Source organism: Ammospiza nelsoni, chromosome 3 (assembly GCF_027579445.1).
Source record: "Ammospiza nelsoni isolate bAmmNel1 chromosome 3, bAmmNel1.pri, whole genome shotgun sequence".
Lineage (NCBI taxonomy): Eukaryota > Metazoa > Chordata > Aves > Passeriformes > Passerellidae > Ammospiza > Ammospiza nelsoni.
In genome coordinates, this window is record NC_080635.1 from 105,485,674 (window position 1) to 105,628,596 (window position 142,923).

At 42.5% G+C, this 142,923-nt stretch overlaps 6 protein-coding genes across 17 annotated transcripts; 2 read left to right on the forward strand and 4 right to left on the reverse strand.

The window, feature by feature from the left end:
- Positions 1-136: 136 nt before the first annotated feature.
- Positions 137-7,373, reverse strand: COQ3 (coenzyme Q3, methyltransferase). Of its 4 annotated transcripts, none has more exons than XM_059468378.1 (7): positions 7,261-7,373; positions 6,241-6,364; positions 5,711-5,863; positions 5,454-5,553; positions 3,630-3,872; positions 2,269-2,428; positions 137-860 (listed from the first exon to the last, which is right to left on the reverse strand). In XM_059468378.1, the coding sequence occupies exons 1-7, from the start codon at positions 7,349-7,351 to the stop codon at positions 652-654; spliced, it is 1,080 nt and encodes a 359-aa protein (XP_059324361.1). In that variant the 5' UTR covers positions 7,352-7,373; the 3' UTR covers positions 137-651. The 4 variants fall into 4 exon arrangements, with proteins under 4 accessions (XP_059324361.1, XP_059324362.1, XP_059324364.1 ...); XM_059468379.1 differs by having other exon boundaries at positions 6,241-6,334; positions 7,261-7,366; XM_059468381.1 differs by having other exon boundaries at positions 6,241-6,338; positions 7,261-7,349.
- A 3,882-nt stretch (positions 7,374-11,255) lies between these two features.
- On the reverse strand, positions 11,256-36,508 carry PNISR (PNN interacting serine and arginine rich protein). 3 transcript variants are annotated; one of them, XM_059469675.1, is made up of 12 exons: positions 36,406-36,508; positions 24,123-24,241; positions 22,729-22,914; positions 20,723-20,949; positions 18,881-19,067; positions 18,426-18,616; positions 17,685-17,822; positions 16,638-16,737; positions 15,878-15,931; positions 14,440-14,610; positions 11,819-12,920; positions 11,256-11,580 (listed from the first exon to the last, which is right to left on the reverse strand). In XM_059469675.1, the coding sequence occupies exons 2-12, from the start codon at positions 24,208-24,210 to the stop codon at positions 11,550-11,552; spliced, it is 2,475 nt and encodes an 824-aa protein (XP_059325658.1). In that variant the 5' UTR covers positions 24,211-24,241; positions 36,406-36,508; the 3' UTR covers positions 11,256-11,549. The 3 variants fall into 3 exon arrangements, 1 of the variants encoding a protein (XP_059325658.1); XR_009418221.1 differs by lacking the exons at positions 11,256-11,580; positions 11,819-12,920 and having other exon boundaries at positions 15,878-16,027; XR_009418222.1 differs by lacking the exons at positions 11,256-11,580; positions 11,819-12,920 and having other exon boundaries at positions 15,878-16,032.
- Positions 36,509-42,513: 6,005 nt separating this feature from the next.
- On the reverse strand, positions 42,514-92,672 carry USP45 (ubiquitin specific peptidase 45). Of its 6 annotated transcripts, none has more exons than XM_059469270.1 (18): positions 92,636-92,672; positions 83,808-83,917; positions 81,570-81,739; positions 79,348-79,451; positions 78,862-78,962; positions 70,132-70,277; positions 68,787-68,882; positions 66,564-66,694; positions 57,838-57,925; positions 54,447-54,528; positions 53,377-53,468; positions 51,338-51,394; positions 49,850-49,993; positions 47,909-48,575; positions 46,125-46,222; positions 45,661-45,747; positions 45,063-45,216; positions 42,514-43,678 (listed from the first exon to the last, which is right to left on the reverse strand). In XM_059469270.1, exons 2-18 carry the CDS (start codon positions 83,905-83,907, stop codon positions 43,545-43,547), a joined length of 2,451 nt encoding a protein of 816 aa, XP_059325253.1. In that variant the 5' UTR covers positions 83,908-83,917; positions 92,636-92,672; the 3' UTR covers positions 42,514-43,544. The 6 variants fall into 6 exon arrangements, 4 of the variants coding, with proteins under 4 accessions (XP_059325253.1, XP_059325252.1, XP_059325254.1 ...); XM_059469269.1 differs by lacking the exon at positions 92,636-92,672 and adding an exon at positions 86,520-86,538; XR_009418150.1 differs by lacking the exons at positions 42,514-43,678; positions 45,063-45,216; positions 45,661-45,747; ... (2 more) ...; positions 53,377-53,468; positions 92,636-92,672 and adding exons at positions 52,031-53,207; positions 86,520-86,553 and having other exon boundaries at positions 49,940-49,993.
- Positions 92,673-94,974: 2,302 nt separating this feature from the next.
- TSTD3 (thiosulfate sulfurtransferase like domain containing 3) lies at positions 94,975-97,519 on the forward strand. Its single transcript, XM_059468757.1, has 4 exons — positions 94,975-95,099; positions 95,206-95,361; positions 95,591-95,750; positions 97,102-97,519. Exons 1-4 carry the CDS (start codon positions 95,021-95,023, stop codon positions 97,163-97,165), a joined length of 459 nt encoding a protein of 152 aa, XP_059324740.1. The 5' UTR covers positions 94,975-95,020; the 3' UTR covers positions 97,166-97,519.
- A 1,520-nt stretch (positions 97,520-99,039) lies between these two features.
- On the reverse strand, positions 99,040-115,965 carry CCNC (cyclin C). Of its 2 annotated transcripts, XM_059468102.1 has the most exons (12): positions 115,839-115,965; positions 114,828-114,934; positions 111,260-111,344; positions 110,945-111,014; positions 109,445-109,496; positions 106,849-106,904; positions 105,559-105,594; positions 104,051-104,142; positions 102,857-102,924; positions 102,497-102,576; positions 101,458-101,576; positions 99,040-100,802 (listed from the first exon to the last, which is right to left on the reverse strand). In XM_059468102.1, exons 1-12 carry the CDS (start codon positions 115,868-115,870, stop codon positions 100,748-100,750), a joined length of 852 nt encoding a protein of 283 aa, XP_059324085.1. In that variant the 5' UTR covers positions 115,871-115,965; the 3' UTR covers positions 99,040-100,747. The 2 variants fall into 2 exon arrangements, with proteins under 2 accessions (XP_059324085.1, XP_059324086.1); XM_059468103.1 differs by lacking the exon at positions 111,260-111,344 and having other exon boundaries at positions 115,839-115,855.
- Positions 115,966-134,049: 18,084 nt separating this feature from the next.
- On the forward strand, positions 134,050-141,347 carry PRDM13 (PR/SET domain 13). The gene is made up of 4 exons (XM_059469510.1): positions 134,050-134,190; positions 135,858-135,989; positions 136,088-136,208; positions 139,882-141,347. The coding sequence occupies exons 1-4, from the start codon at positions 134,050-134,052 to the stop codon at positions 141,345-141,347; spliced, it is 1,860 nt and encodes a 619-aa protein (XP_059325493.1).
- The last annotated feature ends 1,576 nt before the right edge of the window (positions 141,348-142,923 follow it).

The window sequence follows — 142,923 nt, forward strand, 5'->3', positions numbered from 1 at the left end:
GGGCAGAGGGAGAAGTTGAAAAATAGGCACAGATACAAGTATCTTTATGGTGAAGGGGCTTTCACAGCTGAGGAGCTCTGGTCTCAGAGACTCTTCTTCCATTTCACAGTTACAGAAAGAGCAGAAACAGCAGGACTCAACAGTAAAGGTTTTCTATTTTGTTTCTCAGGGAGAAAGGTGTATTACAGAAAAAAGTCTTTGTAGATCTTGAGTGTTTCATATATTTTTACAGAGTTAAGGATCTTAAATACTTAAGGCATTTTATTTATTGTACAGCATTGTGGTTTTTAACTCACTCTACATCTATGCCATTATTCTGTGGAGAACTGAGTCCCAGCAGGACTGAAAACACCACCACATAATAAAGCTCCCTCCAAGCTACCAACAGAATAATTTGCATTTCCCTGTCCAACAATTTGAAACTAGTTTCTCATGAAAATACTTATTCTTTAAAAGCTTTGCTCATTTCAATCTTAAAACATTCCTGAGATAGTGGGCACTTGATTTTTCCGAGACCACCCTGAGTATTTGGCCAAAAATAACATGTGTATTATTGATGCAAACAGGACGCTTGTTGTTGGCAAAGGTTTTATTGTGTCCATCTGAGTAAAAGCTCACTTTCTGTTCTGGTGACAGTCCATCAGCACACAGTCAGACAGCGCTGTCTGGGACAGTGCCAGCTGTGCCTGTGCTCTGTTGAACATCTGTCTGAGGCAGGGTGTCTGTGGTGTGTGGCTGTGGGGCAGCCCCGGCCCTGACGGCGTGCAGCGCGTAGTTCAGGCTCGTGCTCTGCACCCAGCTCCAGGAGCCCGAGAGCGGATTGTACAGCATCCCCTGCACGCTCCTCACGGAAAAGCCAGCTGGGAAAGAAAGAAACCACATAAAGCAACAGATGTTCTTAAATATTGTAGGTCACTGCAAGATCAAAGCTCTTTAGAACAGCAAGTCTGAAACATGCTTCTTCCTCTGGGCTGGGGGGGACACTGGCCTTTGTCAGACACCCCCACATGCAGTGCCACTGGCATCGCTGCTGACAGCAGGTCCTGCTCCTGGCAGTGGCTCTGTGCCAGGGCCTGCCCCAGCAGCAGCTAGAGGCCTCTGCTGAAACCCCAGCCTCACACCTCCCCATCTGGCTGACTGGTAACGTTTTCTGGAAGTGGAGACATGCTTCAGGTTGACATCACACACCCCAAAATCAAAATCTGAGCACATCTTTGCAAGGATTCTTAAGATTCTCTTTAGGAATGGAAAAATGTAAGAAAAAGGCAGATGAATGCCATCAAGGGCTTGGTGCAAAGAAAGAGTTATTTATCACTCCCAGCTAAGCAGCACTCAGTTCACTGCATGGATCTGCTGTGTCCCACCAGGATACAGGATGGAAGGCAGAAAACAAACACCCTATCAAAACAAATCACTCCACTGCACCTGCTTCTCCTTTCAAAGAAGAACTGAAAAAATCACCAGTATGTGAACTAGTATTAGTCATATTTCTTATGGCATCACTGCAAAGTGCCAGGAAAAGGCCTTGCCAAGAGAATAGCTCCACTCATAATTCAGCTTCTTTGCAGTGAACTAGAGCAAAGTGAAATATTTGGTGAGAGGGTTTTAAAACATCTGTGGTGAAGGAGGGCAGAAGTCTTCCCAGCTCAGTGCTTTGTCTATTTTAAAAGCAATCAGACCAGGCTAACTTAATTAGAAATAATTAAAATCAGTATCACAGAGTTTCTCAAGAACTGACTTATGAATTTGTGGTAGGTTTCATCTTCACATTTTGGAAGAAATCTTTTAGTAACATAGTATGAATAGAGAACACAGAGCAGCAAACCAAAAATAAAAATGCCTCCTCCCAAAGGAAAGGCAACAAACAATGCGGTGGCAGCAGTGCAGCCCCAGAGTGCCAACACAGTTAATTCCTCAAACCTGACCTAGAGCTTATGAACCACTTCAGAGCACACATTCTGTCACCAGAACACAATGGAAAACATTGGCGTTTTTTATTTAGGCTATTAAACAGAGGGCAGAGAACAGTGATTTTGTTCAAGTAATCACTGCATTCTTAGAATTCAATTTAATTTATTTTATGCAAAATCCAGTAAGCAGCAGTGTCTTTAAACCAGGAACCACACTCTTAATATATGACTGTTAACTGAAGCAGGAAAAGCTGTGTATTGTTGCCAGCACCCACCCCACCTAACTTATCCCTTTGCCATTTCTACAGGGACCTTTTGGAATTCTCTCTCCATTCCCACCATCTGGCCTGAAACTTACTTGATTCCAGGAGACGCTCCAGCTCTTCAGGGGGAACAAATTTCTCCCATTCGTGTGTTCCTTCTGGTACAATCCCCATTATTTTTTCTGCAACCACAATTCCCAGGACATAGGACAATTGTGTTTTATTGATTGTCGTAATGAATAAAGAACCTTCAGGCTAATTAAAATATTAAAATATTCAATTAGAAGAATTTTTTGTGTTTTTTTAAATGGTAAATTTAATCACATTAAGACAAATAATTTGTCTATGTCAAAGTCTACACAATGCAAGACTAAGAAGTAATTTCATCCCAGGATAGATATTTATAACATTTTAATACAAGAAAGAATATAACTTTTCCTAACAGTATGTCTCAGGAATCTTCAAAGAATCAACATAATCAGGTCTTGGGTGGCCTAAAAACTATTCCCTAGCCCAAAGAACACCTAGAAAAGTCACTTATAATATTTTCTGCTCAGGAAATGGATAAATAAAAGGTATTAAAGCATAAACAATATCTATTGTTTAAAAAAATCCAACTAAGCAAAAAACCAAAAAAAACCCCACAAACCGCTTTTTTAATTGAAACCAAAGTAGAATGTGAAATACTTCCTTAATTTCTGAGACTGCTGAATGCCATGCCATGCTTGTTTTAATAATTATATGGGCAAAGAAACAAAGCCAGAAACAAATTCTAAGTCCTTAAAGGACTGTTTGTTAGAAATAAGGAATAATTTCTTTGTCCCTAGCATAGCAGGCTGAAAGTTAGTAGTGCATTCAACTGAAATAATTAGTATTTCTTCTGATGACCAGAAAGACAAAGAGATCAAAGAAAAGCTCCCACTTGTGTGCTGAGCTTACCATCCTCCTTTTGCAAATGACCTAGTATCAAGATGAACAACAACCTGACTATCTCCAAAGCCTAACTAGGAACCTTTAAAAGCAATCCAGGATCTCTCTCATGTGATGTGATGCTAGTGCTGGAATAAAATCTTGTGTCAGAAACATCATTACAGAGCTGCCATGCAGTCTGAGCCACAGCTGTCCATCAACAGCAGCATTGCCACATTTTCTCTCACCTGTGTGAAATCAGATGCACCCAGATTCCTTAGGGTCCTGATGCAATGCAAACCTGCAATGCTAGGTAATGCCTTAACACTCTTCTGAGGCTAAATTGGAGAAATAAATTTCCCCTAACTGTGGTTACTGAATTTGGGAAGATGTATTTGCATCATGGAGAAGAATGAAAGGCACTTGTAGAACATTCTTCTGACTTAGTGGAGAAATGTGTGCAGATGTGTTTTCACACTCTTTTTAAAAAGCCACAACAATAAAAGAAAATAAATATTCCCAATAATGAAAGCAAAAGCTCTCTTACCTTTAACACCTGAGAGCAACACTTGATAAACATTTCAAGGTCAGCCACATGCTCCACTACTTCAGAAGCTACAATTACATCAAAGGTTTCCATAGACTCTTCCACAATCTCCTCCAGTGAACTGGACTTGTACTGTATTCTCTCAGCCAGGACTGGATCAAATGACTTGTGCTGATCTGCTGTTCTAATGTTGTCCTCCACAGGATCAATTCCAGTAACTGAAGCTCCCAGTCTACCTAAAGGCTAATAAAAAGGAGTGTAATTTATTCTCTGCATGAAAACAATTTCCTTAAAGGTTTCTGAAACTTTGCAATGTACATACAAGATGCAGAATGCATCAACACAAGACAAACAACAGTAAATTATGAGCTCTGATCCAGCAGTTTTATTTTAAATGTTTATTAAAGTAAAAACACCTTTAGATTTGGGAAAGGTAATGTTAATTTTATTACAAAATTATATAGTGGACTATACACACATCTAAACTGTCTTTTAGAATAATTTGTTCTCAATTCATTTTGTTACAGCAAATAAAGATTTCTTCCACTACTACTCTCTGATACAGGAAAAACAAAGAGGGAAAATCAACACAGTAATTAAAGGGGAGAAAACAATGCCCTATTTAATTACTGTCATTACTTTCTTCAACATCCACCTGTAATGGTAAATCCTCATATCTTTTTAATGGTCACTTAATATGTGATTATCTCTGGGACTTTCTCACTGCTGAGAACTAAACACTGATGTTTACTAGGATAGCATCAGCCTTGGCTGTCACTCAGGTTTCTCCAGTGTCTTCTTACTCCAAGGTTAGCACCTCAGTCATCACCTCTTCTGAAACTGACACAGGCTGTAGAACATGACCACATGTATGATATTCCAACCTGAAATTCACCAGTTGCTCAGCCTGAGAAGGTGATGCAGCACACCAGTTTTGTCAGCATTGCTGGAGGGACCCCTCTCACAAGACTACAAGATTTTGCTCAAAAGAGGAGAAAAAAAACAAAGAAAGAAAACATGGGAGAAATTCAGGTCCCTTTGTAACACCTCACTTCAGATGCTGATGAAGTTCCCAGAGTAAGGCAGCCAGATGTGTAACCCTAAATTCACAAACCATCCCTAGTTCATTGATGGGGCACAGCACTGTTCAGAGCCTGTGGGGAGAGTGTTCCACCACAAACAGCAACTTCTCAGTCCCAAGTCTGTGCAGACTTCTCTGGAAGCCACTGTAACATCAGCCCCTTTACTACAGCAATCTCTACTGACACAGGAGAGTTATGATTTGGGTGCTTGATGTTATTCCATGCATTTCCCATGAGACCAAATCAAAGGTGAGAATCCCCACCCCCATGTAAAACACTGAAGATAAGCAGTTCAAATAAATGAATGTGTAAGAACAAGTTTATAATAAAAATTGTTTCTTTGGTAATGAGGATGTCATGATTCCAAGTATTCCTGCCTAGACATATAAGGTAAAAAAGAAAAACAAAAGAAGAAATATTCAAGGACTTTTTCATCATTCTTCCCCTCTCCTTTACTTTACAGTGCTTGAAATCTTATTTTCCTGATTTAGAATCTCAGAATTTTAGAATTTCTCACTACCAACTCCCTCATTCTCTGTAAACTACCACCACTATGCTAACTAAATACTCTATGGGCTTTTTTTGTATGAGTGCACTGCACTCTACTCAGTAACTAACACATCATAGAAGAGAAAAAGTCCTCCTCCTCGGAGGACTAGAAATTAAGCAGTGTAATTAGTACAACAATTCAAATACCTTGCGCGCCTTTTCAGAAGAAAACTCAGAGCTCACTGTTTCTTACCTCACTCAGCAGTCCTCCTCCACAGCCCACGTCAAGAATCTTCATTCCTGAAAGTGGATTTCCCAGATGATAATTACCACTCATGCTCAACAGAGTATCTCTGAAAGAAAAGGGATGTGATTAAGGTCGAACCCACAAGGTGCTTCAATAGATGCTGTGGCTATCTTAAGCACTGGTAATTGGCTTTTTTTACAGTATTTTCTGAGCTCATACAGAAATAGTACATATTAAAAAAAAATCTGTCTTCAAAACCATACCTAATAAATGGCACTCTAATATCATTCATAGAATGAAGGGCTGCATATTCTCCTTCTTCATCCCACCACTTTTGTGCAAGGAGCTGGAATTTTTTCATTTCCTTTGAATCCACTGATGAGTGTGAAGTGCTGAAAGGTCTCTTCACAGTGAAACTAAATAATGAAAGCTGAATGTCATTAAACCAATACTAATATTTCCTGTCAGCTGAAATATGGGAAAAACAAATACTGCATCAGAAAATGCAAAAAGGTAAAACTCATGTTTCTTTAGAGATTCGAGTTCCACTTGTTTACCAGCATACAGATATTATACATGTATGGGTAACATATCTTCCCAAACAGATGGCTGCATGCTTGTCACTTTTAAGTTGGCAATTAGTAAAACAAGAAGAGGCCACATCAAACATTCAAATGTGTGAGATATAAAAACAACTCCACGTGACACTGGCACGAAGTCACGAAGTCAAATTAAATTGTTACAGAAAAGAGTAGCCCTCATCACACAGGGTTATTTTAGCTACAATACTTACATGTTGCTTTTCATTTCAGTCAGAGAGACAGGCAAGCTACTACCAAATTTCAGTTGTCTTTTCCTATTGGAGTCCTGAAGGATATCTCTCAGACCTGTCTGAAAAGACAGATCAGCATGGTCATCTGCATAAATAAAAGACACCCAAATGGAAAGCATCAGCTTTACAAGAAGTCAGAGACAAAACACCTAGCTGTAAGAGTGCTGCTCTAGCAGAACACTAACCATGCAAATCTTTGCACATTTGCTCACTATTGTACTTAGGGAATTGGGGATTAAATAAAAGAATGTATGCTAGTTCACCACCCCCATACTCCTCAAATGATGTACAATAATTTGTACATAATTTCCACATTAGGAGACTGAATGGAAAGAGCTTTTTTGCAACTGAAATGTTTCAGTTAGTGTAAATTTCCCCAAAATGTTTACCCTGACCGTGAGCTGTGCACACACACACATTCAGCAGTGCTGGGTTTATTGTGTGTTGGAAAGAGACGTACACAGCTGCACAGTCATTTTGCATTGTACGAACCGGTAAGGAAACCTATGCACAAAACCCCCACGGACGGAGCACAGACAGGCCAGGAACAATATGCTGCAATTGCTGTCCGCTCCTGCTCAGCCCACGCTGGCTCGGCGAACACTCGCTCACACCCAGCTGCTGCCTGGTCACCAACAGCCCCGAATCACAGCGATGCCTCGCTGTACCCAGAGTAAACCACCCCTGAAAACGATTTTAGGCCGCAGTGAGCGATGGAGCGATCTAGACACCTCCGGACTGCAAAGGAGGCGGCAGGGGAACACCTTCCCGGCCGGCCGGCGCCGGGCTGGGAGTGCCGTGGGACGCGGCCGGCAGCTGCCAGACACGCCCGGGGCCGCGGCCGGCCGGAGGCTTGCGGAGCCCGGCTGTGAGGGAGCCGGCGAAGCGAAGCGCCGTTTCACCGCCCCTGCCCCCGGCCGCGCCGGGGCCTCCCTCCATCCATCCCTCCCGCTCTGCCGCGCCCGCCCAGCGCCCGCTCACCGCCCGCAGCCCCCGGCAGCGCGGCCGCCGCCCGCCGGCGCCGCAGGGCGCGGGTGAGCGCTCGGGCCGCCCCGCCGCCCCACACGGCCATGGCCACCGCCGCCGCCGCCGCTCTCGCCCCGCCCCGGTCCGCGGCCGGCGGTGCCGGCTGCCTCGCCGGGCGGGCGCCGGGAAGGTTCCGCCCGGTGCTGGGGCCGGCGCCAATGGCCGCCCATACCGTGGCACTTGTCTGGAGCAACTCTGCTTAAATGTGTGCCCCGTCATTGCTTTGTCTTGGAACACGAAAAGACCCGCAAGCAGAGGCTCGTTCGGATGACACAGCGACGAGCCCATAGCTTTCCGCCCCATCCATTACCAAGAAACACACCGGGCTTTCAGGGCACGGCTCAAAGTACAAGGGTCCTCGCTTCGGCGCAGGCTCAGAGGGAAGCGATCCCAGCAGCCGGGAGCAGAACCCCTGGGCCCCAGCGTGTCTGGGCCTGGAGCAGCCCCCTCATGGAACCCATCCGTGCTGGCCTGGGGCAGCCCCCTCATGGAACCCATCCGAGCTGGCCTGGGGCAGCCCCCTCATGGAACCCATCCGAGCTGGCCTGGGGCAGCTCCGTCACGGAACCCATCCGAGCTGGCCTGGGGCAGCTCCCTCACGGAACCCATCCGAGCTGGCCTGGGGCAGCCCCCTCACGGGAACCAGCCAAGCTAGCATGCCGCTGCCTCTGTGAGAGGCTGCCGTGTCACGGTTTGCAGATGAAGTCCAGGCTGTGGCCCAGGAAGGAGAAGGGTTTCTGCTTTCCTTGCTCCCTCGCAGGTACTGCTGCACAGGGACCCGAACTGAGGTGAGTGGCCCTGGCAGTTCAGGGCTGATACACACAAATAGAAAAGAATTAAGCGAGTTTTTTTAAAGATTCATTTTCTCTCACTTTATTGAGCTGTAGGTCCAACAAGAACGCCCAGTGAAAACCAGAGGTGTCTGGAAGGCAGCAGTGCAGAGCAAGGCAAAGGTAAGCTGTGAAGCAGCGCTCCGTGCCTGCCATGCGGATGATCCCAGCCGTGTTCCTGCCTGGCTGTGCAGATGCTGGCATCCACAGGCAGGAGGCACGGCCTGCACAGCGCCAAGGGCATGAGCATCCTCCGGGCTGCAGGAAATTTGGAGTGCAACCAGTCCTGGCTTGACTTCCCTCTAGTGCCAGCCTGCTTTATGAACTGACCTTGCTTGGTAATACAACCCTCACTGCTTGAAATCTGCCTGTTTACAGGTCTCCTGTAAATACAGTATAATTCATGTAGTAGTTAAAGTCTGGATTATTTTCTTTTTAAAGCTAAATAAGGCCTGCTGAAAGGGCTCAAAAAAGCTTGACAGCAATTAAACATATGGCAAACCTGCTTAGTATGTACCTGCCTCACTTTTCTACTCACCTGCCTTCTATCCAACAAAGCTCACAGTGCACTGGAGTTACAAGTCATTAATAACACCTCAGAGCTACTGAAAGTAACAGAGCTCCAACAAATCCCTTATGGACAGTCTCCTTAAGAGACAAAACTAAGCCTTCCTTCAGGGCATGCATCCACATGTTTTCAACTTCATTGCTTGTCATTCATTTAGCAAAGCAAACGCAAAATCTGAGCAAGAGAGCCAAATCTTACATTGCCATTGCTTTTATATTTTTGATTTTAGAATTGCTTACAAGAAAGTAAATACATGCACACTGGCCATGTATTCTACTTAACAGGACAAGCTTGTTTGAAAGTAGAAGTGGCTATTCCATGAGACAGAGCCTCAAATACAAAACAGAGTTTTTGTTATTGTGCTATATTTCAAAACACATGTAGTTGCTCAATCTTCAAAGTCAGAATATTTACTCTACTACTCTTTTTTGGCCTATCCATGGCCACAGCTAATTCTTGTTCTTACATGGTGTAGCAGGCTCCTTGGGGTACATACAGACATTGACTTGGTTGTATTCACCTTCAGAACAATTTGCATGGAAATCATTATTCATTTGATTCCACACCATCCCTCATTTGTTAAAAAAAGTTTTCAAGGAAAATGCCTCCAAATGTCATGTTGCTACACGACATTCAAAATCCTATGTATTGCTTCCCTGTAGTGCACTGAAATGTTTTTGCAGCATTCATTTTAAAACAATACATTCCCATTTTTGTATGTATTTGCACATTTTAGGATAACTTCAGGTGTATGGAATTAAAAGAGCAGTTGTTATTTTAGCTTTTTCTGGTGAAAGAGATTTCTAAGGGGAGTTTCCAAAGCCCAAAGGAATTTAATGTATGTGATGCTGACAAGAGTACCAAGGTGTATGTAATTACTGAGTGATGAGTAAGATTTCTGAAACAGTTAAATACAGAGATCGTATGCTCTTTTTATTGGCATACAGTCACTACCCATAGAAGTGCATTTGTGTCAAAAAAATAATTTTCATATTTACAGGAAGTAACAAAATTCCAGTTGTTGGCAGAGTATATAAAGCTTTTCATACACAATCTTTTTTATTATTAGACAGAGAATATAAAATCTGAACTGAAAATCAAATTCAATGCATCCTGGAAACCGTATTCCTCAACAGCTTTTCTTAAGCTTATTTCTAGTTTCTTTCTGTCTCTCACAAGATGTCCTTCAAGGACATCTGAACTGTTATGCTACCTACTTGCCAAAATTCCTCACTCTTACCCAGAGCCAAGAGTGCAGTGAGATTGGATCAGTACATCATTATTTATATTCCTACCAATGCAAGTAAAAGTTGTGTGTTGTAAATTAAGCCTTATTTTGCTAATAAATATGACTGTTTCTTCTATGTGAATGATATAATTGAGGGGGGTGTTATAATTTATAACTGATTATTTATCTCTAACAGTGTTTTGATAAACATGCATGTATTCACTAGCAATTAGCTTGCTTATTAAACACATAGTTAAAATGCATTTCTTTGCCCTGAAGCAGTTCATTTCTGCATCTTATTTATGAAAAAAATTACAGTGGAAAAAAGCTGCATAGCTGAATTTTGATGTAGTTAAATGGATTTATCTATTCATGAAGACATGCTTTCCAAGCTGCCTGTACCAGTACCATTTTTTCTTGAAAGATTGAGCCAATCAAAGAGAACTTACTTCAATGTTGAGCCTTTTACCTTTTCCACAACTGGTGTCATACCAGACCTTTTAGGCACAGATCTCTCCCTGAACTTATGTTCTTCTGTAACAGTCACTGGCCTAGAGTTGGGTATTGTCGGTTTGTTTTTTAACTTCTATTATTTCACACTCTTGTTTCTAATAGCAATAGTCAATTTCCTTAAGCAGGTAATCAGTGACCTCTTTCATTTTATGGTAATATTAAAATAAAAAATTTAGTGGCATTGCTAATACATCAGTGTATCAGCTTTACACGAGTCATAATTCTTGGGAACTAAGAACCAGCTTCAATATTCACTATGCATTTAATGCATGTGCCAAAATGTAAAGTTAACCTATTGTCAGTTTCCCATGTGCACTGAGTGATGTTTATAAACATGCTCCATATAAAAACATCTACAATTGTGAGATGTGTGTAATATGCCTGAACATCCAAAGATCTCTCTGAAAACTGGGTGAGGAATAGAGTTCCAGAGCTCAGCACTGCCACATGAGATCAGTTAATTGCACATATTCCTAATGGGGTTCAGTCTGTTTAAGTATAGTTTGTATTACAGTGACCCATATTTTACACAGACAGCATATAGTACCAGCTAGACAAAAAAAAAAAGGGTTATTAAAAAATCTATTATACATAACTAAAGAAAAATAAGATGTCTTTTCTCTGTTCTTCCACACCCCCAATAAAGTAATCTTATAATGTCCATTGATTACAAGTGTTTCACGTTAAATCTTTTTCAAGTACTTTAAAAATCTGTTATACCAAAAAAGCTGCCGTTTTCTTTTTCTTTTTTTTTTAAGTACTTTCTACCATATACCACAAAATTCAGGTGCAAGAATTTTAAACAAAAAAATGAACTAAAGAGCTTTATTGACATCACAGTACATTCAATAGTAATTTTAAGAACATTACAGCTGAAAGAGAATGGCCTGTTTTATAGTCTTAATAAGCACTACCGTTCTTGAAAAAATGTAATACAAAGAAATCCTATTATTCTGAGCAGCATTTGGAAAAAATACACCTATTTACAAATAAAAAAAAAGGATTCTGGTTTCACCTACATAGCCACAATGTGCCTCTATAATGAGACAAGCCTTTTATAACTCATGGAATTTTTAAACATCATAGCACTGGTGCCATAAATTCCTCAGCGTTTACGACGAAGAGGAGTTGTTGATCTGAAAAATAAAGGAAAAGGGGGAAAAAGTTAATTGGAAAAAATAAAAGACCCCCAAACCCACACACACTTTAGCCTTAGTAATTAATAGTTTTAAAAGATTTTCCAAAGTTACTTTTGCCTAAGACAAAGTTTAATAAATACCATACTTTATTAAAAAGGTTCATATGCCGTACACATGAAGACGAATATAAAAAAACTTTTAAAAAGTCAGACAAAGTACTTAAAAAGTATACTACCTTGATCGTGACTTAGACTTGTGTTTGCGGCTTGCCTTCTTACCAGACCTTTGAGATTTCTCCATGGAGCATGATCGAATATGCTTCGATTTCTTAGACTTCTTTTCTTTACTGCTTCCTGGTGATTCAGAACTACTCCTTGCACTAGATTCAGAGCCTGATCGTTTTTTGCTGTCTTTGGTAGTAACTTTTTTGCTTTCTTGTCTGGAATCCTGTCTTATTATTTTCACACATATTGAATCACTGCGAGAGAAAGTTCTTTCGCTGTCTCTTTTTCTCTTTAATCTACTGTCATCGTGATTGCCAGCCTTACTTTCTTTTTCCTCTTTTTTGGGCTTATCTTTTCTTTTTTCCTGATCTCTCTCCCTTTCTCTGTTCTTTTTTTTGTCTTTATCTACACCTCCACCCTGCTCCTTCTTCCTTTCTTGATCTTTACCCTCACTTTTATGTTTGTGCCTATTTCCAGCAGGGCTCCTACGCTGCTCCTCGGCTTTACGCCGGTCCCTGCTCCTGCTGCGGCTCGCGCGGTTGGCTCGCCGGTCTCGGGAGCGGCTGCCGCTCCTACGCCTATCCCAGCTTCTCTCTCTCGAAGGACTGCGATTTCTCCGCCTCTCCCCCCTTTCAGCACTGTGATTTCTACTAGATCTTCTCCTTTCCCTTATTTTCTCCCTGCTCCTACTCCTCTCTCTCCTGTTCCTGTGGGAGTAACTCCTGCTCCTACTGCGCCTAACTTTATGTGACGGCGTCCTACTGCGGCTGTGTCTCTTCTTCCTCTTGGGAGAGGAAGAACGTGAAGTGCTGCGACTGCTACCTGAGCTAGTGCTGTACGAAGAACTGGACACTGTGCTGCTACTGCTGCTGCTCCTGCTATTGCTGCTGCTGCTACCACTGCTAGAGCTCCTTGACCCACTCCTTCCTGTCCTCTCTTTACCCTCTTTCTTGAGTTCTACATCAGGAGCGACTGCATTTGGAGATCTCTTCTTTTCATGAACCATATCTGCTTCAATTTCTTTTGCCTCCTGTGATGCTAAGTTACTATTCTGTTCTTTGTTGGTAAATTCATTCATCTCTTTTGAAACTTTTTCATTTTGTAGCTTTTCTTCTAAAAAAAGAAGTACACAGGAAATAAAATGCAATTAATTTCGAGCAGTATGTCAGTAATTTCCACACTATTACATTGACAAAACCAAGTTTCCAAGCACCTCTCATAATACTTAAAATTAAAACACTGCCACTATACCAACTACTTAACAAACCACTTTCTTTTCTTATAATTCTAGAAAAGTTGTCCTCTTGGTTTAGAAGTAGAGCCCAGCCATTTTAGAAGTATTGATGTTATTCCATGTTTTAATGGCTTAAGATGAAGTTCTCAAACAAACATCCTGGAACACCAGAAGTCCCAAAATGATCTACACAAAAGACTTTTTCCTTTTGCAACCTTTCTGCACACCTGGTTCTCCCTTTCTGCTTCCTACAAGACTCCTCATCAATACAGCAGAAAGTACTGATGCTTCTTGCCTTTCTTAGAGCCCCATTCATCTGGGTTTGAGGATTACTGTCTGGTCTGAAGAAGCTGTATTTCTCACATAGTGAGACCCTCAGAGCATTTCTCAGAGGTTTCCAAAATAAAAATTATTTTTATTCAATCTAGGATTCTTTGCATCACTGCCAACCTAATCTCCCCATTTTAAATTAAATCCAGAAAAAATAACTGACATTTTTTGCCTTAAAATGGGCTTTTGATGTGGGCCATAATTTCCTGAATTAATTTAGGGAATAAAACTGCATCCAGAAATCCAGAGTGGTCCAAATGGCCAATGGTCAAATTTAACCCAGAAAACAATTCCAGCTGGTCCCTAAGTTATTAGGCAATACAGGCTGAAGCCAGTGTATATTAGATAATGCTGTATTGTCCATTAGAAATCTTCCACCTTTCCAAAACACTGCTACAAATGAGACTCTGCACTAGCATTCTTCTGTATTATGGACATACAGAATCAGCTGCTTTACACCCTGGTTTTGCATTTCTGCAAATAGTCTCATGGAGATGTCTCCACACTGACATCTGGCTTCCTGCACTAGGAGACAAAGGTCACAGGCACCACTCAGACACTCTCCATATGGCTGTGCTTTTATGCATACATCTTCCAACACTCAAAGAGAGACAGGACTATTAAGAAAACCAAAAGTTTGGCCAGTCCAGCCTTTCATTAAGGGCTCCATATGTCTTATTTTCAGGCTTTTAAATAAAAAGTTAAAGGAGGAAACCATCAATTTGAAGTTCTATCATAACAGCACTTTCTCCTCCAGCCTGTGAACTTGGTTCATGACTTCTTAACACTGCATCCATCTTGAGACAGCTCTTCAGCACTGGGATCAAATGTGCTACCTACATTTTGGCCTACATTACTTGTACAAAAGGACAAACCTTACCTTGTATGGAGAAGCAGAAGAAAATCACAAGGTTTTGGGTTTTTTAATTTGAATTAAAAATCCATTATTTAAAAATTTAGTTTCAGATATTTTTTTGCTTAAAACATGTTTCTTTGCCATCAATTTACATACACTAAGTAGTAAACTCCCTATACAGTGGCACAGTAAGAAGACATCCTATGGTTTACCTTCTAGCTGTTTTTCTAGTAGTAGTTGCTGTTCTCTCTCTTTTCTCCAAAACGCTTCCTGTTTTTGCCTTATTCTGTGCCGTAATTCCTCATCATCAGTATCAGATGATTCAGAGCCTCTGTCACTCCTCTCATCTTCACTGTCTCCTGATCCATAACCACCCAGTCCACCTGCGTGCATAAAGTCCAGTCTATCACGAGGAAAGATTAAGCTTTGTTCTTAATACTTCTGTGAGGCAAAGAGGAGAGTAACACTGCCCTTCCTTCACTTCCTTGTCTCTGAAGAAGTCACTTTATTCTGGTAAGTGCCAGTGCTGTTTGCCAGTGTGTTCAAGGCCCCCGTATCTGCTTTGATGGTCACTGTCTGCTTCTACTCCTTCTGGAACAGCTTGTTTATTTTCAGCAAGCAACCACTGTGACCATGGTACTTTTTCCATTGTATGGAAAGGCAAAAAAGCTGCCTGTGGAGAGTGTAACAGTGCCTGCCTCTGTATCAGCAACGGGACAGAAAATGCCTGGGATCTTTCCCAGAAGACATCTCAGCTGCCTCCAAAGTCCAAGGCTACAGAAATTCTGGATGCCATATCAATTTTTTCCATATGATTTAGAAAACATAGCACTTTGACAGGTATGGAGATGGAATAGAAACAGACTTTCTTCTCCCCCAGAGATATTTAACTACTGGACTGATAAGGATAAAGTCTATTTAAACATGACATGGATTTCTTTCAGTCTGAGGTCCTTAGGATCTTTACTGAGTTAGTTTTGAAACATGAATACTTGTGATGATAACATTTAATCTAATTCATCAATATTCCATGTAATGAACACATAACTGATCACTGACACTGCTGTAGTACATTTTAGATGATAAAAGTCATGTTGGAAATCTCTTGCAGTTGTGTCTCAAGCTGGAATTTCAATCTCTCTTTCCTGTGTTGTTTCTGGCAGTATATGATATGGGAGCCTTTGTGTTTATGTAGCTTCTCAATAAAATAATAATTACAAAGATTATAATATTTTTATTTATAGACTTTCACATTACTCTTCTATCAACTTTCCCCTCTGGTTCATATGGATCAAAACAGAAGAAAAGTATGAAATAGTATTCCTTTCTTTGAAGGCTGCAGTGTGCTTCTGAAACTATCATATTTTGACAAGTAAATTTATCTAAAATTTTTACATATTTTCAAAATTAGGGCAAGATTCTCATAAATTAAATCACACTGCCTAGTCCTTTACTCCAGCAACTATCCCACTTATATATCAGTAGGACCACCTGTGGAACAAACAAAGGTGCTGATAATGATAAAGTTATCAGAAAGTGACCCATACTCCCAGGCAATTAAAATCTAGTTTCAAAATGCAATTTCTAGAAATGCAAGGCAAAAGTGAAACTCCCCCTTTAAGCCCTCTCAAAAATAAGGAACATACTTACCGAGTCCAGTGAGGGAAGCCAGTGCACTGGACTGTGCCAGCTGTTTTGCAGGAGCTTTGTATCACATCAACAACAGGAACAACATGTTAACACAAATAGCCACGATTTCATAGTCATGAGTCTATGGTATTGTTAAATCTACTACTATTGCTGTTCTTTGGAGGGAGAGAAGAAACATTAAAAACGCATCATCCATTTAAAACCACTTCTAGATTTTCTGACCATGAAGATTTAGAATTTAACTGCAAATTAACAATGAACAGAAAAAAACCAAATATATACTCATAAATCACTTTCCAAGTTACAGCATCTGCACATAATTTTCAACTTCAGTAGTTACATACTTAGATTAACTCTGTTATGTTAAAATAATCTGTTCTGTAAGTACAATACATGTTAAGAGCAAAAGCAAATTAATTACTAATTGAGGACTCAAAGTTCATCTCTTTTCACTTCTGAACAGCTTTGAGATAAAGATGATAGTAGTAAGGAACAGCTACAACTCAAGAGTCATTGACACACAGGTACCATTTTAACTGAAATGAATTGTATGAAAAAAATGGAATAACTCAAGTAACTCACAATACACTGCACAGGACAACAGTACATGATTACTGGATTTGAACTCTACCAAGTTGGATGCATTATACTGGAATTGTTCTTGAGGGAGAACTATGGAGGTTAAATGTTCTAAAGACATGCAAATACAGAATTTTTGCAGAAGAAACTAAAAAGAAAAAACCTCCCAAACCCTGCATACCTTTAGTTGCTTTACGGTGGACATCTTTGGCCACATAATAGATTTCTTCATTTGTGACATCTAAGAGAATCTCTGTCAGCAGCATTTTTGTCAGCATCATCTGAAGAAAATTGCATATACAATTACAGGCCAAAACATCTTGAATAAATTCTGCATTCAAATTATATCCATACAGCTTCACTTCTTTTGATGACTATGAAAGTCATCTCCTGCACATCTTATTTAATAACTTCTTTCAAAAGACATGACTAAAAAACCAAGAAAAGATTGAAGCTGTTCCAGGCACTGATCTTAATGTCTAAAATGATTATAACAATGAATATCTAAATCAGCAATGTACTTAGACTGATTCCAATTATTCTTTCAAAAAATAAAGAGCACTTTTCTGACTGGTATGCTGCCTGTAAAGACCATCAGAGGTTCCTTATGCAGCATTTTATTATTACATATTTTCTACAAAAATTGGAAAAAAATTTGAGGTGGTAGCTAGTTCTCCAAGTCGTTTATGTCTGGCCACATGCTCTACAAAAATATATTCATCAAACTTAGTAGAATTCAGGGCCTTAATTAATAAGAATTCACAAGAGTGAAGGTTGTGCAGACACAGTGAAACTATTGGTGATCTAGGATTTAGGGTTGTAGCACTTCCTTGCAAGAATACATTTCTTAAATACCCTTTCATAGGAACAGAGGCTGAAACACAGATTTGAAATGGGTGCACTTAATCACTAAAAGTCTTCAGAAATTTGTGAAGAACCTAGAATTAGTAAAGATCAATGTAAAGATTTTAGTCATTACATTCTTTCACTATTGTGCTAAATATGAGTTACATAACTGATATCTTTGTTTCTATAGGAAAGACAGCATTATGAACAGATGCAAATATAACCCTGTATGAACCCTGCAAATATAACAGATGCAAATATAACAATGCATACTGCACCTCTGTTGACAGCATTGGGCATAGAACAAGTGATTTACTTTGATATGCCTGAAAAGTATGAGCAGTTAAACAGAAATACTTAGTGAGAACTACATTATTAATACCATTTGATACTCCTTTTCTTCTTCTGTCATTTCTGGTTCACTTTGCTCCTCTTGAGGAGCTGGGGATGGACTCCTGCTGATTTTCCCAACACTTACAGCTTCTGTGTTTTCAGCATCTTCATCTTCCTCATCACTGTCCTACAAGTACAGTATCATACACTTCAGGAAAAATTTAAATATCAAGCTGCTTAGTTTCTATTTTTAATAGTCAGCTTCATTTACTTTGTACTGAAATCTGTATTACAAGTTATCATAGAACTATTTATTTTCTCCTTTCCTAAAAGACATGCAGGTACATGTACCTACACAAGCTAAGAAAGTACTTAGTTGTCAGTTCCCTGCCAGACATATACTTTGGACTACAGAAAATATAACTGCTAAAATGAAGGCAATGCAAGGTTGCCTAAATTGGCTCAGTTTAGCAAATACAGGTATCTGAATATTTTCAGCTGCTGACTCGGAATTCTGACTTTCAAAGGCTCTGTACATTCCAAAAGGGAAAAAAAAAGTCCAATTTCATCCTTGTTTCTTTGCTATTACAGAACAAATTATATACTTCTACCTCTTAGCCATTAAAATCTTCAAAACATCAAGTAATTATCAACAGAGCAGCAGCTTAACCTTACTTTAAAAAACAAAACCAACGAGGTAACCAGGAACAGAGTGTCTCCTTCTAAGAGACTAAAAAGTTGACACCTTTCAGGAAATACAAATCTGAGCAAAAAAAACCCTTATACTTACAAATTTACTTCTCTGAGGTAACCGTGGGCCATCCCCTTCTTCAGCCTCCTCACTTTCCTTTTTCTCTTTTTTAGACATCTGTGAACGTTGCTGCTCCATTCTCTCTTTTTCCAATTTTTTCTGTTTTTCTCTTTCCATCTTTTCCAGGCCCTCACGAATCCAGGCAGGCAGAGTTCTACGCTTCACAGCATCTACATAAAGCAAGGTTTACAGTTTTGCAAGATGAGAAAACTTCCCCCCACAAAAAGGAATAAAAATATGCCCCAAAATAAAGAAGCAAACCCCCTATCCCCATCAAAAGAAGTCCCACATCTGATTGTGGGGAAAAACATTTATAACTGCTTTTTCTTTCCCTGCTCTTTTACTTGCTATTAAAAAGAAAAAGGTCTTCAAATTTTGCAATTCCTTATAAAATACAGCTTTTAATTTTTCATTAAGGAGTGGTTAACATGTACCAATCTGGGGAGGCTCCTGCTTCACAGGCATCGCAATAGGTGACCGCTGTCGATCTCTGAATGAGGGTCTTTCCCTTCGATTCTGAGTAGGTGCAGGAGGTGCTGGAGGACCTGGTGGCCCTGGTGGTCCTGGCTGCCAATAAGGTGGGTGAAATCCACCTTGAGGTGGACCAAAAGCAGCCCCATGCTGAAAGAGTAATGCAGTTTATTTTTCTTCACATGGTAACACGAAATGCAGCGTGTGAGCAAGTCGGTCTACAAAAATCCATGCAAGTAGGAATCCATGATTTCTATGCTACTGAGATCTCTCAATCTCTTTTACTGTGGTCCCCAAGAAACAAGTTTCTTTTAAATATTTAATGACTAAACTTAGACTTAAGCAAGGATACTTAACAAACCTGAAAGGGCTTCAACCAATCTCCTTTCACATTGTGCTAAACATTAAGCTCTATAATCACCATCTATCTCCATCAGTTCCATGCCAGCTTAGCATCAGAGCATGCAGTTAAATAAAGAATGTACAAAACTAAGATTTAAAAGTCTAGCTATGTTAGCAGTCTTTTAACTACAGCATGAGAACAAAAAAAGGCCAGCCTTTTATTACATAAGAATTTTGCACTATGTACTTTCCAGTAATCCTTCACAGGTCTTATTAATATGATAAAAATATTAAATGCAAAATATGCAATTTTAGTAGAGATTATGGGTTCTGGGCAACCTCTATACAACCCAAAAATCACAAGTCTTGAGGCATATATGAGGAGTTTTTTATTTTAATATTTACTGCCCAGAAATGCTAAATGAAACTATTTAAGAAGAGAGTGTTCAGGAAAAAGAGTACAGTATCAAATATTCCACTGAGTATTTAAGTGACTAGCACTAAGGCACTACAATTTCAGGCTAAGCATCCCTCTTTCATTCAATGCCAAACAAGTTTTCTGTAGTATTTAGAGAAGCTAATTTTAAGAGTTTGTTTATGACAATAAACAAAAATTATAATAAACTCACGTATTGGAAAATTATTAGTTCCCTATTTAACAGTGCTGTTCAACAACAGAATTGTAAGAGGAAAAATAATCTAGAAGATAAAAAATAGCCTAGAAGATAACAAAAAAATTTCTGCCCATCTTCCCATGTATTTGTTTATGAATAGGAGGTAGGTTTTAGACAGCTAGTTTGTCATTTACATCAGGAGTTCTGAAGAAAAATACTGAAAATAGAGGGAAGATACAAAACTTGTTTGTGTTTAAAGGTCTGTCTAATGTACCCTGCTATTATTAGCAACAAAACCACCTACATGTTTATTATACTATACAACTTATATGCCAGAATGAAGAAAAAAGTGGATATGGATTTTTTTTTTAGAAATACCATTGTTTATTCAAAGAATCACAGTAGATAGATATGGAAAAGATCAATGGATCATCCAGTCTATCTCCCTGCAAATACAGGACTGTTTCCTGTGGTACATTATCTAGCATATTTAAGCATATATTTCTAATTTTTTTTTTTCCTTCTCCTCTTTTTTGGTTTTTTTTTTAAACACAAAGCTACATAATGTTAATTTATATACTGGAACACAGTGATTCATTTTAATACTGCAGACAACAGCCATTTCTTATTAATACTGTAGAAAAATAAAACCCTTTGGCCTCTGAAGAGAACTGAGAACTTTAAAGTATCTTCTGTCAAGTGTTTGGTTAAAATGTATCTTAGCAGATAACAGATTCTGTAGATGTTGGCAGAACTGAAGAGTGAAAGCCGCCGCTAGATGATATTAGAGGAACACATCCATGGGAGGGACTCTGCGCGCCTACGCTACTAAAGCAACAAATGTTTCACCTGATAGTCAAACTGGTTCACTGGCCCCATTGCAAAGTTATCGGGAGGTGCCCCAAAGTTGTGATTGTTCTGGTTAAACATGTGCCTGTTGTCAGGAGTAAATTCCCCACTGTCCTGGCTGTTGCTGTCTTCCGACGGAGGAACAATTTCCATTTGACCTGGGGGGGTTGGAGCCATCCACTGCTGATCTGGAGGTGGGTGAGGGGGCTGGTGAGGCATTCCCCATTCTGTTCAGGAGTCAGAATACAATTTGATACCAAGTTAGTATCATTTATATGAGTCACCAATCACTCAGTGTTCTTGCATTTATCACAAGGTTCCTCAAAGCATCACAGATGATAAAGCAAGGAAGAATCATCCATCTGAAGACTATATTATACTGTCTCAATAATTTCTTCAACTAAACAAAGGAAATACAAATAGCTATATCTGAACTGAAACATGCAGTTGGGGGACAGAATTGGACAGGTACAGACATCCTCTAAATTTGTTTTTATAAATTTCTAGTAATACTGAGTTCACCGCAAGACTTATAAATTGCTTGAACTTAAAAAACTCCTCCTTCTCTACATCAATTTTGAAACCAAGGAGCAATTTTACTATTTTGCATAATAGACTTGAAATACCTACTATGGAAGGAAAATGGTGTTGGTAAGCAGCACAACCACTGAAACCAGTGAAACCTGTGCCTTAAAGTCTTGAGTCCTGATAATGGATGATTTCTTGGATTGCCCAATATCTAGCACAGGTTCCAGAATAAGCTACAGTCATAAGCCCTGAAACATAGGTTACAATTGGCTAACAGAGTGAAAAGGAATGAATTAATAGCTCGTGTGGCCATAATTTTTGACTGACTCCTTAAAAAGATAAAAATTATGTGCACTATATAGATACTTATAGACCGTGACAGAGCTGCCTTATAACTGTCACCAGTAACAGAATTAGGATCTAGCCTCTCATGTTAATTCCTACCTTCCTTCCAGTCCTTCAGAACATTTTTCTAATTTTTACTGTCCTTCCCATCTGTATCATAATTGCATCTATTACTGTAGCAACTAAAAAGTGCTATTATAGCTTTTCTATTTCTGTGAAAATTTCTCCTTACTGTACAAAAATACAGCTAGAATACACTCTGCCATGTAGAAAAGTTAAAAATTCTCACATGTGCCTACAGTAACTTGTAGCCTAGTGCAGGGAGGTGAAACCTGATGGCTACCTCCCTTTTATTACACACATATAAGATCTACCAATAACATATTAAGCCTACTTATATTAAATGTTGCATTTCAATATATTTGGACACTGAAAACTGGGAGTGTTATTCTCTCAACCACTAACAAAATCAAGTACGAAGTGCAGTTTTCCCCAAAACAACCTAGGACATGCACATAGGCTTACTATGCTGCTCATACACTTCAAATTGCATTACAGTATAGTGGCATAACCCAGCTTTCAGAAAACCATTTCAGAAAAATTCTTAGCGGAAAATAACCCATTTCTATCCCATTCTTATTACCAGTGGTATCTTGTGAAATTTTAAAAAGAAAATTAATTTTTGGGAAAAAATAAAGTTTGGAGGAAGTAAAAAATACAGAAAATAATCAATACCAACAGAAGAGCACAATCACCTTTAACTTCCAATGACTGAAAAATGCTGACAATCAGATACCTAAGATAAAAGGATAAATCCTAAGTATATGAAACGCAATAAACCCATATTTTTCACACGGACTTTTGCTGATCTTCCTTTTTAACGATTTTTTGACATGTAAAGCCAGCATCAGTTATACTGTGACCTCATTCTACCCTTCAAGATCATACCAGAAGCAGGTATTACACTACAGGAGAGGCAACAGTAGCTCTCTGAGTAGGAGCTGTGATTAATAAATCAACTGGTAGTTTCGCATTTTGAAGCCTGAGGGACAGGGCATGTTCGCCCCAAAAAGTCTGACAAGAATAAAATGAAAAAACATGAAAAAAAGGAATGAACAGCAAGGGAAACAAACCTGGCTGCCACATTCTGTTGAAATTGGGATCCCCCTGAAAATTATTATGGTTGTTTGGACCAGACTCTATTCCTGAAATGTCCTGTCCGTTTGGCATCATTCCTTGTTGTTCCACCACGTTCTGTTGCCCTGAGGCTTCTCGCTGAGCAATCCATGCTTGAGCTAATGCAGCCCAGTCAATCTGGCCTAAAATAAACAGAGGAAGTTAGAGGTTAGAACTCACATGTCTGAAGTTCAACACTGTTTCTCAATTACATGTCTTATTGCTCAAGATAAATGGGCAATATTTACCTTCAGCAAGCACTGTGAGCACCATTTAAACTTATTCACAGTGTACAGTAAAAGAAACAAAGCAAATGTCAGTGTACACACTTGCTGAAGTACAGTTTCTCTGCATATGTTCAAAGGCAGATTATTTTACATTAGCACTGAATGAGTGGTAGTAATGCACTTTTTTATATGTGAGCTAATTTTGACATCAGAAATTAATATACATATCCTTATATTATAAATTCATGAAGATTTGAGAGTAAAAAAGATATAGTTGGAAAATTATTCTTCAATGTACCCTCTTTCATATAACCCTTGCCAGATATTATGTTACAGTTCTCTCTCCCATTCTTTTTCTTTACTGCCATTCCTATCAGTAAACAAATAAATTGCACTCTCAGATAAGAACACTAGTATGTCTTCTGCTTATTATCAAATTAGGAAAACCTTCCAGTGAATTTAACAGAAATTAAAGTGACAGTAAAAACTGTGTGCCTGATCACTTTGCCTTAGTATTAAATACACACCTGCACTTTCATCCATTTCTCTATTTCTCTTGATATTATGAATTGTTGCCATCACATTCTCAATTTAAGGTATATTATGTTCTACTCTTTAAAGCACTTGGTGGTTTTGGTAGGGGAAAAAAATTCAAACAAGAGATCATGATTATCACCATTGTAGCCTAAATCAAGAACTGCATTGGTCTTCCAGTGAGATTTCTTTCTGTATATACAATCTGCATTAATACTTCTGCCACACAGGTACTGAATAAAAAAGCATATTCTCTTAAACAAAGGATTTAGCTTGGCTAAAGAACTGACAGGGATACATGTCTAGTAACAGAGGTCTAAATGTTGATCTGTATGATAAAATGGTAGTAAATTGTGTAGGATAACTCAGGTTTCTTGCTTGTATTTGCGTATTATATATTAACTGTGTGAAAACATTTGTATGAACCTTTGTATGTTTTCTATGTTTTCTAGTTCAGAAAAGCATCATAAATGTATTCTCTTGAGAGCAGCTACAAAGGCAACTATGAGTCATACTCTGTCACGAAGATTCAAAAATTTAAATGACAACACATGAAAAGAATGAATCCACAAAGCTTTCTATATACTTACTTGGATCTTGCTGGTGCTGAAATGACTGCATCCACTGCTGTTGGTTCAAAGGCCATTGCTGCCAAGGTTGTCCACCTTGATCCCACATCTTTTAAGTCTTTATATAGTCTATATTTCAACTAAAAATAATAGTTGTATGTTTAAATAGATGCCCATGAAATATCACATAACTGAAACTTACATAACTGCAGATATAGTTAAGCCTTGCAAAGCAAGCTGAAGCAATGCTGGCTTAATATTTTAAGCTGGAGGAAATGGTTCATCCTTTTGGAGTAATATCTGAAATATTACTATAAGATTTCAAGAGTCTAGTATGATTTCTCTGTATTTTCACAAAGAAATTAACTACCAAATGATGTTCAAGGAGAGATATGACAAGTTTGTACGACAAGATCTCAACTGGCAATAAATGCAATTTAAAGCAAGTCAAAATATAAAAGGCATGATTGGTATCTTTGCCTGCTTCTTAGGGAAAAGATGTGTATTTCTTCAAAAAAGTGTCATGCAAGGCTGTTAAGCAAGACAAAAGTCACCAAATGGTAAAACACATTGTTAATGATTGCACAGGAGAACTGCACAGGTACAAGACAGTGCCCGCATGCATGTTATACATTGTACAGACTCTTTTTAACTTCTAAATATAACCTCCAAATCTGAGAAAGATAAATAAATATGACCACACAATTACCACATTGCCCCTTAAAATCATGAGAAACAATTTTTGCTGTGCTGTATATATCCTCACTGAGCAGGCAGCAGAGAGCTCCACAGCCCGCTTGCAGTGCAGCTCCAGGGCCAGCTCTGGGTGAACGTGTGAGGCACAGCAGTGCAGGCAGGCGTGCCCACCATGGCACACAGCTCCTCACAGTCATCTGTACCTCCAGCACACACCTAACCTGCCACACATGGAAGACCTGAGAGCAGCCACCTGCACTGCTCCAAACAGCTTCTCCAAAAACAAAGACTAGACACAGTTCTGGGAACACTTCACTCCAGAAGCTGTTCCCAAAAACCAGTATGGTAAGAATGCACTGAGTGTAACCCCCTCTGCCCTACCCAATCTTTTAAGAACTTCTCAACAGGCTTTTCACTCAATGAATATATCCTCATGGAATTTAACATACAACCCCTGAGTTCACACTGTTCAAACATCAAGCATATAAGTAGTTTCAAACACTCCAAACTTAAAAGAAAGAGAAAGATTCATTCCCTGAGGTCACAGGAGCAGCGTACAGGACCCAGCCGTGGCTCACAGCCAAGTGCAATACAGAAGAGATGAATAGAGCCTCTCTGCTTCAGAGCAAACCAGCTCAAAGCAGCCAGTGCCACTTGGGTGGCCAGCCAGGAGCAGCCCCAGTGGCCCCGAGGGAGCAGGACACACACACCCCACAGACAGAGCCTGCTCTCTGGAGTGGCACCTGCTCACAAAGGCATCCTGAACTCGCCAGCTCACACAGGGACTGCATGACTGCATGGGCAGAGAGCATCACTCCACAAAAGTGCACCACCAAGGGCTGCACTCAACATCAGAGGCACTGGGCCATGCAGAGATGAACACAAACTTGTATTTTGCATACTTCTGTCAAATGAAATCCTTTATCTGAAAAACTGTGGATCACCTTTGTTTTGAAATCATTTACTGTCAACACTGTACAAAAATTACACCTGTGGCTCTGAAACCTTCAGCTGCATTTTGGGGGCAGGGGCTTCAAACAAGACCATATCAACTTTGGCAACAGGGGGAGTATTGGGCAAAACCTATCTAATACTTTATTATTTTCACTACCTTTTCTTGCCAAACTAAGTATGGAGGCTTTTTCCCATTTCATGAATATTTTTATGCTATCCAAACCTTTAATAATTGAAGACACCGCCCTTTCTCTTGTCTCTTTCTTTTCACAATTTTATCTGTACCTAGGAAATTAACTTTTTTATACCAGCTGAGTGTATGGGGTGGCTACTAATGCAGTTATTGCAACATTTTAACTGATCCCTTAAATTAGCTCTCCAGGTATTCCTAGACACATATATCATACACTAGATATGAGGAAGTAACTGCAAATACTATTTTCACCCTAAAGAAAACTGTAAGTAAATGTTTTTTCCTTCCCTCAGTTCATCTTTTCATCCAGAATAAAGATTCTTTCAAGTGTCAAAATAAATTTGTTTACATATTAAAAGTTTCAAGAATTGGGGTTTCAGACTACCACTGCAGTGCACAGCCGCATGGTACTGCTCCCTTTGTTTGCAGCTGTTAAAACCCACTAGCACTAATCAACATGGATTTCACTAACTCTGGTAGCATTTTTTTACCTCAATACATAGTATGTTGCAACAAGTGTGTGGAATTACACTAAAACTCAGCAAAAGGTTGGTTTTTTTCACTAAGACTGCTTTGCATATAATTGAACGCAAAAAAATTACACATTTAAATACCAATTTATCACATCAAAATGTAACAATATTAAGACCACTTCTACAAATGCAACTAAATTGGAACCTCCTACACACAGTTTTTACGTGGTAGGATTAGATGAGATTTATTTTTACTGGACTTGTTCTATCTCTGTCCTAAAATCTTCAGCATTACATATTTTTTAAAACATGTTCCAGCTAACACAATTATATATTTATTTCTCAATTGAAATGGACACTTGGTATTCTGCCTTTTTTTTCTTTACTCTCAGGCCTTGATCCTCACTATGGACAAACTGAAGCACTTGTTTTGATCCTTAATAAGGTCTAAGACAACAAATGCCTCCACATCTCAGTAAAACCTGCCCTCAAGACAATAACTGCCTTATTATTTTACAGGGTATTCAAATAAATCTTGTAGCAAAGACCTTGCAGCCCTGTACCAAGGGGCACCTGAAATGGCGACCAAGGGAGCAGGGACCTCAGAGAGCAGCAGCAATCATTCACTCCTGGCTGCCCCATCAGCAGGTTGCTGTGCCCTAGGACAGCGAGGCCAAGCCCACACTCCTGCAGGAAGGGGTGCTGCAGGACCCCCCCATGTCCCACTGCAGACCAGCACTGGCCCAGGCCACCTCACACTCCCTGGGTGCTTCCAGGCACGCCCCAGGTGCTGCATGGAGCTGGGACCCCACAGGCAGTTCCAGCTGTCCAGCCCAGTTTGGAAGGTCACAGGCTCTCCCTCAGTGCCAGCTGGCTGCAGGGCAGAATAAAAAGCACTGTTGGGTTTTAGCTGTTAGCACTGATCTGCTGATCCACTGCTCTGCAACATAATATGGCCCACTCTTCAACTTGCCCGAGAGAAGTTATTTCATCTTATTACTTCTATTCTGGGGAGAGAAATCAGGTGGGGAAGTGCACAGCAATAGGTCAAGGCATGGAGCTGGGTTCTAGTTTGATGCACAACATTATGACAAGACAGCAACAACAGTGCCAAACCCTGAAGAACTTCAACATTTGATTAATTCAATTTATGCCACTCAGAACAAACTAATTTAAAATCACTGCTATTTGAAGCAGCTAATTTTCGTTTGTGAACTGTATTTGAAAGCTTGGTTTCAACCAGAAAGTCATGGTTTGTAACATCTTAATTCTGTACTGCATTTATACTTCTACGGTTTTCCTGAAGAAATGTCAATTTTCATAGGTTAGTAACTATAAAATATGCTGGCTTTCAAGCACACAGCTTTATTACCAAATTCACTGTAAAAACATTCATTACTAATCAGAACTATGTACTACAGAAACACTTAAGCAATAACATCACCTTTTTTATGCAACCATACATGTAGAAGCCTTTTTCCAAATATGATGTGAAAACTGTCCAAAACGATTTTTTATTTATTTCAACACATCTTCCTTATTGAGCAATGTTTGCTTTACAGAAACACAAATTGGATATGGAAGGAATAAAATTTGCACCTTAAAATGTTTATAGAAGTAATATTAACATATACAGGCTAAAAGAGAAGGTCATATTCAAAAATTTTAATATTGAAGACTAAATGTATGGCTCAGAGCCATTGAACAGAAGAGGTTACTTGTAGCACCTCTCTTTTTATGGTCACCTGGAACAGCAGGACATTGTCATTTTCTGGGAAACAGACTCCCCTGTTTTTTAGTTCTCCATTTATTTTCCTGCATTTTCTCCCAGTTTTCACTAACTGGTACAAGGTAAACATGAAAAAGACACTTGATATAATTTTTTTATCTACTACAGGGAGGCTACAGGCATTTAAAAATGGTTCATTGTCTTAAAAAATTATTTTGCTAAGCACTTCAGTGTCTAATAATTCCATCTGCTTTCAAGTTTCAGAGGCCAACCCCAACCTGGTTTTAGCTCCTCATTTGCAGCTGTCATGTTCTAAGAGGTAACTAAAACAAGCACTTGTGCTATTTGATGCTACTCTTTTTTACATAAAGGCATTGAAACTTTGTATTCTGCTTGTGAAACTTTACTGAGTATGAAAGGACTCTTCAACAGAATCTCAGGATTGTCCTGCCAGACATCACTGACAGTTTCCTTCCTAGTGATATTTTAAAGGTGTCAAAAATCAAACCAGATCAAGTCAAGTCATACAGTAATGAACAAACGAGATGTGAGTTACCAAAACAACACTTTTGAACCTGAGTCCATAAACAGAAAAGGGCACAAACTACTTCACAAAGAACTCACAAAACACAGTGGAAAAAATGTAGCCTGTTAGCAGTAATTTTAAAAGTACTGCAAGGCATTCAACTTCTATACCAAGGCAGGGGAGGAGGAAACAAACCCAAAATCAACAAACAATGCCTCTCACCCACTAAACCAGGAACTTACAGGCTTGAAACAACTGGAACCTCTTGTACTAATGTATATGACAAAAAACAACCTGAGACACAAGTAGTAATTAATAATGGAGAAAAGAGACTCAAAATCCTGTCCTACTAACTAAAATCTGCACTGACAAAATTAACTTTGGATGCTGCCACACAAATAATAAACAAGTTTTTATTTCTTACAAGTTCCCAAATCAGCATCACCTGAAAGAAAGGCTTCACCTAATACAATGAACAGCTCAATTTCCCACCAGGGATCTAAGGCCAAACACAGCAGAGCATCCAAATGACAGTGAAACAAACTTTATTTCCTACTGAAGTTGGAGGGGAGGGAGATGAATATTGGCTAAAACTAACTCAGTTCAAAGGTTAGCAAGACAGTAACAGAGGGGTGCTTCAACTGAGCAGTCTCATTAAGACATACTGGTTCTGACATTACTAGTACAGGTGACGATACAACAGGTCTGAAAAGCAACAGGCTTAAAGAATGGATCCATTTTGTAGGCACCTACTTACAAAGGAAAATGCAGATACTATGCCTCCTTCACAATGATGGGTTAAGGTTCTCTTACTTAGCTGTTCTACCCTCCAATTCAATTGGACATAGCCTTTTTTTCTCTCCTCTCTCTCTAGCATACACACACAAATAAACAAAAGAACATTTATTGGTGCCTCAAGAGCTGTTCCCTGATGTCAGATCACAGAACAGGAACCTGAATCTATTAAAAATCTGTTTACCAAGGAAGAAACAGAAGCCAATTCAGGATTGCTTTTGTTTTATACAGAAGCACAATCACATGAGCCAAGCACCCCATCAGCTCACATTTAATCTCAGTTACACATATTTAACAGATTATGGAAAGTTCACAAGATACCTGAAAATGCTGCAGGAGTTCTTAAGAGCAAACATGTTCTGAATTATGTTCTTTCACGTGTTGGGGTTTTTTCTTTTTAAATTTCTATTCAAAGGCTGGACTAGAATCTGCTGAAGTCTTATTAAAGCAAACTACTGGTATAAAAATGTGCAACCCTTGACAATACTGCTGGTGAGGGCTCCACTGCTGATGATGAAAGCTGAGACAGCAATATAGACAGGACTTACCTCGACCACCATCAACCTCTGAGAGCCAACAGCACTCAGAAACATTTAAATGTGGTGTCAAACTCTCTACCACTGTATTTAAACTAACTTTTCTTTGTGTAAAGACAAAGAGCATATTTTTAAAGGCACCTTTCAACTCCCATGCTTGATTGTAACATGCATCTCAACTACAAATTACACCTCAATGTTAACCTGTTCTTTCAGGGAAAAAAGGCATCTCCTTCACCCTATTTGTTAGCATAATAAGGTATTTTCCAACATAGTTGTATGATGTGTCCAGACACACCACACACTGAAATTACACATTTAGAAGGTACTTACCAGTAAACAGTCCCGAGTGTTAATTCACAAGCTCTACTCTGGGAGACTCCCCCAAGCACTTCCCACAAAACACAGCTATCCTGAAGCAAATTACATATTTCCACACCAACAGGAAGCAGAGCACGGTTTCCTGAGAACTTGCCAATGGCACAGTGCTGAGTGAAGGCCCTTGATGTCAAAGGTGGGGCCATCTTTTAGACAAGGCCACCAACAGAACTTGAGCAGTAACAGGCTCACTCAGGTTCCTTGGACAACCCTACCTAGGCAGTTTCGTAATGTAAACTCCTAAAATCCACTCCCAGTTCAACAGCACTTGTGCAGAGCTAACTGTGCTCTGACCTCTCAACACTGGAGGAGTCTTATGGAGCAAGGCTCAGTCTTGGAAATGTCAAAAGACAAAGCCTGTTCGTCACCCTGGAGCCTTATGACATTGGCTGCAGCAGAACTGAAAAATACCAAGAAACTTCCCCTGGAAAGATAAGCAGGATCTGTCCCCATACAAAACTTAATACAGCTAATGGATAAACTGAATTGCTCCAATTCATGCAGCCAGTCCAAGATGAGAAGCACAGAGAGCTAGGAAGTTAGCTCAGCTCCAGAAAGGCATCAGGAAGATAACTAACCACATCAAGCTGTCCTGATGAGTGCATCTTGTACACACTTTCTTGCTCTTTCTAAGTAACTCCCATCACTCTGCCAATCTGCTTCTTCCTAATACCAATGTTACACACCATCCTAACCATGCAGAACACCTTAGAGCTCAACAGCTTCTGCAGCAGATACTGAATGGCTTGCCAGGAAATCCATGAAAGTGAAATGTCTTAAAAATGAGGAAAGAAGTCATCTCGGGAATAAAATCAAGGATTTGTTAGAAGCTAGACTATCTCAACTCCAAGAAATCAGGAGACAACCTAGGAGTCAAGCTGTCACTAGAAGGAGAGTGGCACACACCTTCTGCTGTGTCCTGAGCTGAAGAGATCAAGGTTAGGAATTCCTACATGAGACATCAATTTCATTGGACCTGATCTTCAGGGCACATTCTGGTGGTTTATTCAACCCTGTAGACAGGCAGACTAAGGATTCTGGAACCTACAGAGCCCACAGCCAGAAATCAAGAGCCTTCTGATGCTGAGGGGAGGCTGTTGCATCACTTTTCTGATCATGCTACTAATCTTTCCTGAAGAGCAGGCCAATATATGACACAAGATGGCCTGACAAGTTTTACTTGCAAATTAAACTCTTAACACACAGCTGCAGGAGTTTTTCTGGTGACTAAAGATTTGGCCTGCAGGCATTCCAAACAGGCATGGCATTTAGCAAAGAAATATCCATCATCTAATTGAACAAGGAAGCTGAAAGAGCAGGCCATCATGCATACTTGGAGAATCCCTACACAGCTGCTCTTTGTACCTCGGGGTTCAGAGATGTTCCACATCCTCTGAGGTAACCTGACAGTGCAGCCATGACTTTTTGACTATATTTAGGTCTATACAGTTGAAGGGAAAACCCCAAGAGGCAGGAGTCCTGGTTTGAAACAAACTGCAATTACTGGTTTTGAAACACACAAAGGCACATTAGTCTCTGATGTTCCCTGTAGAACCTGGGCTACAGAAGACATCCACAACACATCTTGAGAAGGATCTCAAAAGCATCACATACTCTGTGGGCAGAGTTTCTTTATCTCATATAGATTTAGGCTCTGAAGGTGAACCTAAAGGAAACTGGAGATGTTTCAGGAGCAGAGCTCCTTGAAATCCATAGTCTGATTTCTTGATCTTTCATGTGGGTGCCTTATTTTAATGTAAGGCTTTTACCTTTCATTCAAGGTAGCTGACACTGACTCTGTGTAGTTTTAGCACAGTGACTGAAAGCTCATGATGAGTATCCATGATGAATTCTGTGGAACTGCTCAGTTGCAAGCAGGATAAACCTAATCCTACATTCACCACACCAGGCTCAGGGCAGTTAGTAGAAAGACAAGAACAATGCCAATTCCTCCAAGAGTTCAAACTGAGCAAGTGTTGCTGCAGAGCTGTTTCTCCCCTCACTTTCCTCCCACTGTGCTATTGCTTCAACAGGGCCATGGTAGCAAAGACATCACTGATGAGGTTGGAAGGACTAGTGGATAAATCCTCTGGGGATACAATACCAACAGCTTACATAGCCCTCCCAAGGAATTAGAAAGAGCAGCTCATCCATGGTATCATCAATATCCAACCACACTGGAATCCAAAGTCAGTAATGGACACACATGGTACAAACTCCAGAGATGTCTGTTTCAAAGTGCTCCCAACTGGAAGGAAATGTAAACTGAGCACTTCTTCCATGACTGTGCCACTGGAATAAAAGTTACTTTTCTGTGAGAATTTGTACAAAAGAGGTGCAACTGAAAAGAACTGCAAATGAAAAATAGCTTTGCATACCCAAAGGAGCTCCCCCACCAAGAGGAAAAATTTAATGCAGAAAGGGTGTGACAAGAATTATCATTAGGTGGGGGTCTTAGCAGAGGAGACCCAGGTAAGACAGAACCCTTCTGCAGTTAAAAGGATGTGGGAATCTGGAAAAGGGCTGTATCCTGTGCACCCACACAGGAACAAACCCTGCAAGTTACTACAGAGGGGCTGCAGACACATTCACTCAGAGTCAGAACAAATGCATTCCATCACTCAGACAAAAACATACCAGCTTTCATTTTACTTGGGAGAATTAATATTTACTACTGTATTATACTCAGCTGTTGTTTAGAAAATCAAGTATTTATGGTGTGTTTTAAGTCTGCAATAAATCAGAAAAGTTACAGTAACTGTCTTGCCTACTACTCTGTTTCACTCACTGCACTTTCACTTGGCCAAACACTTCTATCCATCAGGTAGGGCACCACCCTAAGCTGCTCCCAGCATTTCATGCCCAGACACCAGGCATCTTTCCTCCTCTTGAGAGCCAGAAGCTATCTATACCTTTGTGCCTGCTGGGATCTGTTAGCATGATAAGTCAAAAAACATGTAAAATCTTCCAGCTCACTTATAGCTGTGTATCACTAAAATTTGCTCCACTGCATTTTTTAACATCAGACCTGTTCTTTCTCAGGCTGAAGAACAGAGGCTTTTCAAATGTGCAACCAAGATCCAAAATACAGAATCAGAAAAAGAACTGATGAAAACAGCTTGCTCAGGATCCATGAAGTTTTCCCAGAACCTGGTTCACACATCAGTATGTCTGACTAATATTTACAATGCTAACAAGATGAAGCAGCATGAACAAAGGTCGAATTTAAAAAAAAAAAACTAAAAGGAGAAAAAAAAAAGTACTGTGAAATCTTCTTCAGGGAGTCACTCCAGCAGTACAGCTTCCAAGGTCTGTCAATCCAAACTTACATCCACTGAGCTGAACACAACTCTTTTTTAAAAGAGCAAAAGGACCAGATATTGGCATCCAGGTACCATTTACTTATTTTTTCTACTTCTAAGACATGAAGATAAATACATTATTTGATTATCATATAGTACCAAAACAAAATCACTGCTAGAACATTTACTACCACAGAAATATTATCATAACTTAGGCAGTTTAAGTCAAAACTGTGCTGGGTTTGGGGGAAAAAATGTCCAATCTGATTATTTTTTTTATGTATCATTCCACTGAAAATCCTGATGCAGGATTTTCAATCAGCCCTGTAACACAGCATTTTTTTTTTCTGAAGTGAATGGTCCATCTGCAACTTCCTCTGCAATGAACATGCTCTGCTCAAAAATTAACAATGCAAATAACTAAATAAACAACTACTCCTCACTACTCATGAACAGATATTAACCTCAATGATAAATACAATTATCACTTAATAAGGAATCAGCTAGTGATGAAAGCAAGAAGACTTTAATAAAACCTACCCAAAGTATTATTTGTCACCAAAAACAGACTCAGAACCACTACATACCTCAGTCACAAAAAGAAGCAAGACTGGACACTGCTGTTCCCATTGAATCTTCACATAATCCTGCACTTAACTAAAAATCAAACATGGTTATAACTCCACTCTACCACTACACCTTATAAGGTGAGCTAACCACTAAAAAATTGTGGAACTGTGCTAAATTTGTGGACTCTTAAGCCCTACAAGACCCCTGAGCCCAAAGTGCAGAAAGCATTCTTATCAGAGCAGGAGTTTGTATGTGATATGGGACAAAGGAAGCCTTGTCATGGCCTAACAGCAGAGATGACACAAGGTTTGCTGCTGCACCCAACAAATCAAAAACCAGGAGCTTGTCAGTCAGCAATCCTAGCAGTTTGTGCCTGGACAAAGCAGAGACTTTCAGTTCCCCTCTGTTCTACAGTCAGGGGAGCTGCAGCTGCATCTGTCACCCCCATCAGAGCCATCTTTAGTGCAGCTGCACTCCAGAAAGGGGTTTCTTACTCCTGCCAACAGTACAGGCGTTGGCTGGACTGCACTGGTACTTGTAACCCTGTCTTTGGAAAATGATGTTGGAATACTGTGTGCTGGTGGACAAGCTTTATGCTTGAAGACCACCATTCCCCCTCTCTGAAAGGTGGCTGACTGTGCCTCAAAACAAAGGGCAACCCTTTAGGGCAACTCTTGCTTCCTGTACCCCACACCTTCCAACAGATTGTTTGCTTGAAAACATTCACAGGTGTCAACTACAAGAGAAGAAATGAACAACAACCAAGGTGGCTGAACAATCTCCATTATCATTTGTTACAGAAACTTAGGAAATTTCTGCTGGGGTAGCATATCACAGAATTATCCAATGGTTTGGGTTGGAAGGGACCTTTGAAGACCATCTAGTTCAACATCCTGCATGAAATGATGTTGCTGAAGGTTCTGTCCAACCTAATCCTGAAGGTTCTGTCCAACCTAATCTTGGACACTTCCAATCATGCAGCTTCCCTAGGAAATGTATTCCACAGCTTCTCCATCCTTATCATTAAAAAATTCTTCCTGATGTTCAGTCTAAATCTATATTTCAATTTAATGCTGTTGTCCCTCACCCAGAGCCCTGGTAACAAACCTTTCACCATCTTTTTCATGCACAAAAGTACCTTTGATTCCCTTTAGGTACTGAAAGCCCACAACAAGGTCTCCCTGGAGCCTTCTCTTTTCCAGGCTGAACAATCCCAGCTCTCTTTGCCTGTCTTCACAGAAGAGTGGTTCCAGCCCTTGGACCACTTTTGTGTCTCCATCCTTAACCATAAAGCCTAGCACACCCCATTAAAATTCACTTCAACAACTTTGTGGGATTACCTAATGAAGTACAGAGAAACTGCAGCGATAAGTGCTGAAAGCAAAAAGACTTTCAAACCCATGATTTGCTTGAGAATCCATTTAAAAACACCCTGCGTGTGCCAAGCTACTGGTGCAGGTATCTCGCAAATGCCGCTGTGTGAATTTCAGTTCTCTGGAGCCCTCCAGTGGAACGAACTCATAGGAGCGGCCCCGAAAGCCGTGAAACAGCACAAATACCCCAGGAATACATTTCATGTGCGGGAGCCAGGCTGCTGACACAGCCAAGCACGGAATCCCAGCGCACACGTCGCTTCCCTAACTGGGTTACGGGCCAGCCCGGGCACACACCGCGCCCCGCGGAACCAGGGCTCCGGCCCGGCTGCAGCATCCCGGCCCCGCCAGCTCGCGCCCGGCACCGGCCTCTCCCGGGGCAGCGGCGCGGGGCGGCCCCGGGGCATGCGCACTGCCGGCACCGGGCCCGTCCCCACCGGGGACCCCCGCGGGGGGGCGGGCGGGACGGAGGGGGGGTCCCGGGGGTCCCCAACGCCCCCCCAACGCCCTCACCGCGCATGCGCGGCGCGCCGCCCCCCCCCCCCCCGGACGGGCAGCTGGGGAGGGCGAGCGGCTCTCGGCTCGTCCCTTCTCGTCCTGGCCGCCGGTTTCCGCTGTCGGCGCCGCCGGTTCCTCACGCCCGGCGAGCAGCTGCTGCCGCCGCCACCGCGGCGCGCGGCGCCCTCCCGGTTCGACTCGGAGCGCAGGGGAAGAGCGGGTCAGCGACACCCGCCGGCCCCCCGGGAGCGCTGGCGAGCGCAGCCCGCCCCGCTACTTACGCGTTCCCCCGCCTCCCGCCGCCGGTGCCGCCGCTCCGCGGCCGCGCTGCCCCCGCTATCACTCCTCGTCTTCACGGACAAGACAATATGGCGCCCGCTAGCGCTCACCCGGAAGTGAAAGGCGTCACGGTGCTGACCCTCGCCTGGCACACTCGGGCGCTGCCTCCACCATCTTTGCTGAGGGCGGCGCTTCCCGCTCCCCTCGGCGCGGCCGCAGCGCCAGCGCCCCCCGCCGCCGCCATCTTTGCTGCGGGCAGCCCCGGCGGCGGGACGGGGAGGCGGGGACGGCTCCGGGCCGGGAACGAGCGGGGAGAACCGAGCGGGATTCACATTCCCGCCTGCGATAGTGTCAGGAGGCCCGTGGGAGGCGCATTAGCTCCGCAGCTCCACGGGTAACTTGTAGTCGGAGTGTGATCCGTGCTTCCAGTACGGAGTCGGCATGAAGAAGTTCATAGAGCTGCATGAAGTTTATAAAGCCGCATGAAGAAGTTTATAATGCTGGTTGCTACGCCTGTAAGTGGTGTAAGTACGTAAGTGGACAGGCTCTGGGCAGTGGCCCTACACTGAAATACACAATAACTTCTGTGCTGCACAGCTACGGAGTGTGAGCGTTCAAAGCCAGGCCAGGGTATGGCTGTAAGGACAATTCTCCAAGTAGCTTCTTCTGAATATCCACATTAACTTCTGTGACTTCTACCTGGAAATTTTCCTTTTATTTTAAGGCATGAAGAAAAAAAAAAATCACCTGCAGTAACCAGCTCTTCTTGTATCGACCCTGGGATGATTCCGCAGGCAGGGAATGGGTAATTGCATTCCTTTGTGTGGAGCAGAGGTTTCCATTAGCTGGCACATTACTTACGGCTGGGATCGCTGCTTCCCTTCCCTCAGCGTCACGGATGTAAATGCCTAAAACACCCACAGTCTCTGATCATTGCATAAAGTGATATTAATATTCACACGGAGTAACAGAATTGACTCGTATAAATCTAGAGAAAATTCAAGCAACTTTTGTTATGATTGTCAGTGCCAGTTAGGCGACATATTAGTGTTGGCTGAAGCATTCTAGATTTTCCCGTTTTTGTCACAGGATTGAGCATGCTTTCCACGGACAGAAATGCTGTAGAAGTTTTAAGTCTGTCCAGTGTTGACTCACATCTGGAACTCTGGAGTGATGCTTATGGATGGACAAACTTGCAGCTGCCACTGAAACGGCGTGTGAGGGAGTCCCCCTCTTGGTCCTGGTTTTATCACAGAATTACAGAACTCAGTTCTCATAAAGGGAACAAACTTTATCCGTGCCCTTCGCCACAGAGGGTAAGACAGGGGAAACAAGAGGTGCACCTTAAGTGTTCAAGGATATGGATTCATCTCAGGGGAGCTCTTCCACAGGCAGTGGTGATATGAGACAAGACACAAGCAAAAATACATTAACTCAGGTGTAAAACGTACAGCTTTGTTTAAATAACACAGCTTTCCAAATGGTTGGATGTTTTATTTACATATTTTTCTAACAATATATAACAGATGAAAAGACAAAATGAGTAGATGACAAATGCAGCTATTCTCTCAGAAATTGTTAAAGCACCTTGGGTAGACTGGAAAACTGATCAGACTTGTGTTTGTTTTGTAAATACAGTCTGCTTACTTAGTAATATTTGGAATTAGAAATCTACAAATGAAATGTACCATGTATCAGCACTGTAGTCAAATTCTAAAGATACTATTTGTTATTTAAATACCTGCAGAGTAGAGTCAGACTATTAGTTCAGACAGATGAAAAAAGGAAATTAATGAAAACTAGATGAAAGTTTTAACATGCTTGATTTATTGCTCACAACTATTTTGAACTTAGCAACAAGATTTTTGATTATTGGATTGCCTTTTGTGTAAGTGCAAGCACACATGAACATACCAGGAATTATCTCCATGTATAAATGTCAGTAGAATCAGAACTCAGCTTTGTGGAATGGCTAAATAGGGAATGGTGACCATTGGCAGGGTGGTTTCACTACAGAATACATTAAAACAATTCCTATGTTACACAGCTCAAAAGCAAAAAAAAACCTAAACTAGCAAAGCTAGTTAGACCTTAATTGCTAAGAGGTCACAAACTCACTCAAAATAAATGCTCTTGTTTTCTTTTAAAAGCAATTCTGCACCTTTACATTTTGTGCTAGAAAAATGCTGGAAGCTGCAATAGATGTAAGAAATATTCTTGACACTTAAAAGTTAGTATTTTCTGCTGCTATAAATGATGATGGAAGTATTTATAACTTTATATAAGTGAAATGTACACACAAAGTAGTTTTGAAGTGGCTGCAGTGCATTGCAATGGTTTTATTATAACATAAAAATTAACTTAGATTTCTTATGTAATGTTGTACATAGAAAGTATTTGACTTGCACAAACAGACATCCATCTGAAAATATATTTTATAATCCATTTACAAAAAAATAGATTATTAATCATTTTGAATAATCACTTTTCCACCATTTCTGCAATTTGTTTATACACCAACAGGAGAGGTACAACAGCTAGAACAGCTGGCAAAATAACAGCCTAAGACATGATAAAAAGACACAGAAGCAACAATAATCTGTTCTAAAATAATTAGACTGAAATGGTTCTACCAAAGAATAGTGGCATTTCTTTCCAATAGATATACAAATCTTTGTGCAAATGTATAAATGTGTACAGGGTACAGCAAAATAGAGTCCAGATATTGAAAACTAAGGAGTATGAAATCTTTGTTTAATCAGGGTTGTTGTAACAACTCCCATCTAAACATTATCTTCCTTTCTTACTTAGTGTAGACTTAGGTTATGATGTTGTTAGCTGGAATACAGATAGCTAAAGCTGAGGTGTGCTTTTTCATGAAAATTGAATTTGTTAATTATTGTTAACAGAAGAGTTGTATTTAAATGCTTTCTTTGTTCCCATCTAATTCGATTCCTTTTTAATACATCTTAGATTTTCTGCTAAAGAAATTACTCCTTTCTTAGTTTGTTACCAATATGTTCAAATAAGATTTTTATAATGGGTTGAGAATATAGAGGCATTAATTTCATGTCCCTTTATGATTCAGTTTGTGTTAGTATAAAAAAGAAGGGTCCAGAGAAGCAAATGGTGAAGTTAAGACATTTCAGCCTTTTAATGGATTTATAAACCACTCTCACCTGCTACCACTTGAAATGCACAGGCAAGAGCACTTCACTGATGCACACAGAGGGTGCAGATGGGCAAGGGAGGAAGGTTTGGCAGACTGCATGGATTTAATTTTCTAAACAAAGGCGATTACAGTGTGTACATTTTGGGCAGCAAAGTTCAGGGTTTGTTTTTCCTTCCCCTCCATTTGTAGCCATCTCTTAGGAGAACAGACTAATGCAAATATGTTGTCTGTACACATATTGTAGACAGGTTAGTATAGTAAATCTCCACATCCTTTTTTGCCATTTTTAGTGTAAATGATATATAAATCCAAAGATAACAAAGCTCTTTCTTATAATCTGTGCTAACTCCTTAGCTGATGGAGTAGTCTTTGTTGAGGCCTCTGTTCTGGGGAAACTTGTAGGGGGTTCCAGTTGTGCATATATGTAAATCAGGTACTTCCCATAGGTGAGGTTTACTTACAGATGAGTGAGGAACTATTTAATTTGAATCCTTTGTAATTGTTTTACAGGCACTGTCTTGTGACTGCTCAGCAGAGCTGCTCAGGAGTCACAGCTTTGCTCAGGGGTCAGTGCTGCAGCCTGTAGGCAGAGCCAGTGGGTGGTGGGGACAGACCAGACTGCAGCTGCAGCAGCTCTTCCTACCAGAGCCTTGCAAGCTCACAGAATAAGGGATGAGATTGGGAACCACTACATCATGCCTAAGGATCAATGAAAGCAAAGACATTGACACAGAGGCTTATGGAGACCCCAAAAACATAAAGAACAAATGAAGCTGATGAAGAAAGCCGTGGTGCCCTTGTGAGAAGGGTGGGATGAGGGGAAAGCCATTTTGAAGCTCTGCCACATGAAGACCCAGGCTACTGCACTTTCTCAGGGTGGGGGACCACAAAAGTGTGGTGAAGCTCTGTAAAGAGTACATGATGTCAGCCTGAAGAGATTTTTGGTTGGTAACATAAGACATTTTAAGGAGAGTCTTAAACTTTCAAGCCCTTCACTAAAATTCTGAAAACATACAGCTTTTCAGTAGCATTCACACATCTGGTAGTTGCAGGAAACTGCCAGTTCCTTGACTCTAGAATCATACTTAACATTCAGGATATACATATAGGATGTATATCTCTTATAGAGAGATGTATAGATATAGATCTCTTGTTTTCCCAGAATGCTCTGAGCTTCTTTTCCAATTCCTGATAAAGAATTATAAGAAGTCTTCAGTATACACATTTATGTAGTTTCTTTAGAGCCAAACTTTACACAAAATGACTTAGGCCTGTGTAAAGGATGCTGTGACTTGCATCTAAAATTGTGTGTGAAGTCTTGCACTGGTCATCAATTTGTTCATTTTGAAAGCATAACTTCACCTATTTCCTTCATTTTTAGAGAATGCTTCCTTCTATCATATTTTCATACCTGTTCCTGACTCAAGGCTTACAGAGTTCCTGCCAACATAGCTTTTTATTTCAGCTCAGAACACCTCCTCCAGGAGCAACAGTGATGGCTATCCTGAATAAAGGCACTGGCTCTTTTTCATGGCACTTTCTCTCCATGTTCTATAAAATACCTGTAAATAAAAGTAAATGTTTCCTGGCTGTTAATGAGAAAATAATCCTGCCAACATCTTTTATGACATTCTAGGCAGTTATGTCCACTTGGGAAAATTTCAGCAAACAGCTTGTAAACTCCAGTTAAAAAGGAGTTTAAAGATTGAACTAGTTAAACAGTTAAAAAGATCACTCAGGAATTTCCTGAAAATAGCATTAAAAGTAGGAAGTAACAGGTAAAGAACCTCGTTCTGTTTCTCTCCTAGCTGTGCAGTCTAGGCTAAAAAGTAGAGTCATGCAGGCACCTAAATTCAGTAGTTTTCCAAAGTCAGCAAGGAGAGCAAGGTCAGGTGCCAGCCACTCACTGTGAGCTTCAGGGTGAGGATTCACTCCCTGTGCCCTCCTAGCAAGGTTGTGTCACACAAGTGATACTTAGTTGCCATTCGCTACCACTGTTGCCTGGAACTAATTCTGGGTTTTGATCAGTTACATACAAAGAAGATAAAGTGTGTGTAGGTGGATGAATGGTATGGGAAGATAAGGAGCTGGAAGAGAATTATGGTATTTTAACCAACTCTCATCTAAACATTATCTTGCTTTCTTACTTAGTGTAGACTTGGGTTAAGATGTTGTTAGCTGGAATACAGATAGCTAAAGCTGGCTGCTTGGTTTCTGATTTTTACTACTTTTGGATAGACTGAGACAATTTTAATTTGTACAAGGAAAAAACATGGTTTTGCCCAAAACACATAGCCTAATTTTTATCTAAATAGAGGAGTTTTCCTTTTGAAAATAAAATGCTGTGCAACCAGAGGTTCTCTCCATTATGCCTATCAGTTTTATGGCCTAACAATCCCTAGTGCCTGCACAAGAATGTGCAAGTCATGTGGCTGTAAGATACACCTCAGCAGTTTGAGCAAATGCAATTCTAGCAGCTTGTGCCGTTTTCCTATGCAAAAGAGGGAATGCAAGTGGATGAAGCTCTGAAACAGAAGTAGAGAACAGGGGAGTCAGGCAGGTAGGTGTGACAACATGTGGTACAGACAGTAATAGGGACAGCATGTCTTTTCATTTAAAAAACATTACCATAAATGACAACAGTAAGCATATATTAACATTTTTTCTCTACCAAAGAGCAAGTCATACAGGATGGAACTGTTACAGAAGTAATTTGTATTTAAGTAACTGCTTATTAAATAATTTAATTACCACATAACTTCAAGCAGTCATCAGGTCTTGACCTTAGAATGTATCTGTTACTCTCTGGGATGGAAATGAGAAATTACCAAAGGAAGTAACACCTCAAAACAAGGCAGTCACCCAGTCTACAGAAACCAGTTCTGCCACTAGCACTCCTGCTGTCCCCCACTGCTGACAAAAGAAGTCCAGACATGTATCAGTGGGTAAAAGTCATCATTTACTGTCCAACTCACACACACAGTGCAAAAATAATTTATAGTTTATTACTCCTGTGAGAAAAGTATTCAGGAACAGATAAACAAGTTCATGTTTGGAACCAAAAGTAACAGAATTTACTGAATTACGCTTTAAACTCTGTACATACACAAGCTTATATGCTGTACATTGTCATAATTGTGAAGTTGAAAAATTACTAAATACAGAAATTATTTGCAATTCTCTTCCCTAGAAGGTAAAATGACAATGTCTATTGATGGATTTATGGTGTGTGCATATATCTCAGAGGATACAGTTATGCACACCAAGTACATATTTCTATTGAAACAGGAGTACATTGCTATACCAGTGCCAGCTGGAGACAACTGGAAGGGTACTGGGTATCTGAGGATCACTGCCACTATCCAGAAGCCATGTTCTCCCAATCTATTCCCAGCTCTTATCAGAAAGTGCACTGCAGCACTGCCCAGAGACAGCTGCTGTCACTCCCTTCTGGAGGACTCTGCCTTCCAATTACTACACATGGAAGTGACACAATTTGACAGGCTCTTGTTTGCAGAAATCTTAACAGCTGACACCCAGCCCAGTGATGGAAGGGTCTGGACTGGATCAAGAAAATTTGAACACTTTGTATTGTTACTGTACACCAGCAAATCCAGGCACTTAGCTCTATCAGTATTTCTATTCTCAACTGTTCTAGAACTATGGGCGAAAGCTTATCTTTATTATAATCAAAAACAAACTCTCCCTAGACCTCAGTAGGATAGGACATCATCTTACATTCTAATGGTACAGCATTTTAATGAACCCAGGAATTTTACATGTTTGGCAAAGTGCATACTTTAAGAGAATCATTCAGATATTTATAATAGTTTAACTGAACTTCAGAGTCAAAATATGATAAATTCTCTACAAGATAAAGGCACAATATTTACAGGTACTCTTACCACTGCAGCTTTAAATAAGATAAACTAAATAACACTATCTTCTTTGAAATTAAACTGTTAAGAATTATAGTAATAATCTTTCATAAAAAAGTAGATATGCTTGTGCATTTAGTACTCTTGATTCTGGAACCATCTGAACATGGGCATCACTAACATACACCCACTGTCCTCCTGAGGCTCCCATGGCTTCTTTCAAACCTGAAATGCAGAAGCAAAAGAAATGTTTTTATTGTCTTTCACAACATCATCAAGCAAATACAGTGGCTATTTCAAAAAGCAAGAGAAGCTTGTCATGTACCAGAGTAATTAATTACTTAGATACAGTCTGCTACTCAGTTTGAAACTTACATATCAAAGACCACTGTAAGAGTAATTGGTGGAAGACAATGCCTAGGAATGAATGCTGCCATGGTTTCATATTTTTTTAGAAAGCCTAAGATATTTCCAGTACAGTTTGCTGAGTTCCAACAGAAGTTATACTAGAGCACAACCAGTTCTGACATAGAGAAAAGGTCTTACTTTAAAAGCTGACCGGTGTGAAATTAAGAACATGAAAAGATCTAATCTGTTCTAATAATCATTGCAAGATAAACATAAGACTGAAGGAAACTTTGATTTCATGAATAATGTAAAAGATTGTCATTCTGAGAAATAAGCTTCAAATGCAAAGTGATACTACACAGCATAGAAAGGATAATGCTTGGTTCTCACCTTCCCCCAAGAAGGGAAACAGTAAATATATTTACCTAACTTTGACAGCCTAACATATTACTGCCGCTGCAAATATTTCACTAACAGATTCTGTCCTGGAAACTTATTTCACTCTTGTCCTAGGGTGACTTTATGATGCTTGTATCCGCAATCATCTGTTCTGCATATCCATCAAGTATTAATAAAAAAGAACTAGTGTGCTGTTCTCAAAACGCCAACAGAAACCCTACACCAAATCTTGTATCTTCCATGAAAAAGATTATTGCTGTTCACATTAAACCAGAGTATTCCAGATTTTTAAGTATTAAAAAATTCCCATCCTAAAATATCTAAGATACACAAAATGCTCAAATATTCAGAAAATGTAATTTAATTTAATGTAATGGATTTGATTGGTGTACTAAAGCATTTTCAGATACCAAATATGCCAAATAATTAAATTTTACCAGGCACAACTATTCATCAGGGTGTATTATTTTGAGTAGGAAAGAGAGGAAAATTTTCCCTCAATTATCTGTTTAATAGCTGAATCAAAATTCCATTATTCACTCAGTTCTATATAGCACTAATAGCAGAAGTAGGATATGCAACAACAAAAAAGAATAATTAATAGAATCATAGGTTGGTTTGGGTTGAAAGAAACTTCAAAGACCATCTAGTTCTAACAGCTGTGCCATGGGCAGGGACACCTCCCTTAGCCCAGGCTGCTCAGAGCTCCATTCAGCCTGGCCTGGAGCACATCCTGGGATGGGCTTCTACAACTTATCTAAAAACCACAATTATTCTCAGCTAAAAAATTATTTGCTACAAATCCCTGCAGACAGTTACTTTTGGTTTACAGTAAAGGAAAGGAAGCTCTGTTTGTACGTACCCAGAACAGATTTAGTGGCAGAAATGTGCTCCAGCAGTTTCTTGGAGGATGTCCTGACTTTCACATATGCAGCATAATGACCCCCTCTCATTGAGCCACTGTGCTCCACTATTCCATACAGACTGTACAGCACTCTTGCACCATCCATAACGTTCTGCATTCCCAGAAAAACAAAACAAAGGTGAATTATTTCACAGTAAATTTTACAGGCATGTTAAGTAGCTAGCAGCAGTATGATTCCAAAAGAGGCAAACAGCCAGCCACAGCATTTCCAACAGCAAAATACCTCTATTACAAGTACTCAGTAGTCTTACTAATTTAGTTACCATAGAGACAGTAATACTTGTCCTTAATGCTGTTATATACACCAACACCACCAGGGCACCACAGCTTAACTAACATCAGCTAACATCTATGATATTCTTGATATGAATGGGATTGTACACAGTTACAGTTCTGATATCAAGACACTATCTGAAAAATTCACTCTACAATTTAATTAAAAATCATCATTATCATCATCACCATCAATCCAATTTAACTTTGGTCAGGACACCAACTGCTGAAGTACAACAAAAATAAAGACTTGAAATTGTACCTTGCAAGATGCAGCACAAAATGGTGCTAAGTCTAAAATCAATGGGAAATCCACGTGCCTGTTTACTTTCCGTAGACTCAAACCAGCCTTCAAAACAAAAAAAAACTGTAAAATGAATATTTTTACGAGGTAGCTTTTTTAAGCTAAGGTGTATCATTATACTGTTAAAATTAACCAAATCCAAGAGTAAGATTTTAACTGATTTAAACCTTCTTTGTTATGTTTCCAATGCAGTGCTACAGTAACATGATGGACACGCAAGGGGTTTCCCTGGATACATCAGGATGGCTAAATGTAGTCTGAAGGTGTTAGAATAACCACAACAAACACAGCATGTTTCAAACAGTGCTTCTACCAGGTCTCCATCTAAAAAGGCAGTATTGGGACCTACAATGACACTTGAAGAACCACCAGTTATTCACCAGTGAGGCAGAGGAATATACAAGAGGGATTTGGCCTCTTACCTGGTGGAATCTTTTCAGGTGGAGAATAAGAATAGCAGGAACTGAAGAAATCAGCAGCTGTTTCCGAGCATTTGTGTAGACACCTTCCATCTTCTTTTCTGTATTTATGAATATCAAAATAATATGTAAAGTGAAGGCAGTCATATGGAATTTTTTAAGTACTTTCTAAACATCTGACAGAACAGATCTATGCTGTGATGGTTTTGTACTTGTTAAATAAAACACAAGGGAAATTTTGTGGAGTAACAAAAATATTTTCTCATTTTTCTAGTTATTAATAAACATAATCTGCGAAATCTGAGCATTATTTTAGCCATTCTTGTGCAAATCAGATCAGAAGCTGGAAGCCTGTCCACTATCTAGGTCAGCTTGCACACTGAGATAACTACATCTTCTGTTACTATAGCAGCCAACTTTCCTATTAAAACCTAAAATAAATGGATGATCCCTGCATAAAAACTGGAAGGCACAAGTCTCTTTATCTGTTTTAATGTCCTAATCACTAAGAATTGAGTTTTCCTTTCTTCAGTTCTTTCTGCATGACTACATACTTTACACTTATTTAAGAGAAAGGTCTGAGGAGAGCTGTCTATTTCAGGAAGCTTCAGAACCTGCTGGCTTCAGCACTCAGGACTGGGATATGTGGCCTCCAAACCCCCTGTGGTGCAGAAGGCACAGAACACAGGGTGCTTACCAAAAGTAGCACAGTGAAAACTCCACAGAAAAGCTCCACAGTAAAAGAGAACATGCCACTAGAATCTGGTTTTGCTGAAAAAATTAATATACTGCTTTTATATATGTTCAAAAGAAAATAGTTCATTTGAGGTATAATGGAGCACTTAATGGTTGATTGGGTGACCTTTTATGTCTTTCGTTTTAGAAGGAAAAAATAAATAATGAGTAGTTGTGAATTGATTTTGCTTTTCTATGGTGCCCATGGAACCAAAGTGTTATTTATATGGCATTTATAGTCCAATGATGATTAAAGGTATGACTATAAAATACAAATAATTTTTCTGAATTTACTCATGCTTAAATTTTATCTCCCCAGGTATCTATAAGTGCACAGCAAACAGGCAATTTTTTGTTATTATATGAACTCCCTTTATTGTATTGACAAATTATCAGAAGAGCTTAATTTTTTTATTCTTCTGAAATTCTCTATATAAAGAAAGCCCCAATCCTTCAGTCCTTCTAAAGTGTTAAGTTTTCATTAAATTTGTTTTCTTATTCAGTGAACTCTAATAGTCTGCTTGGGCTTTACAAGCATTGAGGAAAACACTGTCATAAGAAGGTGCTTCTGTCTCATCTCCATTCTTACAAATTTTTGGTATTTCTCTCTTCATTGCAACTCTCTTTTTTTGCCTCTTTTTCAAACATAATTACATTACTTTCCTGAGTATGTAAGCTACAGGAGCGGAATCTTGCAGCATATATGTCAAAGCTTTGAGGATTGTAAGGAACAGAAACAGCAGCAAACATTAGTATTGAGCAATGCACATACTTGGTTTACAGTCATCTTTAAATTCTTTATCTTGGACAGAATAAAGATGCAAAATGAATTCGATGTTATATCTACCATTATGTTCTAATATAAAAATTAGTCCTGTTGCCATTGCCTGGTGAAGTTTTAAATTGTTACAATTTTTGTTTGGAGAGACATTTTCTATTTTCTATTTTCTATTTAACGGCAGGGAGGCCCATGCTGGAGCAATGGAAGAGCAGCCAGCACACAGGCTTTGGGAGGCAATGCTGGAAATTGTCCAGAGGTACAAGCACTTTACCTGTGGAGTTGGTTTTCTTCTGATACTTCTGTTTCCTTTCTGTGCAGCTCTCACATAAAAGCTTGTTGTTCCCCATCAAGAGCTCTACAGAGGTGAACTGGTAAAGGCAGGACTGAACAGAACATTCCTTTGAGCTGGTTATGTAGCTTTGGGAAAGTGTCTGGAAAGCATTTTGAGGGTTTTGGGAAAGTGAGGATTTGCCTACTGAGAACATGGAATTATTTGATAAACCCAATGCTGGATCTCCACAACTTGATTTTTTGTCTTCATTTACAGGCTCACAGAAGCTAAGCTTGGATATGGAACTGGAAATCATCTCTTCGGTGCTGTCGCTCGGCTTGTGCGGCGTTTTAGGGTTCAAGGGGTTCCCATGCCCACCAGGCACGCTGCTGGGGGGGCTCAGAGCTGTTTGCTTGGAAGCACTTTCACTTTCTGAGGCCTCACTGTCGGCATCAAAGCTGCTCTCGGAGCGGCTGGCTTCCTTCTCACTGCCCTCCGTCTGACTCCCATTGACAGCCGCCTCTGCACAGGGCTCCTTGGAGAACAGGACACCAGAGCCACCCTCCAGCTCCAGCTTTTTGGCTTTTTCCTGCAGGATAACAGGGCTTCTTTCTTCTTCCTTTGAGGAAGCTTTTCTGGCAAGCCGTCTCTCATGGTTCAATTGATTCTGTAAATGATGGCATTATTATTTCAGTAACAGAGGGGAGAAACAGGAAGCAGATTTGTAAGCGAACCAATCTTTCACAACATGACAAATGCAAAGCAAATTATTGGGGGTTTATATTGTTCTATATTCTCCATCTCTCATGTTTAAGATAGCTGATTTCCTTAAGAAGTTTTTAAACTAACTTAGGATTAGAAACCTACATCCCAGTCAGCTAAGTCAGCTTATACTTACTGTGAGATCAATACTTCTCACAACGAATTAATTTCACTTTGTGACAGCTGTACACGGCACATTTGAAGTGGTATTCACTTAATCCAATTTAAGCTTCTAAAAGGTCCTCAAGTTTAAGTTACTTCCCTGACCTCCCATGAGAGGCCTTAGTTGATGAGCAGCTCCAGAAAAAACTCAACCTGCCTTATGGGCATTTGTCATAGAATTAACTAAGGCATCCCTAGGAGGATGTTTGCTGATTTCAATATCATCTGAAGCTGACTTTGTTTTCAATCAAGATTGCAAGAAGAAGTAAAAGATTGCTTCCACAGAAAACTACTCCTATAGATTTAGAAAACTGAACCCACAAAGCTGCTATAATTTTAGGTGATTTGCAAATGTTCACAACTCTTTTCTTGCCTTCTTTTGTTTGGCTACTTCCCAAAGGAAACTAACAACTTTCCTTCCCCTTTTTTTTTTCCCTTTATTTGAATTGGATCAAAATTCCAGTGGTACCAATGGAAATCCTTCCATTAATCTCAATGGTTTGAGTTTGAGGCCTTTTCTTCTAGAACAATCAGTCTCTGCACTACTACTTTCCATCCTTTCTTTTGTTTCTACCTCATGGCTATTTTCTACTTCTGTCTCATTCTCTTCTCCTATCATTCTTTTATATTTTGTGTTTTATATGTTGTATTTTATACATTGTATTTTTTCCTCACATGTGTTTAATGTGTTAGGACTTGATGAAGGAGGGTTTTTATGGTACTCAACAGAGCACAGATCCTTGCAACAGTCCCAAAAGCAACATGAACTGAAACTAGCCTGCAGATTCTTTTTCCTTATAAATGAAACCCTGTAACTGAAAGCTAAATGGTTACCAATGACTGTCATTTCTCATGCTTCTAATGATGACCTAAATATTTTAAAACAAGTCCATGTCAGCTATATGTATACTAGAAAATCCAACTGACATGTATGAAAATTCCTTAGAAGTTCTCAGTCACCCTAGAAACCTGAGTTAACTCAGGATGACTGGTAAGTGTGAGTAGTTAAGTTCTTACCTTATCTTTTGTTAAAGTGTGTTTCTTGACAATTTTGGGTTGATTATTCAGAGAACTGATAGAAGAACAATTATACTGACCAAGATCTGTCTCCTGTACACTTTTACTTTTACCTGTTCTTCCCAAGGGCACAGGTTTTGCAACCTAAGAAATTAGACAGGAAATTAGGAAAGGCAACATGTCCATTTTGTATTCCTTTGCAACCTACAGAAAAAATGAATGCACGTGGATTTTTTCCTTTATTTTGGAAAACAGTGACCTACATAAAACCAATTAAATGGCCCCCTGAATTGTGATATAAGGCTACTTTCTAATTTTTTTTTAATCATGAACTCACTGTCAGTGTCTCTGAAGGTTCAACTGAAAGCCACAAGAAATAGGAATGATACAGAATTTCTGTATGTAATACAACACAAAATAATCTATTCTACTATTGTGTAAGCACATCCATAGCTGTACAAGATGTGACTTTATCAAAAGGGACACAGGTCCCCCTCAGTCAGTCCCTGGCGCAGCCTGTGACAACAGAGCTGCCACACCCCCCCATCACATTACTGGCAGCAGCACAGTCACCTGTGAAGCAAAGTGCTGGCTGCAAAGTAATGCCCATCCTCAAACAAGTGCAGCCACTGCAGAACAGCCACAGAAATCACCCTCAACCAGAACCCACAAACCTCCCTTGCTACACACAGGAGCCAGGAAGCACAAGGGCCCAGATACCCAAAATGCTCTTAAAGCCTAAAGTCCCACAGGCATCTGTGCTCAGTGCACCAACAAAGATGAAGAACTGGTTATGAAAGAAACTGGAGTTTGGAGAAAAATACATTTTGTACAGAAATAAATATTACATTAATTACTCTCCCTTAAATGTAGATGAATATACGCAGGATGGAGGAAGAACCATTCCCAACCCACACCCACTACTCTCAAATGAAAAGCCCAAATCCTGAAAAAATAGCTTATGCCTTCAAAGGAACACAGTTCCTCTGCAGCTAATGGAGGTGATCCATAAAATGCTGAGAACTCCAGAATAAATAAACTCGAATATCCATTTTTAAAGTGTCTCATCCTGTAGGTAAACATCAGCCCAAGGGACTCAGGTTCTCTAGATACAAACCAATAGGTTAGAATCTGACTCTCTGGACCTCCAAAAAGAAAAAAAAAAAAGGCTTATAATCATTGTAGTTATATAAGTACATACTATTAAATTAAACTAATCTTAGATCTATATATTCTGTGGGTTACTATAGGCATTTGATGCAAGTTTGGACTGATTTAAAGATACATGAACTTATGACATTATATGCATATATATATAAAAAGAAAATCATATAATGAATAGATGGATAACAGTACATGTCTTTATGGACAAGGTTACATTTTTAGGCTTAAATCAAAACTATGCATATATGGATAAGTATCTTCATAAGGTTATCAAAAACAATCCACTGGAAGCAATAGGTACTTATTACATATTCTGTTTCTTACCCTCTCCTCTATTATAGGAAGTGAAAGATCAATGAAAGGTTCTTTTACTGTTGAAATCTTGAAGAAAAAGAGAAAATGCACTTCAACACAAAGAAGAGTATATGGGTTTAGTACATAGCTCCCTTTATTTAATCAATTTGTTATCAAAAACTATACAACAAGCTAATTACTTACAAGATGTATGAAACTACAATGAAGAACTTTCCACTAACTTTAAAAAAAATTATTAAGTTAAGTCTAATTTTCTTTCTAACACCACACAAAACATCAGCATGTAAGGTAAAGGGCAAGGCCATCAGTCTGGGCATGAACTGACTTGAAGCAGTGTGGTGCTCACTTTCTCTGAGCTCCAGATGGAGTTTCAAGTGGGGCCCTGTGGTACCCTTTTGCAGAAAGCTACCTTTTAGTGTCTCCTGATTCTGGACACTTCTGCACAGGTGTTTGAGCTGTTATGCAGCAAGGACTGGTTAATGACAGTTAAGTGACAGGTTCTAACCTCATGCTCTCAGTTAAGATTAAGTCAGCCTTATTGGTTACAGTCAAAAGCTTTGTTAGATTTTTTGACACCATGTACTAATTGGTAAAATAAATCCAATTACAGAGGAAAAGGGCCTTGAAAAAAAACCAACCTCTTTTTTTGTGCTGAGGTTTCATTTTGCCATATATGAGCTGGAAACATCTTACAAAGCATACCTAAAGACAATCTCTTCCAGCACTTTCCATCTGCCTTTATCACTAAGTTCCTCAGGCTCTCTCCCTTGCTGTTCTCGAATGCCTTCCAAAACTGACTTATCTTACCTCTGAAAAGACTGTGAAAAACAAAACCTTAAAAAAGGAAGTAAAAATCATGTTTTACATTTAAGTCACAGCCATGCCATCAATTACTGTCACCATGTCCCTTCTCTTGTATTTGTGACCCCATCTTCCACCTGTGACACTTGGTATGGACTGCAAGCTTAATTTACCTGTTGTGCCAGGGACTGAGGAATGTTTAGGTTCCAGTAAAGCAATAAATGGGATCAAAAGCAGGCAGCTCTGGTGACTGCCTGCCTGCCTGGTGAGCAAGGTCCAAACAGGGGCTCCTCTAAAGTGTCGCTTTGCATGAACAAACACGTATCAAAAATACCTTGCCAGTGCAGGCAAAGGAAAATGAATGCTAAACTCTTCCTCAAAGGGCTACAGCTAGCATATTCTCAAGTCCTGTGCAGGCAGAATATAAGAAGCCAGCAAAAATAGATGAGACATGCAAAATACATACAACCTCTATTTTTTATATGGTCAAAGTTCTTCATTGGTACTAGCAGCACATTGAAGAGTAATCTGCACATCACACACAGGGAAGTTTACCTGGCACTGCAGGACTGTGCTTAATTTTTCAGATTGATTAATTTACTTAATCTCTATAATATGAAATAGAATGTTTTAAACCAAACACAAATGTAACATCCAATTTAAAAAGTCATGCAATTAAGATTTTTCTCTGTCAAACTTAAAAGAAAATTATAAAGATCATGGAAAGCATTTATGATGGAATGTCAGTAATATTAATTATGAAAGGAATATACTGTTCATTAGGGTTATTATGTTAATTATAAAAAATATTTCAAAGAAAAAGAAGTCATTTTAGCATTTTCCCACTCATTCTAATTCAAAGTAAGTAATTTCCAATTTTCAGGTGTATCCCAGCAGAGCAGGCGGGAGGATTTATGTTAAAATAGGTGTTTCAAAAATATCAAATAACACTGGCATGTAACACATATGATTATAGAATTTGGAACCCCCAGCCTTAAGTCAGATGTAAAATCAAGCTCAGTACTTGAATCCTTTTTGAATTCAAAGGATCCCTCTTCTTAGGTCAGGGAGGATAATGCTTTAAAGAAGGAATAAATAATTTCAAATGAGAAACTTTCAATAAAATCTTGTTTTTACAAACAAACAAACAAGTATAAAATTGGCAGCACAATTTTATACTTTCAAGACAATGTAATCAAACCAGTATGTGATCTATTCCACATCAAACCAAATTCCAGAATACCTACATTTTCACATTCCTCACACATGACAGTGCTAGTCAATTCACCAACAAAGATCCTATCTATGAAGTTCATCTTCACACCCTCTCTTCCATATGCTGAAAAAACATTGCTTTTTTTAAATGTGAAAAATAACACATCCAATGCCACACTATAAGTACAACAAAATTCTTCCCAAGATATATTATGAAAGCACAATTTTAAACATATTCAAAATGTTTTGAACACAATACAGTAACCAATACATCATATACTGTGTTATCTCAACATTTAAAAATATTTTAGTGAGAAGGTTCCCTTTTATCCTTCCCTTCCCCACCTTCTGTAACAGAGTAATAATATTGCATCTCTTAAGAAAAAGCTTTTTATATCTCAGTTTTCTTTTGAGTAAATAATATTGCATTGCTTTGATATAGACACTGGGATAAGCAGAGAGATTCTCACCCTTTCAAAATGGTTTTTGCAACTATAATTCTCTAAAACATAACAAAATCCTTTTCTAATACATCTTTATGCCTTAACTTTTGCAGATTTGAAAGGGATAACTTACAAAAGATCTTAATCATTAGGACTTTAATTAAAACAAAATCCCCCAAATTAGAACTACTGAATAAACAAACATGAAAAAAAAACACAAAAACCTCTTCTTTTGAAAAAAAAACCTTCTTTAGAAACAGCTGCCTATCTTGACTTTGTAATTGTATTTAGAGTGCTCACAGTACCAGTCAACTGAGAGGAATTAGTTTAATTTATGGAAAGTGGCCTCTCTGAGTATAAAGTAATTATGACTATGTAACAAATATAGAACAGGCTATTTTAGAAAACAAAATTAAATTCTACTTATTATTAAGAGTTGGATTAACTCTGGGGAGCCTTTCTCCTGGATAAATAGATGCAAGCCAGCACACACTAAGCTCTCTGCACTTTAGGTACGCACTAGGCGGCACTAGAGTAACACAGAATAAAGCCTGGCCATTACGGCACTGCAGATCTCCTGCTCCCAACAGGCAGCTCAGAAAACAATGGTATTTAAAGACTAGTGCAGTTTTAGAAGTTTTCAATAAAGAGTTGCATACCTTTGACTTTTCTTCTAGTTTCTTCATCTGCTGTCTTAGTAGTTGGGTTATTGAATGCCTTTAAGATACCAGTTTGTATACGCTAGAAGTAAAAATAAAACAAGGTATTTTAAGTGTAAACATTCTAAAACCTAGTCATATTTTATTAGACTATATCTTGTCTTATTTCCATAAAATAAATGTAATTTAATATTGTAAAACTATTGTTGTTATTCACTAACAATGTCAAAACTCCATGAGCTTAACTTTTGTAGATAATCACCCAAAAATTTCCTTCCCTTAAAAGGGAACCATCATAGGGCACTTCACAGGTTACCAAGAAACTATGAGATTTTCAGATTTTCAGAGAGATATCAATCTCTCCCACTGCAAATGGACTTACATTGATTGACTAGGATACAAAATACTTGGAAGGCAGCTAAGAGCCTTTCATTAGCCAAACTTCAGTGACTGTGTTTGGGCAGTATTTTTATCACTTCTGTTTATTTTCTAACACTGCCAATTCCAGAGGTATGTAAGAAAACCTTAGAAGAGAAAGAAAACTTCTTATGAATTCATGTAAATGTTACCAACTTTTGTTTAAAAAAAAAACTCCTAAAAACTACAGTTTTGAAAGAAGGATGAGAAAGAAGCAAATTCATTAATGAGTTGTAGCTGTCCCTCCAGACAGGGGGTGCTTCTCCCTGTTATTTCTCAACTGCCTGGAAGTGAAGAGCCATTGTATTCCTGGCAGCAGAACTGCATGGGCGGGTAGAAAAGCCCAACCTCTGACATGCTGCAGAGAGGGAAGCAGGAGGATGAATCAGGTCCCCTAACTCTAGCTACTATGCTTTCCCTTTTCCTGGTACATGTCCTGTCTCTCTGATCCACAGACTCTAGCAACATGTATGAGTCTCCCTTGTTGGTGTGCAAATGACATTTATAATTAAATACTGAAGTCACACTTGGAGCAAAGTACCATTCTAAGAGACAAACACCAAACCATCTGCAAGCAACTCAAACCCTCTCTCCTAACAGGAAAAGATTAATAGATGGCTCTAGTTTCCAGGCAGCAAAGCACACTTCCAAGCCACATATCACTGCAGTGTGAGGATGACAGACAGTATCAGAGGTTTGGTTTCCAGTTCAGGCACCCATCAGACCAAGTCATACTCCGACCTTATGAGTATGTGACCTGGCTTGTGAATTAACTCCCGCTGCCCCGAGCTCAGCTTTGTTCATCTTAAAGCCAACAATATACTAAAAGGATTAATCAATAGGTAATTCATGAAGTTGAGCACCATAAATGGGTTTAGGGCCATAAGCAACCCTTTTGTTGGGATTAGCGCGTTGAACCATTTATTTAGGTCAAAGAAAGACATAGTCTTTGAATGGGCAGGGTGCTGTGGACAATGGCAGCAGACATTAATCAATTAGCAGCAGGGTTCAGCCACTTCAGGCCCCGGTGTGAAACCATCTCCAGCCCACATTGCTGGGGATACAGACACTATGTCATCTTTATTGTTATATGGCCAAGCTTTTAGCTGAAAATCCACTTGTGTACACTTCCAAACTTTTTCCCTTAGGAATACGAAAAAGTTCAGCACTGGTGTCAGACACAAACACAAAACCACACACAAGAGGCAAAAGTATAACAGGATTTGTGGTTAGCTCCTATAACTAGTGTTATGTTATGTATTGTGTGTATTTCTCATCAAAGCTAAAGGTTTAAAAACAACTAATCCTGGCAGGGATAGGGGAGCAGGGATGGCCAGGCTGCTGCCTGTGCCCAGCTGGTTGTCTGCCATCTACAGACCTGAAACATGGGATAATTAAAAAAAAAAACAGAGAGAGGGAGGGGAGAAAGCTTTTCCCAGTACTGTCGGTGGCAGAGCACCCTGAGGTGATAAAGATGTGTTTGCAGTCATGCACCATTAGGGCAGCAGTGGGATGTAATTGCAGGGCAGGGTGGCACCCATGGCTCTCTGCCTGTTGATGGAGTGGCAGAAATACTACCCAAAAATCAGTATAAACTCTTACCATCTTCCATCACTCTTTTGAGGTAGGTACTGTAGCTGTCACTGCTCTCTAATAGTAAATGACTCAAAAGGCAAATGCTAATGCAGGTTATTGCAATGATGCACATCCACTGGTGAAGCTGACAGGGGACTGACTTGAGGGGAAAGCACAAGCACCTCCTGGAGAAGCAGCTTAGTTGTTGCAATAATCCTGCTTTCTGCGATTCCTCCTTTGTCAAGAAAACATAGTTTTCACCTTTTATTACATGAAATAAAAAAATAAAATAATAAAGTTTCTCTCTGCTGCAAAAATGTAACAACTGTTTTCCAACTGAAGTCAGCTGCTTCTGCTGTGTGCCGTGTTCAAGACATGATTTTCTAAGCATGAGTGTCAAGGCTTGATTGTTTCTTCTTGCACTTCAGTTCTGTTTATAGTCAAGAATGCTGACAAGACCAGTAAACATTCATATTCTGGCAGGATGAGGATTTGTTCAGCTCTACTGTAGAGCCAGGAACCAGGCTCAGACACAGCTTTACATCTTATCTGTGACATAATTCAGCTCAGGATCACAACATTCATTGGGTTACTAAACGAAAGGGAAGAGGAAGTACTCTGGTCAGTACAAGATTTAAGGCCTTCCTTTAGAGGAGACCCAGAAAAGGCTATTTACCACAAAGCATCATCTGAAGAGAAGACTAAGTCAGACAGATTACATCTGATATGGTCAAAATAGCAACCAAACACTCCCTTTCTGGTATGAACAATTCATGAAGCACAAATAATTAAGGAAAATAAATAAACAAACAAAAAAAACTATACAGGGACATCTTCAACATAACAAACTGCTTCCATACTTCACATATTTGGATGTAGATTTTAAGAAATGAAAGGCAGCACCTTATTGATAAAGCAAGGAGTTCTTCACACTTTCAAGAGACACAAGAAACTTTGCAAGATTTTCCTCTCTCCCCCCACAATTTTCAGTGAAAATTTTTGGTTAAAATTATGGGCAGGCCCTTAGCTAAAAACTGCTAATTTCTGATACAAAGCTTTAAAAATTCACTTTGTCAGCTAATGCAGAGGTACCACCTTTACTTTCTTCATGTCTCATATGTCCTTTTTTTCATTTTTTAAAAGGCAAACAACTTGGATTCCTAAAATTGTCAAGTTCTACTTATCATGTTCCTCCTACTAACTGAAAGTTTGATTCTAATCAACTATTTTAACAAATCAACATGAACATAAATAAATATCTTTCAAAAAAATTTTTTTCTCAAGATAATGAAAATAGACACTCCTGCTTCAGGAAGTACATCTTTAAAACTCTGGGAACATGAAGAACATTGAAGCAATCACTAGTAGTTCACTTTTAAAAGGCACACAAAGACATTACTTTTGTCTCCTCAATCCTGATTGCATCCAACAGATAGTGCAGAAGCTCCTGGCTGTCCTGCTGCTGGAACCCCTTAAATCGAGGAGCCCTGTGAAAGAAACAGTGAAGAATTTTTTATTATCTTGGGAGATTTTTAACAAGACAATGTCAACATCAGACACTTTGCTGGGATACAAATAGGTACAATCCCTGCAGAACCTCATGGGACTTTAGGAAGCTCCTGGTGCAGTAGGCAATTGCTCAGCAAGGTTGCACTTTGACCTGGGTTGCAGTTTGATTCTATGGAATATGGCCTGACCAAAATACAGATTTGCCAGTAGTCTCATCCATGCTAGCAGCCCTTTCCTGACAGACTACACCAGTACTTCTGTACCACTACTCATTCATGACATTCCCAATGACATGGAAGAGAGAGAAAAAAGATTTTCCAAGTGCTTAACCTCCTTTGTTATCTCATCCTTTTCTCAAGGAGAAATCTCAAATGTGCATGAACAGTCCTTTTAGACCACCAGCAGCATCCACATCACCCCCACAAGCCAGAAGAGGAAAAACATCAGTTTCTGACTACGCTCCCATTTACACTGGTGATCTTCTTGGCAACTGCACAGGAGTAATATTGCATCATTTCTGAGACAGCCACTCAGTAATATCAATCACTACTATTCAAGCACCATTAAATTATTTTTTACTATTCACAGCAGCTAAATGTACTCTAAATATCACATTTTTTAGGCGTAGATTACATAGAAATAAGAAAAAATAAACTCATGAGTACATGGACATTACAAAAATAAACTGATGAGTACATCATCCTTCAGGTGATCCTTAAAGATAGATTCTTCTTACCACAGCCAGAAGGCTCCTAATTAACAGTTTGAATCTTCTGGAGTTTGCAACCCCAAATGAATGAATAGTATTCACTATTAACACATCTCTGCTCACACTGTGTAACTGACTGGCCAAACTACACCTGGCCTTCCAGGCAGGTTACCCTTCAGATCTTTAATTACAGTCTTAACTACTTAATCTAAAATGAGATTCCACAGAACCACAAGGGGTTGGAAGAGACCATTGGAGGTCACCTAACCCAACCTCCCTGCCCAAGCAGGGTCCTCTAGAGCAAGTTACTTAGGATTGCAGTGGGTAGGTTCCTGAATTTCCAGTAATGCCACCAAATGGCCGCTGTGACTCTTGCTGCAGTCTGAGGTGAGCACACACAGGTGTAACCTAGAACAGGGGACAAGGGGATTAGCACAGCTCAAACAGGAATTTTATCCAACTGGCAGAGCAGGCACAAAAACCAACCACTCACTCAGCTCCTCAATTTCATTAAACACACGCTGAGCCAGTTTTCACTCTGAGCTGGGGACTGCATGCTATGGCCAGCCAGTACACAGAGCTGCAAGTACATATTGCTATTTCCCCTGGCACAATGATCTCCCTTGCCCAGCAGAGCTCTTCAGCTGCTCAGGGTTTTGAGGGTTGGTTAGTGAGGCTTCCATCCCACTCATACACTAAAGCTGCTCAGATCTGCCTTAGAAGTTTGTGCTCGTGGACAGGTGAAATTACAGAAAACACTCCAGCTGTGCAATGTGCCCACAACAGCAAAATGTAAAGCTGGGCAAGGTGTTGGGGCACACCTTGTTAGGGCACAGCAGACATGGGCACAGGCAGGAGGTGATACAGGGTCTCAGCTCTGAACTGCTCCCTGCAGGCACTGTGGGGTGTAACTGGAGAAGGACTGAAGGTGACAACTCAGATAGCTAAGGTCAATGCCTAAAATTAAGTGGAACAAATCTGGAGCTCCATATGCAAAACAACACGTTCACATTTACAAATAAGATACTTTCAAATTTGCACTTTATATCTAGTTTTTGAAACAAAGTTGACAATATCCCTAGTTAAAAATGATTTCATGATGCTACTGTACTGTGAGGCTTACTATAAAATCTGGATTCAGTAGAGTGGGTGACTTTTTTAAGCATTCTTTTGAAATTGCATTTTTTTCATGAGCAAGTCAACATCAAAAACTAATTTCAAATTTTAAAAATTGAAATAATCTTTAAAATTAAATAATTTGCTTAATATCCCTAAAATACCATCTTTTCTTCTATTAAAATCACATGTTTGATTTCTAATAAATTTGATTATAAATTGCAAATACATTCTGAAAAGCACTGAAACTTTATTTTGGTTCCAATAAAACACTCAATATACATTAAAAAAATAAATAACATTTGTAGCTGTGTGCACATTTGCATGCATGCACAGTTTCACTTTTCAATTTGCCAAAACTGTTTTCTCTCATTTAATGTCCAGGAATCTAAAAAAACCCAGATGCCAAAATCAGTTCAATTCTGAGAAATCTGGTTAGTTAGCCACAGTATTATCATTAATTTATGAGAAATTTCATGTTTTCCTGAGGCAGTGAGAACCAATGGGTATATTCAGCCCATCTCCTCCAGGACAGGCACATTAATAGCTCCAGTCTAGCAAGAAAACCTTCCACATATACATCTTCTGAATCCTGGTACTAATAGGGATTTTGTTATTTTTTGGCAACAAAAGTAGGACGTCTTTCAAGAGACACTATAATAAAATGGAAGAAAAATTAATTATTACTTGACAAAGGAGCAAGCAAAAATTCCATCACTGTTACAGGAGGAGTATTTTTCCACTGCAGAGACACCTCACAGAACTAAATCTTCAATGCAAATCAGGATAAAGCCCCACACACACTACAGTGGGAGGTTACTGCAGTGTAACCTCCCACCGATGAGTATACAAAAATCATTTCAGGTGCAAATTAATTTACTAATTTGTATTTCAAAGTAAAATAATTTGCCTGCATGTTCCACACAGTTTTATTAGCTTAAACTAGAGAGGAGAAAATTAACTCAGCCATGGAAGTTTTTAATTTTGTTTGGTTTGAGTTTTTTTCATTTTGTTAGAACACAGTGCATTTACAAGTACAAGATTATTTAGGCTTCTCAGGGCCTGTAATAAATTTATATGCCTGATTTTAATGGATGATGGGAATGTAACAGCTACCTCTTTAAAGGTGAATTGGCAGGGAAAGCGACTTGTAAAGATTCCCTGTAAGGCTGAGTCATTTACTTGGACTGACAAATTATGTCATTTTTAACACTGCTTAAAATATATTTAATCTGTCACTCATGCACAAAGCTTGCTATGTAATGTTGCATATAATTCTAAATATCTCATGGTTTGGGTAAAAATATTTGAAATTAGTGCATTTGTTTGGGGGGGGGGGAACCACAAGAGGAAACCAAAAAATGACAATAAAAAGAAAGGAGGGAATTGTACACTTCACAATGCATTTACTGAAAACTCCCTACACTTATAAACCAGTATGAGAGAAGAAAAAGGAATTAAACCATGCTGATACATAGAAATCTGACAACTAAAAGATGTGTGCTCTCGTCTCCTTGAAAATGTGCTTCAAGCAATATCCTTGGCGAAAGTGGGGACTTGGAGATGGTTGGTTGAGTTGACCGCTCACAGATGTGCTGACATATGGAAGCCAGTGCCAATGCAGTACAACCTGTTGTACAGTGTCAGCAGGATAATGACAGAACAGGTTGAACTCCTGCTAATGGCCAGAAGTGGTGAAGGACAACTGTGACATCTCATCCACTAGCCTCTCGCTGCTCATCTGGAGACCAGTTAGAATTGCTTGACTGTCAGTTAAAGAAATGCTTTTCATGATGATCTACTTCCTAAAATGCCCTAATAACAAAAACTACATTGTAACATAGTATTTTAAAGAAAAAAGCTAATAGTTATGATTCCTATATTATATTCATTTGAGGGGAAATAAGCTATGCTTAAAAAGCAGAACTGGGATACAATTAAAGTCGTTCAATCATACTGCACAGAGCTGACATACTTTTACTGTTTTTAATAAAAATTTTCTCCAAACTCATCCTTTCAAGAATTACTTTGTGCAGCAGATAGCCTAATACCTTGGATAAATTTAGAAACAACAGTAAGCACTTGGAAGCAGAAACCAGCAGATACTATTTGATTTTTTTCTGCACAGGAATCCTGTAATGCAGTACACACACTACAGAGTTCTGCTGGGTAGGAGGTGCCTGGGAGGAGCCCAGTCAAACAAGGGCTTGCCTCCACATGTAAGTAACAGATAACACCAGGCACAACTGTGCTATCTCAAGGGCATGGAGAGACAGCACTTTGCTCTCCTATGGATGCACTGGCCAATTCATTTCATCTTTTTTGTCTCACCTTCCCCCAAAAGGGAAAATGAGATACCTCTACTTGCACCAGATCTATTCTCTCTTCCTTTAAGTCCTGCTAAGATTTCCAACAGCATTCTGCTCTGACAGCAGGTTCCATAGGTTAGCCTCATAAAATGCTTAAAAACTCTTTTTTTTCCCCTGGCTCTAAATCTGTTGCCTTTCAGTTTCATAGACAGCTCCCTGAACTCTTATGAGGACAATTAAAGAAGCACAGCTAATTTATCATTCATTGTCTTCTCTTGCTGTCATGTCTTCTTTTCATGCTCTCTCCTGCCTGAACTCCCAATGTTCCCAATGTCCCTGTTGACATAAAGGCTTCCTGTTTTTGTTACCCCTCCCTAAATTCTAAATTTGTTAACCCAAATGGAGAATACACTGCCAATGTATCTAATAAAATTACTGGTTTTCTTCTTCATTTTGTCCATAAACTCTGCTTACAGAGTTCACCAATACCACACACTGAAAATACTTGTGTTCTCCAAAATGCCGCACAGGTCTTCCTTCTGAGCATAAGTGAACATAAAGCTCGGGAACATGTACAGATGATTGCTGCCAACATACACTTTTACATGCCATTTGTCTACTTTGCACTCATAAATTATGAAAACTCAGACAAAGTTTACTGACAAAAAAGACATGCAATCTCTCAACTGCTGCTGCCTGGAGAAGCTGTAAACTCCTCTGTCAGAGCTCCTCAACATGACACAGCACCAACAGCAAGGCACATGGAGGCATGACAAGGACACAAAATAATCCACAACTACTGGTAAAGGAAACAAAATGTGTGTTCTGCTGCTATTATATTACATGGTAAAAGTCAAATGGGAAAAATAAGCAAGCAAAAAAATCTTTCCTAGGAAGATTATTTTTCGGTATCTTCTTAGTTATACAGTATTATTTAAAAAGAAAAGGCTCAAAAAGACTCCTTAATGAGAAAAACCCTGCTTTATTTATCTCTTATATCTTGTATAACATTACCCTAGTTTTCCTTAGCATTTCCTCTCAGAAGTGATAAATGTGGAATTGTTTAGGTTTCCCCTCTGAAACTATCATTCTGTTAATATCAACAGTCCTAACCACACATGACCTCCATTCTGCCAGTCCCACCTCTGCCTTCAGTTCTACTTTCTGCACATGAGAAGGAAGAATGAATAAAGGTCTTTGGAGAACAAAGACCTATGTAGATTTTGTGAACACCAGTAAAATCTTTGTTAGGGAAGTATTTTTTCCTGCATGGTAATGTAGCAATAAAATACTACTATTAATAATTATTTAATGGAGGTTTGAAGCACCTAAATTCTTGAACTCCTTTCTGGACTTATGACTTACATGCTTCAGCATTTACTTGCTACACAAACCTAAGAGTTCTTCCACCAATAAAATTACTCAATCATAAAAAATAAAGGAAATAAAATTTATGTCCTCTTAATACATCAGTGTTGTGTTAGTCACTAAGTCTCCAGATAAGTCAGAAGTCTGCAGCCCTGATATTCAGCACAGTGGAAAACCAACAGAAGGGCCCTGTAGCTATGCTCACAATCTGTCCTTGCAAAACATCTGACAGCTGCAACACTAACAAAATTAACAGTGGATGAGTTAGTACCAGACGCTAAACAGTTGCTATAGAAAGACTCATCCACTTCTTTCTTCTTCTCCCCTTCTTCAACCTGGCTACTCCACCACTTGATAAAATTAACACTTGGTATCATTTTTTTCTTTTATTATTTAATAAAAAAAAAGAGCCCCACAAATGTCCTTTCAAGACAAGATTATGAACATTAAACCATGATCTCTTCAGACACTTAAAGAAGCAGTTTGCAGCTGAAAATGACCGTGTTCCAGTTCTCTTACTGCTCTTGAGCAGTGAATACATATCCATCCACTTGCAGATTTTGGGATCCCACTCAGGGACAAGCCAGAGCTGCAGCTGAACAAGGCAGTATCTGCACCCTTTTCTGTCCTATACTATCTGTACAATCTCCTTCATAAATTCTTTACTGAAGAAAGGTATGGTGACATACTGTATACTTGCACTGAGACAGCAAGATCTGTGATGGGGAAAGAATGAATTTAAAAATAAATAAATAAAAAGAGGTTGCAACTGGAGTCAGCAAACCTTTATGTAATATATATAAACCCAAAATATTACTATCATAATAATAATGCCCTTCCCCATGTTCCTCTCCCTGGTAGCTGTGTCAGTGCAGTTCTTTTTACACATTTATCCTGTCATCTCTTTAGGAAACTTGTTGTTTCAACTTTGCTTCTTGAATAAAAAGAGTTTGTGCTAATGCAATATGAAGACCATGGGTAGTGCCTGCCTCTAGGATTACTTCATTAACACAACCTCTTGGCAGCAGTCAAGAAGCAGTTTTACAGAGAAAGCTGCAGTAACACAGACTTCTTCCTAGCTGAAACTCCTGCAGTCTTGCCCTGCTCTCTCTTGCATTTCAACTTTGATGAAAAATAGAAAGCCAACTTTAAAACAAAAGAAAGAAAAAGGCTTTGTAAAAATGACATGACAGAACACTGCATTCATACTGTTAAAGCTAATAAATAGCAAATGTATTCAGTTTGCAAAGATAAAGATTTCCCATTCTCCTACTTTCACCACTGCACACTGCTGAATATTCTGAAACCCTCCCTTTCTTACTTGTGTCACAAACAATAAGAAAACAATCTAAAGACCAAAACCTTCTGTCATACCTGTCCAGCCCCTTACTGCCCTTGAACATCTAACTTCTCACTAACAGGATGTGGCTGACACTTTTGCTGTTGATAGTAGAGCTATGCTAGAGCTAGTAAAGGATTTGTATCTAAGAAGTGTTCTGCAGAGATAACAAAAGTAAGAAGTAGGGATGAAGGAGAGCGATGGTAGGAGCTAGCAGATATTTGTCTAAATAGCAAAAGTGTGCTGACCACATTAAAATGCTTCAATTTCAGCTGCTAGTTAAAGTGTATGCACATCTTAATGATCAAAAGACAACAACAGAACAACCAGATAGATGAGATTTAATACTGTCATTGCTCAACGACTACAGACACACAGAGCAGACACAAAATGCCTGTCACTTCTAAAAATAGCATCCCATCTGAACTGCACTGCATTGTGATTATTTCACAATCAATTTGCTAAGGTGGGCTTCAAAACATGTTTTACATCATTTTTTCCCTTCAATCCTTAATACTAATTGGGAAAAAACTACTAGTGTTATTTAATAATTTTCCTCCCATTTCTCAGCCAAATTTAATTCTTGCACTCACATTTTTTGAGAGAGCCTTGAAACACAAGGAGGAGTGAGAAAACAATATAGTTTTCTTCCCTATATATTTTTCTTCCAGGTAGATAATGCTAAACAAAGAACACTGCTGTTTGACTCAAAAATGCTGTAAGGTAACTTTACACACATTTCCTTTTACAGCTCAAAGAATCAAAAGGAAGACAAGTACAATAGAAAAAATATAATATTAAATTTCTGAAGCTGAATTTTAAGGATAAATAAAAAGCAATGACTTGTTTCTTTACAGAATTAAATTGTCCCTGCTCTATTCTAAATGTCTTTGTTTCTTTTTACCATATTTTAAATCCATTCCTGCTCACTAAGGTTGTCCTGGAACTCCATGGTAGGAAGCTGCAACTTTCCTCCTAACTCTCATGCTGCAGAATGCTTTAAGTTCCACACAGCAATAATGTAGCAAATAAATTATAACACAACATTGCTCTTTTTTAAATATGAGATTCATATTTACCATCTTCCAGCTACTCTGCTTCTACAGATTCTGTTACTAGTAAGTCAACATTTAAATACTTGTATCAATTTTAAGTAGGTCTTCTACAGGTGTTTTTAAAAGCAGGGTTGTTTGCATAATTGAAAGTACCTACAAAGCACCACTGTAAACATTTTCCACACCAAGAAACAGGAGTTTCTTTAGGGCTTGTAAGCTCTTTGCAATCTGGAGCCATATGCCATTTCAGTAATGCTTCAAGTCCTTACTTGTTAGACCCTTTTTAATTTTGAATTAATGCCAAGGCTAGACATCATAGCAGAAGTTCCCCATTTAAAATATTATTCTTTTTTACAAAATACCCACATACACTTTGTAGTGTTAGCACAGCTTTATGCTAACAAACAACAAAACCAGAAAGGTAGTCCATTTTCTTCAGTTTTACCATGCCCTCTTCTGCCCCCTCACACTCAGTCTGGAGCCCATTGATGCCCATGGTTATGAACTGGGCCACACATTACACAAAGAGCAGGACAACCCTGGTGTGCAACAAGGAGTCCTTCAACTTTAAAACATGAAGGAGCTGCTTTCTGGACTGCCTGGTTAAAATCTAACAGTTTCTTTAGAAAGGACAACAGACATTGCACGCTTAGGAACACATCACTGGAAACTAAAATTAAAAAAATAAGTGAAAGATGAGCTTGAGGACACAATACATACTTTTGACAAAGCTGGCTGAACAGCACTTTAGGAGACAGAGGACCTTTTCCAGCCTCCCTCATGCTGTGAAGGAACAAGAACATTGCTGAAGTCAAAGGTCCCGGGCTGGACAGGTTTACCACCAAAGGATCCTTCAAAAACAAAGGCAAATTACACATCAGATTTCAAAAGTAATGACACAGACTTCTTTCAAGTTACTTGATACATGATAAAGAGCAATGTAACTTTCAGTCTTAACAGTGTTTCAGGGTGGGTTTTTTTAAATGTTGATGTCAACCATTTGACTGAAATAATTTAAGAGCAGGCTTAGTATTTAAGGAGTAATAGTTGCAAAACCAAACAATTATTGGTGGTAACCAATAACTTTGGTAACAAGCATGTCAATGAGCTGGTCTGGTTCTCACAAAAACAAGCAACCTTTGTATTACCTGCTTTACTCCTACCTCCACATACACTGAAATTCATCTGCAGAGACAACCCAGGTGACCACCTCCATGGGCCAGTGTAAGATTGTGCTCAGTGGCTCTCTGCTACCCAACCTTAGGAATGGGGCATCCAGCTTCTCTGATCTGTGAGCCACACACTGCCATTTCCACACATCAGGCAGCCACAGAAACACAACCTGTTCCTCCACAAACCAGGTGCTGTGAAAGTACCAGCAGTGCTTCACAGCCAGAGCTGATGGCAGACCCCACAGCGCCCTGTGGCACTGGGAGCCAGGCACAGGCTGCATCCTGCACAGCCCCTCTTGGAATGATGTTCAGCCCAGCCAGCAGGTTCTGGGTATGGAAGAATCAAGCCAATTTTAAAGCAGAATTTTAAAATCCTGCACTGCTTACGCACCACTTGTTAAAATGACCACAGAACCCAGCTCTCCCTAACATGCTCCAAGGTTCCATGTGCCCCCAGTGCTCCCTACTAGCTGGCCTGACTCTCAGAAAAACAGATTACAAGTGCCAGATGAACACTTGGAAAGGGCACCTTGTCCAGAAAGCAGATCCACACAAAACATAAGCAATATGGATACACACAAATATAAAGTATTTGCTTTATATGCACTATCAAAAGGTGGGAAAAGGCCCCTTACCAAGCAAGAAGCAGGAGGCTTCTGCATTACTATTAATTAGACTACTGCAGCCCTCTTATTCAATGCCAAGTTTTGCACTGGCATACAAAGACCAGAAAACACAGTCTTTGCTCCAAAGACCTTATTTACATTGTAAGCATTGAAATTAAAAATAAATCTTTCAACCTTATGGCTGTGCAAGTTACACATCAAACATAAGCCAACACCCCACTGGCTCACTAAGCCTTTGGGCAAAAACAAGCTCCAGACCTCTGCTGTGGCTCAGGATAACTTTGTGAAACATGTTGCTGCTCTGAACTGCCACTGGAGGAAATAAAGACAGCAATGCAGTGAATTGCACACTGTTCTTGCCTGGAGGAGCTATGAACATCACCTACAGCAACACAGTCAAATCACCATCATTTCAGAGGTATCTGAAACAGAATACCACTCCTCTACCCTCACTGCCACCAGAAAGCTCACAGCAAGCAGCAGGAAAAAAAGAAAAAAACTAAGACAAAATCCTCTGTAAACTGTTTGCTTCAGCTAGCAGAGGGAAAGGGGTATTATCTTTATTGCCAACAACATATAATGAAACCCCAAGTCTCTAAGACATGACCAGAACAGCAGAATATTCTTTGGATAATAGTCACAGGAGACACTTTCCCATATGCCTGCAATGAGTTTGAGGACAAATTTGTTCCTCACTGAAATTTCTCTTCTCTCATTTTAATCCCCTGGCCTGTGAAGCATGTAATAAACTTTACAGATCTTATCAATGAAGGGCAGGAATGGACTGGAATAAAACATTTCACAGATACTTTCTAGAGCCAAACAAACTATTTCCTGTATCATACATTCATACTGAAGAAATTAAATGGCAAGTAAAAATAAGCCAGCTGCTCTTTCTTAAGGTAAAGCATTATTTGATACTTCAATATCAAAAAATGTGAAAGGAAGTAATTCCTCCTCCTTCTCTAGGGCTGAGTAATGATTTCTGTAAAAGAAACCAGTCCACAGGTAACACAAACCCGCTAAGCAATTAAAATGCAAAAGAAATTGGAGAGTAACAGTGTGCTTTTAATGGAGATGTGATTTCCTGTCCTCCAGCTTCTTCCCACATTTTCCCAAATTTGTATTTCTCAGTGCATACTTACCAATTGAGAATCTGAAGTATGACAGATTTTTAACTTTGTTCCTTTCTCCTTTATCTCATACATCAGTTCATTTAGTACATGAGTCTGTGCCAAGTTCTTAAAGAAAGAAAAACACAAAAAAATGTGAGAAACATGCTGATCATTCAATTACAGAGTTTCCTTAGTTATATACTCTAGATTCAGGGGTAGACCAAACCAGATACACTTCGTAACATGTAGCCGAGGTTTAGATACAACCACTAGAAAGAGCACTAAAAAAATTCACTAACTTGACTGTTTCTAAAATTTTATTTATTTTCTTTTCTGTAATTTCAAAACAGTTCACTAGTAATAACTTTTTAATTTATATTGAATAACAAGTTGTTTTTTTTGTTGTTTTTTTTTTGGATGAGGACATTATTGTCAGAAACCGTTTCCCTCTTTTAAACACTGCAGTCCCTGTCATCATGCCCCATGAAGCACAAAGGCTTTGGCACAATGAAAAGTATTATCCTTCAGAATTTAGGAAAGAAATCAACTCAACATATCTCATCTTTGTTTCTTTATTTTTGGTCAACTCTGACAGCAGATCACTTAGGCTTCTGTGATGCCCTAAGTATGGACAGACAACAATTTGCAGTTTTACTATCTGTTTGATGAATTTTGCAATCAACATCATAAACACAAGGTGAGGTGTGCCAGTGCAGAACACCTTTGTAGCAGTTTTCCTTCACTTGCTCACTCCTGCCTGCAGACATAGAGATGTCTCTGCTCAGCTGACAAGCAACAGGATGGTGCAATATAAAACCCACTAAGACTGCTGCTTTTTTTGAGGATGTTGGATTGGTTGTGCACTAAACATCAATAGATGTGTATTAGTATAGCTCATTCCTCTTATTGTAGTCAGAAAAAAAACATAATCGATAAAAATAATTTTATAACTGCATCCATAGCAGGGGTTTAAAATCATGCCAATGAATAGTGCAGACATTTACATTATGCACACAGTGCCACTATTCACATCACCAGTATGGTAGATACCCTGCATTAGTCATGACTAATAATGCTGAAGTTCAAATAAAACCATATGCTACAGTACAACCCACACACATATGCAGTGTGTAAAACACTTGGCATTTTCACTTGTTTCATTACTGTGCAAAATGCCAGTGATCCAAGAATTCTTTTTTATTATAACAGGAAACACTCCTTGGATAGCAAGGAGTAAAAAAGAATTTGAAAAGGACTTTCAGAAAGCAGAATGAAGACCTGTAATACTCAAAACCTTTTCAGAAGCCCATAGATTATACAGACTTAGTATTTCTGAAATCTATTAAGAGAAAGTGGCATGATCTTTCCATCTTACCTGCATGACAGCATTAAAAAAGCAGGTGTTTCCTAAATTATTTATTCCTTTAACTGGAACTGATGCACCATTACCGGAACTTTTTCCTTTCAGTATTTCACTTGTTTCACTGTTTTCTTCACGAAGACGTATGATTTTTGATGAACCTATAATTAAACTATAGATTAATATGACCACAGAACTGCATAGTTTAATCATTTAAGTCCTTTCATTATTATGTTAATGAAGTTTATATGTTAATTAATTTTAACATATGTGGAAGATACCTTGATAATACTCTAAGCTGCTGTACGCAGTCTTAAAAACACCAAAAACCCAAAAAACTAGACATAACAGATAAAGGCCTGGGGAGTAAAAAATGCCCTCAACAACTACATATATCCAACAAAACCTTTCATAATAATCATACTGTCCTCTAAGACTGTAACTTCCACAATTAGACAAGAAGTAAGTAAAATGAGTTATTTATTAGCAATAGGCAGCTGAGATAAATGTTCATTAGATACATCAGAAACACCACACAAAGGTTGCTTTTTGGTGCATTTGAAAGGAGGTAGCCCAAAGTTACCACTGAATGCTGCAAGTCTTTATCAACTCTAGTGTTCTGTTCCAACTGCCTTGTCAACAGCCCAAGGCACATTATCCCTACATGTGCTCCTCAACTCACCTCAGTTTGTCACAGCCTGAGGAATTACTAATGCAATCCATGTACACACAATGCTAGTGTTTTAATTTCAAGTAACAAAAAATTGATAAAACTATGCTATAACATCCACATAATTCCTTGTTTCCCTTATTATTTAAATAGATGAGGGACAGCAAAGTTAGACAGTCATTAACTTGTAGCCTAGAGGTAATGGAAAGACTTGAGATAACAATATTTAGCCTTGAATTCTACTAGCAACTTTCATACTGTCATGGTTGCAGGACTAAATGTGAACATTACTGACATCTGCAGTGTCTTAAATATTGATTAACAATGCACGTCAATGTAAACGAGTTATGGACTTAATAGATGCCAAGAACTGTGATGCTACAATCTCTGTCTTGACATATGAATTCATGTATTTGTTCTAATGAGTTTCACATTGAAGTCTCATTAAAGTGTTCTTGAGAAATAACTAACAGACCTATTTACGTTAATGAAATTCTCATGCCAAAAGGTTCTTTTATGTACACTCCTAAATACTTTCTTGCTTAGAAAAATGAAAAAAAAAATTAAATTAAAAAGAAGTCATTAAAATATCTATTGTATCTGGCAACAAGGTTCTGACGCAGTCTTGCCTGCACCCTACAGTGCCATTGAGGCACAACTATTCTTCCAAATTGTATCAGAGTTTTTCAAAACAGAGTTAGAGGTGCTTTGCTGTTTAAAAACACTTTTAAATGTTCTTGTTAACAGTGCTTACACAGCTTTAAATTACTCTCCTTTCCATTCAGGTGGAAAATTAAGATGGTACAAGGGCAAAGTAAAAGATGGAATTCTCCTTGAAAAAGCAGACAAAGTGGTTTTGAATATAATAAACAACAAGCAAGCTGCTCACACCCTAAAGAGTCACTGTTTTATGGGCTACATGAAGCAACACCTTTTAGCTGGCATGACTAGAAGGGGAATGCTACAGTGTCAGCAGCTCATCCACCCACAGAGCTTCAGAACAGCCATAGCATGGGAATGGGAGCTCCAAGTTATCTGCAATTCAAACGCACTGCTCTCTCTCAGAAGTTTAATATTATCACTGGAGATGTTTTCCCCTCAGAGAAGTGGGCCATCCAGAGTAGCGCTGGGGAAAAGAGATGGTTAAAAAGAGAAAAAAAAAAGATGGAAAAAAAAGCCAAAATTGTGGAAATAATTTGTGTATTAGTATACCACAGTTGTTGCATTTATCCATCGGCATTCAAAAACATCTGGGACAGCATCTTAAAGTAAACAATGTTCACAGGCCATCTGGACAAAACTGCAGGCAAAAATTAAAGCATAAGCATATGGAAAAGCAGATTTTTCTCTTCCCTTTAGCAGTACAGGATGACAAATGTCAAACCTAGATCTGTCCACGCTTCACTGTGCTATGCTTTGCAGCACCACCTGGCTCTCCTTGCACAGCCACCAAATATGGACAGCACTGCCACAGCGGACCATATCTGCAGGGCAAACTCGATAAAAGCATTTCACTTCATGGTTAAATGGCAGCTTCACACAAGTAGCAAGGTTCCATTTGCTGAACCTTATATACAAATTATTTAAGGGAGGGAAAACAAAGCCAAGGCATCCAGCTTTGTGATGAGAGCTGGGTGAATACGCAATTACAAAACACAAGAAATGAAAACCAGACATCTGATTGCCATGAAGCTGGATAATTAGGAGGATATATACAGGGATAAGGATATATGTATAGGGATAAGGAGAAGTAGTAGCAAATTGGAAAAATGCTTGGATATTGGTATCAAAGTTAGGAACCTCATTTCATTCAGAAGGTTTTAATTACTGCCTTTTGATTTGTTAATAATTTTAAAAACACAATCTACATGACATTTTACTATGTTGTTTGTACCTGTTAAAAAGTCCTGACAGAAATGTGCTGCTTTGCCATTACAAACATTACCTGCTGCCTTGCTTATAACACACAGATATTTTTAAGTACATATACAGAGCCAGAGGAAGGACAGCAGTTTTTAATTTAGTTCTGCTCAATGTCCCTAACTCGGTGATAAGTGACAGACGGGCCTGAAGCTGAATGTTTACTTGACATGTGAAGAGTTGGTCAGTCTTAATAGAACATGCTGGTAATGACTGTGATAGCTAATACTTCTACAGATTGGGACTGGAGGGTCCTTCTGCAAGATTAACCCAAGGCTACAAGCATGTTATTAATCAAAAAGCTAATATGTAATTTTTTAAAGTGAATTTGCACTGAACAACTGTTTCATGGACCCTTGGTGACTCAATCTTGCAGTCCTGTAATTCAACGGGCATGCTTTTAGGTATGAAAAGTAACTTTTAAGCCAGTATATACACAAGGATCCCAGCTGAAGGATTCCATCAAAATGGCTGTCATCTGCAGCTGCCCACAAGGACCTTCAGCTCCCGGCCTAACAATAAAAGAAGTAGTCTGAGTTATTTGTCCACATGCAGTAATATTTGTTATAAAGGACCTTGTTCATATTAATAAGAGCAGGTTGGGTGAAAAGCACAGAAGTAATTAAATTCAGACAGATTTCTGTCATTAGTTAACTCATCTTTTAGAGAATTGACATGGTAATCCTTAAGCTCTCTGCCTTTCCCAGGTAGTGTGACATCGGCCCTAGGCAGGCTGTCCCTCCCCAGCAGGGACAGAGAACCCACTGTGCCTGGGGCTCACATTCAGGCCCTGCCCCTCTGTCAGACTCTCCTGCTGTTCTGCTGCAGAGGTGACCTTTCTGATGCAGCCATACAAGGAAAACTCTCACCTAAGCTGTGCCTTGATCACCAGAACCTTCTCTTCCTTTGACAAAGTGCATCTGGCTGCACGGACACTCTGCCTGAGGACTCTGCCAAAACTCTTTGGCCAGCTCTTCATCCAAATCATCCAACCCTACTGACCACCTCTCCACAGGCACCAGGTCAGTGCCCACCTCTGGTCCCACCATGATATCCACCTCCAACCCTCAGACAGCTGCTTCTGTACATAGACACAGCCTCAAGCCTGGCAAAGCTTCCCAACACCACCCTGTTCTCCCCCATGCCAGAAAGCCCCCCTCCCACCAGAGCCCTGGGAAGAAGGGCAGCAGAAGCTGCTCCTCTGCTACAGCTCCTGCCTGCAAAGCACCCCTTTCTTGCTGCTCTTCAGCTTTTCTTGTGCCTGCTCCACTCACCTGTGGTCCTGTCCCAAAAGCTCTCTGGAGGCACAGCTGCTCAGCACCAGCCTCTGAGCAGCGACTGAGACTCCTAAGCCAAACATTAGCATGGACAATGACTCATTCCACAAAGCAGAGCCACTTACTGCACCAGGTGTACAAAAACACACAGTGCTGACACATCCACTTGCAAAGGGAAACTTATTGTGGCTTCCCTATCAATTTGTTTTGCCAGCATTTCCAACATTTGCAGCACACATGGACTTCTGCACAGTCTCTGCTGAAAGTGAGCTCTGCCTGGGGGTGCAGATGGCAGGAAAGCAAGAAGATAAATGACATCAAGGTTTTTTTTCAGCCAGGGGAGTAAGCACTATTGCTCATCTTTTCAATGCAACTTTATTTTTTAATTAAAAATAAGGGTTCCAGGAATACACACTTTCATTCCAAGGTCAAGCCTTTTCTACTGAATACAACTCTGGTACTTCAGCTGAAGGTCTTCACAGTAAAAGCAAGGTTAACAGACTGTCTTTCTTTTACCAAGTTCTCATCATGCTGTATTATGAAATGCTACTAAATTGTCTGGCACTCTTTTTTTATCTAAAAAATTTAGATTTTTTTTTAACACTGTACCACAATTAGAATCCAACCTTTAGAAAAACAGCCTGGTTTTCTTCTGAAATGGTCACTAGCTTTACCTTTTAAAGGCTGAATTTCGCTAGTAGTATTACAACCCTACAAATCAAAGATTATAAACTGCAGTTTTATTTCTTTGAGTCTTGCCACAATGTTATAAACTAGAAAAGACATCTGCACAGTGTGGAAGAGCAACCTATTCAAGGAGTGCTTTTGATCCTCTATGCTCAGATGACTTGTGTTACACCTCATAAGCAAATAAGTACATGGGCAGGAAAGGTGAGAATCTGTGGTTAAAAATGACAGAATGCCTAAAAAATTTTTTGTCAATGCTTCGATTTTCATTCCTTTGCAAGGAGCTTACTAGCAAGCAAGCAGATTTGAAAGAAAATTTCTGATCAATAACAAAAATGTCTTTTTGCCAAAGTGTATTTTCAGATTCAGAGAATCAATACAATCTGTTTTATTTTTGCTACTTAATTTTAAGTAGATAGAATGGTTTTCTATGACTCCAAACTACATGTTAAAGTCACTTAAGAAAAGAACACTTTTTTCAACATGATCATTTGTCAATTGCTAATATCCACAACAGAATGCAAATCTGCAAAGTTATTCATCCCACTACCAGTTTTTCCATACAAGTCTACAACTCTCATATGTACTGTAAATTTGTATCTATTTTTGTACATTAGTTATAGCCATCAAAACAAAAATCAAGCTGCTAACTTTCACTTACTGGCAAATCCAGGCAGCTGAACTTACTAGAAAAACCCCCTTCCTCTGCTTGCCCCTCCCAACAATAAATTTAACTACAACATTTGAGAATATATATTCTTCCTTTCTCTTCTATTGCCACACAAACCAATTTAATTAACTGCTCTATAAAAAGTATGTGATCTTATGTTTCCACCAACATATAATTTCGCTTTTGTAAAGGAAAATACACATAAGATTCACTTTTAAGACAGCAAAACAATTTGTTTTCTCCAGTAAATGAGCAGACACACAGATTGCAATGTCTCAGCATGGTTCCTGTGTACTACATGTGCATTATGTCCATGTGAAGCTCACAAGTGTGCCACACAGACAATACTGCACCTGCCTTTCTGTGGCAATCATCACGGCCTGCTAACCTTCTCCACAAAACAAATTTCTGGGTGGTACACCCTAGAAAGCAATCTTGCTTTTTTCTTCCAGCTTGTGCCCAACATGACCTCTTAACCAAACAGACTCCTCTAAAAAAGGGGGAAAAAAAAAAAGAAAAGAGCAGGCATTGCTGGGTACAACAAACCATAGGATCAGATGTGAAAATCACACAGCTGCAAGCATTCTTTTGGGAACCCAGCACTGGGATTTATCTCAATCGCTTAATGTAATTACAAAAGTCAGTCATGTAGTAGTAATGTAATTTGCACATTTTTACAGCTGAAGTGAAGTTGAATCTTTATGAGAGGCCGAGTGAAAAGCAGGGATCCTGCTGCCACACTATTCCACCACATTAGTACCAAATGACAGGCATTTTGCTTTTGTTTATTTTCCAAGATGCATTAATTAGGAAATCTATATAACCCTCTCTCACATGTTTCAACTGATCATTTTATCTTTAAATGAATCCTGCACTTTTGAGAACTGAAAAAAAAAAAATATCCCAGCAGCTTTGTGCATATTAGCAATTGACAATTCATGTTCATACTGCATTTCTACAGAAATTTCTACACAATGCTATTTGAATTTTAATGATGCACCATGCCAACCAGTTGTTACAACAGAAAGAAATGCAGACGTAAGATGAATTCTTGTTACAGTGCCACATTCTGCTATGAGAACTGTCTTCACTTTGACTGCTTTTTTAGAAAGAAATGGAAAAGCAATGGGGAAAAAAGCACAAGAGTGATTTTTAAGCAAAAAATATTAATTGTCAGTTTTACACTACTTTTTTTTTTACAAGTTATTTATCATTTTTTAAAATTAGCTTATGTTTTAAGGTGTGAATACACAAAATGAATTTTAAAAATCTACACCTGCTAATAATTTAAAGAATGATAACTACACTGAAAATATCAATGGAACATGAAATAAAATGTTACACTAAAAAAAATTTAACCAAAACAAAAGTAGAGTTAATTTTCACAGTAATATATCATGTCCTTTTGTATTCTGGACAACAGCATGAACTACATTTCAATTTCAGATTTTATTTTTTCAGAATACCTGAAGGTAGTCTAATTTAAAGAAAAGAAAAAACCTTAGATTTCTGTAGGGGAAGTACCAAGTCTGTCATTTATCAAAATGAACCAAGAGTGTCAGTTCTGGTTGGGAGTTCCCTGTCATGCACACCAGTCATTTATAAACACACGGATGTTTTCCAGCCTCTCCCAGCAAAGAGCCTGGCCTAAAGCAACAGTCCTGGGCAAAGAGATTTTCTGTCCTTTCCTTGCCACTCAGGAAAACCCAACAAATCATCTCTGGGCCAACATTCCCAGAGCTTTCAGGAATGCAATCCAAACTGCTCAACACAGACAGAGTGGAGAGGGTCACAGACTTCCACCTTTAAAACATCGCTGGAAGTACACAACACACTTAATGCATTAATCCTGCACTGGAGCCTCAACCCTTTCCCAGAATGGAGCAGGAGACGTGGCTGCCCTGCAGGAGCGACCCTGGCACTCTCAGACCTCTTGCTGCCAAGGCAGGCACCCTGCAAGGCTATGTCTAAGACCTGAACAGATTTTAAAAATACAATTTTGGTTCCAGTTACAGCAAAGTTTCCAGTTATACCAGCAAACACTTACATGAAATGTAAGCATCTTCAAAACAGAGCACCAAAATGAAACACAAATGCATATACAGCAGAAACATATGCTGCTCTGCTCTGCTATAAATATGTTTAGCTTTCCTGAGTTAGTTTGGAATTTTAGTTGCTTAATTTAAGACATTTCACAGAAAAGCTTTCTTAATCTGAAAGCTTTAGATGCTTTGAAGTTTCACAAATTTAGAATCTAAACCATGAGGCACAGAGTTGCATCACTCAGAAAGCCTTATCCAGCAGTACAATAATGGAATAAAATTGCTTTCATTACATTAACTGAAAAAAAACCCATCACAGCATTTTCATCTGCAGGAAAGCTGCAACACATATTAATCACACATAAATTTGAAACTGAAGCTGTGAAAAAAAGTGAAACCACATGCTGTATATTCACTGCTCCAAGAAAAAAAGATGCAAAAGGCAGCAATGTATCAATTCATTAAAATTGAATAATTCAATATACAACCCGTGACTAGATCAAAATACTGTATTTTTAAACAGACCTTCATTTTTTCCCTCAAAAAATATGTAACATCTCTTAAAACTGGTAGGTGCACATTTAGCTAGAAGAATACTTAGTGTAATTCTGTATGGCAACTATTATCCTCTCTCACTTCTAACTGGTTGATTACCTCCGTTAAAGGATGCAACCAATTGTTTTAAAAGTTTACTTAAGGTGGGTTTTGAGAATCAAATGTGAAATTCAATGCACTCTCCAAGTCACAAGCCAGAAATGCTGCCAAGTGTGTTACAGCAGGGATGAATAACACCAACATTATCAAGAGTAGAGGGCCACACATATCAAGTTCTATCCACTGTCACATATATTGAGAAGGTGTAGAATGCTCCTAATATAAGAAAATAATTTAATACTATCTTATTTTAAAAGGAATGACAATTCTATCAATTAAAACCAAACAGTAAAAATGGACATTGCATCCAACAGCAGAGTACAACAGAAAATCCACTTAAATCTAGGAAACTGTGGAGAACAAGTTTAAATCAGAAAATTTTAAGCTGTTATACATCCATACATCCATACCAAGAAAATTAAATTAATTTATAGTTAATGTAAAATGTACACTTTGATATATTATTATGTGTTAATTTGTGATTAATTTATTAATTTATGTGGCCTTATCATATTTAAGAAAACAACTCCTCTATGCTAAACTTTCTTTGTTAAATACAAAATTCAGAAAAACTACCCTATAGCATCCAAAATATTTTTAAAATGTAATCATACTGTAGAAAAAAAGGTGACATTATGTCTTGATAGGCATTACTTCCCCAAGAAGTTCTGCAGTTATAAATTACATCCATGTACATCCATGTACAACCATGTATATTGTGTACATGGTCACATTGTACACAATTTTTCAGCTGTATTTTTAACATGATTCAAAATCTAAAGTGCTTATTATTATCTCCAGATAAAACTAATTGTGCAAACTTACTTGGTTCAGCCCTGGCACCATGTTTTTGAAGGAAGTCAACTATCTGAGCCAGAACCTTTTTGTTGCAATGCGTTGACAGCTCTTCATCACACTCATAACACCTAAACAAAAGAAGAAACAAACTGGAATTCAGGGCTATCTGTATGCATGCACATCTCAGCTCTAGCAAACCTCCCAAACAACCTTACACAAATTACTTAAAGCTCTCAGTTTCAATTTTTCACACTAAAAAATGGAATAGAATTGAATTCTCTCATCTCATATATGCTCTTCTATAGATCAGTCCCAATTCACTGTGGTCCTTATAGATTTAAGTAATTTCAGAGAATACAAAGGACAAACACGCCTCCAGAAAGCCTACCTTTCTTCTATAGAAAGCATTCATTTTATCTGTCAGAATCATTCTTTGTCATGAGAAGACACTACTTTCAGTTATGTGAAGTCCTAGGAACAGGCACACACAAACACCTGCACACTGATTCTTACCATATGATCCATGTGCTGAGGTTGATAACGATGCAATGAGGCTCTGTGCGTGCAGTTTGGAAATGCTTCAGAGAATGCTGGCCTTCTGAATTCTTACTACATCCCTAAAAATGGACACATCAACCCAGTAAGGGGCAGGAAAGGGTAAAAGAAAAGATGTATTATTAGTAAATACACTACAAAACCTCCACTTTTCAAAACTAGACATGAAGCTATTCTGCCCTACTTATATATCATTTGTAAGGATTGAGAGGATTTAACATTCTCATCTTTTCTACTTGGAAAATCACTTAAAAATATAGAGAATTACTAAGTTTGCTCTAACTAATAGAAATAATTCCTAGCTTTTGGATAAGTATTGATTAAATATCAACGTACAAAAACTATAACATTCACAAAAGAAAGAATGCTCTAGTAATTGTGAATGAAACAACTATGTAGCATATTTGGTCCAGAATAGCAAGGAAGACAACAGCATAGGTAACCCTCACTGCTCAAGAATGTCAAATGCATTCCAGACAGCAAATGAAAAAGGTACATAAAGTGCTTTGTACTACAAAGCTGCTCAGAACACACTATTTATGTACAGCAATTTCAGGAGAAAGCATTTGCAATGGTTCAAGTATGAAGAGACTTAGATTAGCACTGGTCTCTGAATAGGCATTAAGTTGTAGAAGCTGTTAACAGCATGAACATGAAGAAGCACATAGAATTAACTCCTTTTAAAGGCCACCTTAACAGAAGTTTTTCAAGCAAGATATATGAGTCTTCCTCATATAGATCTAGTTAACTATCTTCTGAACCCTGTGAATAGCATGTTTCATTGCAAAATCAAATCTGTTCATATTATACTGGTAGGAGCTGGTTTCTATAGTAAAACCTACTGAAAGTAGTTTTTTATAGTGAAACCTACTGAAATTCCAAGAAAATCATGACATGCTTTGTTCAGGCAACTATTGGCTGAACTAAGCCTGATACTGCCCATAAACTGAATTTTGCTGTATCAAGAAAAATTTTTTCTTTACTTCAAACCCAGGGCAGAAATCTGTGAAAGCCCTTGGGGTCAGGACCTGCCACTTTGAACTCTGAGGCCATGATCTGACATTATAACTGATCCATTCTAATGGCTAGTAGCCACAAGAGCAGCATTCTCACTCCAGCACAGTCCTTTCTCCCTGGCTTCAGTCAAATCTAGCAACTGAGTGTCCACAGCACAAGTTCATTCAGCAATATACATGTTTGGTTTCTCATTCATTCCTATTTATGCGAACTCCTGCCAGAGCAGCCAGCTGAACAGATGCATTTTGCAGCCACACAGCTCCCAGAGCCAATTCTCTGTAAGTGGCAAGAGGATGCAGATAAGAACAGAGAAAAGGCAGGGCCATAATAATTGTGATGCCACACTGCACTGTTGTGGGAACCCAGAACATCCCTCTGGCTGTCCAGAATGGCCAGGACCCCTGCCAGGGGCCTCAGAAGCCCTGGCACAGAGCTCCAAACACCTGTGGTTTTGATTATGACCCGTGGAGCAAACTACCAACCTTATGTGAAGATCAGCAAGCCATAACAGTTTAAGTAGAATATTAGTGAAGTTATCACAGGGTGGAAAATTAGATTTTAGGTTTTTGGTATGGGGGTTCAGGAGGCAAGATGGAGGGAACTGGACGTGTCCAGCCTTTCTCCTTCTTCTTCTTGGCCTCCATCTTCTGCTGTGATGTTGGTACTTACAGTCTACTCACTGTCTAACACAGGTGATAGGTATTGGAAAGTAATTGTAAACATTGTATATGTAGTTTTTAGTATAAGGACATAACACTGCCCCAGGGGCAGGCAGTGTGCCTGGAACTGTCCTGCTGGACAGACCCCAGCAGGGCAGGAGAAAATTTTTTATAGATAAGACGCAATAAACAACCTTGAGACCGAGAAATGAAGAGCCCCGACTCATTCGTCAAGCACTCGGGATGGGAAAAGAGATTTTTAACGACTTGGGGTCACAGTGACCCAGAAAGGCCTCGTGTGACACATAAAGCTAACCCTAAACAGTGCGAAAAATTAACAGGAACATGAGGCCACACCCCACTTCCCGAGGAAGCTGAAGCAGGGACTCTCACAACCAAGCACTTGCATCACCCTGTTCCTCTGTAATGAGATGCCAAACAGACAAGGATCCCCAACACATCCTTCAGAAACTGCACCTGTGCACACTGAGCACACAGGCTCACCTGGAAGCCACATTTGAGACACAGCCAGATGTCTGAAGGCGCCCCGGGCTCGGCGTCGCTCAGCCTCCTCTCCCTGAGGCACTCGGCGCACACGGACCACACGCTCTGAGCCACCGCTCTCTTCACGTGGGGCACGTCCACGGCCTGGCTCACGTGCTGGCAGGTGAGCCCTGCAGGGAACAACACACGCTCGCTTTTAGACATCCGAAACAATAGCTAGGGAAGAGAGCACGTGGACACTGAAAGACCGTGATCTTCAATTAATTCAGCACCAGGAAAAAAAAACAGCAAAGAATTAAAGTAGGAAAGATCAGCCAGCTGCGCCCCACATACTGAATTTTATGAAGGAATCTCTTTTAGTCTTTCCTTAATGGAAATTCTTTTCAAGTCAATAAATGCCACCTCTTAAAACCAGATAAACTAGTTCGTACAAAAGTACAAGGATTACTTTTGTACAAAACTAATTTCCCTGGTTTTTGACAATAAAATAATGGATAAATCTATTTTTGCATATAACAACACAGGCCATTGACCTTTTTCCACCCCATAAAGAAAGATTTTTCAAACACCCATGCATCCGTACTACAACTGCTCATTCTGAATGTGAATATCAACCATTCTTCTCTGTCATAATTTTTTGCAAAAATTTCACTATATTACAGAATAAGCTAAGTTTGAAGTAACCTCTGAAGGCCATCTTGTCCAAGCCTTCACTTAAAGCACTGCCAAATATTAATTTAGATCTGTTTGCTCATGGTTTTGTTCAGCTGAATGTTGAATATCATCAAGGACTGAGGCTTCACCAACTCACAAGAAAATCAGGTTTCTGTCTGACCACCCTCAGAGTGAATATAAAATAAATTTCCTCACACCTAATCAAATTTTCCATGCTCTAAATTTGATTTGTTGCCTTTAGTCCTCTCATTGTGGACTTCCTGCAAGAATCTGGTTCTGCCTTCTCTGTAACTACCATCAGGCAATCAATGAAAGAAATTATACTTTCACTCCTTTGGCTAAACAAAGACATTCCCTTCAGCCCCTCTTCCCACATCATGTTCTCAATCTCCTCAAAAATCTGGAGGGGGTGAACCACTGGCCTCACTGACAAGCCAACCTTTCTTGTAAGAGAGCCCACAACTGGGCACAGCTCTCCCAAGGAAGTCCCACAAAAGCTGAAAAGATGGAAAGAATCACCCACCTGCCCTGCACTCTCATTAATATAATCCTGCCTACAGCAGGCACAAACAGCACAGCTTGGTTTTATTCAGTGTGTGCACTAGGACCTTGAGGACCTTTTCTGCAAAGCTGCCTTAATCCCCACCCTGTAATGGCACGTGGTTATGCCCAGATGCCAAACTCTCCACCTGCCACTGCTGAACACTGAGAAGTTTCTGCCTGCCCATTTCTCCAGCCAGTCTAAGTCACTCCGAATTGCAGACCTATCCTCCTGCTTATCAGCTGGCTGCTCAATTTGCTGCCATGAAGAGACGGCACAGCACAGCTTCACAATGACATCAACCAGTTTTCTCAGCAGTTCAGATGCAATCCATCTGACCCCACAGACTTGTGTGTATCCAGTTCGTTTAACAGTTCTCAATCTTCTACACTGGACAATGTTTATATCCCAGAGTCTGCCACTAAGGTCAGGTGCCAGGGAGGATCAGGTGCAGAGCTTACATGTGAAGAGAGAAGCAAAGGAAGAATTGAGTTCCTCAGCCTTTTCCCACATCCTGTGTCCCTAGACCCCCTGCCCCCTCACGCAGCAGGTTTGCACTCACCCTAGTCTTCATTTTACTGCCACTGTATCCATAAAGGCTCATCTTACTCTTTACACCCCTCACCAGACCCAATTCTAACTGAAGTTGCTTTACCTAATCCCTAATCCTGCACACTCCAGACCTCTGCAAAGGCAGCCCAAACCTGCCTCCACCCTCTCTGCCATTCCTTCTTCCCTGTGAGCTCAGCTGGAAGCTCCCTGTTCAGCCACACAGCCTCCTGCCACACGTGCCTGACCTCACATGGAGAGGTTGTCATTGAAGATAACCAACTCTCCAGCCCTTCAGGGAAGTCATGTAGTGTAACAACTGATCATGTCATAAACACTTGACTGGGGATATTTTTGCTATAAATTCAAGCAAGAAAAGTATTTCATGGTACCAATGATTTGTGGCTTTCATCAGTCAACATGGAAGCTATTAGCCCTCAACCTCAGGACAAACATCCCCCCTAGGTACTCACCTGAAATATCATCTGAAGAGTCCTCATCCTGGGGCCTGTTGGGCCTTTTGCTTCTCTTTGGCTTCTCAGGGTTGGTTCTTGATGGATCTTTCACCCGCATCTGTTGCTTACTAGGAAAGACAAACAGAGGCAATGTTATTGTTTATTGAGATGTTTCAAGTTTGAACTCCAAAAGCACAAGATCCAATCACACATTCAAACACCACAAACACAGTTTTAGGCTTGGTCTAATGTCAGCTATTGTGTAACAAGGAGTGTTAAGAATGTGTCAGGAATGAAGTCTTAGAAATGTCACAACACCAGTTAGACTACAGGACACACTGAACTGTAGCTGTAGGAAAAGGGGACACTCACTTCTAGGCAGAGGTGTTAAATATTCGAGATATTGAGATTTTCTTTTTGTTATTGCAAAGTAAGTTATTACAACTACAACATACCAGGAAAACTTCATCAAAATAAATGTTTCTCCTCCTTAACATATATCCCTCATGAAAGGTTTCAGTCATTATTTACACTTGCACATTCCCTAAAGGTTTTTGAGCAATTTCAAACAGTGTAAGAAAATAAAAGTCTTCCAAATCTGATTAAAGTGTTCTATCCTACAATGGATGACTGACTAGAGAGCAAACTGATCCCTCTGTTAAACACTGGAGAATCCATAAAGATGAAGTCGCCCATAGGAAATTGGTGTCATTAATCAAGGAGTCCTATGAGGAACAGAATTAAAGCAAAGATGTTTGCCAGTAAAAGTTAAAAAAAATCATTAGAGATTTCAGCACACCAGTCATTTAATCAAAATCCAAATGTGAATCCACTGAAGGACTGTAGCTGTGCACCACAGAGACAGCTGCTGGGGCTTAGTTTACAGTTTGTCTTTTAATGGTGGGGTTCATAAAAATAGATTTTTGTTTTCACATACAAAGCATATGAATGTAAAATAGTCAAATACTCATACATCGCAAACATGTGAGCCATTCTGTTCAGAAATAAAATGACATCTTGTTGTGTACCAGAAACAGGCCAGTAATGTCACCTGAGCCACCAGGACCAAAGATTTTCAACTGTGCTACTGCATTTAGGTATAGGAAGCATCTAAAATGCCCTACATTTGGGAATTGCAAAAGGTGTATTCTTACTACAGATCAATTAGTTAAGTTTGCCAAAGTTTAACAAGTTTGTCTACTTAAAATTTTTTAATCCTTTCTGTATATATATTTAGACCTTTGTATTACTGAAGCTCTGAGAAACACAGGAAACAACCAGTATACTGAATTCAATATTCCCTGTCCTTACTTATCCACTAAGCCAATCACCAGAACAGCCATCAATATTGATATTAGAGCACCACCACCACTGACACCTGAACAGCCTTCCCTGAAGGAAAGCAGGCAATCTGCACCAGCAAGCTCCTGTTTCAAGTTTTACACATTTGGATAGACATCCCTGCATCTGCCCTACATCCCTACATACTGTTAGTGCTAGGGGTTTTCTGCATGAACCTACCAGTGAGAGATTTGCTTTGGACAAGTCACATTTTTGTATAGTATAAAAGAAATCTTTACTCACTGCTTCCTTGCATCAACAGCTTCATGTCTCCTCAATCCTTCAAAACACAGCCCAATTTTTCTTTACAAAATGCTACATTTACACAGAAATTAGCTTATATTAAATACCATGATGTTCTTAAATTACAGATTTCAAATTTTCCTATACTTATAGTTATAAAGCCTAGACATGCAAGTGAAAAGCACCACTGAATTCAGCTTTGCTGATTTCATGGGTTCACAATATTTAGACCTTTCTTACTGTTTATACAGTAAGAAATGTCTAAATATTCCAGCTCCTATGTATATTCAACAGATGTTAGCACACCTAATGTCCATCAACAGCCATGCAACCTGGCATCCCTAGAACATGAGGAGGCTCAAACAACTTCAGCTGTGTCCTTCTGCCTTGGCAGCTTCCCATATATACCCAAGTTTCATGTGAGACTACCCATCACCTCTTGTCACACTGCCACTTAACTGAGCACAAGATTCATCAAGACATTCATCAAACAGTAGGGCCAACAGAGCTGTTGTGAGAAAACACAAGACCTTACACTAAATTATGCAAAGAGTCAATAGCAAAGACAGCAAAAATGTCATCCCTAAAGGAACATAGCTGTGTTTAGGTGATTCAACATTGACATAAACAATCTATGAGTTCATTTCAGCATAACAGTTTTGATCTCTTTGGGCAGACTATGTAAGACTGTCCAAAACACAGACTTCATCTCAATGAAAGTCATCTTTGTATCAGCACACTTAGAGAGCTCCCATAAATAATTGTGGGCCCAACCAGCGAAAATACAAACAAGTCTTTCCCTTGTGTGAAATCCTGAGGCTCACAGCACAGGTGTCATGACCTGGATCAGGGCAAGCACAGCCCACTGCTGGACCCATCTCCTGGGGACCCTCTGGACATGGGGAACAAACAGTGCCAGCTGATAGCCACAGTGACTGAAAGCACGGCACTTCAAGCCCAGCCTAATCAACATGGCATTAGAATGAACACTGGCATAAGGAGCTGCACTCCCACTGCACAGCCCAAACACTTTCCAGTCTCCTTTCACTAAGAGCAGGCAGAGGAAAAGACAACACGGACCATTAGATTAATTACTCTCCATGGACATACCCACAGACAGACACCCATCAGACAATGGTTACTGACCTGTGAGCTCTTGGAAAAACCAGAGCAAATCAAGGACTCAGACAGCCAGGGTTTGTGCCTGATTTTGAAAAGCACAGAAGTGTGATGGAAAGGTAACAGCAACGAGCTACTCCACATGAGCAAAATGCGAGTGTATGTGGAGTACAGCCCTTTTCCAGCACATTCAGAGACTGAAAACATTACAAATTAAAGACCCCATTTAATAAAAACATAATGAACATCAATCAATTTCAAAATCAGAATGCTTATGACAGGAATTTGATTATTGTATTTAATTGAGTTAAACAAGGAAGAAACTTAGGATGCTTCAGAAATATTTCAGTTTGTGGGAAATAAAAGATTTGAGTTTTTGTTGGAATGGAAAACCTGAACAAACAGACTCAAGAAAGCATAAAATATAGCTAAGAAAAAACCAAAAGGGATGATCTACAGCTTATTGTTTGCCATAGGCACAAGCCATTCAGGACAATCAGGCAAAAGAGAAAAGAACAATTTAGACAAAATTAACTAGACACACTGAAGATTAAACACCATGGTAGTATTCCCATGATTTGCCTCTTTCCAACCCATTCTCGTATTTGTTTTAATATGTCCAATGAGAATTTTCTGTCTACAGCCACCAACTATCCCAAAGGGGAAAGACTCTCCTCCTTTTCCTATGCAGAAAGAGGTCACCACGAATCTTCCCTTGAAGTTTTCTATTGTGATGGAAAAGCAAACACATTTAAGCTTTTCATTTTGTACACATAAAATCAAGTCATGGTGCACACGATATTTCACCAATGAATCTGACAAATAAAAAGAAACTGATTTTTGTGATAGAAAAACCTGAGTTGAAGATATGTTAGCTCTACTCTCATCTCTACTTGGCACACAGTAAAAATCTTAAGTAGAAATTATGCAGTTTCCTTGAGAAAAAAAAAAAAAAAAAAACAAAAATAGAAAAAGTTAGATTAAAAAACCCTAAACTTTTTCCTTTTAAAAAATTATTTTGTACAAAACTAAGAACTAATCCTTTCCAAACACGTTCAGATTCTTTGAGCTCAGCATACAAGAGTCTGGAGCACAATCATCACCATCACTAGCTATTCTCAGTTGACTTCTTACTTCTTAAAAGACTCCTAATGTCAATCTTGCTACAAAAAGCTGATTAAGATCAAAACCTCCTCACTCAACTGCTCATTTGCACCATTCTAGAAAGAACAAATCACTTCAAAAGCAGCAGAATGATCTGCCCATCTAATTTTAAAAGCTTCAGATTTGACGGAGTGCCAAAAATCAATCTGCTGAATTTGTTAAGTTAAATCTATGGTGTGCCTAGACTATTTTAAATTTAAGTTACGCTTGCTATAGTCTATATTTAACAGCATTAATATTCCTATATTTAGAAATTTACCCTCTTCATAAAGTATATATTTAGATACTTACAAGAGCTGAATGTTGTTCCTAAAATAAGAAACTGCTATTTTTTAAAAAAATTACATTTTACAGTAATTCAGTAGAACTAAGACCAATAAAAGTTACAAGGCTAGCATGAACTAAAAATCGCTTTTCCTTGGGAAACCAAACTAACCCAACCAACCAACCAACCAACCAACCAACCAACCAACCAACCAGGTTATTCCTCTTCACAACATTTTTATGCACGAGAGTTGGAGAAGCAAACTGCCTTCACTGTCCGCACTTCCCAAAAACCTTTTCCCATCTTGCACTTCTGACTTGGAAGATGAGTCCCTCCTCCTAGAATGTCTATAGTTCACTTACTAAATGTTGAAATGTGTCACCTTAGTGAGTCTTCCCATGCTGCACCTTCACCATGACGCTTATAAGAAACACAGACCAGACCACCAGTATGTTAGAGAAATAACCTGCTGCACTGATTAATATCATATCACTGCTTCCATCTGCCTAGATCCACTTTTCCCCTCCTCTTATAATTAGGGTGCAAGCTCTTTCAGACAAGTGCCACATTTTCTTCTTATCTGTGCAATACCTATTACAGTATTTTTCTGATTCTTGATTAACTAGGAGGATTACAGTTGCATTACTAGAATGCAAACAAGATAAAAATTATGCAAAACCCACCAGCCTATCTAAGCATACTGACCCTATGAAATGTAGCCAAGTGAGTCTACAGAGAATCTCCAGGTACTATTTTGGATATGGGCAATACTCTCCCAGTAGAACTGCCCATTAGCTGTGAAACCAGTATTGTTAATTATTTCATCAGTGAGCTGGAATTCAAAGAAGCTGGGGCAAATACATTTACCTCAATCCCTTGATTCATCTGAGGTAGCCTAAATTCCAGCAGTATCACTACTTGCTGTCAAACTTTCAAGTTAAAATTGTATCATTTTACGTTGCTAATGCAAAGAAAAATTTGGGTCACACTGAAAGGGCAGAGCACACACTGAATACTGGGGAAAATTAGCATTTTCATATGTGTCCTAGGGTGACATTATGATGCTTGTATCCCCAGTCATCTGTTCTGTTTCTGCTGGATATTATGTTCTGTGCCTTCAAGACTGGCTCTGAAGAGTGAATGTTTTGTTTTGGTTTTGCTATCAGCTGCTCCCCCATGGCTAGTGGGACACACAGACAGGGCAGTACATAGTGCAGCTTTTGCTTTTTGCTTTGGCTTTTTGCTTTGCTCTTGCTCCTGCTTTTTGATTCTGCTCATTAGTTAGTTTAGCTAATCAGTACAAATTTTTACCTGGACTTTTTCCTTTCCCTTTTTTGGAACCACTCGAACCTGCTCCGGACTGGCACCTGGGAACACCGAGAGCTTGCGCCTTGTGGCTGCAGCAGCTGCCCCAGCACTGGGGGAACTGATAACAGAGCGACCACCCCCAAGAGAGACTTTGTGAATTTGTCATCTTTTTCAGAGCGGTGAAAGAGTGGTGTCACCTGGTATTGTTCATTTTGTGTGCTGGGGGGTGCTGTGCCTGGTAAATAAGCGGGTTCCTTCCACTTCTCTCTGAGGAATCCTTCCCAAACTGGTTGTGGGGAGGGGCCATGTGGGTTTGCTTTCTGGAGGGGCTCCTTTTGGAAGTTTTCTCCCAAATTTGCCCTAAACCAGGACAATATGACTTAACAGAACTGCCCAGCTGTAAACAGCAGCCTTGCACCAAAGGGGAGAAGGAACAGCACAGATGTGCAGATTAAGTCCAAAGATGCTTCGAAACACATCTGGGAAAGGTCCCTGCATGGATCAGTAATGCCAGATCCTCCGCAGAACTGCTACATGTTTTGATGTACAAATTGATACATTTCGGACATCTGTCTGAGCATTACCTGTGGCATTTTGCCTTGCTGGCCACTAGACCAAGTGTCAGGCAATCAAAAGAGGCACCACATCCATCATGGTGAGCAGCTGGGCAGTGTCACCCATCAGCAGGCCAGGAGGCTCAGCGCTCTGACAGGCACCGAAACCTCTGCAGAAAACAGGCCCCCGCTGCCTGCGAGAGCAGTAAAAGGACCAGAACTGCTGACTGGTAGTGGCAGCAAAGCTTTTTCCCCTGGAAAATGTCATCTGAAATTCTGAAAGCATCATCTCCAAGATGTCCTAGCCCAAAGGCACATCACACATCCTACTCTGTCACTGGAGCTCCAACACCAATCCTGACATATTACGGTCCTAAAAAGGGTGAGACACTGACGTACTTTTGGAGCAAGGAGTGAGATGGAGGCTTTGGACTGCTAGACACAACTTTCCAAGTGACAGTAAAAATCTCTTTTAATAATCCACTTCAGCCAGCTGCTCATGCTAAGCATGTTCTATCAACTTCCATGTTCATATCATCTACAATGCCCCTCGATTTCCTTCTAAAACCACCTGCCACAGAAAAATTACCTCTAAGGATGAACAGAAGCCAGATATGTCCAGAAGCAAAACTGAAAAGACTCTGTAACTGGGTTTATGACTAGAGTATTTTAAAGCTCTAAGTGGGTAAAAAGAGCAGCACTTTGATGACATATTTTTTGCTAGTATCTTACAACAAAGTTTTATGGAAAATTTCAGATATACCTGGCAATATCCAGCCCCATAAAGCACACTCCAACTTTTGTTTATGTTCTTTATCCCACATTAAATGTTTGGGGTTTTTTTATAACATTCCAAAAGGGAAAAACATCTGGAAAAACGCATGCGTGGTCCAACATAGGTCCTTCTAGAAAATTCATCCTTTATAAAAAAACCCCACCTAAGCACCATTAAAAGAGCCATAGCTTATAACTAATGATATTGGCTTGCAAGGTAAAACTTTGTATGCAAAAAGGCAGTCAGATGACAGACTGTGCACTCCCATAATATAAACAACAACATTACTGTACCATCACCACAGAAAATCTGAGGGCATAAGAACTGAAACAGCTGAAAAGTAACCAGGGAACTCACAGTACCTTGCTAGGATAACCATGTGGGCAAAAACTAGGGAAAAAGCACTCCAGAAAATAAAGGGCAATATGAGCAAAGGATGAACTTTGGAGAAATGCTCATTCTGTGAATTCAAAGAAATAAAAAAGGAACTGTGGTTGAAGCATGTGAGACAGAAGGCTGAAACCCACACAAATACAATACTTTAAGCTAAGACTGCTGCTGTACATCCACCTAAAAGGCTGAGTTGGAGAAAATAAAGGAAGTCAATGGCTGCCCATAACTTCCCATCTATTCTGGAAGGGTGTCATGGGAGTTGGTTGATCAGTGAGGGCAGAACAGATAAAACAGTAAGTTACTACTAGTTTGAGCTCTTTGAAAGTCCAAGTCTTGCCATCAAGAACTAAAAATTTAATTCCCTTTTCTTCCTCCACACAGACTGCCCCAGTTTGCCTTGATGGCATGTGTGAAGCAGAACAACTTGTCCTCGATCTACAACTGATGCTCAAAACAGAACCCCCGAGACACTAGCTGCAGTTCTGTGAATCTCACAGAAATAAAGCTACAGAACACCAGTTCTTCAATATTTCATGAAGAAATCTGACAAAATATTTACAAATGTAGTAAACACAAGAACAATTTCAAAGGCATAGTCTGCTTCAAGCTTGCACATGCTCGTGTCATTACTGTTTGTTTTAAAAGCCAGAAAACGAGGGCAGAAAGAATCCTTTAAATACAAGTCTGTTCTTTATGCTTGTATGAGAGGATTATTTCATGGAATTGGGAAATACTTGTAGTTAAAGATGACACGCAACTAGAATACAGTGCTACACCTGCAGCTATTGCCATATGCTTCTAAGTTCTTGCTGTCATCATTCTACTGCACCTACGTTTAATATGCTGTTGTGCATATCCTGTTTAATAGTGCAAGTAGCAACACAGGTACAGCAAGGGCAGGACAAAGTCCTAAAGTAAAGGACAAATGACAGCAAAAGAAAGAAAGAAAGAAAACCAAACCAGGAATCAAAACAGAGAATCGCAATAATAAATAAAACTTGGAGAGTCGCAGCTATGGGTATAGAATGCCACGTCTCAGGCTAAGCGCGAGGACCGGCACCGGGCTGTCCTTTACTCCCCGGGCACGGCGCTTGAGGCCGCGGCGGCTGCAGGCCGGCACACGCAGCGCGGAGCCGGGCGGGCACGGCAGCCCCGCGCCCAGGGACGGGGCCGTGTGCTCAGCCCGGCCACAGGCGCAGCCACCGCCCGCGCTCAGTCCGACACACCGAGGGACGCGCTGCGGCGCACGGAGGCGGCCCGGCGCTGCCGCTCTCGCGTCTCGGCAGGGTTAACCCGCTCCACACCGACAGCGGGCGGTCGCCACCAGCAGCTCCTCGCCGGCGACCCAACACGAGCCGCACGCACTTGGCCACCAGCCCGGCGGGAGAAGCGCCGGGCAGCGCGGCCGGCAGCGGGGAGGGGCGGCCCGCCCGGCCCGGGGCCACGGCGGGGCAGAGCCCCCTCCCACCGTCCCCAGCCCGCGCCCCGCGCCCGCCCGGCCCCCCGGGACGCGGCTCCGCAGGCCGCGGGCCCGGCCGCCGCCATGGCGGGGCCGATCGACCCGGCCCGACCCTCGGACCGCGGCGGAGGCCCCGCGATCCCCCCGGCTGCGCAGGACGGGCCCGACGCGGCCCTGGCGCCCCTCGCCCGTGCCGCCCGCCCCCTCCCCGCGCCCCGCACTCACGGAGCGGCGGGCAGCGGCGGGCGCGGCGGCGGCAGGAAGCGGCGGAGGAAGCTCCGCTCCGCTCCGCCCCCGGCCTCGCCGCGCCGCTCCCCGCCCCAGCCGCGGCCCGGGCGGCTCCTCACGAGCGGCAGCGGGGCTGGGGCTGGTTCCAGGGCACAACGCGTGTCCCGGGTGGGAAGGACAGGGGGAAGCGGGGCCGCCCGGGAGCGCACCGGGCCCGCTGAGAGGCAACAGGTAGCGACAGGTCTGGCTGCGAGGCACTCTGGAAACTCAGGGCAAAGGCTGGGGTGACCTTCATTTCTGAGTTTTGCTGAAAGAGCTGGAGATGCTGCGCTGGGTTTGTGCCCCTGGGCAGTGCGCTAAGGGGAGCTTTGACAGCGCGCAGGGCTGTGGAAAGTCGTGCTCAGAGGTTATACAGCAGGGTCTAGGCCCTGGATTTTCGAGGCAGCCACCGTGGGAGGGTCTGGAAGGAGAACAGCATCAAATGTGCATGTCCCCACCGAGGGCACGCAGAGTAAAGGATGTCCAGCACTCGAGGGAGGGGCTACTGGAAACTGGGTTGAGTGCCGCTGGGTTTCAGTGTGGGAGGTTGTACAGAACTCGGAAGTCAAGTGAAGAAGAGGTGAAGTGGAGGGAGAGTCCCAAGAGGTGAAATGAAGGAAGCTGCTGAGGAGTTGGCTGAATGCAGCCATAGAGACAAAAGGAGAATTGGATGTGCTGCTTCCCTCCTTTTCACCCAGCTGCGAGAACTTACTAAGCTTTATCTGTCTTTATCTGTTCTGACCTCAAATTCTCTGAGTTTTTCACAAGCTGGCTAGTGAATGCTTCCTATTTCAGCAAACAAAGTGTGTTCTCTTTGTGTACATAGTATGATCCAGGATCAAATCAAAACCATGAAAACGCTTCTTCTTGTGAATAAGTATTTCATATGACAAGTGTTCTGGTGCTTCACATTGAACGCTTATGGTCCTTATGGTGATACATGCAATAAGTGGAGATTAATGACCTGTGGTCATTATTTTACTACAGATAAAGTATACAGCAAATTATACTTCAGAAGATAATTTCTAAACATAGTGTATTATATCCTTACCTTGTGGGAAATGGAAAATGCATTAAACCTGAATTCATATATAGATATACTGCTTCAGACAGACAATTTGCAAATGCCTGTCAAGGAGGCCATATGGAGAGGCTGGCAGAAGGGCAGCTAGTGAACCAGTTACATGTGCCAAGTTCAATTTGTCACACTATACAGTACCAAGAAATATTTTGTTCTCCTTTTGAAAAGGAAAACTCTAATTAGTAAAGATTCAACAACCTACTCCTCAAAGTGCATCTTTTATGAGAAGATCCAGCATGCCTGATTTTAAAGACTAGAATTGCTGGTATGTAACATATCTACAAAGGTATGCAGTAAATACAGAATACTGGTTTAAAATATGTGGAACAGAAGGACCCTCATTTCTCCACTCACATACATCTTGGCCATTAGTCCTTGTGGCTAGAAGACTGACAGCTTCAAAGCTAAAACTAGGGTTTCAGTTCAAAACTGAAACATTCAAAACTGAAACCAGGGATCATCGACTCATAGAATATCCTGAGCTGGAGAGGACATACAAAGTTTGAGTCCAGCAAACTTTGTGTACAGTACAGGAAAATTACACACCATGTGCCTCAGAGTATTGTCCAAACACTGCTTGAACTCTGATGGGCCATGACCACTTCCTTAAGGAGGCTGTTCCAGTGCCTGACCATCCCCTGGGAGAAGGTTTTCCTAATATCTAACCTAAACCTTCTGTGATGCAGCTTCATGCCCTTCCCTCATATCCACTCATTGGTCACCAGAAACGAGATAGTTGCCTGGACCACATCTCCTGTGGCTGTAAGGGGACAGTGACAGTGGTGAAAGTGGTGCAGGCCAGTGCTAAAATCACCTTTTCTCCTCGACGTTACACTCAGAGGCTGGCATTTTTTAAATTTTATTTGGCATCAAAATTCCTCATCTCTGTTTCATCGCCCAGCCTTTGATACTTTCAGGCGTCTCTACAGTTTGGGTGGGCCGGTAGAATTTACCCTGCCCAGGCAATGCAGGGTAGATGCCGGACGTACCGAGGCCGGAGGCGGTGTCTGTGTGACCGGGCAGGTGCCACGCGTGCCCACCCCGGCGGCGCTGCCCTCAGGCGACCGAGGCTGCGGGCCCCGCCCCTGCGGAGAAGGCGGTGCCTCCTCCCCGCCAGCGGGGCTGGGCCGGGCCGAGCTGGGCCGGGCTGGGCTGGGCCTGGCTGGACTGGGCCGGGCCGGGCTGGGCTGGGTCGGGAGTGGCTGGACTGGGCAGGGCCGGGCCTGGCTGGGCTGGGCAGCCGCCATCGCCTGGGAGCCGGCATGGGCCCCGGGGGCTGGTGGCGGGCGGCGCGGGCCCTGCGGGCGGCGGGCGGCGGCTGGAGCCGGGCGGCAGCGCCCGGTGAGCGGGAGCGGGCGGGGATGGGTCCTTGCGGGGCTGGGCCGGCGCCCGGGGACGGCCCCGTGCGGCTCCGTTCGGCCGGGCTGACCGGCCGTGCCTCCGCCAGGCCCCACCTGCCGCCGCCTCTGCGCCGCCGCGGCGCCGGACCTCTCCTACCAGGAGCTCAAAGACCTGAAGAAGGCCAACGTGCTTCACATTGACGTGCGGGAGAGGTGGGAGATCGACAGGTTTGGAAAAATCCCGCAGTCCATCAACATACCGCGTAAGTTGTGAGCGCCGCTGTGTGCAGGCGCCGGGTGTTCCGTGTTCCTCCTGGCTGGAATGCTCAAGGTGTGGTGACTGAGCAAAGAGGAACGCTGCTAAAAACCTGCTGGCATGTAATGAGGCTCAACTTTTCCTCCAGAGGAGTTAGAAGTCTTGCAAACTTGTAAACCATGTAAACCTGTCTTTGGATGGAGAATAAACAATAGCTTGTTTTCTGTATTTCCCAGTGGGTGAATTAATGGAAGCTCTACAAATGGACCCAACGGATTTCAAGGAGCAGTATAATCAAAAAATGCCATCCAAGTCAGACCCTGTGGTTTTCTCCTGTTTGGCAGGAACAAGAAGTAAACAAGCACTTGGTTTTGCCATGTCCTTGGGTTTCAGCAGGTATGACTTTGTGTGTAAGTATGGGATTAATGCTGCTTCCCCCATGAAGCAGAACACGTACTCACCTTGTGTGCAAGGGTAAAAATTTACAAATTGAATATGAACAAAACAATTGGTATTTGAGTTAGACACCTCCTTTTGTCTCCACTGAACCTGGAGATGCCATTGGGTGTTGCAGCAAAGTGAGGTGTACCACCCTCTGAAACAACCCTTCAGTAGCTCTGCACATGTGCCACTGGTGACACAAACTGCTGCAAGACCACGCTGCCACTGAAGGGTCCTTCTGCCTCTCAGGGCTCCCTTGCTGAGATGTTTCTTCCTTAAAGAGCTCCATAAGCACTAATCCTGAGATGCAGGGAGGTTGTAAAGGCGGAGAACTGCTTGCTTTGGTAGTAGTACAGTCTTAAATAATAGTTTGAGAAACCACACCCTTTGTTGAATTGCAGTTCCACCTTTACAGGTCACTGTTGAAAAAGGATACCTTCACTTCCTGTAAAGCTTTGGATTATTTGACTGGAGTAAAGCAGTGAAGGCAATAGCTGACAAAATGATGAGATAAAGTGAAATGCAGCATTTGGTTTGCAGAATTGTTAAACCTATCTTTGGAAGGTGTCTCTCTGTCTTGAAGACTGCAGATAAAATTTAAGACATTGGCTATTTGCTCATGTTTTCGCTGAACTGCAATTCAGGAACTAGAACACTTACATTAATTCTAGTCAAAAGTATGGAAGCATGTTCTTGTTTCAGAGTGAAAAATACCTTCCATTACCTGTTTTTCATGATGCCCAATTGAAGGAGTCAATATTGTTTTGTATAGTGGATTTTTGTTTTACAGAGTTTAGTTTTGCACAGGTTGATGTCAGACCTATAGAGCATGTAGGTTTGCAAGGAAGTAAAGATCAGTGTGCAGGGTTTATTTGGTGCCAAGTGAAGTATTAGACATAATAAATAGATGTGTACATCTCCCACTGCTGTGAGTCTCTTCTCACTCTTTTAAAAAAGAACTGGCAACTGTTTCATTGATCCAGCTACTATTTCTTTCTTGATGTTTGAACTCCAACATTGTAGTATGGAAGAAAAGTTACCGAACTCACTGCATGGAAGCAGGCAGTCTTAGAGTAAAAGGAATGTCATTCTGGCTCATTGAAGCTAGGTACAAATGTATATGGTTGCAGAGAATTTTTGTGTCTTCTCTTTATTTTCATCTGGGTTTTGTAGGGGTTTGTTTGTTTGTGGGGTTTTGAGTGTTTAGTTTTTACTTTTGGTTTTGGGGGTTTTTTTTGTTATGTTCCTCTTTAAGAGACAATATTAAGGACTCTCCTTGAGAAAGGTATCTTCTGCATGTTTTCAGAGCTCAGCATTATGGTGGTGGCTTTGATGACTGGGTAAAACATGAACCTCCAGAAAAGAAATGAAGATGACAGCCCCACCCCTTACCCAATCAAGGCTTCAGGATGGTTTGGAGGTTTTAGCAAACCACATGCATTCTGCTTCCATAACAAAGCTCACTACTGGCTCCTTGTGTAAATGGACATTCACCTTCAAACAGCCATGCATAGCAACTGCTTGGTTTGAATTATACCCAAAGACTATGACACAAACAGAGGACATTAAATTGCTCAACCTTTCAGCCTTTACTTCAGGTTATGGTTTTGGTGAATGCATGTGAAGAGAACCGAAGTGCAAATTGTGTTTACTTTTTTGTATAATGTAGTTTATGACTGTTTAAACTAAGGATGATAAGGCAAATAAAATTATTATTTCTCAAACACCTGTGTTGGGTAGTTGGTTTAGAATAGTCAAACTGCAGATATTCTAGTATCAAGGGGTCAGGGGGACAACAGAAACCTGCTGCTGGCTCTGTTGTGCCAGGCCTCACCAGGACTAACAATGCCTTTTGAAGATGATTAGGGTCAGAGTGTATAGAGGATTTCCTGATTTAGTTAAATGTACAATTCATCATGTTTAGCTGTATTGATAAGCCACCAGACTTCAGCACACAAATGAATAAAGCAAGGCACTCTAATCCACTTAGTCAGTACTTAGTCATGAGCAGCCAATGCTTCCTTTTGTAGCTACATTAATGTTTCTTGGGAACACCTAAAACTACATAACCACAAAAAATAAACAAGTTATTCTGTGTTACACCAAGATCTATCTAGCCCATTATTTTCTGTTTGGCAGCAACTGGTAATAAACATCTGAGGAAAAGTATAAAGACAGGATTAGTATGTAGTGGTACAATCTCCAGGTTACTCCCATTTACAACTCAGAGTGCTCCAGGCTTTGCATATCTTTGGGTATTTGTAAATTTTCAACAGAAACTCCCATTAGAGACAGCAGTGGTGAGAAATCTTTGCTTTTGTTGTTTCCCAACTTGTCATGTATTCATCAGCTGCTCTGGCTCCTTCTGTCTGAAGTGAGCAGTTGTCACCTATCAGTCTTCTCACCACCTGTGATTTTTCTAGACCTATTGTCTATTCTGAACTGAGTAGCTGTGGGTTGGGTTTTTTTAATAATTGGAAAATTACTGTATCCCTCTTTTTTATTTTCCCTTTTTATTAATCATGGTAGTTTTTATGCAAGATGTTTCTCAAACTATTTGTAGCTTTTGAAATTAGATGATCCTTTCTAATTTGCTTTCCAAATGATTGGGTTTGAGTTAAATACCTTGTCTGATCCAGTTTGTTTCCTTTGGGATTTTTCTTTAAGTCTTTTTGGCATGGATGGCTTGTGTTCGCTTTGACACTTCAGTCACCTGTTGCCATATAATCTGTCAAGAGTTTCAGCTACCTGTCTTTCCACATTTTTATGCACCTCTCCTTTGAAGTGAAGCACGAGAAAGGTGATTTTTTTTTTCTGCATGCTTAGTAGCAAGACTGTTGAATTCACATTATGTTCCATTTCCTGTTGTTCAAAACTACATCTTTTTAAAACTGTCTTCACTGAATCCAGCTCTTTTGACTGCACTTTGTTGCTTTTCACTGTTTTTACTGGAATCAAAGCCTCATCATCCTAGTAGAGAATTGCTTTAAGAAACTTCTAGGTACCATCAAGAAGTGCCTGACATTTTAGCTCTAAGATTTAGGTCCCATTGTGCTTTAGGTGTGAAGTAAAGTCTGCAAAGACTCTTCAGCAGCAAGAAAATATTTAATCACTCTAGCCAGAATTCTTAATTAATTCCCCAATTCCAAAACATGAACTTTCCTGGCAGATTCCATGGTATATGTGAGAAGACTGATGCTTACCTAAAGAACAGTTCCTGTTTAATTACTCCACACAACAAAGGTCAAGTTGCTTTGATTTATTTCTATTCCCCAAGTCCACATTACAAATCCCACAATTTAGACTTCAAGAAATGAAAGCAAAATAGCCAAATTCCACTTCATCAATCAAGTGTCTATAAAAAGTATGGATCAAATGGAAACCAAGTAGCAAAGACCAAAATGTATATTTTTTCCACCTCACCAAAGTGTCTCGGGCTGGTTCACATAATGGTTTATGGAAATAACCTGAACAGAAATAAATGCTAGTAGCCTAATGGGCTACATAGAAAAACACTTCAGTTATATTCCACTGGATGACCAATTACAAAGACAGGTATTTGCAAAAACAGCTGGGGATTTTTTTAAGGGGCCAGTTTTTTGAACCAAGACACATCACAGAGCACACATTTTTAATCTCCCTCCAAGATTTCAGAGCAGTGAAATGTGTTGTTCCAGGAAAACAAAAAACAAAAACCAAAAACAAACAAAAAAAAAAAAAGAAAAAGAAGAGAACAATTTACTGAACTTTATCATTCAACTTTTATACTTGGGTAAATTGGCATCATCATTCAAAATAAAGTTCTACAGAACTTAGTTAGAAACAAAGTTATCTAAAATATCAAGTAATCAATTAAGGCCCATTCCTGTCTTCAGTGGGATATCTTCCTGAGTGAGGAATGCAGGATATGGCCTTCTGTTTGAAGATATCTCATTTTCTCCAGCACAAAGGTAACCAAGGAATCCCATTTCAGTTATTCTAGAGTTGCTCCTAACATCCCAATTAAAATTAGCCAGTATGAAGCTCACCAAACACTTGATCCTCTTAAATAAACTCTCTAATGTACCACACAAATTCACACTAACAGTGAAGGCAGACTAACAGTGTATATCTTTTCTACAAAAAAAATCCACCATAAAAAATAGCAATAATATCCAGATTTGTACTTGATTGTGAAATATTCTGATTGTACCATACAGTACATTTATTTGAAAAAAAAATCCTAGTATGTTGGGTTGTCTTAATTTCTAACACTTGAAATGTTTCAGAAAACTGCAGAATCACTATACATATTGCACTTCTCTGGCAAGCTGGGCTACTGTATCATGGCAAAAACAACCAAGTAGATCTACTGAGGAATACAGCTTTTTTAAACCCAAAAATAGCAACTGACTTTCTTTCCTGCAGTTTTCATTAGAACTGTAACAATATTCTTTACAGGCTTTTCTAGGCATTTGTTTCTGAAGGACTGTGTTACTTGTTGCAGAATCTGTATTTTTTTTTTTTTTAATCAGCAAAACTGAAGGTAATGGACAGATTCAACATAGAGGGCACTATCTTCCTTCAGTCACAAACAAAATGAAGACAACACAAGTCATTAATACAGTTACACTTAGGCCTCGGGTTACTGTCACTCTAAAACAGTTCACTTCAACACAAATAAAACCAAGAATGAACTATTTGTTTTGAGTGAAAAACATTAATCTTTTGCAGCTTGGTTTAAAGTTTGATTCCTTACACTGAAAAAATCTTAGCACATTTGTTCCAGCGTCAGAGAAAACGATGTAGTTTTAGAGAAAAAGCTTTCAAAATGCTTGACACAAACAAGCTATTTATTCTTCGAGTTCTTTGTCAAAGATGTTACTAAAACCTTCTGTCCATTTCATGAACACAGGAAATATCCCAGGATGTCTTGAGTCAAAGTGGTCCATAAAGAAATTCTTTGGAATGCCTTAAGATTGGCTATAACTAGAGTTCTGGCTACCATTTGGACCCTGTTCTCCTTCACTGTTGAAAAAAACAAAAACATGTATCTTCAGTAAGAAGCACCATATTACATTTTTATCTTTTTTTAATTAAAAAATACAGTATTCTGAAAGTAACAAAAATATTTAGAAAGAAAATACTTCAACATATACATAAATAGGTCAAAATATTCTGCTCAGTTTCATAAAAAAATGCAAAGGTTATTCTCAGCATGCATAAATCACTTCACCATATTTATGTGAATAATAAATTCAATATATGCCCATGAAGCTGCCTGCTGAATCTACTTCTGAAGTCAACACTGCAAAGTTCACATTCCATGAGCATGTGCACAGGAATTTGCATGTGCAGATTCCCAGCAGTGATATTTAATCACAGTAATTAAATAGGACATCAAGCAGGCCCAGTTCCATTGAATCTGGCCCAGCCATGGAGCCTCTCACTGGGGTTCCTTACATCTGCTGAGCTGTATTGATCACATTCTAATCACATTAACACTCTCTCTAAGATAATGAATGTTATGCTTCCCACTGGCTCCTGAACAAGCAGGCTGGTTTTGTATCAGAAACATCTGGGCTGTAAAAACAGACACTACACCTTGAATTAAACATTTGCACATTCTTAAGATCACAGTGTAGTTTTTCCATGGGAAAGGTGCAATAAAGAAGTACCATACCTGTTTGGAGGTGGTTTTGGTTTAGGCATTTTACTAAGAATAGTAGCCATCTCTTTTCTCTCATCAAAGTTCTTCCACTGCTCATACAGCTTCAGAATAACCCTGATTATTTCTAAAATCTGAATTAGAAAGAGAAGAGAGCCTAAGGTCAGACACAACAGTGATTTCAACTTTGTCATAGCCTGTTTAATTGTGCAATTAACTAAACAGGCCCCAAGCTGAAACTAAGCAACACAAATTTCATATTATAAACAGAGCTGTCTCACACTTAATCTGGTCCCAAAAAGCATTTAATTAACTTTTTGATTAGTGTGATAAGGAGTATGAGTACTACTTCAATTTGCTTGCTGGAGCTAAATAAAGGTTAAAGAAGCCAACCTGAAAAGTAAAAGAAACTAGTGAGGATGAAGAGCACTGCTAGTATAGGGACAACTGCACCCTGAAATAACCTAATAAACCTAATAAATTAATGAAGGGGATTATTTGACACAGAATTTGCATTAGCAGGGAACTCAATTGAATGATCTTGGTGTCTCCCTGCTTAGCAGGGAGATTGAAGTGACAGTGCTGGGTACCCTCAAAGTGTCAAAAATGTTCTACACTATGCTATACTCTGCACAGGTACATGGAGGAAATGAGAATGGTGCGCTGGCGTGATGCTGAAAAGTGAATCAGAAAATCACATGCATATGAACTTAAAAGTCAAACTCATACTGACAATCTTGTGTGACAGAAAAATGCTGGGAATCCTTTTTCTGGCAAACAGTGTAAAAGATATTGGGTTTATATTTTGGTCTGGAAAATGGCAGTACCAGCAATGCTCTTCTGTTATGCAGTGGTTTTGTCTTGACTTTCAGAGCAGGGTGATAACCAAATAACCTGACATTGTCTCCCTTCCAAAGAGATTTGCCTAAGTGCAACAGCATCTAACAAGAGCACTGAATTTTAAGTTCAAATCAGTACTGCAGATATGTAAGACAACCATGACTACCATTTCTGGTCAGTCCATAACAAGTGGTGGGAATAAAAAACAGAGTACCTTTTCCATATCAACAGACAGCTCAGCAAACCATTGCCTTGCATCCTTCTGCTGGACAACACAGGCCACATGTAGGCAAGCTGCAAAGATCAGGTGACATGGATACTGAATAAAATGCACTCCCAATACAGTTAGAAACATTCCATTTTTTATAAACCCTATACAGTTCAACAAAGAAAACTCGGGATTAATTATCTGACTTTTCTTTAAGGCTTTTAAAGTTGCAAGGCTACAGTGTCAGTGCTGAATGAGACACAACCTGAAGCACCTTATGAGGGCACTTTGAGGAATGCTTGTGATGGGGCAGTGCACAGAATACATCCAGGTAAACATGACCAGGAGACATTACTTGTTACTTACCTAGAGCTATCATGAAAGGAGGGTACAGCAGACAAAGATCAGTTCTGTATGTGTCATTCACTATCCTCCTGTGCAAAAAAGAACTTGTAAGTATCTTCCTATTCACCATGAGACTATATTCCTTCAAATACTGCTGTTGGTTTACAAATATTTTGTCAGTTTTCCAGATGGTCGAAGCAATGAGGCTGCAGGGCACAATATTAATGAAAGATCTTTTCCCTTGTAAAAATCTCTTAGCCTTTCCTTTTTTCCCTTAGAGTCACAGCAGAAGTTTATTTGGAAACATTCTTTTAGTACATAAATGTCTTTCTGCAGCGGATGTGTATGCATACCATCAAATAATTATCTGTTTCACAAATAAGTAAAGGCTAGCATAAAAGCAGTAGTTCTACTGTCTTTCTGTATTTGAAACAGTTGAAGAATGACTTCTGCTAACACAGCTAAAAAACCCTATATATTTGCTTCTACCTCTATTGTAAAGCAGGGCAACCCCCAACATCTGGGAGAAATGATGCATCTGATTCCATGGATATCAGAAGGCTAATTAATTACTTTATTATACTATATGATTCTATACTGCATTACATTACATCTAAACTGAATCTGCACAAGCACTCCCTCAACTCAACTGCCCAGAATCTCATGACTGTCAGCCAACAGTCCCAACACACACGTGGATTCAATTGGTCAATGAATGAAAACACACCAGAATCCAATTACCAATTCCCTTCAGGTAAACAATCTTCCACAATGCACTCCACTTGTGAACAACAAGAGGAGCAGCAATTGAGATAAGAATTGTCTTTTCTTTCTCTGAGGTTGACAGAATATGAATCCCAGAAATATCTCTGGGAAGTTGTGCCTTGCTTTTCTCTGGGAAGAGAAATGCAGCTACAAACCTCCTATGACAATCTTGACAGAAAGAAACTTCCTCTACTCATAGTCACCATTCAGTAATGTTGAAACTGTGCCATTAGAGCTAATCTAACAAAATAAAAATTAGACCACTGCCAAGTAAAATCATTACAGGGCTAAAGAGAGAATAAGCTAATTCAGGGACATATACCTGCACAGGTTAAGTAGGGCACCCTTTCTATTCAAATATGGCTAAGCCTGCTTGATTCAGCAAAAGCATAACTGCTAAACACTTGCTTTCTTGATGAAAGGAGGAACTATTCCCATTGTCTTCATTACCATGCAAGAGGTAGCAGCATGTCTTCTTGGCCCATATCTTGCACATATTGGAGCAAAGGTCTATAAGGATGATATACTATCAAACAGCAGTCCTAGGAAAAATGTCACCAGGACAGAAGTTAGATTTCAATACAGAGCATGTTGTCAGTTCATATTAAAACATTTGGTTTACAAGTCAATTACTGATTTTTTTTTTTTTTTAAGTAGCATTCTAACACCTAGCCCTGCTCTAATGAGGGCAGTGCTCTCTCTAGAATACCATTACACAGCACAGTTGCCAGTCTGTCAATGTCCTTCCCCAAAGAGACACAGAGAGTCACATCTGCAGCACACTGAAACCTCATTTGCTTACAAACCCGTAATTCCCACTTGGAAACACAAAATGCTGCCAGGAAACAGTCTGCTACTAAATACCATACATGGAGAGCATGCCAAAATCATTGATGCTGGTTTGGAAAGAAAGGAAAGAAAAATTCCACTGCTCACAAATTCCCTCATTTCAGGTCCAGGTAAACAACAAGAAATAATCCTCTTGCTAAAAGCAGCCAAATGTGTGGATACTACAGGGAAAAACCACATTAAGTTACATGTGCTGAACACTTACATGAAACACCATTACTGCACACACTATATACTGCATAGTGTACTGGAAAAATAAGTGAATCCCCAAAACATAACTTCTTGTAAATGCAATTACTTGTGCTAAAACTCCTGTATACAAAACTCAAGAGTTACTGCCATGTATAGCAGAGGTATCAAGGGCTAAATCTAAACAGGAATCTAAAAACTGCATTAAAATTACTTGTAGGTACAAACAAAAACTTTGATCTGATTTCCTCTGTGTTCAATTCCCAAAACATTCTCTCATCTGCTGCTTAACTCACTAAGCTGCTCCCTGGTTTCTCACTCCTTTTCTCTGCACTTGAGCAGAACTACTCTAGTACAGCAGTACTAGAGTTCAGTGCTTAACCCATCCAAGTCCAAGCCATATGCAGAAATTAGGCACCTCTTTATCCAAGCCCTGTAAGAAGCCTGGGTTGCCTCCTTTCAGCTACCAAACACAGCAATGGCATAGCTACTCTCACAAAAATCAGCTATGGCTCCTTTATTTGAAAGGGTCTGGAAGAAAATGTCCCACTGTGCTCCTTTCATCCAACAGCCTGATAGTTACAGCATCACCTCAGAAAATGGGAGGCATGAATTCAGTTTCTTTCTCACAGGATTTAAGCCACATCTCACTTCCTAGAAGATTACTCTTATTATTAGGTTGCTATAGACTAGCCTGAATGGGATAGTACCCACACCTTCTGCTAGAACACATATATGCAGCCTCAGATTCTTTTTGGCAAAAAGAAGAGGGCATAGTAAGAATACAACTCTTCATGGTCATAACTGGCCATTCCATCTAGGGAAAAATAGACACTGACATCCCAGTCTCTGCATCAGGACTCAGATCCAGTTACCTCTCTCACAAAAACAAAAGCAGATCCACAAAAAACCCAACCTACCATTAATTCTAAGAGATAGAATTCACATTCTAGTATCTGTAAAGAAGCAAAATCACAGTTAATAAGCAGTATGTTTCAGGCAGCAGAAAGAATTAACTGACACAGAGTTTAACATCAAAAATGCACAAGAATTCTCAACAACTATTTCCAACAGTCCTAAATGCATTTTATCTGAAACTACAAAACCAAACAAAAATAAAATTATTATTGGCTATTGCCTTATCACTATTATAACTCAACTCCAGTCATAACAACAAACAAGTTGAATATTTTGCATCAAGTTTGCTATGAAAGACTGCTTCATTGGCAGCACTTGCCTGATTTAACACCTGGTAGCAGCAAATTGTTCTCAGTGCATAAGAACTTCACAGCAATAGAGAAGTTGTTTTGTAGAATTAGAGCATCTTCATCGGCTCCCTAACTTGTCAAACAGCCTTTCAAAACATTTTCAGATTTCATATGAAATATTCTGTGCAATTGTAACAATTAAATCAGCTCTCACTCTCAATACAGAAGGTGATGCAATGATGACAAAGGAAAAGACTGGACTACTTTTGCTATATGAAAGCAGTACTCCAAAATGTATTTCCATTTGCCTTTATCTATAAAATAGCAGTGCAGTTTTATTATAAGATCTTCGGTATTTTATATTCTGATGCATCATTTGGCTTTCTAGATTGGGTGAAAAGCAAACCAACAAAAAAGTAGTATTTGTTACAGCCAATCTAAAACTATTTAGATGTTTAGCTTTCCAAATTCTACAGCACAGGTCAAAATTAGTTTTAAGAAAAACTAAAAAACTTCTCAGTATTGTGACTGAGAATACCTTGAAAACCACTGGTAAATTTAAAGTACTAATTAAAAACTATTTTTCAAGAGCCATTAAATTTTACAGGCAAAAATAAAACTGCTTTCTGTAAGCCAACTGCTCATGTGTGCAGGCTTGGAAGCATTCCAGGTGCAAAGGCCATTTACTTTCCCTGGAGCAATGTATTTGTAATCAAGAATATTCAAAAAAACCTAAATCTCTTTTCTCATCATGCTATAGAAAAACTACCATTTCAGTCACCCTACCACATCACTTGTCTTTCCTATCAACAATTAAGGAAAGGAGGTTATGTAAGACTTTTATTATTTTTAAAAAGTAACTTTCCCAATATTCTATACAAAACTAATCATGAACAAACCTGACATATGAGTATGAAAATATTTCTTTCTTAGTATTTAAAAGAAAGAATTTCCTGCTAATAATTATATTTGATCAAGTTATATTTCAAATAGCATACTTACATGGTTCATCCTATAAGGAAACTCCTTTGGAAAGGCATATGAAAATCTAGTTTTCACTACAGTAAACAGAAAAAAGTATGTTAAAAATAATGTAATTAATACTTTTACATCTTTCCCTTTCTATTTATTCATCTTGTATATAGCCCTTCAAATCTACCTGGCAGCACAACTTTCACTTTGTGGCTTTCTATACAAAAGGCTTGTATTTCAATGAGAAGAGGTAAGTTACAAGATTTAAGATCCTGAAAAGGAAAGAGAAATACACCTGAAATCCAGATTTGCACACTTAGCCAGACATTTGACTGCTGCTCTGGACACTATCAAGTCTTCTGGTTAACCACCAAGTAGCTCAGGGACAGCTAACTTCCCACAAGTTATCATTCACAGAGCTCTCCAGCTACTGATGTTCAGGATCCCAGTACGAACACAAAATCCAAATGGAATTTTCATGTGGGATTTTTTACACAGGTTTGACCCTTCAACAGGCAAGATTTTAAAGGAACTAATGAAGTCTTAGAAAAGCAAGCCCAAGGGCAGGGTAAGGGAGTTCAGCCAGACTTCTTGCAGGCCCAGAATGTAATGATTATCTCTAATTGAGATATTTAAGTAATCTTTGTGTATTTTACAAGGAGAATGAATACAGTTAGTGCACTGGTAAGAAACATGCTAATATGTAAAACCAAAGTGATTTAATGTAAGAAATGCTGAACAAGAAAAACAAGAACACTTGAAGATGTGGATTAGACTTTTGTACACATAAAACATTTAAAAAGCTATTTTAAGTCCTTGCCGTCCAAGGAAAACAAGCAACATTTGACATCCTGGAAGTGGACAATGTTCCTTATAATAATGACGGACAGTATATTATTAAATGATACTATTGCTATTACTTCCAGAAAATCAGTATGACATTCAGTTCAAAGACAGCATCAGTCCTCTGGACCAAAGAATTCACCATTTAGACCTAGGGTGAACTTCGTTAGAAAATTTGTTGTAGGACACAAGACTGGGCTACTGATTGGAAATTTTAATTACTTCAAGAAAGAGAAGAATTAATAAGAGAGTTTCTCAAGATGTATGCAAACTGAAGATGTTCATGGTAAAAAAAATACCAATTTGAGAAAGAAGCTAGGGAGAAAAAGCATTTTTCCCACAAAGCAAGCTGCAGACACAACTACTACACAGAGCAGTCATTTTAGTGAGATGTGTTAATAGAAGAAAAACCTCTTGAAGAGGTTGTTGAAAACCAGGCTAAGATCATCTTCCTTACAAAGGAAGCAAGTGTTATTAACTTCATGTTGTTACTGAGCTAAAAGCAAACAAACCTCTTAAACCAGCCACTATTACATTAGTCAACCCTTTTGTTAGCTTGTTTTTGATTTTACTTGTCTCATCTTTTCTTGCCTTTGGTATTTAAGGCCTCCCAAAAACTGCTGTGTGCTACTGAAGCAACTCTGGTAAAGGAAGACCAGGTGGGATAAAAGAATAAATGCTTGGAGAAAGCCTGTTGCCTGCCCCCACTTCCATGAAATGCACAGTACTCATCAGGGCTGACAGGACTTCTAGGTGTGACGAAGAGCTGTGAGGAAAATCTTCTATAGGGTCCTGAGACTGGAATTCTGAGAAACAGCACAGCTAAGAACCAGATGTCTAAGTAAAATCAGCTGCCACATTTATACGAAAATCCATCTAACCATGTCACTTATGCATCAAAACTTCCAGACAATGGTGCTTCTGATGTAAAAATAGCTACTCTCAGTGCTAAACCCAGTACTGGTCTTGGTCATGCTGGCACCAAAGATGTGTTTCAGCTCCTGGTGGCAGAACTGTCACAGGGCCAGCCCCATGGACTGATACACTGTGTGCATCTGGAGGCTGCAGATGCAGCCAGTCACCTGTCCCCTCAACGGCTGACCTACATTTGGCAGAGCACAGCCAGGAATTGCCCATTGAGAGCAGCTGGACCTTCTGGGTCAGATAACAGCATTCAGCTAAGGAAGACATCACTTCAAGAGTTTGATGGATGACATGTAGGTTACATGAACTGGGAAATACAAAGGCAAGTGGGAAAGATAGAGGATTAAGTAATTACAGTGCAATTTTATTGAATTTATTGTAAACAATTGGTGATAAAATGTATTTTTAGAAATAAATACCATGTGCAAAGACTAATTTTATGATGTGGAAAAAAGGATTTTAAAAAATCTGAAGGTATACAGCCTACCAAAAATTCTTAAAACGGGTTCTTTCATAGAGCTTTACCTTTTACTAAACAGGCAAAGTTGTAAATTTCCAATTCTAACTTTGAGTAGTTCAGCATTCAATTTACTACTCGAGGTTGTTCATAAATTTCAATAGTTTTATTTTATGACTTTGTTTTCACTTATGCTTGGCATAAGTTCCAAAACTAACACAGAACGGACTCTTCTGTCTCTGTATTTGGAAACAGAAGCTATTTATTCTAAATGGTTTTAACTTGCTCTTTAAGTCCTCCATGATTTGACAAAAAGCTACCTTTTAAAAAAAAGCAAAGAAACCAACTGATCTCCCTACAGAGATACTTAATTAGAGTGTAATGAAAATTACTGACACTTACATACAGAAGTAGCAGCAGAAATCAATCTTGTATTTGAAACAACACCAAATTCCTGAAGAAAAAGAATGGTAAATGAGGTGAACCACCTGAAACACCATACACTGACATTGTTATCAAATTAAAATAATGGCTTCTTACTAAGTTGGGCTTCCTTTTGCAATATTGTAGTATTTGGCTTTTTCCCCCACCCCTTTTTTTTTCTTTCCTCAAGGTAAACAGGGCTAAACTCTACCTAAGAGTTATTTCATTGATTAGTTTCTTGGTTGTTTGTGAGGAACAGTAAAGATTTATGAAAGGTACAAAAGCATCAAAAGCTCAGCTGGCTAACATTCTTTCTATAAAACAGAGAAGACAGCTTCAAGGAGGTTATTTTTTTCCTTATCTCATTTGGAGAGAAAACTGTCTTTAGAAGCCTGCCATTAACTACCCTTTTTAGTTATGTTTTTGTGAAGTCTTAGCTCCTGTGCGGAGACAGTCAGCAATCTGAAAATTTTTTTGTATAGAGTGTTCTTTCAGAGAAGTCCATAGCTGAATCAAGAGTGCTGCCCTCTAAAGCTGCAGAAGCTTTAGGAAGGCTACACAGGAAGGAAGGCTGCACAGACTTCTAATTTAAGGTATATTTACCTATATACACTCTATGTCTGTGCCTGCGTAAATGCTCATTTAACAGGTTGATAAAAAAGCAGTCCTCCAACACTCTCTCTTTTCCTTGATGTCTTCCAAACACTGAAGAGTGTCACAGTACTTGTACAGACAACAGTATCACATGTCACCACTAGTTTAGTAGGACTGTTTCTACCATCCATAAAGTATTTGAGCTCCTTCTGTAAAACTCCTTAGTGCTGACATATATAAAGTGGCCAATTTGACTTTTTTCCATTACAGAGACACTTCTCAACCAGCTGTAAACTTGCTGCATTACAGAGGACTCACACTAACTCTTGGCCACATTCAAAGGGGAGCACTGATGGTGAAGGCATGGAGCCCTCTCACCACCACTCCCAATGGGTCAGTTCCTTATAATTTCTCAAGGACAGAGCACGAGCTACAACATACTTTTAATCCAAGTAATGAAAGTGTGGTAAACTCTGAGGATCCCTTGCTATATGAAATAGAACAAGATAATTAGGGGAAAAAATTCCCATTATGTTTTAAAGTTTGAGTGAACATAAATAAGGAGAAACACACCAGAAAGGAGACACTGATTAAGATATACACAATTTAAGATACAGTGTATGTAAATATTTCAACATTGTGTGACAGTGAAAAAGCCATTTAAAATACTTTTTCAGTTTTCAGAGGCACTTCAAAGTCAGTAATTTAGACAAATTTTGAAGGCCTTCTCTGTCTCCTTTTCTCAAATGCTACAGAAATCTATGCAAAAAAGAGAAGGTTTAACCCCCAAAGCATGAAGAAAGACAAAAAATTTGAAAGTCCTAAACGTTTTCTTTCTCTCATACATCACATAATGTTACATTAAAAAATTGTAATACTTCATACCTCTACTTTGGATGCCAAAAACACACACGTAGGAGCCATTAATACTGGATCTATACTTTTTAGGGAATATCTGAAATGTTACAACAAAATTATAATATGTTGTTTCATACATGTAGAACGATTAATCTATTAAGAGCACCACACTTCCTTTTGAAAAAGCAAAGCTTAAGTTAACTTTATTAAAGCATAAAAGCTTTACACCATCCAGAAAACAAAAGTGGCACTGTTTTTAATACAGAACTGCATTTTTAAAGGGCTACCAAAATGTGCCTAGCAAATGTTTTATTCTTGTACCATCATAGTAAACAGTCCTACCTGGCATAGAATCTCTTGAAGTAGACTGTAGCAGTGGCAATAACTTGTTGTCTTAATTTAAGATGTTCACCTAAAGCCTGGATAACTTAAAAAAAAATGAACAAAAGCTTGAGTTGAGTTTTTTTAAACAATTTGACACCAAATAGCAAAGGGTCTCAAAACACAGCTAGTGCTGGGGATTCTAAGGAGCAGCACCACAGTCTTCTCCCTCTGTTGCTCTAGAGAGACAACACGCTGCTGCAAACCTACGGACCTGCAGGTGAAGAACTGCTGCCTCCTGAAGCTTGGGGACACCTTCAAAAAGGAAAAGGAACTTTGATTCATTGTGTACAAAGTGAGTGTGACCTTTAAGAAGATGACAACACAAACCTCTGAAGGGTAAAGCTCAGGTATTCCATATTAGAGCAAAACAAATTCAGACACAGGAAGTATAAATCCTCGGCTCTTCAGTGCCACACAAAATGGATGGTATTTTTTCAAATATGTAAAACTGCCAACACAAACACGGTCATTACATTTGGCAGAGGCAGCAGGTGTTAAAAAAATGACATATTTAGTCTAGGGAGAAGGGGTGGGAGACCAGAGGATGCAGTCAGCTGCTCCATCACGGTGGTCCTCTGCCAGTTGGCCAAGAAACAACCCTGGTGTCATCTGTGCAGGTAGCTCTTGTTTGGCCTCCCAGGCAAAGGAAAGGTGCCAAGCAAATTAGATGCATCAAGCTGGGATTAAGAGCAGGGGTTGATGTAAAGAATGGCACAGTGAAACATAAGGTTGTTACTTGTTATTTTTCCCATACTTCTGCGCCGCCATTATTCTGAGAACGGCTCGGCTCTGTGAAGACTCCCTCTTCTTTTTTTCCTCCCTCATGAGAAATGTCAAAAACAATATTTTAAAATACACTTAAGTAGATACTTTAAATATGTACAGCAAGACCATGTCAGTGACCACTGGTGGGAAAAGCAAACAATTCTGTTGTCAATCACCACTAAATTCTTAGTCTTTACTTAAACACTCAAGTTGAGAGTTTTTGCCCATGCTGTTATCATGTATCCCCTGTGAACAGCCAGGGTACACATTTGTCACCCACTGGCAAGGCCCAAAGCAACACTAAATCCCTGCCTGTGTCACATCATTCTTTTTCTAGAGAAGAATACCAAATTGGGACTAGTTTGACAGTGACATAGGACAAGCAACACTTCCAAAAAGGGTGTTAAACTCAGTCTGCAATGTCTGTACAAATATTAAACATTTGATCAGCATATCTTGGGAGCTTGGAAAGAATTTTTGCCTTTAATTTGACCATGGGGCTAAAAAGCTGTCCTACTACTAGGGCATCAGAAAAATTCAAGTATTAGGCTAAACAGAATTCTCCAAATATGTCTCATACTCCCATGGGATTTTCAGGAATGGTTAGGCCATCTGCTGTCAGAGAAAAATCAAGTGTGGTTTAGAAGAAAAAAATGGACAAAAGCCTAGAGAGACTTAATGAAATGGAAGCTTGTATATGCTGGGAAAAATTCCAATGCTTGTTATTATTTTAATATTTGAAAATATTAAAATTTGAAAAGAAACTATAAAATCATTTATTCCTGCATGTTTAGAAAGTAAGCAGTTTTGGTAGTTTGGGATTTTTTAGTAAAGGTTGTTTTAAATCTGAGTATTTTGAGTAGCCTCTAACACAAACATTACTGCTTCTGCCCAAAACCAAAAAGGGAAAACAGCTAATACTTCTCAACCAAAACCAGTTAAGGCTTGGTGATCCAAACAGAGAAATCAATATCAGTTTATTTTTTCAAACTACTTCAGAAGATGATCTTTTTCCTTCTCTTCATAGCTGCAGGGAGCCATACAATCAGTTAGTGATCTACTGCACTTGTTTTCCAATGAGAAAGCAGCAGGAAATTGCCCCTCTCCATGCAGATTTTAATTGCTTTAGGGAACAACCATCTCCTGGGCTGACACACACTGAATATGACATGCTGGGGCCAGGCCTCAGCTGCTCTCAGGTAGTGCAGATGGGAGACAAGGGGGGACCCAAAGCAGGGTCTCTGTTCAGAGGCATTGAGGACACAACACATGGAGGGTTTGAACACAGAGCAGCCCTGCCCTCTGTCCTGCCCTCTCTGCTAGAGAGGGGAGAAAGCCCAGCAGCACTCACTCCTACAGAGTAGGCTGTGTTTGTCCAGGCACAGGGGAGATCCTGGCAGAGCTGCTCTCCAGCTGCCCCCAGTCACTCACCTACCTTCAGGGGAGGCAAGCAGGGCCAAGGAAAAGGACCCTGGGAACCACAAACCATAACTAACAAACTAACTTGTTTGCTTTGTAAAGCTTTGTTTACCCAAGCAAAACAAATGAAGTGAAACATTTAAAAGGCTTATTTCACAGTTCAAATTAATACTAGTGAAAATTAGCAAAAAAATACAGTTTTAGAAATATCCATTACCCTCCTTCTGTCTCTTTTTGTATTAAGAAGTTAGACACTTGGTTTTAACCTCAAGAAATTTCAGGAATGGGTCAAATGGGTAAATCATTGCTAGCTTGATTTCCTGATGCCCTACAAGCAATAAAACAGAGGTATCCATAGTGATCGTGTTTATAGCATATGCAATTGTTACAAAAATAGCTGAGCTAAGAGAGAAGCAATGGTATCTTTAACAGATACCATTCCAGCACTGACATAAGATCTTCCAGTGGCTCTGGGAAAGTCACTTCACTTCTCTGTCACAAGTCTGGCCAGACAGCTGAAAAAAATAAGCATTCTGTACTTTAAAGGACTGCTGCAATAAATATATAAAGAGCTGCTTGCAAACAAGTTACTAGTCAGCAATATCCTTTGTGTAAGGAGATGTTTTAAACTACTGAACAATTGCACAGAGAAAATTTTAAGTGCCTTTGTAATCTGATATACTCAGGTGTGGCCATTCATATGGATACCTAATGCTTTGCAAGATCAAGTGAATCTTAGACAACTTCACACACAAGTCCCAAATTCTTTGGGAGAACAGGCTGCTTGCCAACAGCTCTCAGAAACTTGTTGACAATTTGAGAGCCACCTGGTACTGGGAAATCAGTCAGAAGACAAAACATGGGCTGTGTTGCAGGTTTCAGAGAATCTAAGTGAACACAAATAACAAGTTTCCAAACTCTGCTGTTTAACAGGATGGCACAGATCACCTAAAATATTTACCCCACCCTAAGAACCCTCCAAAAGCTCAGGCTGAGTACTAATGCTTAATATTGAGCCTTTAATACACTAGCTTAGAAGTTTCTGCTTGCTTCTCCTCCTTTTATGTTTTGATAAGAACTTCTTGAAAATACGAAAATTTACTGTTTCATCCTATCACAGGTTAAAATGTCATATATGCAGCTAATTAGCCTGCAAGGTCTCCTAGAATTGTGTTAGTACAACTAACAAATTGTTTATATCCCACAGCTTTGTTAAAATAGGCTGTGAAAGTATATGTAATACAACAATGAAAACATTTCATTCTCTAAGCAATTCAAACCTCCATTTAGACATGGCACACATTGCACAGATTTTATGGCAGAAATAAAAAAAAAGCTTTACCATTAGTAAAAAATATCTGTAGCTTCCAATATTCTTCTTCAGTCAGAAATTTCAAGTCTTTCTGGCGTTCTTTCAATAGATCTTGTTTATCCAAAATCCATTGTAAGCTAGAGGAATGGAAAATAATTTCAGCAACTCTTTTATCAACGTTATACTGTATCTCCTGTACAAACAGACTGAATTAAGGCTTGGGGATAAAGAGCTTGTGGCCTTAAACAACGCCACAAACAATCTTCTCAAGCAACTGTTCTTCGGGATTTTTGAAAGTTAGACAACTGAAAACAAAGCAACAAAAAACCAGAAACCAAACAACAAAACATGAGCTACCAGGGGCTGAGATCAGCCTCTCCCAGTAAGATGGCTGTACGGATCTCAGACCCCGGGAATCGCTAACAAGGTTTATGCTGCAGCCATTTCATCACGGCACCATTCAAACCTTGACCATGCGCTCAGCATGAAGTGTTCCAGGGCAGAATCACAGAATCAATCAGGTTGGAAAAGACCTCTGAGATCCAGTCCAACCCATGACCGAACATCACCCCGTCAACTACACCGAGTGCCACGTCCAATCTTTCCTTAAACACCTCCGGGGACGGTGACTCCACCGCCCCCCTGGGCAGCCCGTCCCAGCATCAATCCAGTATCGACTTCCTGACGTCCGCCCAAGCTGCCGAGGCCCGGCTGCCCCACGGCTGGGGACCGGCGTGTCAGGGACCCGAGCTCCCGCACTCCGGAGCCCGGGGAGCCGCGGGCACCCACACCGGGACACGATCCCTGTCCCGGAGCGCCCGAACGCCTCCCGAGCGGCGGCTGAGCGGGGCCGGCCCGGGCTGTTCCCGCACCCAGCCCGGCTCCCGCCAGGGTGCCGCGGCGAGCAGGGCCCGCCGGCCGCCCGGCGCTCCCGGGCCTCCCTCCAGCGCCGTGCCCGCCGCCCGGCCCGGCAATGAATGGCCAGAGCGCGGCGGCGGCCCGCAGCACCCGTGCCCCGCGCCCCGCGGCCGCGGCACCCACTAGTGAGAGCTCTGCCAGAAGTTCCCGGCCATGGGAAGGAGCGGAGCGGAGCGGGGAGGAGGCGCCCGGGCCCGCGATGCCCCGGCCCCGCCGCCACAGCGCCGCCGCCCCCGCGCCGGCAGCAGGAAGGAGGAGGCGGCCGCCGCCGCCGCCGGCCGGCAACACGCGGCACTGGGAACCGTTCCCCCGCGCGCGGGTTCCGCCCGCCCCGCCGGCCCCCGCAGCCCCCCTGGCCCCGCTGGCTGCCGCAGGGACACGGACCGCGATGGGCCCGGAGGGAGGCACCTTCCCAACCACCCGGTCCGGCCCCCGCCGTGTCCACGGACACCTTCCCCTAGGCCAGGTTTCTTCGCGCACCGTCCAACACGGCCTTGGGCACTGCCAGGGATGGTGCAGCCACAGCTGCTCTGGGCAGCCTGTTCAGTGCCTCACCACCTTCACATGGAAAGAATTTCATCCATATTTCCAGCCCAAACCTGCCCTCTGTCAGTACAAAACTGGCTGCTTCTCCCAATAAGGTCCCTACTGTGAGCAGCCAGGAAGATCCAGAGCTTACTTGTCTTGTGCTGCCTCCACCTCACCTAAATCTCCCTTTAACTTCCCTGTTCCCAAGTTTTCATGGCTCAGCTTGCTCCGTGCTCTGGAATTTTCCTCATCCGAGAGAGTCTCTAGAGACATTTACTTAATAATTCTAGATTTAAACTACAAACAGGACGTTCATGGGCCTGCTTTCTTTCCATGCTCCTTCCTGTGGTGCCTCTCAGCTTCTTAGTGGGATCTGAGATGTATCAACACGTGTATTGAGATGTATCAATACCTTGCACTTGAAAATTTGGGAACTAGGAAGTTAAAGGGAAATTTAGATTCTATTTAGAAATGATGAAGCAGAGAGGGAAGATGCACAGAGGGTAAAGTGATGTCATGGTTTAGAAATTATATTTTCAAGTGTTGTGTTCACAGTGAAACTACTCCAGACCTCACATGACTCACACACTTCCCTGTCCCCTTGTCCCCTCATCTTCCCCCCAGCCAATTTCCCCAGGGGTGGCTGGAGCAGAACTAGAGGCACAAAAGGTGAAGACCATGGACTAAGAGGAGAACAATTTACTGGAAACAGCAATGAGATAAGAAACAAACATTAACAGCAACAACATTAATGACAGAGTGTAGGAGAAAACAAAAGTTGTCGCTCACCCTGTGGAAACCCCAATCAATGCCCAACCACTCCCTCTGCAGTGCTATCCCAGCCTCCAATCCAGCCTTTTTCCTGCCCTGTCCCTGGAAAATGGCAGGAGGTGGCATAGAATAACCTCTAGGTCCTGGCCCTGGCCCTCATGGCTACAGCAGAAATTAAGCCTGTCCTGGCTGGAGCCAGGACAGATGGAGCCAGTGGTGTTTCTAAATGCTTTTGCTGGCAGAATGAGACACTGTTCTGGCATGCCAGAGAGACTCTAGGTCTGAGACCCTGTTTATACATAAGAACGTGGAGGAGGGAGGTAGAGAAAAATATTTTGCAAACCCTTTACCTTTCTTTTCTCAGTGCAAGGAGACACAATGGAAACCACAGGCTGGGTTTGTGGGGAGTCTGTGGGGACTCTCTGCCCTGACACCTTTCTCCAGAAAATATCCAGACTTTGCAGGGTTTGGGAAAAGGAACTTACTCTGCTGTGTCAGTGTCACAAAGAGGTGAACCAAACTGCCAGCAAATGCCCTGGATCACAGCGACCCACAAGCACAAACACATCACATACAGCATAGCACAGCACCAAGGAGTCAGCAGAGGCTGCTGTGTAACAGAGAAGCTTGTCATTGCCTCACTGAACATGCCACAGCAACCAAAATAGCAGCAAAGCTCATACTTCTGGTTATCACATCAAGTGAGCATCTCTGGTTTTTTCACCATCTTTCTCTACCTGACCTCTGCCTTTCTCTTGCTCTGATTTAGTACCTGTGTTTTGTTCCCTCATGGTGGTGATTTGTGCTTCTGCACAGTCAACAGCTGGATGAATATGAGACATCTGTTTGCCCAGGTGGACAAGAAGGCTGATGGCATCCTGGCCTATATCAGAAATAGTGTGGCCAGCAGGACTAGGGCAGTGATGATACCCTTGTACTCAGCACTGGAGAGGGTGCACCTCAAGTGCTGGTCAAGTTCTGGGACACTGAGGGGCTGCAACTTATCCAAAGAAGAGTAATGGAGCTGGTGAAGGGTCTAGAGCACAAGTCTTATGAGGAACAGCTGAGGGAGCTGGAATTGTTTTGCCAGGGCAAAAGGAGGCTCAGGGAAGACCTTATCACTCTACAGCTTCCCCAAAAGGAGGTTGTAGCAAGGTGGTGCCTGTTTCTTCTCCCAACAAACAAAAGATAGAACAAGAGGAAATGGCCTCAAGTTGCAGCAGGGGATTTTTAGATAAGCTTTCTTTACCAAAATTGTTGTCAAGTGTTGGAACAGGCTTCCCAGGGAAGTGGTGGACTTACTATCCCTAGAGGTACTTAAAAGAGATGGGGATGTGGCACTTGGAGACCTGGTTTGGTGGTGGACTTGCCAGTGCTGGGTTAACTTGATGATCTCCAAGATCTTTTCCAACTTCGACAATTCTATGATTTTACACTGCAGGATGGCAGGAAATAATTAGTAGGGACTGGGCAGGATATTTACCATAGCTATGATAAGTGCTGCACTGGGCATAGGAAACAGCTCTGCTGGCCCTGTATCTGGCACCATAGGGGCTGTCTAATCCTGCTGGAATGGGAGCACTTGGCACCACAGATTCTTGCCAGCTCCCCTCCCAGACTGTCTCTTTCCCAGCAGGACAGACCTCATATTGCATGACCTATTTCTGGCAGCAGATCACACCAGTATACCAGAGCTATGGAGAGGGAAACTCTCCTTGCTCCACAGACCCAAAACCAGAGAGAAAAAAAGACCCCTTGGGGTACATATTGCCCTGCAGTGGGACACCCTGCCATGCTGGAGATCCTCCCTGCAGAATGGCACCCAGGGGGCTCCCAGTGCTTTAGGGGGGTCATTCTCAGCCCTGCATCATCTCTTGAGCAAAAAGACTCTAGACTGAGCCATGCTGAGGATGCCCATTGCGAGGCCAGCAGGCCAGCAGCTGGTGTGGACCCACAGTGCAGGGGGGCTGATGGCCATGTGGGGATGCCACTGTGGCTCCATCTCCCTGGAGGCGCAGCTGGGAGGTGCTTTCTTGGGCAGGGGCATGGCAGGGGGCAGACAGGACAGAGCTTTTTCCCTTTGACATTGCTTTTGAACCTTTCTTTTCCAGGAGCTGTGTGGAGGATCCCTTTATTTATTTACCATGTCCTCTGCGTGTGTGTGTCAAAACAAGCAGACAAAGATTTCATGAAACAGATGTTCAGTGCTGCTGTGTGTGCTGATGTCTCCTGCTCAGCCTCAGACCTGGCTGCTGCTCTGAGGGACATCCAGATATAGGATGAAAAAATCGCAGCCAAGAACCTGCAGGTAAAATTATACTTTGTCATATTTGTGAGATGAAATTATCTGTCAGCTCTTGCTGATCTCTTCCCCCTCTGCCCCCCTAATAAAAACCATCACAAACATATTGAATATACTTCGTAGTCCACTGCTAGATATAAATATACACAGGATAGTTAGATAAATTTTTCCCCCCCAAAATATGTTTCTTCCAATCCACATCTTATAAATAGCATAATAAATAGGATGATACATGGTCAGTTTTTTGTTCATAGGTCCTCCCCCACAATTGGAAATACAATATTTTCTTTATCTCTTTTCCTTGGATGCACACAAAAACAGACTTTGCTGATACTCTCAGGTTTTTCACATGTTTACATATTCATCTAATAACTGAAAACAGTGCATATCTTTTCACAGATCTGACAATAAGCATTCTTGTTTGCCCTCTGCTGTTTAATATCCCCTCAGGAAATGAATGAGTGGTACGAAACCAGATTTACTGACTTTAATCAAGCTTCCACAAAACATGCTGAGAATGTGAGACATTTCAGGGAAGGAACAGGGAAAAGAAGTGTAAGTGGAATTGAAAACCCCTTCCAGCTTATGTTATGTCACTTCCAATGGAAGCCTTTGTTATGATTTCACTAAGTTAGGTAATGTGACAGTTGTCCGATATTTTTCCCAATAATGGTGGTCTTTTAGGCTATATTCTGCAACAAGCGAGGTGGATTGGAGGAGTGGTGACCCTGGATGTGACTCCATGTGTCAAACCAGCAGCAAGTAGCCACAAATAATATTTATACATACGAAATGAAAGTTCAGCTGCTCAGTAATGCATGTATCTGAACATAAGGATCCTGTTGTTTTAAATGACAATGTCAGGGGAAAGGGATTTATATGGGAGAAATTTTATTTGAAGCACCATCACAGACACTTCCACTTCCACACAAAAAGCAGACTCTTGCAGAAGCAACCATTTAATATTTTATGTCTAAGACATTCAGGATAATTTCATTAGATGGGGGAAAGACCTTAGAATAATGAGGGTTTGGTTTACAGCATGAGGATAAATAACAAGGGACAGAAGTGTTATTAAAACCATCGGGTTGTGAAAACCTCTTGATGAGGATAGATGGTTCAGCTACCTCCTACTGACCTTTGCTTAAAACAAGTTTTAAAAATCAGCATTCCCACATAGTAGCCTGTTATTTCAAAGGGTTTTCCTTTCTGGATCACAGACACTGGCATTTAACCCCACCTCCTCTCAGTAAAACATGCAGCAGGAGCATATGCAGGATGGAGTATCATATCAATGTTGTGTTGTTTGGATTTTTTTTCCCTCCTCTGGCCAGCTTGAAATGCATTCTCTACTCCGATGGCTCAGGCTTTCCATGCAGGGAGTAGCCTGTGGGTCTGTATCCTGAGCAGCTCACCCTGCCCAGGCTGAGGTGGTTACTCAGGCTGTCCTTCAAACCTGGAGGTCACACAGATCAGCCTGCAGGCCAGCCACCCACTCACATGGGACATGTGTTCCATCAGGGAGGGCTTTGCCTCTGGGGTCTTTCCCAGAGTTGCCAGGGTCACTCCATTGGGAATCTGTGCTGGGACAAGAATAATGGACTGAGGGTCTCTTAGGTAGCCTGCGCCTCACAGGGAGAGTTTGCCTCTCTCACCTCTTCCCAAGCATTCAGTTAAACAAGCATTAAGCTTGGATAATGAAAGGATAATGAAAGACTTCCTTAGAAGTCAGGAGGCTGACCACAGCTGCATTCCAGCCAGGACAGGAGACTTCTCTATCCTACCTGCATCCCTGGGTGCCTCTCTGCACCCTAAACAACTTTTCATAGAGTCATTAAGATTGGAAAAGACCTCCAAGATCATTGAGTCCAAGCTTTGACCAAACACCACCATGTCAACAAAACCATAGCACAAACTGCCACATCCAGTTATTTTTTGAACAGTTCCAGAGAAGGTTGCTCCACCACTTCCTTGGGCAGTCTGTTCCAATGCTTAACCACCCTTTCAATGAAAAAACTCTTTTTGATGTCCGACCTCAACCTCTCCTAGAGCAGCTTGAGGCCATTTCCCTTTATCATGTCATTAGCTGCCTGGGAGAAGAGACCAACCCCCACCTGACTTCTACCAACTTTCAGGCAGTTGTAAAGAGTGATAAGGTCTCTCCTAAACCTCCTTTTTTCCCAGGCTGAACATCAACCTCTCCTCATGATTTACTCTCTAGATCCTTCACCAGCTCTGTTGCCTTCTCGGGACATACCCCACCACCTCAATGTCCTTGTAATGAAGGGCCCAGAACTGATCAAGGACTTGAGGTGTGCCGAGTACAGGGGGACAATCACTTCCCTGCTCCTGCTGGCCACACTATTGCTGATACAGGCCAGGATGCCTTTGACCATCTTGGCCACCTGGGCACAGCTGGATCATGTTCATCCAGCTGTTGAGTAGCACCTACAGTTCCTTTTCCACTGGGCAGCTTTCCAGTCACTCTGCCCCCAGGCTGTGGTGCTGCTTGGGGTTTTTGTGACCCAAGTACAGGGCCCAGCGCTTTGCCTTATTGCACTCCATAGAGTTGGCCTTGACCCATCAACCCAGCGTATCCAGAGTCTTCCTACACTCCAGCAGATCAACACTCTCACCCAATTTAGGGTCATCCACAAACTTACTGAAGATACACTTGATCCCCTTGTACAAGTAATTGATAAAAATATTAAATGGGACTGGCCCCAAAACTGAGCCTTGGGGAAACCCCACTACTGACTGGCCACCAACTGGATGCAACACCATTCACCACCACTCTCTGTGCCCAACCAGTTCTTAACCCATCAAAGCACCTGTCTAAACCATTGGCTGCCAGATCATTCAGGAGAATGCTGTGGGAGACAGTATTGAAATCTTCACTGAAGTCCAGGTAGACAACATCCACAGCCTTTCCCTCATCCAGTAGATGGGTCACCTGGTTATAGAAGAAGATCAGGTTGGTGAATCAGGGCCTGCCTTTCCTAAACCTGTGCTGACTGGGTCTGATGTCCTGGTTGTCCTGTAAGTGCCAAGTGATGGCACTCAAGACAATCTGTTTCATAACCTTCCCTGGAACAAGGCCAGGCTAACAGACCTGTAGTTCCCTGGATCCTCCTTATGACCCTTGTTGTAGATGAGCAACCCTCAGGTGTCTGGGACCTCTCCAGTTAGACAGGACTGATAATAAACGATGGAGAAATGCCTTGTTGAGAAGAGAAGGAGAAAGCGAGTCTGTCTCAAGGGTGTAGACTTTTGCACTGAGCTCTTGGCCCTTCCAGAGGATATGATACTGCTGTGAAATGGAAGTGGATCGCAGCCCATCCACCCAAAACAGCAGGGATGCTCCCTTTGCTGCTCCAGGCTTGCACAGGGGCTTTCCTCACTTCCTCTCCTTCTTTTCTCACTACTCCTCCAGGTTTTCACTCAAAAACCTGCATTCTCCCCTGGAGAGCAGCTCCTCCACCTTCAACCCGAGCCTCCCGCTATTGCAGCAGTTGTGTCGCTTTTATTAACTCGAATAAAATGAGGAACACTAATTTTCTTGCTTGACTCGGTCCTGTGGGACCTCGGGAGCCGGGTTTTCTGCACGACTGCGCGAAGGTATCGGGTAACCTTGAAGCAACCCGGCAGGCAGGCGAGAGGGGGTTGCAGCTCCTGGTGAGCACGGCAGAGCCTGGCCCGAGGAGAAACCCACCCCCTTCCCCAAGAAGCCTCTGACATTACAGGAGAGAAATGAGCGGAAAACAGAGAAGCGAGTTAATTAGCTGCATCTTCCCCACATCACGCTTGAGAGATGCTTTCACAAGGGCAGGCTTCGCTCTCTATCTGGTAACGAACGGTTTCTCTCCAAGCCAGAAACTCAGGGGGGAATTCTGGATCTATATATAAGTAAAGAAAAACTGTACAACCGAAGAGAGAAAATGTATCCCTGTCCCGTTATATAATTCTGTCTCTCTATTCCCCTGGACAGTTTTCATATATCAGAAATGCATATATATATATATATATATATATATATATATATATATATATATATATATATATATATATAATGCATATCTTTTCCACCCGGTTTTGCGGGCTCCCAAAGGGAATTTGAGAGATTTGAGAGACTGCTGTCTTCTCGCCCCAGGTTCAAATGGCCTCCAACACAAGAACACAAGCTGCCTGTGGGGCGGGCCCGGCGGGCCGCAGGACAGGGATGCCGCAGCCTGCCCCCCGCAGCATCCATCCCGCAGCCTCTCGCACAACATGCGCGGCTGCGTTGCGGACCCCGCGGCTCCGGGCCGGCTTCTCCTCCCAAGGACAGACCGCGGGGGCAGCGCTGATAAGGCTGATATTGATAGGAGTTGAGAGACACGGAGAGCAGGGCTCGCTTTGACCACTGGCACAACGGGGCGGGGTGACAGCTTCAGGTGGGCTGTGATGAAAATGCAGATATTTCCTCTCCTGGTAGCTCATCCCAGGTGATATGCATATTTTTGATTTCCCCAAATTTGAAAAAAAATACTTTTTTTCTTTGCAAGGTTAACTACTGGAAAATCTCAGCGCACCGTCTACGGGGCACCCAGACTGTAGAAGGGGCTGTCCTTTCTCAAGTAAAACTTGTCGGGAGTTGCAGGGTTTTGTACAGGTCGGGCAGGGCAGGGACCGCAAGCCGCAGTGCCAGCGGGTGCGGACAGCTCGGTGTGGCCGTGGCAGCTCCGTGCCCGGGGTGCGGCCACCTCGGGGCTGCCTGGAAGGCTCAAAGGGATGAGTGGAAGTCAAGTGTTCCTTTGTGGGGGCAGGCATTTGCAGAAGGTCCAATCCCGCACTCATCCGAAAGCTGTTCCTGTACCTGGGGGTGAGCCCTAAAGCCCGGGGGCTGCTCTGGCTGACACGGACTGCTGAAAACCTTTGCTCAGCGGCAACCCGGTGTGCGCAGTCGATTTTTTGTTTGTTTTGTTTTTGGTTTTTGGTTTTCAAATACCTCGGGCACGAGTTTAGAAACAATAGTGGCAAGTCCTTTCTCAGGCAGAATACCTATACGGTGGGCATCCTAATTCAGCTTTAAAAACGATGACACAAAAGAAGGGATTAGTTCGACTCTGATATTTTGAGCCCAGCAAAGCTTGATTCAAATCCGGTTTTAAGTGTTCATTTCACAAATAATTTAAGGAGGTCATCTTATTAAAAGAACCCCATGCCAAATACCAAGCTGTGATGGAAATATTCAAAGATAAATAGGATTTTTCCCTCCCAGCTGTGGAATAGCTAACCCTTCTGTATGCCTGTGCCCGAAGTGTGCCCTTGTTTTACCGTGTGAGAGATGCAGAGTGAGACAGAAACTTTGAGGTTAATCTGTCTTCTTCTTCTAAATGCATATTTGAATATTTAGACTGAAAGATGATGACACTGGGGAAGCTGAAGGCAACGGTCTACAGGCAAAAAATACTGAATAAATTTTATTTAGATTTTATTTAGATTTTAATAGCACAAACAATGAACAGAAAGAACAACATTACATCTGCAGGCTCTTATGAAAAATTGTTTTTGACAGGTGACACCTACAAGTTTCTTTGGTCTTATAACTCCAAATCTGTCAAAAATGATGCATATTTCAGCGTCGGAATGTACAATGGCAAAATAAAGAGAAGACAAAGAGCTGTTCTTCGTGATGTACTTGATAAGCCCTAGATAATCTGGGTTTAACCTGCTGTATTCAGCATATGTAAATCAAATCTAGTATCTTTATTTGGGTTAAAAAAAAAAAAGATAAAAGTAAAAAGAAAAAGAAAGAAAAAAAAATAAAAAGGAAAAAAAGAAAAAAAGAAAGTCAAGTCACAGGGACCAGAGAAAGACCTTTCAGTTTGTCAAATTCATTAATTAGAGCTGCACATACTAGAAGATGCGTTTTCCTGCTCTGCTTCCCGCCCCCACCAACAATTTTACCATGAGGGAATGTTTACCAGAGTGTAACGAACAGTTTCCGATGGCTGCATTTTTGCTAAAGTTCTATTTTTTTTTCTTCTTGCTGATAGTCGTGTCTTGAAAAGTCGTATCTTCAGCACAAAACGCTGAAGCCCTTAACAACATTATATGCGCTCATTAGGAAGTCAGCTCTCCTATAGCCCCTTCTCCTACTCGCTGGCAAAACCGATCTCTTTCTCCATTTACACTGTTACCAGCCAGCCAGCAAGCTCTGCCCTGCTCCCTGGTGCCGCTGCACTGAGAGATCTTCCTTCCAGCAGCTACCGTTTTTGCATCCCTTTCTTTCTTCCGTGCCAGTGATTTATTTCCCCTGCCTGTCCTCAGATCAAGCGCTGGGTTCGGCGGGAGCCCGACAGGCGAAAGCGCCGCCGTTTGCGCCTCCCGACTGCCGAACCGAGGGCATGGATGCCGTGGGAGAGGGCAGGGCGCCTTTCCCCGCTCCTGTCCCGGCACTGATGGCACTTGCTTCTCCCGAGGTCTTTGGCATCCGCCTAGGGAACAAGCTCCAGCCATGTCGCTGCTGTTACCGTGCTATAACTGTGCCCCTCGAGGAGAATATTTACAGAAATTAAGTGCCTTGTTTTACAGCTGCAATTCTTCTGTAAACACAGAGCTGATTTTAAAAGAGATTAACCCCCCTCAGCCCCCATAAGCTCTTCAGGAAAATGCAACAAATTCACATAATTCTTTTTTTGCCTTGAGCTGAGCTGAGCACAGCAGAGAAGTCCTCTGAGGATGAGGAGGGGAGCTCTGCGGGATGGGCTCTCTGCCTGCGTGCCTTGGCTTCTCCTGTCGCTGCACAATTTCATCCCTGGAAGAGATTCAGGGTCTGGCTGGAATCTTTCAAGCTGTCAGAACGGATAGAGACAGTCTGTGGAAATGCTCAGAGAAGGGTACTCCCACTGAATATTTAAAAACCCCAAACAATTAAAGCCTAGGCTGAAATAAAAAGTCAATACTAGGTTGCCTGCCTACAGGTGGAGGGAACCTGATTTAAGTGTTACAACCGCTGTCTTTACAAAGCCTGACTCAGAGAGAGCTCAGATCAGAATACAGCTCCATTAATTGGATTCCAGGGGATATTTGATGCTGGAGGACGGGGAGGGAGGGAAGCATCCCCTGTTTCCTCACCCTGCTGGTCCCCGGAGTGCAGGAACAGCTCGGCGCCACGCAGATTTTTGCAGATGTTCCCTAAGACATCGATCCTGTATACGTTCGATAACCTTTGACTTTTCCACGTGTTTTTCACTAAATAACAGCCCTGTCTCTCAGGGAAGGTCAGGAAGGAGATGAAAGGCCTTCATCCCTATGCTCTTATCACGAAAACCATGGGGGAAAAAGGATCACAGTGACTCGAGCATATCAATTTATTAATAAATCCCTGGGTGTGTTTACACATGAACATCCTCGGGTGCACATGTACGGACACACAAGCAAACCCGCATCCTTGCTGCCTCTCAGGTGCCTGTGACACGGCTACTGTAGCTGTACACAGTGGCGCACAGCTCTCCCTGTAACGGGAGGAGCAGCCTCCAGGCAGCGGCGCCTCCTGGACATCCCTTCCGCGGCATCTCGGGGGTATCGGGCAGCCGGGGCAGAGCCCCTGTTCCCCGGCCCTGGCCCTGGGCCGCCTTTCTCTCCTCGGGGAGGGGTCAAGATTTGGCTCGGCAGGGGTAAACACGGGTTTGCCAGTGCTGGCAAACCTGCCCACTCCCCCGCTCCGAAAGCTGGGGCAGCGCTGCCGGCTGGCGCGGGGATGCCCTTTCCTTTTTTATTTAAATATCGTGGCTCTCTCTGGGCGGAGGCACGTCAGGGCTGGGCTTTTCGCTTTTCCTCCGGCCCGTAGCCGACCGTAGTTGCTGCGAAATTATGTCAGGGGCTTTTACCGGCCTCAGCGGCGGCCACTCGGTACCGCTGCAGTGCCCGTGCCCCGCACAGCGCCACGCACCACCGTGCCCGCCGCTCTTTGTCCTGCGAATACGAACGTCGGGCACCCGACGCTGCGGGAGGAGACTGGGAACAGAGACTGGGAACAGAGGGCTCTGTCAATGTCCTCTAAACCTGATCTTCCACTTTCCAGGAGCGGTATGCAGGGGCAAACCCGCCCTAGAGAACCGACTTCAGTTCTGATCTGAGACTTCAGCAATATCTGGTGTTAAGAGTCACAGCGCTGCTTTCCAGGCCAGCCGAGCCTCGCATGTCGCACACCGAGCCCTGTTCAAAGCTGGTAATGAGGCACCATGGCCAGCAGCCTTCGGGGACATTCCCAATTTCCCCTCCCCACCCGGGCAGCCCCACGGCGTGTGGAAGGTGCCCGTATAAGTGACCAGCGCGATCGGGTGGCGGGAGCAGGACCCTTCCCACCGCCACGAAGAAGCCTACAGGTATCGCCAGGGCATTTCCCGCCGGGGAACGGAGGGGACACCCAGCTCAGCATCACTGTACAGATACAGTCGTGTCTGTACCGCCCCGGGGTTGCCGAGCTCTGCTGGGCCCCTCTGCGGGCACACGGGCTGTGCCTCCGGCCGGGTACTTTGGCAAACCCGCTCCGTCGGGCCCAAGGCTGCTTTGCAAGGGAAAGTGGAGAGGGTGAGAGCAGCAGGCGGTCACCAACCAGCTCTCCATCATCATTGGCACAGAGCAGCCTCTGCAAACAAAGGTCGGTAGCGGTACAGGCTCTTTTCTGTCTGTCTGTGATGGGATTAAACATCGTCTTTCTGATAACTGACCGCAGAGTTTAGAAATCGCTCACCTGATTGTTCATTTTCTCACCACGTTTTGAGGTACTGCCCCCCGACGGCCTCACACACGGGACAGTCACAGCGTGGAGGCCAGGCCGGAGCTTTGAGGTTGCCTCTCGCTGTGGCCCCACAGGCACAGAGTCCGCAGCAGCGGCAGGATGCTCTGCGGTGCACGGCTGACATACAGACGGACAGACAGACGAACAGGCAGGGCAATAGGTGGTTATGGACGTGAAGCAGCTTTGATTAAAAACACGGACTGACAGCGTAGTTTGGGTTGGAAGGAGCCTTTGAAGAGCATCCAGTCTGGGCCGTGGGATATTCTACTAGATCAGGCAGGCCCAAGCAGGGGGTACAGCCCTCGGCCATCCCTGTTGCGGCAGGACGGCATCCCAAACAAACCTCATTTCCCAGATGTCAGCCTGGCCTGAGCAGGCAGTGGTGTCTGCCTGAGACTTGCATTTCCTCTCTCTGCCTCCCTTTCCCTCCGGGAGCCCGTTCATTCGGCTAGAATCACCCAAGGAAGATTTTTCATGGGGTTTTTCACTCCCGTGTAACCCGCAGTGTTTCCAAACCCGAAAGCAAGCTGGGCACGAGAAACCTGAGGCTTGCTGCCCTTCCCTCCGAAGGGAAAGCCGGGCCAGGGCTCTCGCTACTGCCCACCACTGCCAGTCCTTGTCCCCGGCAGTTGCCACGTTGGCAGCCCCACAGTGACACATTAGACTGGTCATTTTCTGAGTCTCCTTTATTTCCTCAGTTTCTCCCTGAAATCTTTGTAAATCCCCCTTTTCCAGGGGGAGTGTCCAGGCGGGTGGAAGTCTGAGCACAATGAAACCTGAGAATTTCTGTCACTCTCTGCATATGGTCCGAAGTGCTTTAATCCCAATTAGGGGCGGCTGACACACGGTCCTATTCATCCCAATCAGCTCTTGAATACATTTGCCTAGAAATGAACTTCACAAATAGACTTTCTCCTAAATGTGCCCAACAGCAAGGAAAATCGAATTGAGGCAGGGGCTCATTCTGAGGCGATCGAGGGAGAAAAGGTATGAATTTATAAGGTACACCGAAACATTGCAATTCAGCAACAAGTTTACTGACTTTTATTTGCACCATGTCAACCGAAAGAACCAAGAGATACGGTGGGGGTTGCGGGAGAAGGGGAGTACGGTTAAAAGGCAACTTTAGACAGACTTTGAATACTTTATGCAGCAAGCTTCGCCTCCAATTGAAGTTGGGCTAAAAAGAAAAAAAATCTCAGCCCCTACACTGGAATTTTTAACGAGCACAAAACGTGTTTGGATCCGATCTGGGCTGACGCTCGCGATTAACAATACGAATACCAAATCGAGCTCCTGTCATCTGCCCGGATTCCCATAGAACCTGAATTACTATTCAAAAGCTGCTTTAATATCCCACCCGCATCTCGTCTGCACCGCACAGCTGGTTGGGGGCCGCTCGGCCCCGCCGGTCGGCACCGCCCGCCCGCAGCACCGGGCACAGGGCACCGAGCACTGAGCACCGGGCACCGAGCACCGGGCACCGGGTATCGAGCATCGGGCACCGGGCACCGAGCATTGAGCACCGGGTACCGATCACCGGATACCGAGCACCGGGCATCGGGCACCGAGCACTGAGCACCGGGCACCGGCAGCGCCCGGCGGGGCGGCAGCCGCTGCTGCGGGGGAGGAATGGAAGCGAGGGAAAGGGAGAGAGGAAAGGGTGGTAGAGAGAAGGGGGTTTGAGAAAGAGCGGCTGAAACTAGAGAAGGTGAGCGAGATCGAGGAAAAGATACTCGGAAATTGCAGAAGAGAAAGAAAGGGAAGGGAAGGGAAGGGAAGGGAAGGGAAGGGAAGGGAAGGGAAGGGAAGGGAAGGGAAGGGAAGGGAAGGGAAGGGAAGGGAAGGGAAGGGAAGGGAAGGGAAGGGAAGGGAAGGGAAGGGCAAAGAGGAAGAAGAAGAGAAAAGGGGAAGAAGAAGAGAAAAGGGGAAGAAGAAGAGAAAAGGGGAGAAGGAGAAAAGGGGAAGAAGAAGAGAAAAGGGGAGAAGGAGAAAAGGGGAAGAAGAAGAGAAAAGGGGAGAAAGAGAAATGGAGAAAAGGGGAGAAGGAGAAACAGAGAAAAGTGTCAAAATTTTATTTAAAAATAAAAGAAAGAAAAAGAGAAGGGGAAAAAAAGGCGAAAAGAAAGAGACGTTCAGAGCATATTGGTCTCTTCGGTTTAAAGTAGATTTCCGTGTTTCAGGGTCTCAGCAAGCCTCCTCCCTGCCCTCTGCCCCGTGCCTTGCATCCCTATCCACCTGCCGCGGAGCTCGGGCCTGCTCGGGCAGGGCCGGGAGCCTCGGACCGTCCCGTCCCGCGGCCCGGGAAGGGCAGCCCTGCCGGGGCAAAGCCATTTGGGAAAAAGGTCACCCCGGGAGCCGCCGGCTGGGCCGCCCCGCCGGAGTATGGCCTGCTGAATGAACTTGCAGCATTTTGTTCCAGCCTCCGCTGCGATGCTCTGCGGCATAATGAGCCGGGCCCTGTATACAGGCATTCATGCTGGTCTGAATGTGGTGTTGAACCTTCTCTGTGCCGGAGCGGTTTGATGGTTTGAATGGAGCTCCCTGGTGGGACATTGCTCTCTGCAACTGTGCCTCTTTGGATGACTGTTGTTCCTTAACATTCATGCCTCATTATGGGGCAACCTGTTAAATCAGGAAGAACAGTGTGCCAAAGTGTTACTCAGGGGCACCGGCAGTTCAGCGGTGGGCATAAATAAGGGCCGTCGAGGAAAATAACTTTCATCGCATCTCTGGGCAAAAGTGATCTCTCTTTAATGGTGCCTCTAGTAGCCCGGTTTAAGTATATAAAGAGCGATAGTGGAATGTTTTGATTGAGTCTAAACATTGTCTTTGAATAAAGCTGAAACCATGTAATTAATGTGTCTTTTTAATAAGGGACAATACGGTCGTTCAAGCTATTTAATTTCATTTAATTTTCCATCCCATTTGCTCCAAAGGCTGCTTTTACTTTTAACACCCGGCCTTTCATGCTGCATCTTGCTCCAGTGGGCACATTAGATCGGTTTCACCCTTCCTTTTTAGGGAAGGAAAAATAAAAGAAAATGTGGTTCCTTTCCTCTTTTGTGGACAATTTATTTCACTTGGGGAACTTCAACTTTGAGCCACAGGACAGAATAAAAATTGGAGAACTGGTGTGAATGCTTCCAGAGCAAGGGCTTTTCTTTTCTGAGTGGATGGGAACCAGCCACAATCGGCTATATTAATAAATAACTTTCCTCACAGTCGGCCTTTACATGGTCCTATTGATAAAATTGTTCGCGTGTCGTTCACGCTTTTTGACTCATTAAGGCTGGGAGGGAGCGGCTCCCGAGGCGGAGCAGTAGGGTACCTTGGTCGCCTTAAAGGCCCTCTCTCTACCTCTGCGGCTCGCGGAATTTCAAGCCGGTCTCATCCTCGAGTGGCCAGGCCAGAGGTTACAGGGACATGTTCATGGCTTAAATTTATTGCTCTCAACTTCTTGTTTATCCTTTTTCCCCCATTCATGCCGCTGATCAAAGGGGTCATCTTCAGTTCCCCACATCCTCTTCCCCCTCCTCTTCCCAGCGCTGCCGGAGTGAGAACGAGCCCATCCCTGCAGCCGGGACAGTCCCTGGCGTTGCACCCCGGAGAGAGGCGATCGATGCTCGCTGCTGCTGCAGGGGGAAGGCGCGGGGTGGGGCACATTTATCTCCCGCGCTCACCAATGCGGACCAGCACTGAAAATCCACTCACAGCCTGCGCGGGCTCGGTGCCGGCCGGCAGCCCCCGGAGCGGGCGGTGGCAGCGCCCGTCCCGTCCTTGTCCCCGTCCCTTCCCGGTGCCGCCCGTCCCGGGGAGCTCCGCGGGCAGCGCCCAGGGCGGGACGGGCCGCTCCGAGCATCCCAGAGCTCCGCGGCTCTGCAGCGGCGCTGGCACTCCAGGGCTCGCCCCGGCCCCCGGTGCCCCGGGAAGGCGGCGGCGGCACCGGGCGGGCAGGCAGCGAGCGGGGCCAGCCAGGGCAAATATCGCAGCAGCCGCGGTGACGTGCCGGGCTGAGCTCTCAGCGCTCTCCGGCGCAGGGTGAAGTGTAGGGAGAGAGGAAAGAAGAATTTTGCGGCCGCCAGCTGGTGAGAGGCGCCGGTTCAAATCGCTCCCGCTCCCCGTGCGCATCCCCGTGGCCTTTGCTCTCACGGTGCCACTCGTGACGGCGGCGAACAAACCCAGAGTAAAGCTCCCACACAACCACGTCGAAAGCGACGTGCCAAGCTTATCTTGCAGAAAGCGGGTTACTTGAGAAGAGCCCGCTCAGTTACCTGGCAGCTGTTGGCAGATGTACCTCTAAGCGTAGCTTTTTGGCTTTCCTCTTGAAATTTATTAGGGCTGACTATTACAAAAACGCCACGGGAAAAAAAAAAAAAAAAAAAAAAAAAAAAGAAAAAAAAAAGAAAAAAGAAGAAAAAAAAGGAGGGCTCCATCTCTGCCATTGTTTCCGAAAGCAGTGGATAAAATCTCATGTGCAACTTTGCAACTTCTCCAAAGGAGAAAGGTTTAGAAACCTTTTTAGAGTGTTATGAGGCATGGAGCAGAGAAAACCCACCAGCAAGAATTAGATGGGAGAATAAAAGTGAAAGATTGAATTTGTTAGTGTCCCTCTTGGTCTGACAGGCGCATCTGAACTGTTGTATGCACTTAAGGAAAAAAGTCGCACACTTTTCCTTGTCAGCTCCCGGAAAATTCCTGGGACATTTATCCAGCCTGAATTATAAGATGACTTAATCCTAGCACTTCGTTGTATCTTAATTAAAATATTTATGCGAAGAGGAGGGACATAGGCGCACACTCCGTTCAAATATCTTCGTTCTGACTTTATTTACAGTTGTTTTTTGCAGGTACGACCTCCTAAAGTGGTTTCGGTGCAAAAGATTTAGCGTGTGGCAAGGAACTTGTGAATGTATTAAAGGAGGAATCCAGCTGCACATTGTTTGCTAGATATCTGTGTTATCTGCTGTCCGTGCCTGCCTGTTTCCTGGTGGCTGTATGTCTCTATTTCCTCCTGTCTCTATTTCTTAATCGCACGAACTACAGACACAGCTTCCCCAGCGCTCGCAGGTGCAGCGGTTTGTGTTTTACAGGGGCTACGGCGGCTCAAATTTTGTGCTATTCATCCTCCTTAAGGATCAAAGCTCTTCTGAAACAGATTACTGGCCTGAAACCAAACCACTGAAATGGTAATATGGTCGTTCTTAAAAAAAAAGTGTAGGTATTTTCTGGTGTTTTCCCATCAAGTACCTGCCCAATTTCTGTATGGCACACGCCGGGAATCAATAGAAGTTAACAAGTCCTCAAAACATTCCCCAGCTCTTTGTTTAATCTCCTTTACAATAAAGCCAAGGGAAGAGAATTAAAAATCTTTGAAGTATATTAAACCTCAAAAGGCTCAGCCAAGTAGACTTAAAATAGTCACTTATTTTCCAAAACTGGTTTGTCGAGGAACAATAAAAGGAAGTAAAATTTATGGAGAAATTATACAGTGGATTTGTCACTTAAAATATCGTAACTGTCTCGGGGACAATACCCCATGCTGAGGATTAATGGTCCCTCCAGACCTTTGATTCACCAGCGCCTTTTCTTTGCCCTTGACAAATTGGATTTTTAGGAATGGGAAGGTCGCCTGGCCCATTGTCTGCCAGCCATTCACTCCGCCTGATTATGCAGGAGGGTGAGGGAAAGGCTCCATGTGACCCTCTTGGATGGGACTCCGCAGCTGCTCGAGGAGCCAAACTCTCTCACCAAACTCTGCGCCCCAGAGCATCCCCCTGCCAAGGGGTACCCCTCCTGCTCCCGTTGAAAAGCCGGCGTCCTCGCAGCGCCGCGTCACTCTGCGGGCGGAGATACGCCTGTGCTCATCCTCCCGCCGCCTGCCGCTGTCACTCCGGCCCCCTTAAGTACTTGGGGTTCCCGAGCGCTCGCAGCCAGCGGCAGCGATGCAAAGCAGCAGGGCTCCGGCCATCAGCGTCAGCGCGGAGAGCTGCATCCCGGCCGGGCTGCGCCTGGGTCCTGTGCCCGGCACCTTCAAACTGGGCAAGTACCTGTCAGACCGCAAGGAGCCAGGACCCAAAAAAAAGGTATTTTCCTACGGTCGCTCCTGCACCGCTGGACTTTGATTATTCGTTGACTCGGGGAAAGCCGGCTTTGGGAGAAGAGGCTGCTCTTCCCCCGTCTCTCTTCGATCCTTCCTTCTTAGAGAGAGCCAGGAAAGCAAAGGGAAGCATTTCCAGAACGTCCTGAGATGTCTCCCCGTGGTTTTGCCAGGAGAGCGTGCCCGTTCGTGCCCTCTCCGCCTCCTCCCCAGCTCCGGGGCCCCAGCCCGGCCGACTCCGGGGCGAGGCCAGACGACACGGGGGCTCTCCTGGAGGAGTGGGCGCTCCTCCGCCTTGGACACAGACGTGCTGGAAGCGCCGCCTGAGCTCCGTGCCCGATGTCGGAGGGCCCTGGTCCCGCACTCAGCCCCCGCCCCCCGGGGCTCCGCTCGCTGGGGCTTTGCCCCTTTCCCTGGCCGAGCCGGGAAGTGCCACGGCCGGCTCCCCGTTCCTGGAGCCCCGGCGAGGCGAGGGCACGAGGTTGTCACAGCCCCCGGTTTGGCCCGGGAAGGAGCAGGGCAGGGCAAATGCACCGATTTATTTCTGCCTTTGGCTCGGGTTCGTGCCCCCCAGTCCCTCTTCCCGGCCGCGGGTCCTTTGGCTTGGGCCTGAAGGGAGCGTGGGGCGAGAGGACGGACCGGGGCTGCCCCGGAGACGGCGCCGGGTGCGGGTCGCAGGTGTCGGGGCAGCCCAGGGCAGCTCGACCTTCCCGCAGAGCCTCGGGGGTTCTCCTGCCCCGGAGCCGCAATCAGCCGGGGATGGCACAGCCGGAGCGGCGGGGATGGCACAGCCGGGCACACGGCTCCGGGCTCAGCCCGTGCCCGAGCGAAGGAGCGAGCAGGAGGCGGCCAAGGGCTCTCGCCCCGTCCATCAGGCTCTTCAGGGGCTGCGGATGAGACCCCTCCTTTCGCCCCCCGGGCAGCCGCGGCTCATGCGTTCCGCTCTGATTTTTAATGCACTTTAATTGTTTTTAAACGCTCTGCCAGCCCACTCAAATTTATTTCTCATCTGGCTCCCTTGGTTTCTCGCTTTAGACTGCTTTGTTCCGATGACTTTTATTGCACGGTCATTCAGGGAATGGGCACTTCATTTTCTCTTTGTATGGGCAAGCAGATTATGAAGTATGGGGCTACAGGGACTTTGTAGCCAAGCAGAATCTTCCCCCCTTTCCCCCTCCCCATCTCCCGACAAGTCCTGCATGTCGCAATACAAAAAGAAAAAGAAAATTAAAATCGTACCTGGGTATTTAACATAGCTTTAAGCGAAATGTAACAGCTGCAGCTGGACAAGGTGCGTTTGGATCAATGCTACCCAAGGGGAAAATCCCGCTTCCCATCTCCGGGCACGGGTTCTTCCATCCTTACGCTGCAGAGCTGCAGCCCCCGCTAGGGCAGCCGCATCTCTCCCAAGGCACCTGCGAGCCGGGGAATGTCCTACCCAAAGGTGGGTGAGGATGGAAGCGTTAAACAGGCGGCAAAAGGAGATGCTCTCGCCGCTGCTTTCAGCTGCGATGCTCAGCCCCCTGCCCGGTGTGGGGAAGCAGCTCGACGGGCCAGGCAGAGCGGGCAGGCAGGCAGGGGGACGGGTAAGCTTTTTGCTCTTTTTGTGTTTCGTTTCACGTGAAAATGACAGCAGTGCCGCCTGTTTTCCAGGTGCGGATGGTCAGAGGGGAATTAGTGGATGAAGCCGGGAGCTCGGCTCTGGAATGGATAGGGTTAATCCGAGCTGCCCGAAACTCCCAAGAGCAGACACTGGAGGCTGTTGCGGATCTGCCAGGAGGACAGGTACCCCACTCGCGGCTCCGGGCTGGCAGGGCACTTCTCTCCGCCACCGGCCTCCCCTCGCAAGCCTCCTGAAGAAGTTTCCTTTCTTCCCTCTCCAGATTTTCTACCGGGCGCTGCGAGATGTCCAGCCGGGAGAGGAGCTCACCGTCTGGTACTCCAACCCTCTGGCGCAGTGGTTTGACATCCCCGTCACGGCCACGCCGACGCACGACGAGAAAGGTACAGATGCGGGCACTCATTTCAGAGCAACCAAATTAAATGAAACAAAACAAACCCCCTTTAGCTGACACCTTTGACGGGATCTCAGACTGTAGGCAAACGTGGGTCCTCGGAAAAATAAATGCCAGTACAGCTGCCGTGAATTTAACCCACCACCCTTTAAACTAAGGCTCCATCTGCTTACATTTAAAGGGTGATCTATTAACTCTGTAGCGTATGGAAAGGCCCCCGTGCGTCGAGTTGTTCCGTCATCGGGCCGATTTAATGGTTCTTTGATAGGCAAATGGGGTTTCTGTGAAACATCGCTATAGTTGGTATGCGAGGCAGCAAATTGGCTCAGCTCAGCTCACCCGATGCTGTTTCCAAAACATCGGGTTTACCTTCCGTTCTCAGAGTTTCAGAGACTCTTTGCAGGTTCTCTTGCGGGTAGGTTCACATAGTAAAGCCAAACCTGGGCAGTACTGGGCAGTCCCTGTAAATTAGAATACATTAGGAAAAAGGTTAAGTCGGCCTCAAATCACCCTGAGATCAGGATATGCAAAGATGTTGGGAAGGGGAAGGCACCGGTCTGGGACGGCTTGCTTCAATCCGCAAGCCTACTCTTAGCTGGAGTTACACCGGTGTTAACAAAATGATAAGGTGGCATCACATTCACAAAAAGACCAGGGAAAGAAAGACGGAGCACTTCAGCGTTCTCTTGTCGGGCTTCTTTGTCGGCGGCCACCCCGTTCCGCTGCTCCCGGGCCCGGGCGCTCCCTGGGCCGTCGGTGGCGGCCGCTGCCCGTGGGCGCTCCCCTCGGGCTGAGCCCGCTCCGCGGGGGATGGGGGAACCCCAGCCGCTCCTGCTTGAAGATCCTTCAGCTGGGCAGTGTCCCCGGGAAGGGAGCGAGCGCACGGTCCGGGCAGGAGCTGCCCCCTCCCTGTCACTGCTGGCCGCTCCGCAAGGTGACCAGGGTCCGGCCCCAAGGGACGGCTGCGGGAGGGCCAGGCTCTGGCTATTGTATCACATCGCGCAAGAGCCCAAATCCCTCCTTGTACGAAAACTACACCCGGAAAAGGAACTCTTGGTCACATTTCTGTCCCCGCCACGTCGAAGGGCAGTGAGGCCATGGATCTGCTGAGGGTTGCTCCCTGGAAAAGCCTGGCGAAGGTTCGGTAGCAAGGAGGACACGCGGCTGTGTTGCGCCCCACTCCTCTCCAGCAGCCCTTGCTGCGGATGGGTACCAGTGCTACTCGGGGGAAAAATGAAGAGAAATCAGGTCTGCAAGAGGCTGCCAGCGTGCAGCGTCTTCCTCTCCCCGTCGAAGCAAGGCTGATTTGCAAAGTGACCTTACGAATCTGCTGTGTCTTCCCACAGTTTCCAGACTGATTAATACAGACTCAGAAAAGCATGCTGAAGTACTCTTGTTTAATGATCATATGCTGAAAAAAAAAGCCGAAAAATCAAACTAAACTCCCAAACCCCCACCAACCGAAAAATGACAACGGAAGAAACTCGGAGATTTTTTTTTTTTTAAAGCACAAAACGAAAAAAACCTAACCAAATCAAAATTTTTGAATTCTTCTGTGTTTGACTCCTTTAATTTGGGTCACCGTCGTGAGAAAGAAGTGGTTTTTGGTAGGGAGGTGTGGTAGGTGGTGTTTTTTTTTTTTGTTTTTTTTTTTTTTTTTTTTTTTAATCTTTCCCCTGGAGCCCTTCTTGTTGAACGGGAGCTGAGCCAGGGAAGCGCCGAGCCGGGCTCGGTGGCGGTCGGGAGCCGGTCCCCACCATCTTTCTCCGAGGACACCAGGGCCGACCCGCACCGCTGAAGAGACCCGCGTAGGCAAACGAAGATAGGGGAAGGGAGTCCGTGGGGTCCGTGGCCGTATTCCTCTCCATCCGTGCCGCTCCTTTACCCCTTTTCCCGTGCACGGCAGTGGGATTGCCACCGTGGTTCCTCCTCCCGGGGCCGCTGCCTCTCTGGGGTCCGGGCAGACACAGTCCTGTCTCTTCCCTTCCTCGACGGGGCGAAAAACAGCGCCCAACGCATTCACAATGCTGCAGATCCCGGGGCTGCCTCTCCACGGTTAGCGAGGAAAGGCTGCCCACGGCTAGCGAGGAAAGGCTGCCCACGGCTAGTGAGGAAAGGCTGCCCACGGCTAGCGAGGACAGGCTGCCCACGGCGGCGAGCACACACTCGGCCAGATACACGCAACGGCGTGTGATGCTTCCACGCGAGTTGGCACACGGGTTTCCCGCAGAGAGCGAAGATTCCGTTTTCCACCCGCAGCGGACATCGACTGATCCCTGTCAGAAGCCGGTGACAGGGAGGCTGGTCACGGCCATCGCAGCCACCCCGGCGACCCGCCCTTCCCAGGTGCCCCGACAGACGAGGGGCATGACGCAAGGTCTCACCCGTGTGCTCCCCCACGGGATTCCCTGAAACGTGAGGAGCAGCCCCCAGGCCTGGAGCGGGCTCTCATCTCGGTGCGGTGCTTGGCTTCACCTTAGGCGTATGAAACTGAGGGGTGAGGGTCAGCTGGGGACCGTCAGAGTGGGCGAGAGTTGAAAGGGAAATTCAGGGTCTTATCAGCATAGTATGGTGACTGGGAGAAACGAGAGAGAAGAGAAAGATGGTTACAAAGAGACAGAACGAGAAGAAAAGGGGAGAGAATGAGGAGGGAAAGGGGAAAGGAAAGGGGAAAGGAAAGAAGGAAGGAAGGAAGTGTCGGAAGGAAGGAAGTGTCGGAAGGAAGGAAGTGTCGGAAGGAAGTGTCGGAAGGAAGTGTCGGAAGGAAGTGTCGGAAGGAAGTGTCGGAAGGAAGTGTCGGAAGGAAGTGTCGGAAGGAAGGAAGGAAGGAAGGAAGGAAGGAAGGAAGGAAGGAAGGAAGGAAGGAAGGAAGGAAGGAAGGAAGGAAGGAAGGAAGGAAGGAAGTGTCGGAAGGAAGGAAGGAAGTGTCGGAAGGAAGGAAGTGTCGGAAGGAAGGAAGTGTCGGAAGGAAGGAAGGAAGGAAGGAAGGAAGGAAGGAAGGAAGGAAGGAAGGAAGGAAGGAAGGAAGGAAGGAAGGAAGGAAGGAAGGAAGGAAGGAAGGAAGGAAGGAAGGAAGGAAGGAAGGAAGGAAGGAAGGAAGGATTACTAGACAGACAGGTGGCTACAGAGGCGGCGTTTCACCGTCGGGGCTGGGGAGATGCTCCTCTTTGGGAGTGCCCTCCTGGCAGGCCAGGCCAGGAGGGGAAAGCAGAGTCTGAGCCTCTGCGGTGTCGGGCAGCCACCACAGCCGCGGCCACCGAGGTCTGTTCCGCTTGAGAGAAGTCGAAATGGGACGGGGTACAAAGGGCATTGTCCTCTGAAAGGGAACGATTACATATGGCCCATACATATCGGATATTGTCTCGCCGCGTAATGAGGGGCTCACGATCATTAGATTGGCCTTTGTTCGGTGCAGCCGACTCCCTGACATACGCTACCTCCTCTGCAAACGCCAACAGATGGGCCCTCCGACAGACGACTCGCGGCAGCAGCTGCTCCCCCCGGCCCTTCGGCGCCCCGCTCGCGGGAGCTCAGCCCGGACCGCGCAGCGCCCGCTCCGCTCCGCGGCGCAGCATGGCGGGGGCGGGACGAGGCGGAGGGAGCGCGGGGAGGCGCGGGTATGCGCGGCCGCCGCTGACGGGTCCCTCCGCTTGTCTCCGCAGGAGAGGAGAGGTACATCTGCTGGTACTGCTGGAGGACCTTCAAATACCCCAACAGCCTCAAGGCCCACGTCCACTTCCACTGCGCTCTGAGCCACGGCCGGCCCTTCCTCCATCACGACCACGGCCGGCCCGCTGCCACCGCCTTCGGCCTGCCCCCCAAGGAGCTGCCGGCCGCCTCGCTGCGCGGCCACCCGCCGCCCGGCTGCGGCCCCCGGGAGCCCGTCAAGCGGGAGGCCGTCGTCGCCTCCCCGCCGCTCGCCAAGGCGGCGCTGCCCAAGCGGGCGGCGGGCAAGGAGGAGCAGGAGAGGGCCCTGGACATGAGCGTGGGGGCCGCCCGCGGGCCGGGGCCGCTGCTGGGGCCGGCGGGCGGCAACGGGCTGGCGCTGTGCCCCGGGGCGCGCTCGGCCTTCCGCCCCGCCGGGTCGCTGCGGGAAGAGGCGCGGGGCGCCGCCGCCCTCGGCTTCTCCAAACTGCTGGGGGGACTGAAGGCGGGACGCGCCGCCGCCGAGGCGCCGCCGAAGTGCGGAGCGCTGCCGGGCGAGGCCGCCCCGCAGCCGGCGGCGGCGGGCCTGGCTTGCGGCGGCGGGCTGCGCGCCTTCCCGCTGCTGTCGCCGCTGGAGGAGGCCTCGGCCTTCCGGCAAGTGGAGCGGGGACTGCCCGCGGCCGCGCTGCCCCCCGCCCGCTACCCACCGCTGCCCGGCGGGGCCCTGGAGCGCTTCGCGCTGCCGCCCTTCGAGGGGCTGAAGGCGTACGCAGGGGAGTGCGGGCTGCCGGTGATGCCGCTCACCGTCTACAACGGGGAGCTGCTCTACGGGGCCGCGCCCTACTACCCGCTGAAGCTGCACCTCGGCGGCCTCCTGAAATACCCCGAGTCGGTGTCGTACTTCGCGGGGCCGGCGGCGGGTCTGCACGCCGCAGAGCTGGGCTCGCTGGCCAGCATCGACCGGGAGATAGCCATGCACACGCAGCAGCTCTCCGAGCTGGCGGCCGAGAAAGGCCGGGGGAGGCTGGAGACGCTGCCGGCGGGCGCGGCCGGGGCGGCCGGAGGGAAGCCCAAAACCGGGCACCTGTGCCTGTACTGCGGGAAGCTGTACTCCCGCAAGTACGGGCTGAAGATCCACATGCGGACTCACACCGGCTACAAGCCGCTCAAGTGCAAGGTCTGCCTGCGGCCCTTCGGGGACCCCAGCAACCTCAACAAACACATCCGCCTGCACGCCGAGGGCAACACGCCCTACCGCTGCGAGTACTGCGGCAAGGTGCTGGTGCGACGCCGCGACCTGGAGCGGCACGTCAAATCCCGGCACCCGGGGCAGAGCCTCGGCAAGGCGGCCGAGGACAAGAGTGACTCTGGCTATGCGCAGCCCGAGCAGGAGCAAAAGACTGATAACGAGAGCGATGTGGATGTCTGCTTCACCGACGACCAGAGCGACGCAGAGAGCGGCAGCCGGCACCGCGAGCAGTGATGCGGGAGGCGGCCGGGGCGGGGCGGGGTGAGGGCAGCGCTGCTGCCCCCCTCGCACTACTCCGGGCTCCCGGGGAGGTCCCACGCGGGGCCGTGCCGCGGAGTAGCGCGGGCTGGCGGGCAGAGCCGCCGCCGGGGCGGGCAGGGGTGCGCGGGCGTCCCCGGGGTCTCTCCGCGGCGTCGCCCCCGGCGCTGCAGCTGCGGTGCCGCGACAGGGGCGGGAGGGCGAAACCCTGGCGGGCCCGGGATCCCGCTGGGCAGGCACCGCATCCCCATAGGAGCCCGCATTTCAGTGGCCATATATTTTTATTGTACCTTTGTGTCGAGAAAATTGTGCCTTTTGGAAACGATTTTTTTTCTATGCGCTCTCCCATCACTTGCTCCAGCGGTCTGAGCCTTGGGGCTCAGCAGCAGACCCGGGTCTGCAAGCGCCTCTGGCACCTGTACACTTTATTTGACACCTCACCTGTGCTTGCTCGGTCCTAATAAAGCAATACCAACAGCTTTTTGGAAAGACAGAAAAAAACCCCAGGCAACAAAACGCCACTGTTGCAGCATGGAAGAGGTTTGCATAACAGGTGCACCATTTGATCAAGTTGCAATTATTTATAGCAGATAATATTTGAGTAACAAATGTAAAATAAATATTGAAAAGCATGACTCTAAAAGCACGCACTATATAATTTTAAAGGAAATACACTCTCTGTTTGGTAGAATACAAATGTGGTGTATGTTTGTTTTCTAATGAACGATGTACAGTGGATACAGTATTTTGGTCTTGGTTCCAGTTTGTCATGCGATTTTTTAAAAAAAGAAATAAAGTTACTGACAAACTACTGTTTGCCTAGTTGTTCGTTGAGGTGCTGTCAGCAGGATCTCGTGTTTCTTCGCAGTGCTTCTGATGATTGGAAGCTCAGACCCATCTATATACAGCGTCTTTGGGTCAAGCTCTAAACAATTTGCCTCTGAATATGTCGCCTGAGCATTTTCCTTCTCTCACTTAGCAAAACCAAAGGGCAAAAGTCCCATATCCAATCTGTTCTTCTCTATGCCTAGGATTTTCGAATTTTTTTTTCCTATTTCGTTTTGCACAGGGCGAAGGCAGAGCTGTTAGAGGTTGGACATTATTAGGCTGTTTTTATCCGTTTGCACTCGGTCAAACGTGCCACTTTTTGCAAACACTCTTCTTTAGAATCGTTACTTTTATTTGAGGGAAAAACCTTCTTATTCTTTGGTATGAAAAATCTGAAACGAGTTCAACTTAAAAAAAAAAAAAAAGACTGTCAGAAAATTCTGTTTCCCCTGGCAGCTCCTCCAACTCACCAGGCAAAAGGGTGCAGCGCTGCCGACAGTGACCCGCCAGCTGTGACCCGCCAGCTGTGACCCGCCAGCTGTGACCCGCCAGCTGTGCGGGTCTGCCCGCTCAGGTCCGAGCTGCGGCTCTCCGTGCGCCCGCGGGCAGGCAGAGTCAGGAGGGAGCCCCGCGTTTTGGTTCGGCGCAGCAGAGGGTAAATCTCTTTGATTGCTCGATACACTTAGAAGACTGTGAGGATCGAGCCCTGTTTCAGTCCGGGGTG

Coding starts and splice junctions, on each gene's coding strand:
- COQ3 (XM_059468378.1), bottom strand. CDS start 7,351: ATGGCCGTGTGGGGCGGCGGGGCGGCCCGAGCGCTCACCCGCGCCCTG. Junction 5,864..6,240: donor ACTGAAATGAAAAGCAACAT/GTAAGTATTGTA, acceptor TTCATTATTTAG/TTTCACTGTGAAGAGACCTT. Junction 5,554..5,710: donor ATTAGAGTGCCATTTATTAG/GTATGGTTTTGA, acceptor CTTTTCTTTCAG/AGATACTCTGTTGAGCATGA.
- PNISR (XM_059469675.1), bottom strand. CDS start 24,210: ATGTGGGATCAAGGTGGACAACCTTGGCAGCAATGGCCTTTGAACCAA. Junction 16,738..17,684: donor AAGAAAAGGAGTATCAAATG/GTATTAATAATG, acceptor AATTTTCTTCAG/ATGATGCTGACAAAAATGCT. Junction 12,921..14,439: donor ACTAGAAAAACAGCTAGAAG/GTAAACCATAGG, acceptor TTCTTTTTTTAG/AAGAAAAGCTACAAAATGAA.
- USP45 (XM_059469270.1), bottom strand. CDS start 83,907: ATGCGGGTGAAAGATCCATCAAGAACCAACCCTGAGAAGCCAAAGAGA. Junction 53,469..54,446: donor AACTAGAAGAAAAGTCAAAG/GTATGCAACTCT, acceptor ATGTTTTTTCAG/CATATGGAAGAGAGGGTGTG. Junction 45,748..46,124: donor ACCTGAAAAGATTCCACCAG/GTAAGAGGCCAA, acceptor TTTGTTTTGAAG/GCTGGTTTGAGTCTACGGAA.
- TSTD3 (XM_059468757.1), top strand. CDS start 95,021: ATGGGCCCCGGGGGCTGGTGGCGGGCGGCGCGGGCCCTGCGGGCGGCG. Junction 95,100..95,205: donor GAGCCGGGCGGCAGCGCCCG/GTGAGCGGGAGC, acceptor TGCCTCCGCCAG/GCCCCACCTGCCGCCGCCTC. Junction 95,362..95,590: donor GCAGTCCATCAACATACCGC/GTAAGTTGTGAG, acceptor TGTATTTCCCAG/TGGGTGAATTAATGGAAGCT.
- CCNC (XM_059468102.1), bottom strand. CDS start 115,870: ATGGCCGGGAACTTCTGGCAGAGCTCTCACTA. Junction 114,935..115,838: donor TTCTGGCAGAGCTCTCACTA/GTGGGTGCCGCG, acceptor CCATTCCTCTAG/CTTACAATGGATTTTGGATA. Junction 102,577..102,856: donor TCCTTTCATGATAGCTCTAG/GTAAGTAACAAG, acceptor TGATCTTTGCAG/CTTGCCTACATGTGGCCTGT.
- PRDM13 (XM_059469510.1), top strand. CDS start 134,050: ATGCAAAGCAGCAGGGCTCCGGCCATCAGCGTCAGCGCGGAGAGCTGC. Junction 134,191..135,857: donor AGCCAGGACCCAAAAAAAAG/GTATTTTCCTAC, acceptor CCTGTTTTCCAG/GTGCGGATGGTCAGAGGGGA. Junction 136,209..139,881: donor GCCGACGCACGACGAGAAAG/GTACAGATGCGG, acceptor TTGTCTCCGCAG/GAGAGGAGAGGTACATCTGC.